The 139,538-nt window shown below is 42.5% G+C and overlaps 2 protein-coding genes across 4 annotated transcripts; one reads left to right on the top strand and one right to left on the bottom strand.

The window, feature by feature from the left end:
• The first annotated feature begins 48,555 nt into the window (after positions 1-48,555).
• On the top strand, positions 48,556-67,410 carry ECRG4 (ECRG4 augurin precursor). Of its 2 annotated transcripts, XM_056329820.1 has the most exons (5): positions 48,556-48,690; positions 61,703-61,835; positions 62,548-62,595; positions 64,891-65,048; positions 67,013-67,410. In XM_056329820.1, exons 1-5 carry the CDS (start codon positions 48,679-48,681, stop codon positions 67,172-67,174), a joined length of 513 nt encoding a protein of 170 aa, XP_056185795.1. In that variant the 5' UTR covers positions 48,556-48,678; the 3' UTR covers positions 67,175-67,410. The 2 variants fall into 2 exon arrangements, with proteins under 2 accessions (XP_056185795.1, XP_056185796.1); XM_056329821.1 differs by lacking the exon at positions 48,556-48,690 and having other exon boundaries at positions 61,428-61,835.
• Positions 67,411-75,039: 7,629 nt separating this feature from the next.
• UXS1 (UDP-glucuronate decarboxylase 1) lies at positions 75,040-138,779 on the bottom strand. Of its 2 annotated transcripts, XM_056328379.1 has the most exons (15): positions 138,560-138,779; positions 124,757-124,784; positions 122,144-122,192; positions 119,972-120,015; positions 115,922-115,982; positions 110,947-111,127; positions 99,771-99,875; positions 98,389-98,448; positions 95,910-96,031; positions 85,757-85,876; positions 83,237-83,280; positions 81,990-82,050; positions 80,465-80,522; positions 77,919-78,022; positions 75,040-75,859 (listed from the first exon to the last, which is right to left on the bottom strand). In XM_056328379.1, the coding sequence occupies exons 1-15, from the start codon at positions 138,654-138,656 to the stop codon at positions 75,728-75,730; spliced, it is 1,266 nt and encodes a 421-aa protein (XP_056184354.1). In that variant the 5' UTR covers positions 138,657-138,779; the 3' UTR covers positions 75,040-75,727. The 2 variants fall into 2 exon arrangements, with proteins under 2 accessions (XP_056184354.1, XP_056184355.1); XM_056328380.1 differs by lacking the exons at positions 119,972-120,015; positions 122,144-122,192; positions 124,757-124,784; positions 138,560-138,779 and having other exon boundaries at positions 110,947-111,186; positions 115,922-115,981.
• Positions 138,780-139,538: the final 759 nt, after the last annotated feature.

The following is a 139,538-nucleotide window of genomic DNA, read 5'->3' as shown; positions in this document are numbered from 1 at the left end:
AGCTTCCTTTTCCAGTTTTCTTGACTGTTTGTGGTGTCGCCAACTAACCCTGCCTCAAGTAGGTGCAAAAAGAAGGTCAAAATCCCGTCACTTCTGAACTTACACACCACAGCCCATCTGTTCTGTAGCACTCCTTTTCTGAGGATGTTTTATTTAAAGGGTGCTGTAGTAGCTGTTCTTCCTAAATATCTACAGTGTAGTCCTTGGTCCCAGCTCTTATGCTGTTCAGTCTTATGAAAGCATGCATGTATGAGACATTTTCCAAGGAGAGAAGGCTAGTGTTACGCCAGCCATTCCAGTGTGGTGTACCTACCATGCTACTGATGGTGTTATTTGGCCAAAACCATTGGAGAGTTTCAGGGTTTACACTGGTTTGCAGATAAATGCACGCAAGCTTCTGCATAAGTCCCAAGCTAGGCAGCTGAGATCCAAATTGGAAGAAGCAGGAACCCACGGCATGGTGCTGAGTCTCAGCCCGAGGGTCTGGCAGAGAAGTACAACAGAACGCTTAATACAGCTGTGCAGTGCTCAGCTGGCTTGGAGTACCTGTCAGCAAAATACTGTCGCTGGGTACCAGGTAGCCACGGCTGACCTGATTTGGTACTGAAGGCAGTCACGTATTAGGTGGGGACAAATTATTGAAGGATTAATCTAAGAGTGAACCAAAAGCATGCCAGGTAAACTCACATGGATTTACTGTATTATAAAAGCAAAGAGTTCGTGTAGTTTTGGCTTTTGGGGAGAGAAGAGGCAATAAAGACATGCAGTTGGGTAATTAACATGAATATGGACTATATGAATGGACTGTCAAGTCCCACTCTTGAATGATTCTGTTTAGTATTCTCTCTCCAGATATTTTTGTCTCATAAATTCATAGAAATCCTTAAAGCTTACAGCTGTTCTTCCAAACGTTTATTGTAACTTTTCTATGCTGTAAAGTTTGCTGCCTGGTTTAATGATTTCACTAAGGGGAAACAGAGATCTTCCACACTTAAAACAGTAACTTTTGTTATGACACAAAGATGAGGTACTTTTAAAATACCACTATACAATTTTACTTATAAAAATGAGTCAGATTTTGCCTAATTTATAAATCAGAAACTAGAAAATGGATCACGCTTCTTTTGGATTAGGTCTGGCAATTTACTTGGCAGAAGCTACTAAATATCTGTGAGTGCTTTTGTTCATTCTTGGTCTTAAACTAGTTTAATTCAGTGATGTAGAGGTAAATGAGACCTGTGCAATCACCAGAATCTGAATCTGATTAGTTCTGTTTCCTTATTCCAGTGGGATGGGATGACTCATTTTTAAATGGAAAATTGTTAACTTATTTATACTGATAATCTGTGAAAGGTGTATTGCTGAAGTAACTCTCAGCTCTTAAAAAACACTAGGAACTGTGGAACTTTCTATTCCTTTCTCTTCGGTACCTCCAAAATTCAGTGCCTTTCTTACGAAGTGGAAAAGTGTAAACCAGGAAGTTACAGGGTGCACAGTCCTGAATAGTGTTATAGATCGCCTGGAGTGAAAGGTTCCAGAGTAGAAGGAGGATGTAGGTAAATGCTGCTGTTCATTCACTAGTTGCCCCTCGGTGGAATAGGCTTTTAAGTAACAAGTAAATCAGTTGTGCAATACTATTCTAGAAAGCGTACTGCAATTGCAACCCAAAGTGCACCAACTTTGTATATAACAATGCCTAATACATGTATGTTCTTGTGCTGGTATCTTGCAAAAGCAATAATGTCTTGTCTTTTTCTCTATTTTAGGTGGGTATTCATATCTACAGCTGTTGGATATAGTTATAGTACATTGAAAAATTCAGCACAATGGGTTTTGACCTAAATTGACTTAATATGAAATGTAATCTCTATATAATCTACGTAATGCTATAATATTTTCCTTTGCATGCCTCTGGAACCCTATACTACTTTTGTATTTTAAAATGCAAGTTTTTTCTGGCATATTATTGGTGTTTCTTTTCTTGTTATAAAATAGATTGTCTCCCCTGATATTGAAAAATCTACCCAAGCTTATACAGAAGCAGACTAACAGAAACGGCATGAAACCATTGAAAGATAAGTTTTTCCATGCATTTTCTTTCATATCTGGTAATATTAAATGTTTTAGGAGTGGGAGGTTAAAAATAAAAAGAAGAATCTTAACGTGACAAATTATCTTCAGCAGTGGGAGTCCACAATTATGAGGAAAAAGTAACAGGTAAGAAATGTTCTTTTCTATTTTCCTAAGTGAATTTAGTTTGACATCATATGGCGCTAGTGTGTGTGAAGTATTACAAAGTTAACAAATTAATGCTGGCTTAGTCCATCTTAACGAAGGAATGGATGGATACATTTATTAATCTCAATGCCCTACTCCAGAAAATAGTAGTAATCTTCAAAAGGGGAGAACTGTGATTCTGAGGACTTTTCTGTGCTGGTCATTTTTTTTTGTTTTGATTTTTGTGGAAGACTTCGAAAGAGGTGTCTTGCTCCAGTTTTCAAGCCAAATTTTGTTTCTGAGCTGCCTCCCAAGAAGCATCTCTTTGGGTGTGAGCCAGACCACAGAGAATATGTTAACCGGAATTATTCTCCCAGCTGTAATTGAAACTGTGGTGGTGAATAATGGGTTACTTCTTTTTTTTTTTTTTAATTTTGATTTTGATCTCCATTAGATTGGATACATACATCTATATGGTAATTAATTAGTGGGTTCCGTGGGTTACTGACTTAGCTTTTTACCTGGGTTCAACTCTGTCAAGTTAAAATAAGCTTGATGATTTTTTTGTTTGTTTGTTTGTTCCTTTTTATGTTAAAGAACCAGCAGAGCATTTAGTGCAATTATAATCGGTAATGCAAAGAAGCCCTTCAGTTGTGGGTGGCTGGTACGTGCGGAATACTAAGTCCATAGATGATGATGATGATAATACAGCCATAAAGAATTGCATGTAAGGCACCAGCAGACAGGCAGAGATAAAAAGCTCCTGGGATCATGAAGCAGGTATCTGATGGTTTCTCTCTGGAGAATTAGTATGCTTATTTTCATTTGAATATGCATAGCTGATTTGTAAAAGTGAAACTTAACCCTTTTTTGGTGTACAGTCTGTTTATTGAGTAGTAAATTCCAGGAATTAACACTGCAGGAGGGAAAGTGGATGTTGAGGCCCTAAAGAAAATTAAGGGTACTGGTGTTTGTGACAGCTTTTCCTACTGAAAATCCTTCAAGGCTTATATCCCAGTGAAAAGTGGGCTACCTCTCCACGTTACTTGGGTTTGCGCTAGCATTGGCCCAACTTTGTGCTAACATAACCTGACTTTACTGAAGACAAGGTAACTGGGATTTTGTTAGAAGGGATTTCCATAATGTAGTCAAGGCTCTTGTGCTTCTGGCTTGGGCTGAGCACAGAGCTGAACGTGAAGAGGAGAGCAAGCTGCTGAATGAGTGTTCACCAGTCACGGACGGGAGCCATGGAGAATGCCACAGGGTGCCTGTTTCTGTCCTTTGCCCTTACTAATTCAGCCATGGGTGCTGACATTACCAGTTTTTGATGTTCCGTGTTAATAAGGCACAGAGTTGTTTCTTGTGCTAACAGGTAACTTTGATCAGATGTGCCGCTTCTCTCTGGCTTGTCTCTGAAATCATTCTGGTATGAAATTTGGCATGGTTTAAGAGAAATTGTTATTTCTTTTTAGCTGGCATTTCTGATATAGTATATGGCGAACCTACATTGTCAGCCTTCTGATGCTCTTTGGTGTAACTTTTTCTGCAAAACTGAGAAGTCTGAGCATGTTTCAAAAGTTAACAGCCTCAGGTCAGTCCTTTGCCATGTGGTGAGTGTTAGATTATCAGTCACCGGCCCCTTGACAGCAATATCTCATGTTTTTTAATGGTGATCTTTGAGACTCATCTCCCTAAATTAACATCAGATTTGTCTTTTTTGCTTTTCCTTCCCTCTCCACCTTTTCCTCAAAAATGCACATGCATCTGTCTTTGGCAGTCCTGTTACTTCCCAGAAAGTCTCTTTGGCTGCTGTTCTGAAACTTTGTGGACTGTTTGGAACAATGGTGTTTCCATCCAATGTTGGCTTAATGGGAAATAATACCCTTCTTGATGAATTGCATTATCCTGTGGTGGGAGAAATAAGAACTGAAGGTACTTTCCTACGTTATGCTAGTTCTTGGAAACACTTCATGCTAATAGCATGAATTCTGGCCATTCTTTAGGAAAGAAGAAAAAAAAAAAAAAGAACAGGTTACAGTTCTGGTTTAAATCAAATCACTCTGCAAGTGCTCGCTAATCATTTTAAAACTGTAAAAAGGGAGAAGCTCATTATATAGTGCAATGCCAGGATATACTTTAGTTACGGATGGAAGGAGACTCCTTTCCTCAGCATTAGCAGAACACTGATTCTGTGATGCTCATAGAATTTTTGAAAAACAAACCCAGACGCCTTTAGAAATATATCTGAAACCAAGCTGTGCATACTAAATGCAGTACTGAACCTTTGAGGATAAGGCGCCATGCAGTCATCTAGCTTGATTTTTTTGTTATTTTTTTGTTAACTGCAACAATTTTACTTTTATGATTACTCAAATGAATGGATTTTTCCTGTGTGTTTTCTAGTGCAGTTGCATGTGGTCTGACATCGCTTCCTTTTGAGCTGGTTGAGTTTCCAGGAATCCTGCCTGTCCTGTGCTTTGTTCTTCTGCCCTGCCTTCCTGCCCTGTTTGCACTTCATCTCATACTCACCTTTTCTGCTCTCTTCCTTTCTTTTCTCTTGTACCCTAAACTAAAGCTTCTCCAGTTTTTCAGCTCCTTCCTTTCTTCAGTTGTCTCTGCTTTCCCTCCATTTCCAACCTTTACTATTTAGAGCCTACCTAATGAACGGGAAAAATTGCTGTACTCCGTGCTTTTCCCGTATGTGTCGAGGTTGCAGAGAAGCAGTCCTGCTTCCCTGGGTGGAGCTGTATTTGTGCTGCAGGCACAGCAAGGAGCAGGCCACCAAGCAACTGTATTGCTTGAGCAAACCTCTTCTTATCATTCAGAGAGGTGGTTGGTTGGACGATACCATCCCAGCCTAAATCAGCAACTTGACTTTAGGGCTTCACTGCTTGTGTTCTCACTGTTGAAAGCTTGGTGCTCAAACAGGCTAAGCAACTGCAGCTCAGAAGTGGTGAGGGGAAAATGACATGGGCAGTATTTCTGCATATTTCCCCTGAATGTCACACAGCGTGCTCATCAAAACAGGCAGTGAAATTCTTATTTGTGTTGGTATTTGGAGGTGGTTGCCCACCCCTGCTCTCATGCTTGCCAAAGTTTCTTCTCCCTGACCTGCTGGATGGTATTTTCCAGTACTGAAGAGAGAAATACCAAGGATTCCTCCAAGAGAGCTGCAGTTCAGCAGTTATAGTTTTTGTGAGATCTGATTTGCTTGAAGTGCATCAATGTATAGTTAGGCTGACATAGTGGAGATGTTATGCTGGCATATAACTATAACACTGTGTTGCAGCTGTAAATGACAGTTTGTACTGTTTATTGGGACTGTTATAATTATGGGGTCTGCTATAAATCCTCATTTAAAAACCTGATACTGTAAACAAAGCCCTTTACTTTAAAAACAAAACAAATACCCCTCAGCCCATGTACAAAAGGAGGGAGCAGCTCAAACTGAAGAAAGCAGCCAGAACGATTGCTGTGTACTGTGGAGTGATGATGGAGAACAGGCAAAGAGCATGCACTGAGGAGCCATGGAAATGAAGCATCATGAAGGACCGGTGACAGATAAAGCTGTTATGAGTGTGCTCACCCACGCAAGTGCGATGATACATGTGTTGGCACCAGTGAGCAAGAGGGAAGTCCAAAATGATTGCACAAGGCATTTGCTAAGGGACTGGGCTTGGCAGGCCCAGGCCAGAGGAACTTCAGATTCATTGTGGAGCTGTCTTGCTTTTTCTCTCATGATGTGGAGACAGGGTATAAATAGCAGTGGACTTGAATAAGCAGTCAGCCTCTGCTTCTGTGGCAGGAAATGAAGACATCTAAGAAATCCCCTTTGTCCCAGATAGATGTGTGTGTGCATGTGTTTACTTTCCCTCCATTTAAAATATTTTTTTTCAAATTTGATATGTTCCAGAACTAACTTGCTTATCCTTTCAGAATCGGTGCACGCCTTTCCATAGCAGGGTGATTGCTAGGGAAAGGTTTAATTACATTTGAACATGAGTGCAGACTTGCCCTAGGCTGCACATGGGTGACTAATCCATGATGAGCTCAGTGCTCTCTGAAGGGAGAGCCAATGTTTGAACAGTTTTACTTGTGCCCATGATTGCATTAAAAGTACTCTGCTCTTCTACCTTACCCACCATGCTGATTGCTGGGGACATATATCCCTTTGGCTTCTGTCATCTGTTTTACAGCCCTGATACAACTTCAAATTTATTCCATCTTTAATTCTGATACTTGGAAAAAACCCAACCCCCTTGAGCCTGCTTCCCCTCAGACCAGCCTTTCCCACTGAATATGAGAAGTGGCTGCTCTTGTGTAATTGTACTCATGCCAGTCAGGGCACCCAGCTGCCCACTGCCATAACCAGATGAACATGTTGCCTGCCATCAGCATCCGGAAAATACGGGATTGCTCCATCAGTGGAAGAGCAGTAGGAGGTTCTGTGTTGGGCCTATATCGTTCCACATCCACATGGATATGAGTTGGATTGGGAGCTGATGATGTGTAAGGCTTGAGAACATGTAAGATTCGGTGCCAGTTCTGAATTGCCTCTTTTCAGTGCAGAGGTCTGCTGGTGCTCCTGTAAGTTTTAATAGTAGTCTTATCGGTACACATATGTTAGGGCAATGCAAGGCCTGAAAAGCACTGAAATTCACTGTGACAATTCTGTTTCTAAAGCAGGAGAACATAACTGTTGCAAAACAGTGCATCTAAACTAAAATACACCTTTTCTACTAGTATTATTGACCGACGAAGTCTCTGCTCGTTCCCCATCAGTTCTTGTGGGGCTTTCTGACTTCTGAATGGGACCTGTCTCCTCCCAGGTGGGATGGGTAGAAGTGAGTTAGGAACTTCTAGCATGGTGCTCTGAACTAATCATTCCCTGGGCTTTGGACTGCTGTGCTTTCTGATGGTGAAAACCACATCCATCACTTACTGGCTTGAAAAAGAAAGCAGATGATCTAGACAGCTAGAGATTTTCATGCTCATATAAGATGACAGGTAGCCAGGTACTACAAAATAGGAAGAGTTAATGAAGATGCTTCTTTCTCTGAATGTCATTTACGCTTTCTGTAAGCCTTGGGCTTTCCAGCCCACAGGGAATCATCATAGAATCACAGAATGGTTTGTGTTGGAAGAGACCTTAAAGATCATCTAGGTCCAACCTCCCTGCCATGGGCAGGGACACCTTCCACTCAGCCAGGTTGCTCAGAGCCCCATCCAGCCTGGCCTTGGACACTGCCAGGGATGGGGCATCCACAGCTTCTCTGCAACTTGTTCCAGCATCTCACCACCCTCACAGTAAAGCGTTTATTTCTCCCTAATATCTGATTTAAATGTATCCTCTTTCAACTTTAAAACGATTACCCCTTGTCCTATCACTACATGCCCTTGTAAAAAGCCCCTCTCCAGCTTTCCTGTAGGCCCCCTTTAGGTACTGGCAGGCTGCTGGAAGGTCTCCCTGGGGCCTTCCCTTCCCCAGGCTGAACAACCCCAACTCTCTCAGCCTGGCTTCATAGGAGAGGTGCTCCAGCCCTCTGACCATCTTCGTGGCCTTTCTCTGGACTCACTCTAACGGGGCTGTGTCCTTCTTACGCTGGGGTCCCAGAGCTGAACGCAGTACTCCAGATTTCACAGTGCTTCCTTCCATCTTAATTTCTTGCCCTAGAACTCAGGAAACTAGCCAGTCTTGGTACTGTCTTCTGGTAAGTGCTTACAATTAATGCTCACCACGTGTTGAATATACAGACTTGTTAACATACTTCAGCAAGATTCTTGTGTAATTATGCAAGCACAAGACAAAATCACTGACCCTGTGATGCTGCCCGTACTGGTAGGCACACATGTACCTCTGCACATGGTTGTGTTTTTTTTAAACATTTTTCTTTTAGGTGTGGGAACATGATAGTGCTTATTTAATTTCTTACAGGTTTTTGTAGACTTCTAGCTGGTCTTTTGTGTGCATGGCTGCTTTCCGTAACTAAATACCACATGCAGATTCATGTCCTTTATCTGGCACCCTGATTGTTACTTTGATAATGCTTTGGCTTTTAATGGGCAGTAGCCATGAACTGAGACACAGAAAGAGAAAACCTTTTGCAAAGAGCCTTGCAACATTACAGTAACCACAAAGAGCATCAACATTTACTTTGCGTGTTTTCTAAGGTTTTGTACCAAGGCAGGCTGAAATTTAATGGAAAGATCAAAGTGACTAGACTTGGCTTTGGATCAAACTGTTAATATAATTCATTTCTTACTGACTTTTGTTTGATATCAGAAAGTATTAAGGCACTTATGATTTTAAGAGGCCTGGTTTTAGAGGATAGGGGGGAATCAGAAATGTTAACTTCTGTTCCAGAGCATCTGACTGCATTGTACATCTGTGTTTTCTAAACTATCATAGGCGAAGCATATTTACTTTACCAATCTTGCAAAAAGGATAAAACGTGGAATTGGTGCCAAATCTGCAAAGAAAATGTCATATGAAAGAGGATTTCATGCTTACTTTAGTATCAACTATTGCACTGTTCTTTAACTGAACCTGACTTCCTAGGCTTTCTGCTGTAGAATTGCTATGGCTTTTCCCAGATTTTCTGGTTATTAAAATTCAGCCCTCCAATTACAGAGCTCCCTTTGCTAATGTTACTTTATCCTAGCTAGTGGAAAGTGGTTTAAGTTATAGATATATTTTTAATGGACAAAGCCTTCTTACTATTAAGAATTTAAAGAATACTATACTACTTCTGGACTTGGAAACCTCAGGCTGGAAGAGAAAAAGATGCTGTTACTGCTTTCTTGTTTTGTTTGTTTTATTTCACCTTTTGAATAATGTTCCGGCTTTCCAGGGAACCGCTGTGGTATTGCTGTGCCTGTGCTCTTGGACCCTATATTCCCATCCCATAGGGATTTTGCATATTTAGTTCATTTACAATAAGCCAGCATTAAAAAAAATAAACTTTGACTGTACAAACTCACTTTCCCTCAGTCTTCTGGAACTACAGAGCAGACATTCCCCCAGCATATTCCCGGTTTTGGGACTTGTTTTTGAGATAGTCACTTATTGCATCTTTGTAGCGAAAACTATTAATATGTGACAGAGCTTAAAGGGTAAATTATGAGTGGTGGTTTTCAATTTGTTCATCCCATGGGTTTTGATGTTTATCTTTGTGATGGTATAACACAAGCCTTAGCTAAAGTTTGGGGGTTTGTTTCTCTTGGGTTCTTTTTATTTCAGCTTCACAGTCCTTGCTGCTTAGTGATGTTCTTTTCTTCTCTACTGGCTGGAGCTGGCTGGATTCACAAGCTTAATATTGCAGTAATTACTCCAGACGTTTAGTATCAGAACTGGGCTACTTAAAGAATAGAGCAGCAAGTTTCCAGGCAGTGATTGGGTTCTGACAACTGCTTGCAGAAGGATTTAGCAGGGTTACACCTGTTTATCTGCTGCGAGCTGGTCTTTTTTTCTGTCTCTTGCTGCCATTTTCCCACGTCTTCAGTGATTCACAGCCTCCTACGCTGCAGTCCACTGGGACTGCCAGAGATGACTTTGTTATTAGATGATGTTTCTTGGATGACCCAAGTTTTCCTTGTAATCTGATTCCATCAAGGGGATGGTGTTAGGCCTCTGGGACTTTTGGAAATGGCTTGCATTGCACATGCTTAAGGGAAGCTTGTTCAAAGTGACCTAAAAGCTTAGAAGTCTCAAAGCAATCACCAGTTCTGGGCCCTAAAACATGAGTTGCTCAAGTGCCTGAGCTCTTCTGGGTGAGTCCCCTTGCTCCATGCTCAGCTCTTCTGCTTGTCTGTTTTTGGTCCTAAGCCTCTCTGTGCAAGCAGGATCACAATCCTGTATGGATGCGGGACACCCGTGCCAGATGACCCCCAGTACCAATACTGCCCTGATGCTTTCACTGTTGTGCCCTTCTCCTTGTGTCTGTGTGCTTATTATGTGAGATTTCTTGATCACGCATAGAACTAAAAAGAACAACTTTGGGTCCTGCTTATGAGACAACTATTAAAAAGCATCTACAGACTTCTGCTTTTCTTGGATGTGTGCAAGTCCACCTTCTTGACAGAATGTTGTATTTCCACTTCCTATTTACGAGAATGATAAGAAATCACAAAATACCACAAATTTACTTCTGTGCACTGTATACAGCCTTTGTAGAACCCTCCCAAAAGTAGAGGGAATTAAAAAAAGGATTAGAAAAGTAAATGGTTTGGTGTATTTTCTGCCACCGGCTTTATTAGAGGTCCTCTTTCTTCCTCGTGTTTTGCAGCACTGAGAAGTATAAACACAGCTAGTCTCCTCTTTTTCAGCACTGCTTAGCGTATCCCTCTGCTACTCAAATTCCTTGTCAGAGTTGCCAAGTGGTGAATCGCACTGGTGAATGGACATTCATTCACTTGAAATTGCATTGGTGCTGCGAAACTGTTCCCTATAGGTCGCTGATTAGCAGTTATTAATCATTTATTTTTGCTGTTGATCAGAGCCACACTTCAATCAGTGAAGAAGGGTGCAGAGAATATTTAATATAAATCTGAACAGTGCAATTCTCTCTTAAGGTACATGTCATAAAGATGCCAGGGAATTAATGTCCTTGCTGCTTCTGCCACAAATGAGATTTAATGTGAGCCAGGAAACTTCAGCTGATGTTCAGTGTTTTATTGTGTGTCAGGCAAACCCAGAAACTTTCTCTGTGAGGGCTGTGCATGCTGTTGACTGATGAAATATGTCACCCACTTCAACAGTGGGAGGTTGTTTAATTAAAGAGAATAGGTAGCACGTACTATATCAAACACTTTAATTCTGAAAACTTGGAAATGAGAATTAATAGATTCATGCAGAAGCGTGCTTACAGGGGATTAATGACTTTTGTTAAGCTGGTGATTATTCATTTCCATTTGAATACATTGTTCTGGGAATACACTTGGGAGCCAAAAAAATTTAAAATGGGGATGTGGAGGCTTGAGGATGGGAAGGGTGGGACTGAAATGTGTTTCCCTCCAGTGGCACAGAATTAAAACCCCCCTGGCCTGTTGCTTCAGGTAACTGTGACTGTCATTTCAGCCCTGCACGTGGCTCTTTGACTTCCTGTTCAGTTTTCAAGCATGCCATAAGACCAAGGATGGGACTTAAAGAGAGCAGTAAAAATAAAGGTGATAAATGTTAAGAAAAGCTCTATTTCATGCAGGGAAACACAGTGAGAGTTTTCATGAGATTCACATGGACTTTGGTGTCATCCAGCTGTCGCTGACATCCAGAGTCCTCCTACGGGCTTGGAGACTTGGGCCAGACCTAGTTTACCTGCATTATCAGCGCAATCTCTTTTCTCATGTCTTGCTTCATCCAGGATAAAAGAAACTGCCTCCCAGTTTTGCAGGACTGGAATTTAAAACAAATGGGTAGTAATAAGAGATGTAAGCAATCCCTTTTAAAGGAGATGCCCTCTGAAACAGTATTTGAAGAAAAACTGAGGGTGGGGTAGGACAAGAGAAAGCCAAGGTACCCAAGTGTGAGGAGCTGATGCAGCCAGGAAGGATAAGGGGGTGACAGAAAAGATCAGGAGGAGGAATGAGTCTCCACAATACTCACACAGAAAGGGAAGAGCATTAACTCGCATTTATTGATTGGCATTGGTACAAAAGTAATACTTTTCCCTTAAGCACAGCCCTGCTGTCACAGCTGTTTGGCTACTAATATCTCCTCCCGACAAAATACATTACCTTAATGCAGAGGTTGCTGTATACTGCAGGCGTAACCGAGGCTGTGCCATATTCTCAACCATGGTTACACAGATTATTTTCTGAGTGCGTTTTTACATCTTTATATTTTTCTGTCCTGAATGCTTCTGTTGATATTCAGACTTCCTCAATAGTTACTGCTCACATTAAGCGGTAGGAGGAGGGAAGCGTAAAAACTGGAATTATTATGATGGAAGGCTCCTTTCCCCCGGCTCTTGCAAAATCATTATCGACAACAACTGAGATCAACATGGGGGATGACAAGCACAAAAAAAGTACATGAGGGGTTAAAAAGGCAATGTAAGTGGCTGTAGAACAACATCTTCCTCTCAAATAAAATGCTTTCATCCACTAACCATCTATCTCAATCCTCATTAAAGTTAGTGGGAGCCTTTCCATTAACTTAAAAGGGTATTGGAACAGCCCCAGATCCTCCATGCTGGGTGTAACGGGCACAGTCTTTAAGCTCAGAGGTGAGCAGGAGGAATTTTATGACTGAAGAGTCTGTGTGAAATCCCAGCCCTCTTGAATCTGATGGTGAAACTCCCATTAACTTCATTAGCGCTGGGATTTTGCCACTAGACTCAGCATGAAGTGAAATCAATGTGTCGAGAGACGGCAGGATGTTTTATCCATGGCTGGAATGCCTAAGCATAAACTATTTTTGCTGTTAAAGTTTCATGCTGCCATTTCAGTGGCAATCTGAGTGAATTGAGCCCAAGCGCAGCTGCCTGTCTTGTACAGAGAGAAATTCTGGCATGGCACCTAGCATGGGCTTTCCTTCCAAAATCACCCCCTCAGGAGTTTCCCATTTTATCCACAGGTGGCTGTGCCTAATATGCAGCAGAAAACTGCGTATCAGTTATCATAGTACACTTCCATCCAGCAGCAGAGGCCATGCCCATAATCCATACCCAGGTGGAAGAAAGCATAAAGCAAAAGTTAAAATAAAAATAAGGAATTGGGAAAAAAAGAAGCTTCTAAGAAAGTAATGAGATGTATCCATCCAGCTGTGCTATCTGCGGGGCAGTTACGTATTTTTGAGTTGGAAAGATATGTGTCTGTGTAAGAAGGAGGAAAAAATGATTGAAAACACATGTGAATGGAAAGGATTTTCACCAAACTCTTCCCCAATCTGAAAAGAAAGCCGTCCATTATAATTATTGCAATGTAAGCCCCAGAAATACACTGCAGTGTGAGGCCAGACCCCTCCCTGGAGGGCTTGCAGGCAGAGATGAATACAAAAAGAAGGCACAGGGGTTCAGGGGTAGGTCAGTGCAATGATTTCAGTCTTTAAGCAACTAGTTTGGGGTTTTCTAGAAAGGGCTAAAAATCTGTTTCCCTTAAGCAGTTGGAGTTGAACTCCGAAACACAAGGGCTCTTAAAACCCCGGTTGCTTTCAAAAATGTTTGTGGTTATCAATATCTAATGCTGGCCTGCTTCCCAACCTTGGGCTGCCTTTGAAGTTATTGCTACCGGGAGCTGCTCCGCACTGCTCCCCTGCCCGAGCCTGCTCCCTAAGCAGGCTCCAAAACTGAGAGGGTTGTTTTAAGCACGTGGTTCACCTTTTATCCCTACGTGTTGTCGACTGGCATTAGCTGTACCTTTCTTGACAGACACAGGAACGATAACAAGGTGGTGCTTAATTGAGATCCCTGAAATAAGAAGCTGCTGGCTTTAGGCTGCCTCTGTAGCCACCAAAGATCTTTGTCCTTGGAGAGAGCACCTAGACCTAGACGCTCTATCGTAGTGCCTGTGTTTAGACAGGCTGCCTGACTTCTCCTGGGGTTAAATGCTTCATCCCTTCAAATGCTATCTTATTGGTTATGCCAGCTTGCCATTCACGTAGAGAATCATTAAAGGAGGAACATTTTTTTCTTTTTTCCCCTCTCCTTTTCTGCGTGGAAATGCTAAATGTGGTCCCCAGTTGTCCGTCTGTCCTGCACCTGCCCCCCACCCCCCCCCACCCCCCGCCCCCATCCCACCCCAATCCAGTTCTTCTGGAGCATCCGGAGTGCGTGACTTCATCTGCTTGATTATCTCCAGCCTTGGGAATGCTGGCTTTGTCTCTGAAACCACCAGAATGTGCTGAGCAAACACTGCTCCGAGTCAGGCTGCATCAGGGCTGGCGGCTAAAGCCTCCTGTGCAAGAAAACTTCCTAGGAGCTGCTTTTCGATGAGATCATCTTTAATGATATGGGGGTTGTCTTATTCGGCGAACTGGATTGAACAGGAGGGCAGTATTACAGCCAAATAAAAGAGCTGTTGTTTCCAAATGTTTTTATAGCTTTCTAGGATCGCAGTTTTGCACAAAAGTGGGCATTCATTCTTCGTTACGTTGCAGTTTCGTCTTTCATGCTGACAGCGTGGTTTCTGTCATTGGTAGCGGTTCCAGTAAATTCTGTAATGGATTTTTGAAGTGTTATTGGGGAGGGGATAGTTTTCCTCTGAGAGGGATGAAGAGCTGTATCTCTGATGATGCAAACTTCTTAAACAGACCGAAGTTGTTCACTCAAGTCTGCCTGGCTATAGCCTGTTGTGGTTCTTGTGCATCGAGCAGCTGGAGTAAGCTGAAGTGATGGAAAAGGAAGGATTGCTAACAGGCATCTAATGGGGGCTGTTCCACGGAAACCCCAGGGCCGTGAGTGCGGGAGCACTCCGTGCGACATCTCCAGCTTGTTGAAGGGTGTATTTGCTGCCACAGCTGTTCTGATGTGCTGTCTCCCGAAAGAAACAACAGGAAATTAGGATGGGTTAGATATTACCGGGATACCAAGAAGAGGTATTATATTTCTATATTAGCTGATAATATCTAGGCCATGCAAATGCAATCTGTATGGTCTGCAGGTATCTCCGGCCCTCCACGAGGAAGATGAGTTTTTACAGCTTGCTCAAAACTTCACAGAAGATCAAGCTGCAGGCGTCACATTGTCAAAAGTGACCAGCGAGGGGGGTGGGGGGTAGGGGGGGGTGGCAGCGATGTGTGAAAAAAAACCCAATAACTTATGTACCCTGCCCCCCAGCCTGCGAGGGGGAGGCACATATTACCGTCTTGAATTTCCTCCTTGAGCATTTGAGAAATGTGGGCCTGCCACTGTTTATAGACAGCAGAGGCAAATAATGCAGACGGGAGTTGCAACTGCTGTTCAATTCTTAGTCAGGCGTGTGCTTATTAGTCTGAACAGTGTCAAGGTCCCAGTTTTCTCCCTGTCAGGCAGTCCAGCCCCTGCAGGTTTAGGAGCTGCCAGTGCATGTGAGGACGTTCGCTGGTTTCTGTCACTGTCCCTTTGATGTGTGTGGAGTTGAGCCTTACCCTGGTGTTATGGTGATTGCTGCCAGCATGGCTTTTTGGAGGGAATAAATCAGTCTGGTCCAATTAGCAAGTGATCCATGGCCTTACTGATAACCCAAATTAAGAAGAACAAAGCTTTAATTTTATTCAAGTTTAGAAGAAGTTTAACTCCCTTTGGCAGGGAGCCCTCTATGCTCCCTCCTTCCATCATGCAAGCATCAAATAAATTGTTATAGCTCAGCCAGAAATGCTTAAAGATGTTCTAGAAAAGAATTTATTCTCATGGAGCTGAGAGGATGAGCTTGTGCAAACCGGCTTCCAGCAACTTTTCAGGGAGAAGTTTTGAATGTTCAACCTGGAGACTGGTTCAGTTGTGATGGCTTCTATTGACACTGGCGTTCAAGCCAGTGCTAATATACAGAACTTTGCATGGCCTAGCAAATAGAAAATGTAGCTCTATCACAGAAGTTGAAATGTTTTCCATTGAGACAGCAGCTAGAGAAGGTTATGCAGGACAGCTGCTGACTCTGAATGGTTTAGAATTGTTAAATCCAAGACATTTATATCTGAGAACTTTTAAAGACCTGGAGAGAGAAGCTCTGTTGACCTCTGTATGTTGCTTTTTAGTCAGCAAGCGGAAAAAAGCAGGTTGCTAACATGCTACGACAATTGAGTGCTGGTGGTAAGTAGAGGTCTTTCAGCTTGACATTGATCCAAAGCAAAATAATGGAATGACTAAAATAGGACTCCTTTAATAACAAATTAAGGGAGGACTACTTTGTTAGCATCTATCCACCTGAGCCTAAGGGAAACAGATCTTGTCAAATCAGCTTGATGTATTTTACTTTACCAAGATTACAAGCTTGCCTGATAATAGATGCAGTAGTCATCTGAGTGGGCCTCCTTCACATCTTGATCCAGAGACAAAATGAATAATGTCCAACAGAAAATGGTTTTGACGCTGACAGATCTCCAAATGGAGATGGATGGAGGGAATTGTTTCTGAGCTGGTGTGTGCATAGCAGGGTTCCTCAGGGATCGTTTGCTGGCCTTTCGCTGTTTAACACTTGTATCAGTAGCTTGCTAGAAAACATAAAATCATTACTGATAACGTTTGCAGATGTGCATGCGAACTGGAGACAGCCGAGGTGATGAATAAGTCAGCTCACTGGAAGAGCCACCTGCGTTATTTTATAAACTGAGAGAATGTAAGAAACATTTATTCTTTGCCTGGTACAGGGGCTTGTATTTATTGCTCAGGACAGCAGGTCTTGGCAGGGGCCCGAGACTTCGCTTCTGCAGAGCAGCAACTGAGAGGCCCCGATGGATGGAAAGGGAGTATAAATCCCGACACTTTGCCAGGGTGTGGGGTTTGATAAGGCACCGTTATGGATGTGGAAGGAAACATTAGGAAACTAAACTTGGTATTGGTAAAAGGAAGTGGGTTGTTTACAAAGTCACTGTATGTTGGATAAAATCCACTTTTGTACAGAGGGCTAGCACAGATGGTATCAAGGCTTGGAATGAGATTTTCATCCCGGGCTGCCTTTCAGTGCAGGGGTGGAGTTTACTCTTTGAGCCTCTTTATGTGATTGTGCTACATCAGGACTTAAATTCTGTATTTACTGTTTTCCTGGCAAACATTTAGGTAAATGTTGCATTAAGTAGACATTTATTTTTAATAACATTGACATTTATCTTGCTTTTCTCCTGACATTTTTAGCATTTTCACAGATGCCTACATAGCTATTTCTGTTCTAAAATTTGCGCTAATTAATTGCTCTTCTGTGTGTCTGTGGGAGCAGCTATCAGCAAAGAGAAAGGGAGGCACTGCAGTTACACATCGTTTGATTAAAGATAAATGGAAATAATTAAAGATGTGGTATTTAACATAGATGCTTTAGGGCTGAAAACCAACATCCTGATACCTGCTGAGAAATACCTTACTCCACAAATAATCTCTGTTCTAGTAACTTCGGCCGTGACTAAGGCTGGTATTGGAATGTGGCCTGCGGTAATTACCATTTTGAGACAAAGGGGACACTTTCTATTCACCCAGAAATAAATCACTTTGATTGCACTTCTCCTATGGTAGAGCAGTGTATGTATAATTTAAGATGTACAGCGCAGCAGTGGAGCCTTTTAGAACTGGATCATTCCAGCAATCAGCAGTGAGAAAGCTATTGCAAGCAATGGGTGAGCAGATAAAGGCCAACAATTTCAGGAGCTGGCTGGTGTCAGGGATGCTACATGTACTTGCATGACTGACAGTGCCGTACATCTTTCAGTCACCAGTATTGATCCTTCCAGAGGTGAGACCCAGCTTGCCCAGGTGTGGCTGAGCTGCAGGAATATCTCAGCGCTGCTCTTCGGGGGATTGCCTGAGCACTGAGTGGAGCTGCAGTCATGTGGAGAAAACCAGTCCATCGTGTCAAGTGCTAATAACAGGAATTAAGTCATTCTGTGAGCAAGTTTTGGAAGCATAAACAAGCATGATCAGTTTGGTGTCTCCTAACAGGCTGGTATGTGATGAATGCGGTGAGCCTTGAACAGCCTTTGTAGAGAGAGGCAAGGGAGAGCATCCCCTTTGAGAGCGTATTTGCTGAAAGCACGGGACTTTCTGCTAGCTATGCATGGAGCCGCTCCGTGCACAGCTGGGGGGTGACCTCATGAATGCAGGGTTGCTTGTTGAGTTATTAACCAGCTTCTTGGGAAGGGTTTCTAAAAACAGCTCTTTTTTTATTACTTGGCGAGCACTTGTAACGTAGTCTATGGCAGAAATTGCTGCTGTGCTTCTATCAATTTCCTTTCAATGGTTGTCTCCTCTTTCTTTAGTCTGGGGTCTGAGATGCTTTGGGAAGTCTGGAATCTTTCCCCCTCTCCTCCCTGACTCCAGCTCCTCCCCAGGCTGCAAAGTCAGCCTTAATCTCCAGTCGCTCATCCTGCTCTGAAGTCTTTAAACCTTTAAGTAACGCCGCAGCTAAATAGCCCCTTCTCACGGTGCTGTGAAAGCACATCTTGCTCTGCATACCCTGAGTTTCTGTACCGGAGGCATGGCAAGAACTGGAGGAACTGCTGCTGCTGGCAGCCACCCACTTCTTGCAGGGCTTTTCACCCAAGCAGGTGGTTGTCGGTGCTGGGTGTCCTCCCTGCTGTGGCCGAGAGGAGAAGTGAGCAGCGAGCACCGAGGTTCTGCTGTCACGGAGCATCTGGCAAGGTGGCATCAGCCAAAGTTTGTGAACCTGGCCTTGATACTGTGTTTTCTCTTCTGGCTCAGCTGAAAGGCGGACTTGGAAAGTTTAGTAAGTGTTGAGTAGGCACCCAGCACCTGCCATAGGCGAGATTGCTTCATTGTCTCCCATGTGTTAATTTGAAAAAGCAAATATATGTAGTTTGCATGTCTAATATAACTAGAAGAGCCAGAAAAAGACCAAAAAAGGAAGTTCTTCTGTGTCATTTTTGGAACCATTCTGCTTTTGTGTAAAATCAGCATTGTGATTGAGGCATTCTTATTATAATTTTGCAGATACGTGTCTGTAATGTGAGGCATGGCCACGTGGCATTCTTACACCCCTTTTTTTTTTCCTTCTTTATAAAATTTTATGCTTTCAGTTCTGAAGTAAATTAAAGGTTTTAGATTGACAGTTCCAGATGTAGATGTTGTCTGTTCATAAAGCAGCTGCTGCACAGTAGCAGAATTAAACTATCAGTTTAATTTTGCTTGAGCACCTTTGATCTGATCTGAAGAAACCTTCATGTCAGCAGGGAAAGTTGGTGAGTGTGTTTTCAGTACAAGCGTGAATGTTTGTGATGCCGAAGTTCTGCAGCTGACTGAAGCGAACAGACAGGTTGTACTGCTGCCCTTCCATCCCTGCCCTCGCTTACTGGTTATAAACGCCTGCCTCTTTTACCCCTGTTCATAATCTGCTGGGCTTTGGTAACATGTTTGCTGAGAAAAATTCCTGTTGTCTAATTTTAAGCCTCGTGCATTTGTATGCATTTTCTTCTTATTTGCATTTTTTTTACAAAAAAAGGGGGGGGGGGCAGGATGACACACACCTTGGATCCTAACAGAGAGGCTATTTAAGCAGTAAGTACAACTTGGATGCCAAACCAAAGCTTTTCCCTTTCAGTCATTCCATGGGGGGTGCTGCTTCTGCACAAGCACAAGGTGCCCTTAGTACGTTTGTAATTCAGAATTATTTCCAGCGATATGAGTGCAGATGGAGCCAATAATTGGTGCTTATTTCTAGGCTCTGTCTTCTCATGGGAGAAAAAAGTCTTTCTGATGCCCTTTTGAAGCTGAGCATGATGCAAAAATCAGGCAGAGCTTTCATCTTCCTCTGTGCTGATGCTCACTGTCTTCTCTGTTGAAATATAGGGACAGTGACATGTGTCTCGCATACGGATTGAGACTCCTATGCTCAGGGCTGGAGACAGGCCACAGACATCTCCACTGTGCAGGACCCCTGGGGGATGAGCACTTTCCGTGAGGGTCCATGTTCAGCCCTGCGGCAGGAATGGGTCCCCATCTCACACCAGCCCCAGGCAGGAGCAGGAGCGGGCTGCCCCTCGCACAGGGGCGACGAGCAGGGCTGGCTTTAACAGCCCTCGCCTGCACCTGTTGGTATCAAAACCCAGGGGAGGTTCCTTTTACAGAAGCCTAATGGGAGATGTTTCAGTCTCTTCTAATTGAGTATTACTCTGAGACAAAATGCCATTTGAAAATCAATGTTCCTCTGTACACGGCTCTCCTCTCTCACCTCTTTCACCCTGGTCGAGGCATGGAGCTGAATTAGAAGCCCTGCAATGGCTGGGTAACGACTGGCAACAGGGCACATTTGCAAGGGGCCAAAACTTGGTCTAATCTGAGGTCTAGGGAAAACCATCTCCTTTAAGGAAATCTGGCAGCTGGAACAGACCAGCACAGTTTCTCTGCTCCACATCCCGACTGCAGTTAGCCACCAGGCCAGCATGCCGGTGGGATGCTCTCCACACCCATCCTCTCTCTGCCAAGCACAATCTGTCCCTCTGTGCCGGCTGCTGGAAATGCGCGTAGGGGGTATTGAACAAAGGTCTGCCTGTGCAAGCTGGTGAAGTGAGAAGTGCTTGCTCTCAGATGGAAGCGACAACAGCTTTTTTTTTTTTTTTTGTTAACCAAATCATTTATTTGAGTAGATTAGACGGTAACTGTGCGCTGTCTTCAGGGTCATCTAAAACCAAATTAATGGAGCGTACTTGAAAGTTGAGGCATAGGGAGGCAAGTAAATCCTTCTTCCCAAGTCTCAGAGGAGTTGCTTTTTCCCTGCAGCATGTGAGAAGGACTCACGCGTGCTTAAAAAGTCATGTATCGGTTACAGAGCCCACGTGACTGTTCAGGTGACACCACTGGTAAGCACGCAGTTTTCTTCCCTCTTGACCTAGGAATGCATGTGCCCTCTCATCATCATCCCCATTTTATTTTAATAGGGACCAGGCTACACCAGCATCATAACAATTTGTTTCACAGGGGTTTCTCCTCATGTAAAGACGATCTCTAGACAAAAGCTGGGGTTGGATTGCCACATGGGAAATCACTAGACTAAGGCTGGAGTGGATGGACAGTCTAGCCCAGCCCATCTGCATTCAAAGCTAGTGCTGCTCATGCTTTTTAGCATTAATGTCTGGCAGAAATTCAGGCTGGGTGCAGCAGTGCTGCTGTTTGCAGCTGGAGGTGCAGGGAGAGGTTTGCTGCTCCGTTATGTGCCATCGTTGGCTGTTGGGTTGCTGGAAAAGCTGACTTCAGTTGCTTCAGGTAACCACCTGGGTGGGGTATTTTTGAGTAACTGCTACTATGATTGCCCTCAACCCAAAAGGCTGTTAAAGTCAGTGATAGTCTGCTGAACAGTGATATCTGCTCATTGGCATAAGGTCTAAAATGACTAGACAGAAAAAATTATCGGTTTGCAGTTCTCCTTGAGCAGATGTTTCTCCCCAGGGTAACTCCCCTCTGGGCGTGGGGATGAATGGAAATTAGTTACAGGGAGTTCCAAGGGAAGGCAAAAACGAAAAGCAGTTTCATTATAAAGTAAGTGTTTATGTTGCAGAAATAATGGGTTTTGAGTAATAAAGATTTTAGGATAGAAAATATAGAAATGAAATATTTTATGCATGGAAAAGATTTTTGGTAGATTCTGAATACTAGATTTTATGCTGCAGTAAATTTGTACTATTAGTTCTGTCCAGAAAACTGCAATTTTTGTAATGGAAACAGTAGCAGGACATTGTCTCGTAGAGAGACATGATGAAAGAGGGGCCTTCTCTCACCCTGCATTTACAGCCAGAAAACTTTGTTTTTTCCTGTTAGTATCTTGACCAAAACCCCAAACATTTTTAAGGCATACTCCGAATGCTGCTTCGCACTGTAGTGCACAGAGTAGGGGCAACTGACTGAAATAGACTGATGGGGAAAGCATAAAAATTATTGTACAAAGAGAGATTGTTTAGATATCTTTATTTAGCAAGTGAAGTACGTTGCCAATAGGAATGAGAAAAATGGAGACTCAGCTGTGTTTACAAAGGCAGCAGAAATTTTCCTGAAGTAAGGCCAACTTTGATATGAGCTATTAAGTTTGCTTGATTTTTACAGGGCTAATTCTGAATAGGATTTGAATGTCATGTTTTTGAGCGAGGGCATAAACAATTTACTTTCAGTTCATACTAGCTTTGCATCCGTACTTCTAAAACTGATGCTTGGTCTGATGCTTGCAGACTGTAACGTGGCTGAGATTGCAGCACCACCTGAAACGGGTTGTGCTGAGCCCCGTGTGCTTTTGAAGTGGTGGGATCTTTGTGGCACCAAAACAGGTTCTTGATAGTAGTGCCAAGTGCATTGTTTTGACCTTGTACTTTTTTGTCCTTCGCTTCCATCCCAGCCAATGTTTCCAGCAAGCCGTTCAATGGCGGGCAGGTGCAAGCACGTGATGGGACCTACCAGCACATCTCACTGTGTGCTAAACTATTTGCAACGAAAAACAAACTACAAGACAACCTCTGTGCCCACCTGCCCCTGCTGGCCCCAGCCTTTGTTAGTGCCAAGTATGAACATCTTTCCAGAACGCCAAGCTCAGAGTGGCAAAGCAGGAAATACCAAATTAAGGTACGAATACCTACATTGCTCTCTTTGACCTCCAAAGATGGGTATAGCTGCTGGGAATTACCTGCAGCAGTTTGGCTTTATCCATGAGAGCAGTTTTGTTGGGTGCTTGATGTGGCAGCTGGGAGGCCTGGCAAGCTGTTCCTGGGCCTCATTGCACCATGAATGCAGTTGTCTGAGCACAGGCTGGCTGGTCATGCAAGGCCACCTGCAACACTTGCACCATCAGTGATCCATGCAAGATATTGGTGGCAAGCGCAGATGGTAGCGTCCTGGACGTTGCCATCCATGAAACACTAGAGGAGGGTGAACATCTTTCCACAGGGTTTCCTCTGAATCACATTTTTTTCTGTTACCTAGGCACAGGTATTAGCTGGCGGCTTCCAATTGGTGCAAACCAATGTGAGATGTCAAGTCTATTTCTGCCTCTATCCTGCCTGAGATAAGTGCCAGGCATGAGTGTCCTTTCTCATCCCACTAGGCCCACTCGCTTTCCTGACCCATTGACCATTAGCTTGAGAGTCTTGCTCCCTGGTCCCTTTACTGCTGCAGTTGAAGGTGAGAAGTAGCTCTGAAGGGTCTCCTGTATCTTATGCCTGCTCAGATCACTACCCTTTCCCCTTATCAGGAGCCCTTGGCCTTCTCTTTCCCCACTGATTACTTTCCTCATAATTTCGCCCTGCTGTTATTCCCCCATTTCTCTTTAATCCAGATTTTTCTGGCAGAAAGAATTAGTTTAGCTTCAAGTGCTTTTTTGATTTCTTGCTGCACTCAAACTGCAGAACCTCAAAGTGAGCCCTGCCTCTCCCCATCGCCTTCTTAGCACAGCCAGGTTGTAAGAGTGTGCCATTACTTTAATTCCTTTCACTCCCTGATTGAAGAACACATTTAGTGGGTATTGTTCAGGTTTTGGGGCTAGCAAACCCTCCCACTGATTCTGTTCAGTAAAAGACAAAAATTGAAGGCTAGAAATTTTCTTGACCAGATCAAGCATGCTTACCGAGACCTGTTTGGCTGCACCTGTTCCACGTATGACTGCCTGCTGAAGACCTCAATTGTTGTGGCAATACAGTGTTGAATTGTCCATGTCCCAGGAGGGACTTACTTGGTGCTACTTAAGTGGAAATGTCAACAGGTTTGCAAGTATGATGCTATGACCAGAATCTGCTCATGAGCGAGCTCTGGTAGACTTCTATCCACCTTAAGAAAATGATGGATTTGTCTGAAGATCGTATCCTCTGGTTTGCACAGCCAAGAAGCATCAATCTCATGGAGTTATTTATGGTGTCTGCCTCACATCAGTGATATTTTCCTCCTTTGGAGCGCTGTGAGCAATCACTGGGTACAGCCAAGTTTGTGAGATTTGGGTGGGACTTTTATTTCAAAAGACTTCTACATAACAGCTAAATAAGGTTTGATTTGAACCCTGAGGAGGAAAGCACAACAAATAAGCAACAAACTCCCACTGATTTAGAGAGAAAAACATCTACTGACATCCCTTGACAAACGGACTTGAGTGAAGCTTAACCAAGAACACTAAGCCATGGGCCCAGATGAAGAAGCTCCCAGAGAAGTCTTCTTGCAGCTTGTCCTTTCCTTTGGCAGCCCCAAGGTGCTGGAGGCTCTAAGTTTTGTTCCTCTCCCAACCCAAACCCTAACCCTATGCATGGGCTAAGCCCTTTTCCAAGGACCACAAGCTATAGCAGGAATCAAGAAGCTATTAGAGGAGAAATAATTTGGCAGCCTCTCTTTTCAGTCACAACCCAACTGGAGTTCAACGATTTTCTGTCTCCTAACCCTAAATACTGGCCTTGGCTGGACTATCACCGAGTAGCACAAGCCACACCAGTGATGAGGTTTTCAAAGGCAAAATCCTAAGGAAGCCAGTCCCTCCCTCTGAGGGAGCTCCTTGGCAGCTCCACATCACATGGAGCTCTAGGATTTGACATTCTCTGAACCTAACCCTAAACCTTGCATGAGCTGAGCATTTGCCAGAAAGACCAAGCCATTGCCAAAATAAAGAAACTGCGAGGAGAGAAAGCTCTTTGCAGCCTCTCCTTTGGCAGTGCATTAACAACCCCATGCTGGCTGGAGCTGTAGGACCTGTAAGTGTCCTCACTGTAAACCTAAGCTGGGGTGCGGGCTGCTCCATGGATAAATACGCTCAGCCATGGCTGAGATGCAAAATTTAGCAGGGGCTAAATTTTTTGCTGTTCATTCCAACCTTTTCCAAACCCTTTTCAGACTTGTGCCAGCTGGAGCTCTAGGCTTGTCCCTCCTCCATCCCTAGCCCTAAAAAGCTTGAGCACAGTTGATGCTTAGCCAGGCACCCAGAGCAATGGTCCAGAAGAAAAAAGGATCAGAGGAAAAGTCTGTGGCCTGCACTTTCCCTCAGAAGCTCCTCACCAGTGCCATGCTAACTAGAGCTTTAGGCTTTGTCCCTTTCCCAACAGTAACCCAACTCTAACACTGTGCAGGGGATGAACCCTTTGCCAAGGACTGAAAGCCCAAATCAAGTTGTCAAAGGATTGATCTTTTAGGAGACTGCTACTTCTTTTGGCAGCCTGTGGGAAACACGACATCAACTGAAGCTTCAAGGCTGCTCTCCCTCCTAAAGCAGAAGTCTGACCTGAAGTTAACTATAGCTAGGGACAGCCACCCATGGTTCCCATGAAGATATCAGAGGAACAATCTTTAAGGTAGCCCACACCTTAACCCTAAACATAAGAGTGGAATGAGCCCTGGGCCATCATTTAAATAAAAAAGTTGTTGGGGAGAAACATTTTTGCTGCCTCTTCCTTCAGAAGCCTCTTGGCAGCCCCATGTCAGCCAGAGCTCCTCTCCCACCCCTCTCCCTGTTCCTGTCCCAGACTCTTACCTCATCTCATCTGCAGCCAGAGGCCTGCATCTGTGGCCAGAGGAAGAAGTTGTCAGGGGATACGTTTTTTTCAGCCTACACATTGCTTTGGCAGTCCAGTGCCAACTGGCGCTTTAGGCTTTGTCCTGTTCTCAACCATTAATGTTACCGTAACCTGAATTTTAACTTTAACCCTCTCCCTAAACTGGACTGTTCAGGGCATAACTAGGTTATTGCAGTGCTGAGATGTTGACAATTTCTAGCCTTCCTTCTAGCTATAGTGACTCACTTTTACTCTTTAAGGCCTGTGTTCCTTTTGACTCTTTTTTTAATGCCACAGCTAGGCACAGTGCAATTAAAGATTATTAACAGAGCCATGTGTTGCTAGTGTGCTTGTGAGCATTACTTAGGGTTCTTCTTCTTTAATTAAAAAAGAACTAAAATCCTCTGCCAGGTAGTGCTGTTGTGTCTGTGACTAATTATGGGGAGGGTGGAAGACCAGATCCTTCCTATAGGTACGCTAACCTATGTGGACTGGTATGGCTGTGCGATGAACTGGTGATGACATGGACTCCAAACACCAAGTATCTTCCTGCTTGTTCTGGTGCAGGCCAAGCCAAGCACCATTCCCCCCTCTCAGAGTCTCTCCCCTGGCATTCAGCTGGGCGGAACAGAAGGATCAAACCAGCTCCCTGTTCTTTTGCATCCGGCTTTTGCTGTTCCTGCCAACGGAGCTGAGAGGAAGACTGCTTGCTTATTTCCATGCAGTATCTCCCACCCATCAGCTGAAGCAAGCCATGGTTCCCCACCATCTGAATCCTGCAAGCAATTTCCTTTCCCCCTCTTCAACTCTGTGTGCCTATGCTGGAAAGTAACTTAATAATAATACTAATATTAAAATAAAAGACTTCCCATATTAGAACATGTTCCAGTGCGTACAAGTCACAGGAGTGCAACTGTGGGCTTCTGAATCTCCTCTGTTATGCTTTGATGCTGGCAAGGCTGGGGCATCCACTCCAGGGCATGTACGGAAACCTCAGCGCACATCTGCCCCAGAGCTATAGCCACTGTGTCCACAGGGGAGGGCTCGTAGCATGTGACACTAGTGGGTCATTCTTAAACAAGACATCAAAATCACCCCTGTGCCCATAGGTAACTGGGCTGTGGAGGAGTTTGGGACTTTTTGATGTGGAGCATGCTGGTAGGCTGGAGCTGTCAGCCCCAGCTGGTCTGTTTATGAGTTGTCATCCCTGCCAGCTCCTGAGGCTGCTGCTTTCCTCCACGTTGTCCCCCTCAACCAGAGCTCCTCTCCTCTGCAAGCAAATCGCAAAGTCATAGGTGCCTCTGTCATATATTCCAAGGCTCAAACTCTGGGGCTGTGAGGGGATACCTATCATCCTGAATAAAGACACTCAGGGAGATGGTGTTGGGTGGCCAGAAGGAGAAAGCAAGCAGTAAGGGAAATACTTTCCATCAGGAAAAGGAACAAACCATGTGTCTGGAAAATGGAACAGTGGATGTTAACAGATCATTGCCCTGTGGCGTGCCCTCTGCTGATTAGTATTTCAGATGGCCCTGAGAGAGGGTTATCGGATCCTGAGCAAAACAAGGCAACCTGTTTCCTGAGATCAGCCCAGCTGCAGCTAAGTCCCTAATCTGAGCCACAACTCAAAGCTTTAGGAACTAATTTAGATTAGTGCAATGGAAATTAAGGTAAACCTGGTGTACGTGCAATCGCTTTTTCAGAAAGCTTGAGGGTGTGGGGCCAGGAAGGGAGGATGGCTGAAAGTTGGAGGAAAAATGGAAAGAGTCACTGATAGGAAAGAAAATTTCTGTATTAAGGATTTCTGTAGGCAAACACCAGGTCAAGTGTTGACAAATGTTAACTGCCCAAGCCTCACTCATGGGTTATTGTGGGATGGAAAGTAATAGATTACATTGAGCATCCTCATTCAGCAGGGAGGGCCCAGCTGTACTTTAATGTGATGCACAAGGGCTTTTCTAAATGGTTTTGGTAGTGCTTTAACTCCATCTGTAACAATTAAATCAGGACAGCCCTCTGGCATGGATGCAGTTACACCGACAGGACCCGGTTCCCCCACATCTAGCAGAGGAGGCTGCGTGTGAAGAGCTCCAAGCTGATACAGCCATGACTCACCCAAAGGTTTGTACCGTTGTGATGACACTGGCAGTAAATCACAAGTCTCTACCCAAAGCTAGAGCAAGTCACTAAAAAACCCAAACCCAATCCATGTGTTGTAATTTAAAAAAGAAAAGGCAAGTTGTGTTTTGCTGCATGTTCACCTTTCCAGCTCCTTGAAGCCAAGAGTCAGAGGGATACGTGGATCTGCAGGTAGCAGCAGAGGGGAAAGGCAAGGTGAGCTAAGGGTACAAGAGCTGTCCTTGGCACAGTGCACCGAAGCCGTGCTGTGCCCGCAGCAGAGCTGCTGTTGTGCAGTTTAACAGGCAGCACAAAAAGAGCAGGGTCTAAGGGAGGGTTTGGTGAGGCTGGAGTTGCTTGAAGGGCTCTGCAGCTGTAGGAGACAGTGACTGGGAAGGTGGTGAGGGGAGGAGTGAGTGGATGGTGGAGCACGCACAGGGATAATGCAGTTGGCATTGGAAAGTCATAAATCTTCAGCTGTGGCATAGATCTGACCATTTCGTTTGCTTGCTAGGTCAATGGTGGAAGGCTTATTCATCAAATGGCTGTATCCTGAAATGTGCTGCATTTTAGTAGAAATAACGCTTTGGAGCAAGATATATTATTTATTCTAAATCCTTTCACTACAGCCAGAACGTTTCTTCATGTGATTTAAGTGAATTAACAAGTAGGCTGTGTGATCTGATGAAGCAGTGAATTCTGCAGTGGTGCTACAGGGCAGAGTCTTCTTGTCCCTGGGCATGGGTTGTGCCATCAGATCAGAGCTTGAAAGAGCAGCCAGAAGGAAAAAAAGGAGCTAAAAAGAGCATTTTTAAAAAATACATGTTGAGGTGGTGTGAATGGGCAGGCTGGGGTGAGGGCTTCAGCTGACCTTACCACAATGTTGTCAAACCTGAGTCAGCACTCATGCAGAGCAGAGAGAAGTAGATGAGGAAGCAGCAGAACTAAGTTTGCCAATAGTTGCTGCGACATCTTTTCGTTAACAGCAGTCACAAAAGCTTACAAAAGATCACATCTTGCTCACAGGACCAAATTAAACATTTTTTTCTAGAATAGAAACGAGGCTGAGTTTATTGGATTATATATCTACGATGAGCAATATGCCCATTCCTAGTACGGAAAACAGCTGTATGTCCAGAGGTCCTGTTGTCCTGCTGCATTACATTTAATTGTTACAAAGCTTCTGAAGTGCACTTTCAGCAGGAGGCATGGAGGACATGCATGACCACCACTCACACAGCACTCTGAAAACGTGCCTGTAAGTGATGGTCCTCTCTGGTCGCAGAATTTGGGGTGACATTCAGAAAGCCCAAGGAAATCTTGTGAGCCTTGGAAATGGCTGGCTGCCTCTAGGTACATTTTATTTTTCCAGGAGTAAGTGACCGTTGCTTCCCATGGTTTCTCTGGGTGGGGTTTGTGCTGGCTGTCAGGGCGGTGCCTTGTTGCACACCCTGTTCCCCAGTTTGGGGTCCCTTTGCTACGTCTGAGAGGGATGCACTGGATGAAATGTGTTTACTAAGCCTGTCTCAAAAAGTACAGTGGAAGGAAGAAGAGGGCCCTCTCCCCTCAGAAAGTGCCAGCATTAATGCAGGATGCGGTTGTAGATAGAGGTTAGCTTTCTCCTCGCTCCCCCCAGCTCCCTGGGCACATCTGTCGCACCTTCCTGTTGAAGCTGCTCTACCTCACTTCAGCAGTCACTTGGCTAGAGAAAAAAAGAGCCAACATAAGGCAATTGCAGCAACAATAATAATGATGATGATGATGATGATTTACTGTTGGCAGCTGCATGGATCACACTGGGATGTGACTGCTTTTCTGATGACTTTTTCCCCTTGCATGAGAGGGCAGGAGATTTGGTGGCCCTGCTATCCACAGGTGAGTCAGAGAGACACTGAGGAAGCAAATCTGCATCACCAGAGTCTCAGCCTGCTGTGCCTGCAAGACACTTCTTCTTCCTTTCCATCAGAACCAGGAATGAAGGGTTACAGCCTGCTCAGCTCTGCCTGCGAGGGAACACAGCTGATGCTCAGCAATCAGGGTGAATAATTCCTTTTGCACAAAATAAATTTAAAATGTAGGGAAATGACCAGAAGGAAAGAATATGCAAAGGTGCTGAAAATGATTAGTATTTGCAGATGCAGAATTTGCCTGATCAGGAAGGTAAATGGCTGGGGCAAGGCAGAGGCTGATGTGGGAAAATGTATGTTTTTTCCAGCTTTGCACATCATGACTGGATTTAAGGAGGCAGCAGATGGGGGAAGAACTGGCAGTAGTGAGTGTCATTTCCAAAAGCAAAACCGAAAGAAACCTTTTACAAAAGCTAAACCTTGATCCCCCTCTCCCCTTCGCCCCTGCCTTCAGATCACTAACCACTGGTGGCAGCTACTCCAGGCTCAAAGGAGAAAATGCTGAACTAGGGCAACTCTTCCTCCTCCAGGAGATTTATTAAACTAACATCTTTATTATTCAAAATATTTGAACAAGTGGTAGCACAGCCACCTCCCTCTTTCAGAGGTCTGCTGGCGCCGGCTGTAACACAGAGGAACAAAGCGGAGACTTTTGTTCAGCGCTCCATCTCCCCTCTCTCCTGTTCCCCCCGTGTGAAGTGACCCCTGCCCAAGGGCAGGTGGAGGCCTGAGCTTTAGAACAGATTATTTTGTTCACCCTTGGAATTGAAAGCAAACACTCCTGAGTCTCCTTTGATGCCAGCTGACCTGAATCAAAGCTTGCAGACCCCTAGCTGATAATGTTTACCAGGTGCAGCAGTGAAGAAGGGTTTCCAATCTAGTTTCTCGCTTGCGAGGCATCCGTACCGAAAATTAAGTGCACGGGTAGGAGTTTGGCATCTCGCTGCTGTGACAGAAAGCTTGCAGAAGCGAAAAAGCAAATAGAAAACGAAGCAATGATCTTCCTGCATAGCACAATACATTCAGGTACTTGAGTAATAGCTTGTAATAATCTGGGTGAGTGCAAAACCCCCCGTTACAGGTTCTGCAGTGCTGGGGTTCGCTTGCAGCTGGATCCATCCTAACATAGTTTGCCATTTGGGAGAGCAGGGGGAGTCCTGTGCGGCAAATACACATCGGCAGAAAGGCAGAGCCAAGGGAAGGGTAGGAGCAGCAAATGCAACGTTATTAATTTTGCTGACAGAAGCAAAAAAAAATGGGAAGTGTCACCTGAGGGACTGTCAGTGGCAGATACAGGCACTGGCAGGGCCTGACGGTGCTGGGTGACACGGATACCTCTGTCATCTGCCGCAGGGAGAGTGAGAGAGACAGTGACAGCTACCCAGTCACCACATGCCAAATAAAACAGATGCAGATATTACTTCATAACCAGCGATCGTTGTCTCAGAGGGTCCGGTTCTGCCTGCAGCTCTGTGACGGCAAAGCGGAGGAGCCTCGGTACAGGGGGAGGAATGAAGATGTCTTACCAGAAAAGCAAGAAAGGCCCACAAACGCCCAGCTTCCAGAGGCACGATGCGTTACGCGAGCACTTCAGCTGAGCCTATTGAGATGGGGAGAAGGAGAAAGAAGGGGGGGGGATATATGCATTCATATTTCAGAGGCCCAGCTGCTCAAAGCAAACCCAGACAAAAGGCGCTGTTGTCCTGTTGCTGGAAATAGCAGCAAGATCAGGCTTTCAGGGCAGCAGGAGAGAGCTAAGCATCGCATGACAGGATATGCCCACCCTTACAAGGGCCACAGTGCTGTAGGTACAGCTCTGTATAAAATACAGAAAAATACCACACAAAAGACAAAAATCCAAGCCCCACAACTCACATGTGTGTCCTTGTGCTGTGGGGCAGCTTGCCAGCCAAGTAGTCACATCCATTCTCCTGGGCTCCTGGGAATGCACTGGCCATCCTGGGGGATGGACCCTCCTTTCAGAAATTGCCTTAAAAAGCAACAGCAGGCTGGGGGCAGGGAAAGCAGCCAAAAGATGCAATGTTGCGCTGAAATCTTCCAGGCTTTTGCAGCGAGCAGGGGAGCAGGGGGAGCTGCTATTCTGAAACAAAAGCTGGTGAGTGCAGCCAGCGTGGGGAGTGCAGCCCCCAGCTTGTCCAGGGTTCAGGGCAGTGGCCCGGGGACCCATCACGGCTACAAGTCCTGCATCTGAGGAGGGGGAACATAAAACAGGGCTAGATCTGAGTCCGCAGGGATGCTCTCCCGTCCTCCTCCTCTGGCCTTCTGTGCGTGTGTGTGTGCCAATTACTGATTAATTGCCATCCCCAAGAGATGGTGTTAGGATAGTTTGACCTGGGCTAAGACCTCTCATCTATCTTTACTTTTTAAAGAATTGGGACATAACCACATTGTATGGCCAGAGAGCTTCACGCTGCCCTCCTTCACCCCAGGCTTTGCTGTCTTTGAAAAATCATTAACTTGCTCTCAGCTCCATGAGTCTCTCTAGGGGTGACAGCCAGAAGACCAAAGAGCACTGCATGGGATGTGTACAGCCCCTCCAGAGGTCGAAGCTGCTACTGCATAGTAGCTGGGCTCTCCATTAACTGCCAGACCTGCCTCAGCTGTGTTACAGCTGCTGGGGTGCTCCTGCAAGCCCCCACCCCACGTATCACTGACACACAAGGGCCATAGCCTCTTCCCCAGCACTGGTCCCAACTAAGTCCTACAGCCTTCTCCCAAAGATGTTTTTCCCTCTGTTATTCTGCAGCCCCTTTGCCTGAGCAGGATCCTGACACTTGGGATTCAGGCAATAAATGACACAATTAAAAAGTATACATGACCTTGTCTACCGCATGCTGTTAACCTGTTCTTTGCAAGGAGCAACTGGTAGAACCCATCTCTCCTCAGCAGGTCTTATCCTTGGCTCCCAGGAGCCTGCCTTCTCCACTCCCCGTGTCATCACGGAGCTGATAAGACATCACTGTGATGTCTGAGCCAAACCCCCATACAGGTCCAAGTTTTGCTTCCTCCCAGCTCCCTTGGTGCATCCTGCTGCAGCCCCCCACACCCAAGATGCAAGCCAAGGATAGACTAAAAGGGACCCTCTGCAGTCAATGCAGATCCCCAATGCGCAGTGAGAGACAAGGTCAAGGCTCTCCCTGTCAGATCCTGAATCCTGGGATGCAGCATGCCTGGCATGCCTGTGCTTTACTGTAAGAATGTCAGTCTCAAGCTCACTATAAGCCTGGCTGAAATCTTGCCCCCAACCCCTTCCCAGTCTGCCCGGTGCCTTTGGTTCAGTCTTAGACTGGAGCAGCCTGAAGTGAGACAATGGCTCTCTCAGCCAGGAAACTTGTGCTTGGGGCTGGCGCTGGTTTTTGGGTTGGGCAGCGCAGGTGCACATGGCTGCACCCGCCTAGCCCTCCCTCCATGCCCAAGCGGTGCTGGTGTTGCAGCGCCTGCAGCCTGTCTTTCCCTCTTTTCACCCAGAGCACCTCAGGGAGGTCACCCCGGCACAGAGCTGCCTCCCAAAAACAGGGCTGCTAAAGATGACGTGCATTTAAATATTCTGTAGCATGCGGTTTGCATGCTGTCTAGTCTTTGCTTGAAAGAGCAGTGTATAGGAAAAGAATGAACAAGACACGTTTTTTTAAAGTCCTTGAAGAGCTATAAACCCTACTGCTCAAAAGTAAACCAAATCACTGATGAAAGGAAGAGCCATGTGTTGTTGCCACAGGTAAGCAGCCAGGCATCTGCTTTAACAAGGAGTGTTTAAAGGCCCCCAGTGAGCACACCATTGCTCAAGTTCCTATCAAAAGGAAATTCAGTCTCAGAAGGATATTTTTTTTCCCCTGAGAAGTTTTCCAGCCATATGGTGCAAGTCTCAAAAAATCGTGTCTGAATCATTTATTTTTAATAGGTAAATATCTTCCTTCTGTCTCTTCCTTATTCAGGCTTCCTTACTGGGAACAGAACGAAATTATCATTTTTCTTTTTTCTTTTTTCTTTTTTTTTTTTTAATAGAGAACAGGCTTCCCAGTCTTGCTCCCTTGGATTTGTGGAATTTTTTCCTTGAGAAGTCTCCCCAGAAGTGGAAGGTGGACACACTTGCCCCATCCCATGGGGTGGCTTGAGGAAGTGCAGCTCTTCACTGCCTTGTATGCAGCACAGGGCTGCTGGTAAACTTCCCTGCTAACATGGGGGGAAGTCACTCAGAAACCGCATTTATGCAATAGTATACTTATGTTACAATATATCTGTCCAGCTCCTCTTACAACGTCGTTTTCTTTCTGCTGGCTGTCTTGCAGCATCTTTGGAAAATACATTTCATCAATTCAGCGGTCCTGTTGTTCTCCAAGTTGCCTGCGATCATCTCTTGCAAGCTGGAAATGAAACTGTACTTTCTATATCTCCTTTTACCTCATGGAAGCCAGTAATACAGATGTGTGTGTGCCTGGATGGGCATGGTTGTTTGAAATGTGTCACCTGTTCCGTTGCTCTATACCCAGCAGCTGAGCAAGAAAACCAGCACTGCAGTTGTCCTTCCCTTGTTCCTCTAACTGGACCCTGCCATTTTAGTGCTAAAATGTCCTCCCAACAGGGGACTGAGAGCAACAGTGGAAAGATGCTCTGCGTTCAACCTGATATACTCAATTTGGGCTGCAAAAGTGCCTGAATTACATATTGCAATTGCATTGCTATCTGCAGCGATTAGGTGTGCGCTAGCTTATATAAGCAAGTGGGTGCATCCAACTTTGTAAAAGATTTTAAATAGGCAGTTTAGACAGTCCTGTCGATTACTCTCAACATGAGGATTTTCTGCTTTACTGGCTTACTTTTGAACACGCAGACTGCAGAAAAAGAAATTTTCTTAATAGAGGTATGGAGTCTCATTTGTGAAAATAACTTTTCAGAAGTATGAGGGAACATTGTGCTGTTATACTTAAATCTATACATGTTTTGCTGACTTGGAAGTTGGTACCGCATTTCAAAGACTAACTCGCTAAGCCTGATCAGTGTCCTTTATCTTTTGATGTTTAAGAAGCTTTTCTTTCCAAAGTCTCCTTTTCTTTCAAGGCACTTCAATGGAAGTCTTCTCTTGCCCACCTTCAGAACTGCACATAAGATCCTTCTATTCTCCCTGATTTATCTTATCTATTCTCTTGACTAGAAGCAGACCATAAATTTGCCCTAATTTATGATCTGATGATTTTCTTTTATCTTTTATTTCAATTCTGCTATTTTCAGAAACATTTATTCTACCCTAATGAAATAATGTATCTACTGAGGTATGCCCATACCTCTGAAAGTAAACTGTGATGGTCTACCACTGCAGAAAGGACATTAAATGCATTGACTGGAAGCAAAATCAACTGATTCTTTGCTGACATTTTATCAAGCATCTGGCCCTTCCCCCCCCCCCCCCCTTAAACTACTACTACTTATGCAAAAAAGTGTGTTTAAAAATAAAGTGAAGGGTCAAACTCTGGCCTTGTCTTCTGTGGGAACTGCACTGATGTGGTGCTTAAGACCATGTTCTGGTCAGAATTCTGCAGTAGAAAGAAGAGCATTATTGTTTTATTTTGGCTTTTTTTGGGGGGAAGCAATAGCTACAGGGTAAAAGACTCACTTACATCTTTTTTGGAGGCTTTAAAACAAACCATAGTCTTCAGTGACAGTTCTGGGACTTACACATCACTTCATTTTTGTATTTCTCTTCTTCTGGCTTTTTGTCACCAAAGATGTTTGCAGGAAAAGAGGATTATCATTATTAATTTTAAAGAGGTCATCTGCTCCTTATTCATATCTTTCTCTCCTGGAATCATTATTTTCTGTTTGTGACCTCAAAATCATTGCTGTGGAAGTGTTTATCATCTCAAAAATAGCAGCACATGACATCATGCAGGAAAATAACAGCAGGAGCTGAGGAACTTTTAAAGGTGCCCTGATTTTTATTTTTTATTTTCTTAAACTCTGTTTTAAACTGCATTTCCCTGAATAAATTAATTTGTCAGGCAATAGGCCTCCTGCCTACCATGTCCCTTGCCAGCATGTATGACTTCCCAGAGCTTTCATGTTTCAATATGAGATGATCAGCAATGTCTCAGGATTTAAACTTCCAAACCAGGGTTGATCAGGAAAATGTGGCTAGATCTTCAGCCACAGATTCCCTGGCAAAATGATCGTGACTCCTGCCAAGTTGGTGTAAAGATTAATTGATCCCATGTTCCTGATGGCCCTTTGTAGGACCCAGGGTGCATCATGTCTTCCCTTCATGCTCATTTTAGTTGAGGGGAATAGAAAGGTTTTGGAGAAGATGCCATGCTTTGTGTTCCTCCTTTTGGAGGTCAGAGGGTGGCTACAGCAGGAATGGGGAAGGTGGACAAGAGGCAGAGGTCCTCTGTGTAGGACCAAGCAACCTTGTGAGTGGTGAGGTCATCTCTTTGGTCCTCAGACTTAGAACTGAGATGGTCACCAGGTCAGAATTAAGAATCAAATCAAGAACCAATGGAGATGTTGCCTCCCGAGGTAACACAGGGTGCAGTCCAGCCTGAAAGATCGTCTGGGCTTTTTCCCCTGACAGACTTCTTACTCTGGCATGGTCCTAGGGCTCTAGGACGCTTTCGCTACTTTTCTGTGGTCCTTTGAGGTGGCTGTTGTGTGCTTTATTTCTGCACCAAAGATCTTAAGTTTGTCACAGATTAATGAAGTGTTTTGTGGCAAAGCAAAGAAGGGGTGTGGATCCTTCCATTGTATGGTTGCTTGTTACTGCCAAAGACTGGATTTAATGACTCAGCAGGCTTCTTCCAGTTGCATTACTGATCCTAGTTGTTCAGGCTGAGTTGTAGGGGAATCTGGACTATTGCCCTGACAATGCCTTCCTTACTTGCACTCGGGCCTGGGTTGGGAGGAGGACTCTTTTAATGAGCTCTGAAAGTTGCAAGGTACCCAGAGGAAGGAGCTGAGGGGAGCAGTGTACCACCTGAAATCCACAGCCTTCACAGAAGCCTTTTGACTTTGAATCCTGTACTCTTCTGAATTGTTGTCGGTTTGGTTTTTTTGGTTTTTTTTTTTTAGAGAAATGCTTTCTCATTCTCCATGTAGCAATGGAGTGTCTTCTGTTATCACAGTCCGAAACTTGCCTGAGGCCTCTGGATGCTATAATCATGAAACAATAGTTCAAGAACCAACAAGGAAGACTTTTGGCAGCCACCGCAACCCTGAAGACCCAGTCCCCTCCTTATACAGTGCACCGGCTTGTGGCAGAATTTGACTGAAGTTGTTGTGGGATGACTCCTTCATGCCTGTTTTTCTTCTGGGGTTTTGGAGGCCTCTGCAGAGTTCTTATCTTTACCTTCTCTGTTTATCTTGTTTGTCCTCTGTTTATCAGGTGAGACCATGCGGTCAACATGTAGAGGCTGTAGGAGTAGCATCCTCACCTCACCCCACAGGCATTTAATGAGTCCACATGGCTGCATTACCATCCTGGCCAGGGAGGCATGACCCTGGCATGAGAACCAGAGACCAAACAATTCGGGTACATGGAAGGGCTGAGGTAGAACTACCCAAGTGATTCTTCAAGGCTTCATCATGAATTCACATGGCCAAAGGGTCTGAATGCAGCATTAACTATGACAGAACAGAGGTACACCCTGCACTGCACCGCCAGCCCTTCTGAGCATCTCAGAGGCTTTTCTGAAATGGAGAGCACAGGGGACCACGGTGCATGCTTCTCAAGGTAGCTCCATGGCGGCTTTAGGGAAGTTGGAAAGATCCACGCTGGTCTTGTGGTAATGAGCCCTGCCTGGCTTCTGGAAGGAGTTATAAGCGAGGAAGCCACCCCTGTCTTCTCAACAAAAGAAAATACGAGACAAAATGTTGCCACAGCAGTTTTAGAGGCCTGCCTTAGAACAATCTTGATAGAAAAAGCAGCAACTAAATGCACACAAGATAATGGAAAATAGAAGATTTAGAAAATAACAATTGTTATGTGGAGATAAGTAGATGTGATTTAATGATGGGAGCTTTATCCTTATATTTTTATTTAATAGAAAAGATGATTACATTCTCTTTCATATGAAAAATAAAGCAGACTGTAAAGGAGTGAATAGTAAATTGTTGGCTGCCTATTGAAAAACACAGGAGCTGCAAAGCATTATTCCAAAGGCATTTTCTTCATCTTGCTCACTAACTTGTAACTCAAGTGGAATAGCTAATGAATCTGAGACATTCTGAAATGTGCAAGTGTGTTTCCCAGCATGTCCTGTAATTGATCGCTCTACAGGGAGATGACTAATTTATCAAAATTAGAAATTCTTGATAGGGCTGTTTCACAGTTCCTCTACGCTTAAAGAGAAAAACAAAACATTGAATTAAACAAAGGGGGGAATTTCTCCAACATTATGATTCCCCAGCCAAATAAGACTGAACTTATTGTGATAATGGATTTATTTTGGGCTTGGTGAGAAACTTGGTGAGCTCAGAAGGTAGGCAGCAGACATAGAGACCAGTGCCTAGAACCTGTATGAGCTCTCAGTCTGGAGCACTGATAAATTATCAGTGCCAGGTCTCTCAGCACTTCCTCCTAAGCTGCTCAGCAACACTTTGAAGCAGCGGCTTAATTTTAAACTTGTTGGCTCACTGATTGACTGCCGAGGTGCAGTTTCACCAAACACGTGGCTGCTGGGATTGGACATCTGACCAGCTGCCCCCTCTGCAGGTTGGTGTCACCCTCAGGAGGTGCTGGTGGTCATGGTCCCTGCAGCAGCCCCTGCTGCGAGACGTGACTTCTGTCCACCCCAGCAGAGTGGAAGCCACCAGGCCTGAGGCTACCAAGGATGGCTGCCGGGCTCTGCCATTTCTCAGGCTCCAGCAGCCATTAGGTAGACATTCACTTACAAATCTTGATGTCTTCCTGGATGCTTATCTGGAGCTCAGCACGATGGTACTTCAAGTTTGGGACTTTTGAGTGCTCCTACAATGCAAATATTAGATAATAATTCATTAAAGCAAGAATAGGAAAACAAAAACCAAAAGCTTGGTTCAAGCTGTGTTGAAATCAGTGAGGCCTTTCTTTTGAGCCCATTAGGACTTTGATGTGGCTCTTGAGAAAAAATATTCTTTCCCATGAAAGAAACACTGAAAGCGTGTTTGTTGTTCTTGTGTTCAAGTATGGGACTCTCCCATGTTTTCTCTGCATAATGAAGAATTATAGACTTACCCCATATCAGTTAACAGCAAGGATTGAAGAACAGATCCTACACACTAGGCTTTATTGGAGAGATGATGAAACCCAGATGACATTTCAGGAAGAACTTTGAAATCCTTTTTCCTTAGATAAGCTATCATCTGCTCTGTAAGCAAAATTATTGTGACTATGGTTTTTTTCCCCTTGGTTTTCATTAACACAGCCATTTGCATAAAAAACAAGACTCTTGTTTCTGAAAAGTTCATATTCTCCTGCTGCTTATTCCCCCCGCCTCCCCCCGTCCCCGAAGTTTTCACTCTCTGTTAGCAACCTGATAAATCACTTCCACTAAGCTCAATTATGATATCACCAACATGGCTTTATCACCTGGGGTGATAAGGAATACGCAGCAAGCACAGCCACAAAACCTGCAGGAATACAGATTATGTTTCCATGTAATTTGCTCTATTAACAGCTTGTATAGCACGTTTGAAAATAAGGAACAAAAAGAAGACATGATAGAAAGAGATTATGTTCTTTATGTACCTCAGATGCTTACAGCTGGGGTAATGCATAGATTATGAGCCTCAGGTAAGGCCTTCTGAGACCAATGGAAGGACTTCCATCAGATTTAGGGAGTTTCAGATAGAACTATGCATTTGGAGTGGAGCAGAGTATCGCTATGTAATCAACACTGACAGAAATTGGAAAGAAAAAAAAAAAAGCAAGTGAGAATAGAAGAAAGGCTGCAGGCATTTTTGCTGACTTGGATATGAGGGTTCACAGCAGACTCCACTGAAGCTGAAACAGATCCATATCTAAATGAAAATAAGGAAACCACTACATCTGAATAAGATTTTGCTGATTCTGTCTAATTAACCTGGTAAAGGTTCAGGTACTTTAGTAATTAAACATTAACTTTAGAAGCTAAATTGCTTCTAAATAAACTGCTGGGATTTACTTTTGGCATGGAGATCAACAACCTTCTTGTCTTCTACACTACAAGAGCCTGGAGCATCATTATGACGGCCAGCATTATAGTCCAAGCCACCACCAGAGACATATTTGAAGAGTAAGAGACCCATATTTAACTGTAGTCAAGAAGACCTGTGGAAAAAAATATTAAAGAATTTTAACCAGCAAAATTTCATCTAATATTTAAATCATTGAGTGTTACAATCAAGCTGTGCTGTAAAATAAAACGCGCTGTGGGAAAGTTAGTGGATGAAACTATGGTGATAATGACATATTACTGAGAAAGGATGTCTGTTTAGTAATCACCCTTCAAAACATGTTTAAGTATTTCTAAAACAGAGGCAAGTTGCAGCTTTGAAAATGTAAGGAGTACCTGTAAGATAGGACAGTCTGTCTCAGGAAGGAACCTCCTTGACACAGCTTCCCAGGGCAATGCTGCACATGAAGAGGGGCATCAAACAGAAGCAGGCACGTTGCCGTGCCATGTCTCTATGCAGCATGTGCAAGACCACTTCTGGAGAGAGATGCCCAGTTATGTGGTCCACACTGCACAGAGGATGAGGAAATACTGGGAAGAGTCAACAGGAGGACAGTCAGGGTAACTCTCAGCCTGGAGACCAAGCCTGCCCAGGTGTGACTTCAGGTAGACAGGCTGCCTTGCTTACTGAGGAGGAAGCTGAGCAGTGACTTAAGTCCTTACACACAGGAAAATCTATCTGATAAGGGAATGGTGGGGTGGTAGAAAGTTGCAGACAAGGGGCTAACAAGATCCAGCAGCTAGAAATTGAAGTCAGGTGAATTCAACTTTGACACAAGATGCCATTTCCTACTGCTAAAGTTGATGGGGTGTCGTTGTGCCCAAACAGGGGAGGAGGTGGGCTCTATTCATGACTTCACTAGGCACCTCTGTCAGTTTATGGTAACACACGTTCTCTTCAAAATGCTGCTCTCTTAAAATCAACCGCACACAGTCAGCACAAAGTCAAGGAGGGGTGAGTAGCCAAGACGGAGCAAGCTACAGGGGATGAGGGTCAGAGAGGAAATGAGGGCAGAGGAGATTCTGGCACAAATGCATGTTATTTGCACTGCTGCAGATGACTGTACAGATGAAAATACAATGATTTCCCTCTTTGTTGTCTCCTTGCCCCATGGAGAGGCTGGGGAGTGCTGTGGCTGGGTAGTGCTGGCATGTGCTGCTAAGGCCATTAGTGCAATGAAGTTCCCTGCATCCAGGCTTCACGCAGTTCCCAGAGGGGGTCTGGGGGGATACTTTTGTCCTGTCAGTGTGTGACTACTAGATATGTATTTCAAATGAAGGCAGAAAGAAGAAATTTAACTCTAACTGGGCACAATAAATCCAAACAGGACAGATCACAGCACACCAAGGCAATCATTTGGTGCTGGGAGACGGTATTGAGACGTCTTTTAAATTTTGTTTAGCCCATTAGCAGATACAGAATTAGACCAGAAAAAAACTTTGGGTAACACCTGCTGGTGTCCACCACACCAGGCACAGACCACCTGCTAGCACGGTGTCCCACAGGCCCTGGGATGTGTTGCTTCCCACTGCCCACCCCTGCCTGGCAGCAGCACAGCCTCCTCGGCTGCTGGAGCCCAGGCTTTGCTGGTGTCTCCAACCAGGAGACACCAACACTATGTGGTGCCAGCGTGGGCTTCCTGGCCTTCGGCTGCCTCAACACTGAGCAGAAATGAAAAGCTGTTGGTTGAAGACCGAGCTCCTCTGGCTTCCTGCTGAGCCTGGCTGCAGCCCTTTAATTAGGGGAAGCTAATTACATTTGACAGAGGAAAAGAGGCTGTCAAGTAGCATGGGAGAAATTCTTTTTGATTCAGCAGAAAACATTTTAACCTGAGGTGTCCTGTAGGCAGCAGGCACAGGTAGGAAGCCAGCATGTCTGAGAGCAGGATGTGTTGTCTTTTCAGCAACATTTCACCTTCTCTGGGGACGTGTCCTGTTTGGACAGTGGCCTAAAGACAGGAGATGAAAGGTTGCTGAGGCTGAGGTTTCATACCAGCCAGCAGCACTCCAGCTTCCCCCTGCATGGAGGGGCAGCAGCCACCAGTGGGGTTGGGGCTGCCGGGGCATGCTTAGGCTGGCATTGGACCTGAAGAAGGTTTAGGACGTGCAAAGCCTCTTGACTTATTTTCTTATCAAAGGATTTAAGCTGAGCTTTCTAGAAGAAGCTGGCATGGGCTGAGCACAGCCCAGCCCCACCAACATCCAGGAGGAACTGGGATGCTTTAGTTCCCGGACCTCTTTGAAAACCCCAAACTTCCTCTCCCCGCTTGCCCCTGTGGGGCTGGGACTGGCTCAGGGTGCTTGCTCATGACTTACTTCATAATGTAGTTAAGTAATCACAATATCACAAAACTTAAACTTGTTAAACTCCAACGACTAGTGTAATGTGGAGTTTGAAGAGCTGGCGATCACAAATGGTTAACTAACAAGTGTTTACAGTGCCTCATGGTAGTTGCTGGCACTAAGACAAGGGCAGTAAAAAGTGGATTAGATGAAGATAAATGTGAGACACAGGCAGAAACAAGTACTCCAGCAGATGTGTGTGGAAATTAATGGGGTGGTGATAATAAGAAATTCTGATTCGCCACACCATAAATACGTCTCTTGATAATCGGTTTCCAGTAGGATACCAACCAGGCATGCAGGAGACAGAAACCTGAATGGGGTGACATCTCCACATTGCCAATGCATTGGATAGACTCCAAAAAAAATAGCTGCAAAAGTTGGATTTGTTTCATCCCCAACGGTCTTCCCACCTCAAAATTTTACTTTCTGGATCTGTGACCCAGCCTCTTGACAAATAGATCCTCAGGGCTACCAGGAAAGATTTTTCCAACTCGAGTATAAGGCTGGTGGTCAGAAGATCTTGGTCAAGTTCCAACTGCTGCTGCAGATATCCTGTCTGACAAGGGGCAGGGGGTCACTACCAACCCCACATGTCTGTTCATCTACGGAATGGGGATGTGAAAGCTCTCACACAGCACAATACTTCACCAGATGTGTTGTTGAACTTCAAGAGTTTATGTTTGTGAAGAGAACGCAGGATGAAAGGCATTACAGAAAAACAAGATATGATTTGTTATGATTTAAACTCATTCTTTAGCAGTGCCACTTTCAAATATTTGCACGCTGCAGCATTTCCAGTTAGGGACTCAAGCCCAGCTTTTCTTTCCCAGTCCCATTTTTTTTAAAGAAGCAGAGTAGTTTCCAAACCCTTTGGAAATGGATCTTTGAGCTTGCCCATTGCAGCCTGTGTGACCACAGGGACCAGGCTGTGGCTCCACGGTCATGGAGGCATGAAAAGCAGTCCCTGCTCTTGCCTCTCTCCCCCTTGCCTATGGACGCGCTTCCTCTCCCAGGTTCATCCTGCACGTCTATCCTTGTGGATGTGTGCAATGAAGGTGGCACACACCCATCAGGGCAACTTCAGCTGCATCCATTCCGTGGTGCCTGGGAGGAAGCAGGAGAGGGAATGAGTGGAAGTCGAGAGGAGGCGGCTGTTTTGTGGTTCCCATACAGGAACCATAAGGTGCATGCCTGGTGCGCCGTGGCAGGGTGTAGGTCTGCAATGCAATTTTCTTGGCAGTGAAAGAAATCATTCAGGAGTCCCATTCCTCCATCCTCTGCATCACAGTTTTCTGCTGCCTGAACTGTGCGTATCAAACTAGGCAGCAGCTCTGTCCACTGAGGCCTTGGGAAGCTCCAGCTTAACAACAGCAAATGGAGATTTTTTCTTTGCTTGCTTTGTTTGAGGAAGGATTGGGTTTTGTTTTTTTTTTTGGGGGGGGGGGGTGTCATTTTGGTGAAGCTGTTTGCAGACCAGTGCTGTAAAGATGTTTCCCAGCTCAAGGGAGGTTGGGGAGATGAAATTCAGCTTCTGAAGGACCTGATCAGCCAAGTTGGGATTGACCCAATGCCAATTTTGCCAATGTGTGTGGAGCTCAGGCTGTAGCAGGAGAGGAGGATGGGAAGCCCTGAGGCTGGGTCACCACGAGGCTATTTGTAAGAAGGACCCACCTTATCACTGGTGCTTGGTATTTCTGCCCATGTGCCTGGAGTGAGGTTGGGTGAGGGTGAGAATAAATCCTGAGGGACCTCTCTAAGCACCTGCTAAAATTCAGTAATTTGAAAATAAAGACAAAAAAACCCAGAATTTGTAGATTTCTGTCTTACATCCTAAAAGAAATATGACATTTTTCACTTCTGGACAAGGCAGCAAGTGCCTCCCTGCCCAAAGGACAGTCTTCCTTGCTGAACATTCTGGACACGTGTGATGGCACTGCTCAGATACTCTGTGCCCTGGCCCCTCTTTCCTGGCCTCCCCATGTTCAGCCACATCAGCCCTGGGCTCCCTTGCCTCGGGCATGGGCAGCAAGGGGTCAGCAGCTGAGTGCGCCGGCAAAAGCCCCAGAAAGCAGCGAGTGGGGACCTGTCAGCTTCAGGCTACTGTCGATGTAGCCCAACTGAACGCATCTAATTTCCCAGTCACTGCTTCTTGCGCACATGACCTGTTAAAAGGATTAAATTAAAAGAATTCCCAGAGCTCATCTAGTGATGATATGATGAGAGACAGGAGCTCAAGCATATCCCAGAGGTGGCTGATCGGGTTTTCTAGGATGTATTATTTATGGGGCCATCTGCTTTAGACAAGTATTGAAAGGGAGGAGGATTTTGATGGCATTCACTCATTTAACTGGGACAGGGGGTGGGAATGCTGTGGGTATCATGCCCTGCCACCAAAAAAATGCTGCTGTAGTTATTTATGGAATAAAGCTGGCAGCAGGGTACCTGTGTGCTGATGCCTTCAATAAAATGCTGCTCAGCCCTGAGAGCTCACGCGTGTCCTCACAGAAGGGGCCATTCATAGCACGGTCCATTAGCGTAAGGTACAGACGTACAAATGAGTTCCAGTCTGAGTTGCTGGTACTGTGAAATACAGGCGTATAAACAGAGCTGTGGCTGGAGCTGGGGGGAGCAGCCAAAAGAGTCAGAGTCTGCAGGAGAACAGGAAGAATTTCCCCAAAATAGCTGATTTAGCTACTGTATAGCTCAGTAACTGCAGGATTTGTTTACCAGTATTACAGGCAACACGAAGCAAAATCGCAAATGTAAAAAAAGAAACTGTCTCTCTTTCTGATCGGGGCTGACATGCTATTTAAATAATATGGGTCAAGAAATTTGAAATAGAATATCTCCATGAACAGGATTTGTGTTCTTCTTGTCCATCTCCCATGGTGCTAAAAGCAGCCACCTTCTGCTGACATTTCCCCATCACAGTTGCATCATCAGATTTCTAAATATCGAAGGTTCCTCAGGCTAATGTCTAAGCCTTTCTTAGTGATCAGGAATGAAATTCCTCTCAAAGCTTTAGTTGGGAAGGTTCTACTAAACATGTATGTAGAAATTTGCTGGAAGCTACCTGTCAGTTTTCTGCCCCTTTCCCAGTAATTCAGACTAATGACTCGTCACACCCCCCCCCCTTTTTTTTTCCCCTTCCTTTCGCATCTGTCTAGAAGTAGCTTTCTGCTCCAGTTACCGCTTTAATAACAGCTATCTACTGAGGCGAAATTCTCACCCAGTCTTACTTGGTTTGTCTCATGACCGTTTTCATAATCCTTATTTTGATAGTTATTAAAAAAAAAAAATACCTGAGCAACTGGTTGTATATCCAAAGATTTGTACCTCTGAATTGGAGTACTGCTCAGGAGCTGTTCTCCTGGACACTGGACCTATGCAGGAAAGTTTTGATTATGAAAAACGCAGGCTTATAGTCACAGGCTGTAAGAAAGGCAGCTGTGTACAAAACCAGAAATCCTTTTATGCAGCGTTTTTGCTTAGATGAAATTTGAGTTTCTGTATTATGGAAAGTTTCTCCCAGAGTTGCTACTGTTTTATCTGGACAAGCAGGGAATTCGGTTTCTGTCTGATAGGCAACTCTTTGTATCATCCATGTGCCAAATGCTCAGGCTGGGAAGCGCAGCCCACAGAAGAAGCCTGGATCAGGCCGTACAATGGAGTTGTTCTCACTCTCAAGCTTTACTGCAGTGTCTTCCTGATTAGCTGCCTCCCACAAACCATCCCACCTCCCCCCGGCTGTGGCATGCCGAGGCCTGTCGGGCTTTTCTGGCCGGGGGACAGTGCCTTGGGACATGGGAGGTGGCAGGAGGGAGCAGAGGAGCTCCCCTACGAGTGACCTTGAGCCACGTCAGCATAACCAGTTATCTGTGAGGACCTACGGCACAGGGCCGGGTGCCCTCAGCATCCCTGCTTGGTGGCACCTGGACAGTAAGGGCCAGGGTGCTATGAGCTGGGTGCATACAGCAGAGGAGAGTCACACGAAGCCCCAGCGCTGGGGCCACACAGGTGGGTGTCCCTTGTGTGCTGCCATAAGGTGCCATGAGGGCAGCCCCTTGGCGCATACTTCAGCCTCTAAATACCCAGCAAGGTGAGTGCTTGAAACCTTTCAAGCAGAAACCTGCATGAATATTAGTGCTTGGGGACACGCAGGGACGTGCACTATCTTCTTGCTGGGAAAGTCAGTGTTAGCAAAATGATAAAAAGCAACCAAGCCACTGGAGTCCTTTTTTGTTCCTGTTGCTGTAAGACAGAGCAGTGGCAGATTTCTTTCCTTTCCCCAGCCCAAAAGCCTCCCAAGGACTTGTTTTCTCTCTCAGAAGTGGTCCGGGTGGCAGCCCTGCACCTAGTGCAGGGAAATGACTCACAAAAGACAAGGCCTTTGGGCAGGACAGAGGGCCAAGGATTTTAAAACCCTTGCAGGACAAAATACTGGAGAGCCTGGCATCAAATAGGTTTTGAGCAGGTGTCTCCACAGAGGCTTCTCTATTTTCCAGTAAATCACCAGAAGAGTCATAAGAGTTTCTTAAGGAATACCTACGAGCAAGAGACATCATGCCTCCCTGTGTGTTTGTACAGCCTTTGTCACAAAGCGTCTGGCTGCTGCCACTGCAGAATTAAATCAGGGATGAATCCAGGCTGCCTGATTGCACCATCATTAGCCACCGCCATGGCTACACTGCCACTCTGGGTGGCAATGCTTCCTAAGTCACCTCTTTTGCTCCAGATAATATTCTGCCAGGCGTCTGGAACAATCTCACTCCTTGCTGCTGTTCAAAGGAGAGCCCCATCACCTGAGTTCAGCTGCCCATTTCCACGTCCTCCCTGGTCCCATGTCATACACTTTTTGGGCATGTCACTGAGCTCAGCTCCTGAAGCCAGCTGGGAGAGAAACCTGCCTCTGTTGCTGCTCGGTTCTGTCTTCTGCTAGATAACTCTTCTGCTGGCTTAGTGAGCTAATCTGGCCGGGTAAAAAGACACACTGTCGGAGCCAAGGTGCCATAAGTGGTGACAGCAACTCCTGAAGGGGATGAAGGGACGGTGCTCATGGGGGTGAGACATCAGGATGGCTCAGTTGTGTCTAACCTGGTCCTTGTCCCTGCCTGGTGCCTTCCTGTCTCCTGTGCTGCTGCTCAATCAGTCAGTGACAGAGTGGATCAGGAGATCAGGTGAAGTGATGGGGAAGTTGTTTTGGTTTTTTTTCCCCTTGGGGTACTTGCAGCCAAAGCCACTTCCCTGACCCGAATTGCTGCGTGACTGTATGAGGAGCTGTGTGGGCAGACACAACATAGTGGGGAAAGGAAGGGTAGGGCTTGCTTAACCCACCTCTGCTGTTAAAAAATATTCACTGCATCGGAGCTTCAGGGACCAGACCTGAACTTACATTTTAGTTTTCTAAGAGGTCAGCTCTTTGCATAAGCGCTTATCTTTTCTGTGAAGTCAGCAAAGAAGGAAAAAAAAAAAAGCAAAAAAAAAAAAAAAGCTTTTGGAGGCTTCCAGTTCCTGTTCCTTTAGCTTGACATGCCTACACTAGGTGGACTGGGCTTTGCACAGTAAACAGCAGCAAGCCACAGCAGTGATATTTTTGAGGTCTGCAGGATCATGGAATTTGAGGTCTGCATGATCATGTTACTTCCAAGTGGTGGCAGTAAATACAGCCTTGCTTCTCAGTACTCGTATGTAAACGCGGACGTGTGGCTGGTTGCCTGTAGGTGAGCTTTGTGTGGAGTTTCTGGGCCTTTATAGACTGCATACAGCTGCTTTGCCACTGTATGGCCAGGTACATTCATACCATGGCCATGAATATTCACCCTCATGTGGTCAGGCATCCTGAGGTATGACACAAAGGGTACATCCCTTTCCACTAAACGCCTGGATATGTGTCTTGTCTTAGCTGTTATGGCACTAGAAATATATAATGTGCCTCCAAAATACAGTTGTAACTGCATCAAACATTTCTTTAAAGTGATTGTGATTTCCTTGGGCCGTTTGCAATGCTACTGGGATGTTCCACTGAAACCTGGAGCTATTTAATACGCAGATGTCATGGTCGTTGCCTGTCCCTGACTAGTTACAGATTCAAAGAAATTGTTTTGATATTACTGATGTCCATCCTGTTTATTTCTCCTGGATTATCCATAACAGGAGGTAAAAAACACTATGCCTAGAGTAAAACAGAGTTTTGCTGTTGCAGCCTTGTGAGGGTTTGAGTGTGGCTTGGATTTAACAGCAACATGGGTCTTTACAAAACAGACCCTGGGTTCCTGCAGTAAGCTGAGCCTGCTGGTCACACCTCCTCCCTGTGGCCCTCCTGCTGACCCTGGGTGCACCATCTCTCCAGGTACCTCCTGCACATTGGGTCCCAGCTCTGCTGCACCAGTGTGTACTGGCTCCCAGCACCTGCAAGAAATTAAAGAGCACTCAAATACTGCCCAGAGCTGGTCGCTCATCATACAGCCGACACAAAAGCCCAAATTCCTTTCACATGAGAACATGGGTACATCTGCTTGCAATCATCTTTCTCCAGTCAGCCACCTGATTAAGCAGAAATGTGATTCTCCACACTTGGTCCAAGAAGCACTCAGCAGATGCCTGCAGCTGAGGGGCTGGGATTCAGGAGAGGCAGAATAAATGCGCCTTTCACGCCCAGCATCCCCAGCAGTCCTGTGGCTCCCGCACTCGCAGCCTTGGTTGCTTCGTGCCCTGTTTGCAGGACGCAAGACATGCTGAAATAAAGAGAAACTTGTTCTGTGGCAGGAAAGGTCATTTCTTCTGGCCAGGCATTTGGGAAGGAGACAGGAAGCATATGATTTTAAAGGTAAACTGATAAAATATTTATTTGCTGGAAGAAGGGGAGGAATGTCTAAAACATGTCAGTGTTTTTTAGTAAAAAATATTGTGACATCTTACTCCTGCCCTGACAACAACTGCGGGGTGTTGTGAAGAAATATTTTAGCCTTCAGTGGTCTGTAGCATCGTGCAGGGTATTTTCCTTCCTGGACGGATACTCTTTGTTCATCTGTGCACGTGTGTGTGTGTGTGTGTGTACAAGCACAGGGATGTGAATGCACACTCCACAGTGGAGGAAATGGCTGAAAATATCAGAAGTGAGTGGACACAGAGGGATATTAGCAGAGTCTCTGGTAATGCTATTGTTTGTTTCTTAATTTTCTCTTTATTGCAGCTGACCAACGTGGAAACAACTAAAAATCACTACTTTAATGAAAGCTGCAGTTTGTAACACAGATGCATTACAGTTTATGCACTTTTGTAGATTTGCCAGATTCCGTTTCAAAACTTGCCTTTCGTGCTGAAAAAGGACCGAAGAAGTAATTTATAGGTGCAATTAAGAATGCCATGTTTGGGGAATAAAGGGAAAGTATTTTTAACAAAAACAAGCTTGACAATCGAGAAGCTCAGCTTCACTGTGATTCCTGAAAGCAAGCAGAAGGCAGCAGCCACAGTATACTTTTAATCCTCAGATCTGATTGTGAGTCAGTATGTTTGTCAAGGCTAGGCTGCGCCCCTCTCCTAAGACTGGTTTTAACCAGCTCATAGTCCAGGTAGCCTGAGGACTTAAGCCAGATCTGCAAAAGGCATACTTTGCCAGCAATGCAAAGTAATGCAGTTGCAGCTGCAGTGCCCTCAGAGCACGTGTGTCCCAGCCCAGCCGCAGCATCCCTCCTGTTTTACTGATTAAAATGGTCAGAAGTGACAATTCACCACATCCTTGACGAACACAGCTGTGCAGGAAAATGCTGTGCTGGCAGGCTGGGCAGGGGGGCCCGACGCAAGGCGGCCTGCTTTATGTTTGCTGTTTGGAGGCACATGGTTAAACCAAGAATGGACTTCTAAATTCTTTGAACTGAACCCTTTCCAAGACCTGCCAAGGTCTTGTTTTAGGCCAGGCTATATTCCTGGTGTCAAACAAATGCCTGACAGAGAGGAGAGCTCTCCTGAATAAGTCTCACTCTGGGCATTTTTAGGAATCTATCTGATTTAGGGAAGTTCCTAATATAAGGGTAGGGTAAAAGAACATCGTCCCTTAAAAAGTGTAGGGAACGGTGGTGGACAGACAGTGTTATAAAAAAATCTGGCATGCAAAGGTCTATTAACTTGTCTGCATGTTACCATTACAGTTTGTTTACCTGCATTCATGTACACATGCAGAATTTTAAGGTGACGGTAGAATGACCTATGCTAGTACATGAAGATTCAAGGGGAGCATCTGTCATTAAAAAACAAAAAGAAAAAACATTTATTTAGCACAGGCTGAAATACAGAATTATTTGCATGCTGTATTTGGCCTGACTTACTATAGGCAAGACTTAATGATGTACAGAAGGGTTGTCTGAAAGAAACTGTGCAGGCTCTGATCTTTTCTAGGGCTTCTTTCCCGAATGTTCATTTGGATGTTGCAACACACTGACACTCTGTAATAAATCCATTTAGATATTATTTAGAGGTCTCATATTCAATATCTTTTTTTAATACAGCTTCATTCTCTGTGAATGCTAATGTGGATATATGGAGATGAGGAGCTCGCTGATGATAGACACAGATGGGGTGCCTTTAAGGCTGTGTCAATGGCCCCTGACAATATTGATCACCAAGTGTCATCACTGAGAAAAGACACTGAAGTCTTTGGAACCGAACAGTTAACAAAGTGTGGATCAAACCTGGATTTTCATCTGTAGGAAAGATAAACCCTTATATCAGTCTGTCCCTATGCCAGTCAGCCAGTCTGATGGTTGGGTCTCAATGTAGCGATGGGAAAATGCACATCTTTTTTACCGTGCTTAGTGAAGGCTGTGTTTGCAAAGAATATTCTTACCACTTGCCACACAGCTTTCATCCTCAGCAGGAGGATGCACAAGCACAAGTCTAACTTCTGGGAGTAAATGTAATTTGTCAATGCCTTGCAGAATCAGGTCCCACTCTCACCCCTTGGTCTTTCCAATCTGTTATGCTACCACTCTTTGCCTGCCCTGCTGCTTACCTGCAGCCCCTCTGCTCCTTGTAGCACTGTCATCAACCATTGTTCTTTTTCAGATATTGCCTGAAGCCACTGCCATGCAATTGATGGGAAAATGATAACATTTAGGTTGAAAGAAAGTTGGCTTCAGCTGACATTTTTGTACAAATTCGGAGCAATCAATTTCATGGGTGATTTGTAAATGTACAAACTCTATGCTACCACCTGTCTTTTCCTTCCTTTCACAATCGAGAGAGATGTATTGATTTTAAGGCTAGAAGACATCACTCTGGGCTGACCACCTGCATAATTCAGATCCTCTGACATCCTTGTATAAACTCATGTTTCAGCTTCAAGAAGAGTACTTGTGACAGAGACTGTCTTTTAGCAAGAAAGAAAAATATCCCCTTGATTCAGAAAGATCCACATAATTCATGACAAGCCTTGTTCCAGTGTTGTCCAAGAAAAACTTCTTATACCTTCCATGCGCTTGTTAACTTCCATCTGATATTTTCCCTCAGAAGAGAGACTCTGAGCCCAGTACACCACCAATTAGCTTATGAGCACTCCAGAAGGGAGGCTGCTCTGCTACTTGCACATGCATTGTCCGTGCACAGAATTAAAATACCAGTAAACAAAATATACATGTTTCATAACTGTAATTGTTCATGTCACAAACTCAGACTCAGATCGTTTTGGATAATTTATTCCTGAAGCTGCTTACATAGTCTGGAAAGGGAAAAGGCAGATACATTTTCCAATATATTGCTATGCAGAGAATGTGCTTAGATCTTTGAATAACATTACTGGTTTGTATTGTTTATTTACATATAAGAGTTTAGTTCTCTGTGTGTCAGAGCTCATTTTTAAATGAAAATAAGTGATTTTTAAGTGGAAACCAGAGATGAATATGGGAGAGGAACCTCTGATGAAATAGGAAGAGGTGGAATGTGTCCATAATGAAACCAAAATGAAGGTATTCTGTCAGCCTTTGTTTTACTCTGTTTCTTTTTTAAGGCTAGCCTGGAGTTGCCTGTGCGCTGGCAGGGAAATCAGTCTGTGCCTTGGGCAATGGGATCTCTCCATGGCTAGGGGACACTGATTGATTGTTTCACATATTGAGACTGTAGGTTTGATGGGAACTGTATAGGAATGGTGACAGTAGTAGAGATTGGAGCATTTTGGCTTCTTTACTAAAATATATACCTTACAACGTATGCTCCTTTTTTTCAGATAAAAAGCCTTCTCTTCACTATGCATTTCTCTTTTCTTTCTGCTGTATGTTTCTCCTCTTTTTTCCATGTATTCCTTTCCTTGGTCTAAACATTTCAGTATGGTTTAAGTAAGTCATGTAAGATTAGTCTATGGAAAAGTTTTTCCATTGGCATATTTAATGGCTTTGTAATGATTTAGTGATCTGGTTATACTGGTCCTTTTTTTTTTTTTTTTTTTTTTGTGTCTGTGTGTGTGTTTCACACTATTTCTCGTGAAACGGCCAACCCAAACCCCATGATAAAAATGATCAAGGGGAAAGTGTTGACTTTGCTAAACCCAAGGACAAGTGTTGCATTTGAATCAACAGGACCAGCATTCTTCTTGTCCAGGTGCCTAAAATTTGCTTAGTGGCAAGCCAGGCCAAGTCTCTGAAAAATGTGTTCCCATGTCAGGTACTGCGTGCTTCCAAGTATGACTCACTTCTGCTCCCCCAGTTTTCTCTTCATTGAAAAAAAAAAGCAACAAGTCTCCCATCTGCTCCTATCTCCTCCCTGCTGCCCAGGGAATTGGAGGAGTCACCATCCCTGAGTGGTGTTTAACAGACGTGTAGATGTGGCACTTAGGGACAAGGTTTAGTGGTGGACTTGGCAGTGTTGGGTTTGCAGTTGGATCTGATGATCTTAAAGGTCTTTCCCAGCCTAAATGGTTCTATGATTCTACGATCTTACTGTCTCTGATTAACAAGTGATTACCAACAGCAAAGTTATATTGCAAGTTACATGCTGTCCCTGCATCTGCGTTGATCAATGTGAAAAATAAAAATTTAAATGACCATTTTTAAGAAGATGTTTTTAACCTAGTTATTACTTGAGTGAAAATAACTAATCATCTAATACAACTGCATGGCCTCTCCTGATCATGACATACATTCATCAGTAATGACTGATCATACAGTCATTACTGTGCTTGTACTGTTTCTGTAAGGTACATATCTGTAAGGCAGTCCTGGGTTATCGGTTGGACTTGATCTTAAAGGTCTTTTCTAACTTAAACGATTCTATGACGAAGTCCTCAAAGGCTTGTCTGCATGTTTACTCACTGCTGTATGGCTAAACACTGACCTGGACACGCATGGGAGAGAAAGAGATCAGTGTCACATCACTGTGCTGTTACTCTGGTAACAATAATTAATGTTCAGCTAATATGTATTAGACTTACAGCCACTGCCTCATTACTGGTAATTAGTAGATGAAAGCATCTTTCCATTGTGATCATTAGGTGGTAACTTTATCTAATAGGATGGCAGTCACCATCCTTCACTTAGTAAGAGTACCACAGACCTGCAGTGCAGGGTGTGACAAAATGTTAAACAAGTAAAATGTTCTTTAAAGCAAAAATCACTTCAGTAGTCTTTTTTTTTTAAAACCCTTGAACACAAGGGTTTGTAATGGCAGATTTTGAGGAAGGAGGAGGCAAAAGACTTTTGTGCTGGTTTTGGTAGAAGTAAGTGATTAAATTGCTCACCCCGTCTTGAAGAACTACAGCCTCCGAATTCCTGTTTCTGAAGTACATTAGCTTTCTGGTTGAAGTATATAACTGGTCTGGCCCAAAACAGAGTGATCCGGCCCAAAGCAGGGCTGTCTTGCCCACCAGGACATTTCTGGTGGAGAGGACACAGTGTGCTGGAGACGGACAGCAGCATATTAGTTCCTCTGTGCCACAGCCATCCCCAGTGGCAAGAACTCTGGGGCATACAAGCACTTACGCCAATGCCTAGAGGAGCTTGCAGGGACTTCAGAGGCCTGTCTGCATCAACAAATGTGGGCAGTTTCTTTTGCTTGGGTGAAGGAGAGCCAGCCTGAGCTCAGTTGTGCAGCCCTATTAGCACAGACAGCTGATGGGCCCTGTGGTGGCCTGGGTCAGGCCCCGTGCCGGCTTTTGGGAACAGCGCTCAGCAGCATTTTCCTCCACTGAACACTGAACTCGAGGAGAGCAAAGAGCCAGGGATGAAATGCCTGACTTTCCAGGGGAGCCACGTTCCTGTATGATGGCATTCTGTGAGATCCAGGCATATAGCAGCAGCAGACCGGGATTTAATCTCTATGGGATTCCATAGGGCTCCTATGATTAAAAATACTTGTGTGCATGAATACTTGCAGGACAGATGCCTAAATGATCACAACAGGTAAAAAAATCTCCCCTCCAATTTCCATACCCTCACTGTGCAGTCGCTGGCATCCAAGGACAGCTGGGTGCAGCAGGGCTTCATGCAGGAATATTAAAGATGCCATGATCTTTTTTACTCAGCAGCAGCATGGAGAGACTACAGAAAGTGCATTCTCCTGGAAACAAACCGAACTGTAAATCAGCAAGGTAATCCAGCGTTGGATGAACAGAGGCACAGGCTTGTTCACAGGCAGGGCTTAGGTAGGGCATTGGTGAAACTGCAAAGCACAGATATAATGCAGAGCCAGCGGGAGCAGCCACGAAGCAGATCAAGAGAGGTGTAAGGTCACACGTGATAACATCAGGAAGACAAGGGAGGTTTCTGCTCTGATAACCTGAGAGTCATGCTCCAAGCTGGGATGCTCTGCCTCTTATTAAGGCTCCCAAAGGCTGGTGTTCCACCCGCGGAGAGAGCAATCGCCCGCTCTCCGCTGCGGATGACTTTGCTGTGTTTTGACCGCTTGGGCAGACATTTTGTGTGCTGGGGGCCTGCCTCAGGCAGGCTGGCGGTGCTGCTGAAAGGTTCAGCCCATGTGATTCCTACCTGCCTGAGAAGGCAGGTCAGGGAAAGCAGGTTGTTTTGTTCACGCTAAAAATGCCTGGCAGGCTTCAAGCAGTGCTCCAGCTCCCATGCTTTAAAACAGGGTCTTCAAACTGCACAAGGCGTGGCAGCAGCTGTCTGGGATGCATCCCATTTCTATCCCTGTGAAAAAATGCAACCACTTTGTCCTATTTCAAATTTTAAAAAATAGCACATGCTAGATAGGCTTGCATTGTGTCCCTGCAGGTCTCTGAGGCTTACATACACGCTGGTGAGGTTGCAGTGGCGGTGCGTGGGGCTTGCCCTGCCACCCCAGCAACAGTTGCGCTGCTGCTGGGGCTGAGGGGACTGAGGCACAGGGAGCGAAACCTTAGGCAGAGCTAACCCGTCCCTGTATCAAGCCCTTTGCTCTTCAGCAAGCAAACTTTTCTGCTCGTAAACTTTGCTGCACAGGCAGAAATCCACTCTGGAGCATGCCCAAGTGCAACAGGCACTAAGGGATCATGAAGACACCGATTTGGCCTGCAGGGACCAGTTTTAGACATTGCTAAAGCCTCAAACACAAGACAGGAGGAGGAAGTGACCCAACCGCAGTGCTGCAATGGGTTCAGTGTGGATTCAGTTCACTCCTGTCTCTGTACTGACCTGCTCTGGGGACAGTGCTTACTGAGCACCAAGTGGGCCCAACCCCCGGCTGTTCCTCAGGGTGTGGTAGATGTAATAGCCTCCTCCAGCAAGAACAAGAAGAAGAAGTTCTGTTTCACCCGTTTTACCCCATTCTCACTTCTGGCCATACTCTCCCACAGCCTTCTTCCTTGCAAACCACACAGCTCTTGCAAACCACCTACCTGAGCCATCACACACCTCACTAGTCCTGAAGACAACTAACGCAGCAAAAGTGAACTGGCTCTGCTTTTGTAACAAACTGAATTGGCTCCAAAATGTCCTAGAGCCAGTGCTGGTAAGAGGGAAGGATGAGGGAGCAGGGGGCAGAGAGACTTCCCCATCTTCATGGTAGCAAGTCACCACGTTGACTTAAGCTCTTAAGGGTAAGGCAGCTACCTCGGGAAGCACAATCTGGTTTCCAGCCATTCTCCAGTTTGTGCTGGATTCATCATAAGGTACTGAACTGTGCATTGGAAAGGCTGGCTCCTCTGGTGACGCTCTTTACAAAGGAAGAGACTCGTGTGAGCTGTTCTGCAAAGGGTTTTAGGGCTGCAGGTGGTGCAGGCAGGCATATTGCTCTAGCCATGATGAAGGTACCCAAGTGTTTGAAGGTGGCTGGGCTTGCAAGAAACTCCTTGCAGCTTCCCCTGGTTTTGCAGTTGCTGATGGGATGGTGCTGCATCCCCACACTGGCTTTCTGGTGAAGGACAAGGCAGGAAATAGTACTTTTGTGATGAGGATTTAGTTGGGGGCCTGAGAAGATGGGGAAACCACGGCAGCTGTGACAGGGCAGCTGGCAGCGGTATGGGACACTCTTCAGGGAAGGGCTTGATCACTGCAAACAGCACATGGTCACTGATGACACAATGTAGCACAAGGTCAGATAGCTTTTTTTATTGTATGAATAACATCCACCCCATGTGTAAGCCCAGAGTTTTGGAGAAAGAACAGAAATGTGTACGAACCATTAAGACAGCATTAATGTGTAGAAAAGGGATGCTAAACCCAAATCACTAAATTTAATTTTTGGGGATTTTGCATTTACTATGATATCATACCTATGAATAGTTGCAGCCTGTTTGTTGGGTGGGGTTTTTGTTGTGGTTTTTAGGTGTTTGTGGTTTTTTTTTTAAGGGTGTGCATGCATTCTGGATGTGAATGCTAAAATAAGAGAGTAAAAAAACCACAAAAATAGGTCAGAAATAAGAGTTCATTAAAAATGTTTTGAAGCATGGAAAGAAGAGTCCCAAGAGACAGCAGTAAAAGAATGTGATTTGAATGAAATCAGGCTGTGGTAAAAAGACATGTAATGCACTACAGTCCTTCTCCATCTCTCTTCCTGTTAGATCTGACTTGCAGACTTGGTATATACTTCCAGGTTTATCCTAAAAATATACTGGAGGCAGTGGAAAAGAAAAAGGAGAAGGATTTCTTAGAGAGAGAATGATTTTGGTAAATAAATCAATAGCTCTGCAGAAAGGTAGCAGCTGTGATCAGATAACATTGCCGAACTAATCTGCTCCTCACGCTCTTATCACAAGAGCCATAAGGTTAATTCTGTAGTGAGGGCAGCAAAGTACCCTCAGTGAGTGAAGGGAGGGAGACGGACAGAGTAACAGACACCATTTCTTGTCTGACAGCATCCGCCAGAAGCTGCAAAAAGTATCAGCAGTAACCAAGCACAAGGAGAAAAAAGAAAGACTGTCTTTTAAGCTATTTTCTATGGAAAATATAAACACTAATAATTCTTAATAACATGGACCAAAGTAATGGTGCACCCAGTTGAGATGCAATGGATGAAAGGTGTCTCAAACCATGTGTCAGGGCCAATGAGACTCATAGCCAGCAACAAATAAAATTTTCCCTAAAGCAAAGGTGTTTGTCCTGGGACTTGGGGATAGTCCTACCATTATCAGGAGGACTCTGGAGCAGTGAAAGCAGAAGTATGGAACTCAAAATGTTTTGGAAAGAACTGACTGATGACTTAAATGTTCTTCCTTCTGTTTGGAATGAAAACATGACTCCTGCGGTTTCTTGGAACAGGCTGCAGAAAACAATCTGGAGTGCCAAATGCCTCTGTCCTAAGGCAAGTGACCAGGCCAATATAGCCGGGAAGTTTTGTAAAAACCTCATTAGCAGAAAATAATAATTTCCTGAGCGTTGGGAGCACTGTTCAACGCTGCCATATTCTTGATCAAGTGTGTCATTTTAGTGGATCATTAAAAACTTCATGGTTCTTCTTTGCAAAAGATGAAGGGTCATCTCCTGCAGTCCCTGGCCACTTTCCAACTTATCTGTTTGCCTACCAAGTTATGCTGATGCCAGGTCTCACTAGTTTATCATGTCTCATTATATGTGGTGGGTTTTTTTTTCATTGGGAATCCAGCTTTGGGAGTCCTGTGATTATATACTCATTTAATCTACATCGTATTTAAGAACATTATTGTGTTGAAAGGCCTGAAAACATGAGACCTAATAAAGGAAGAAGGAAAGAAAGCAAGATAAATCTTTTCAGTACAATTTTTTGTGCTTTGAACTGCTGAATATCTTTGAATGGCCATTACTGATACTATCTCTTACATTTTAATGAATGCAACACAGTTATCTCAACAGCTACTGTGGTGAGATGCAAAAGCAGAAGTGTCTCTTTGCTATTCAGGATTCTCTCTATATTAAGTTTTATGCAAAATGTGCAATAATAATCAAAAAATTCAAACACTCAAAAATTCAGTGATGCTTGGAGGCAGATTCCCCTCCCCCTCTCCCCCCGTTTAGGTCAGATCAGTTAAACAGCCATGCACGCCCACACCACTTTAGGCATTTGTAGAAGCCACTAGGCTTAAAACCACTAGGTGTAAACTCAGAGATCACACAGATGAAACGGGGTTGCCCGAGTGGTCACCAAACGTGCCGCGAACTGCAGAGCTGCAGGCTCCAAAGACAGCACTGGCCGGCAGTAGGCTCAGCAATTGGGATTTCTCTGGCTCCAGTGAGCTCTTTGCCTGGCTTCTGCCCGTTGTTTCTCAAGGTCAGGCTCAGAGTGGCTTTCTGTTGGATCGCTCCCAAATTTCTGCCTCAGGCTTGCGAGATCATAGTCCATAGTCCAGCTCCATGCTGAGGAAGTGACAAAACCTGCCAGCTCCATCCCACTATCCTGCTGTGAGCATCCCTCCGGTTAGTGGTCCCTATTATGCTAGGGGGCTTGATGGAGTTTTACACCGTTCTGGGGAACAGTCCTGCTGATGACATTAATTAACATCTTTCAACAAAGTTTCAACTCCAAGAGTCTACTGTTGTCACCAATGGTGATGAAAGACATTTACCTGAATGATGTCATTAGCACAGGCTTGCTTACCTAGAGCACTTGGGGATGATGCACAGCCACGCCAGCAGACAGCTCCCAACCTTGGCATCCAGTGGAGGCAAACTAAGCCCTAAGACAAGCCTTAAACTCCTCCATGCTGAAGAAAGGGGTGTTTTAAAGAGAGCAACGTCACTGCTGATTGAGAGATCAGAGGAAAACATTGCAGTCTCCAGGTCGCATGCACAGCAGCTGTAGTTTTACATGGCAAATAGCAGAAAGGGGTACTGCAGGTGTGTCAATAAACATAGATGCTCACTTGAAGGTAAATACTTCTAATAATGATGCAGCAGTCGCAAGCTCAGCAGAAAAAAATGTGTCTTACTACAACACCAGGGCAACACTGCCTTAGTACTTAAAGCAACCTGGAACAGAAATAAAGATTGCTACTGGAAAAAACACCAGTCACCATTTACCACTGCCTTTGAAAAGAAGTGGTGTTATATTTTTACACAACTTCTTTACTTTTTGTCAGAATCTTCTGTCCCCTGAACTGGGAAGGTGACCTCTTCAGGGAAGATACTGCACTCAGTTTAACCCTGAGCATTATATTCTTCTGTCATCTGCTTCTTCCACCACTAGAGCAATGATTTTCAACAATAACCTTGTACTTGAGTCAATCCATTCTCTGGGTTTCACCAGGTAGCATTTTATCTCAGCACTTTCCTGAGTCATAGTGGTATATTTGGTATCCGGAGGAGGGTTTGTGCTTTATATTCCCAGAGGCACCAAGTACCTGAAGTTCTGCAGAGCTCCATTTCCATGCAAGGCTCACTACAAACTGACCAGCTGAACAAAACACCCTTTGCCATTACCAATATAGCAGTAGACTATAAATATTCACGAGTTATTGCCCTGGTTTTATAAATTGTCATGGCTGTTTCATGTAGCCTTCACTTCTGTCCCTCCTAGCTATATTCTGCAACTAACTATCCAAAAACCTCAGGTGGTTTTAGTAAAAAGGCTGTCAACGTTAAGCTGATGAAAGAGCGCGTTGATTCAGAACGGGTGTTTGCTCCAAGACACAGTGTTAAGTCTGCTGACGCTTGAAGCATGGGGCTGTAGGGACAAACCACTCAAAAGCAGTGACAGAAAACCAGACAAACTAAGTTTGGTTCCCAGCTGCGTGGGGGTTGAGCTGGGACTTCAGACTCCTATGGGAATGCTTCCACCACAGGGGTGTGGAAGGCGCTGCTCCCTCCCACTCTGCCCCCCCTCCCAAAGCCGTGGCTCCTGTGGAAAGCAAGGGGCGTTTTGGCTGGAGCGACTACATTCCTTTTACAAGCTGTTGCTGATGCTGATTTAACTGGGATGACCAGAGAGAGGCCTGAGCTAACGCTGGGGGATGGAGGGAGGCAGGGGAAAGACTTTGCGTGCAGCTCCAAGCACTTTTTTCACAAGGGGAAAGATGCATGGAGCAATCAGGAGTGGTTGCCTGGAGCAACATTTAGGCTGGGGCTGGGGAACCACTGATGGACCAGCCCGTGCTGGTGCAGCTTCTGTGTTTTGCAGCAAATGGTAAAGCCAGACACAGGGTCTTGTCACACTCCCAAAATTAGCTGTGCCTGAAAAACAGCACTGATGGGCTCCACATGTCATCGCAGGGAGTTGCCACACCACTGCACAGCTCCCTCGCCATACACGTGCATGTATGTATATGCACACATACCGATATATGTATTTATATACAATTACAATATATACAGTATATACAGTGTGTATGTATATATTCATCTGCAATGAATCTGGAAACAATCCTTGGATCAGGGAACCAAGGCCTCTGCGCTTGCCAGATTTCTCACAAGTAGGTTACAGAGAGAGCTGGGCTCCCCCTCGCCTCCCCCTAAATCCCCCCACGCTCCCTGCCGTACCCTGGCACAATTTCAGCAGGAGGTGAAACACCCGTAACTCTCCTGAGCGTTGTGGGTCTCTGCTGTGAGGGAAGATAGAGGTTTGTGTCCGAGGCCAGGCAAGGATCTTGCTAGACTTCATCTGGGATGTTTCCTGCATTTGCAGGGGAAGGATCTGAGAGAAGCTGAATTCGCTGAGGGAAGCTTAACTCTGATTTAGGAAAAGGCAGAGTAAGTTTAGGCACCATTGCAGTTATGATCCTGCTGTGCAAGGACTTTGCATTTGTGAGCTTGGCTTTCGGTCTCTGAGGTGTTACTGTAAGCTAAACCTGTCTATATGTAGAAAGAGAAATCCAAGTAATTTTTTAAAGCTGATCAACTAAAATGCATTGTGTTTTTCCATGGACTTGGGGGGTGGGAGGAAGGGAGAAGAAAAGAGGCCCTGAGCTAAGTCCCCTTTGGCTGATGGATTCATTTTCCCACAAAGACAATTTCCATCTGCTTTTACAGGTGACTGGCAAACTGGCTTTATATAGAGAAATATTAAAAGACATGCTGCTACCATTTTATTATTATTATTATTATTATTATTCCTCTGTAAGAAAAGCCTGCATGAATTGCTGAAAGTTCTTTACCAGTTGCACTGGATCGTGTGTAACCACAAAAAGAAGGAAAAAAAAAGCAAAAAAAAAAGCGCTGCTGGGAGCCGGCAGACGGTGCCACGCCAAAAGAAAGGGGGGATGCCTCGTCCCAGCGGGACGCACCGCACTCCACGTTCAAGCACAAAGGGCACAACCCCGCGGAAGCCCACGGCCGCCGGTGTCCTCGCCCTCCCGCTGCGGGTGCCCCCGCGCCCCTCCCCGTGGCGTCGGGCCGGGCGGGCCGGGGCGCGGCGTGGGGCGGGCGGGCGCGCCCTGTCCCTCCGCTCCGGCTCCTGCTCCTGCTCCGGCTCCATCTCCATCCCCACCTCCATCCCCTCCGTCTCCTCCCGCCCAGGTGGGTCGCCTCGCCACGCCGCGCCGCCCGCCGCCCCCCGCCGCCATGCCGCCGCCGTGCTCCCGCGGGGCCCTGCCCGGGGCCGCCTTCCTCCTCCTCCTCCTCCTCCTCCCGCTGCTCGGCGCGGCCCCTGGTGAGTGAGCGCCCGCGCCCGGGCCGGGATGCGGGATGCGGGATGCGGGATGCGGGGAGGGAAAACGTCCTGGGGGGCGGGAAGCAGCCTGGGTGAGCGCTCCCCGACACGCCAAGGCTTGTGCAAGTTGAGCATCTTTTTTTTAAAACCTTGTTTTCGAGTGAATAAAGCATTTCGGAGCAGCCGAGCGCTTGCAGGTCTCCTGTTGCACTGCCCGGCCGTTGGCTAAATCCTTGGATCCTTCTGGGAAAGCGTTTCGGCAGGACGGCAGCGCCGATGTGCTGTGGGATGAGATGGGCTGCGAGGCACGGCGCGGAGGTAGCCCGGTTGTAGCGTGCCTCTAGCTCTGTGACCGGGGTTTTCCGGGGTTACTATGTCACCTTGGGCACTGTGTCATGCTACGGGCACCAGCCGCAGTCTTCTGCTGAAAAATACAATGATTTAGTTGGAGAAGACAGCCAGTATCAGGGTTGCCTTGCCGAGAAGAGCTGGGGAGAAGATGCCAGTGTCAGAAGCTTCCCTGCGGAGCCTATGTTTTGCTCGAGCGTGGGGACGGGAGCAAAGGCAGGCACTGGGAGAAACTTGCTGCAGAGTTTTGCCTGTTGGGCTGGAGCGATGACAAAAATACTTTCAGTATTTTTTGAGATATGATCTTTTTTTGTTGTTGTTATTACCTTCTTAGTAAGTGCACGTTTTATTTTCGCTTATCCAGATGTTCCGAGGGAAAATAAGCTTAAACTGATGCTTCAGAAACGAGAAGGTAAGTAAAAGGCAGCAAAGTACTTTCCCTTGTTTTCCCTTTGTGCCAATTGCTATCAGTCCAAGCTGCCAGCTCTAAGAGGGCAGTCAGAGGAGCAGCGTACCAGCACCCGTTTCAAAGCTGGTAGCACACAGCCCCTCTCGCTACGTATCGTGCCAACCCCCCCTGCGCATACGAAGTCTGCACCTGCATGTCCATTTGGGATTTGGTACTGGCAAGCTGGAGGCTCTGCTTATCACAGCCCCCTCTGAAAACCAGCGTTCCCAGCCTCAGGCAGTACGCCTGCCTTTTGCTCTGCACCGTGTATAGTACCTGCCTTCTCCAGCGTATGCGTGGCCGACGTGGCGTGTATCTGGTTTATTCTGTGAAGTCACAAGTTTTTCCACAGAATTATAATGCATGGAAATACTGCTGGCTCAGGTGCAGAGAAGAAAATGTGCAAACCAGGCTTGTCTGCAATGCCTTGACTTGTTCCCTTTGTTCCTTGGCCCCACGTGTGCTTCCTTCTTGGAAGACTGCTTTCTGCACAGGAGAGATGATGGCCAAGGGCCCAGTGGGCAGATGCACCAAACAGCTTGCTGGTTGAGGGAAGGGGGTAGAAATGAAGCTGGCTAGGGACAAGCAGCACAGCAGCAGATGTGGGGGCAGGCTGAAACACCCCAGAAGTTTTGGTTGCCTCCCCTCAGCCTGTTCTATGGTTGAGGCAGAGGATTTACACCCTCTGTGAGGGACTCCCACTTTATGCAAGCCTGCCTGACTTCTCACTGTTTTTTAGCCAGCATCACTCATTACCTCTTGCCAGCCCTAAAGTAGGTGTCCCATCCACAGCTGCTTTCCACACGTGTGGGTTCCTCACCTCACCATTCTGCAGTGCTTGCACGCAGGCAGGAGTGACCACTTGCAACAGCAACCCTCCCTGTGCCCCAGCAGCAGTCCACTTGTTTGTTCAAGTCCCCTGGTGAGATGCACCTCCCACCCAAGGGGAGAGGTTTTTGGAGCACACAGGCAACATGACCTAGACCAGGAAGAACTGCAAAGCCTTGAATTGATGATAGAGGCAACATACAGCCCCTTAATCCAAGCCTCACTCCCCTTTTCCAGTTGTGCGCTAAAGCGAGCAGGCTAAGCACACAGCACTGGCTCCCTTGCTGGCAGCGCCCCTTGCACAAGGCTCATTCACATGACATTTGTTCAGCTGTCCCCCTCCCCAGCAAAAACACCTAGCTCAAGCACACAGTGAGTTACCAGTTTCCAGCTCATCACTGCAGGGCAGCCTGCTGTTTCCCACTCTTCCTACGACAACACATCTATCACTTCTACCTCAAACCTCCTTCCCACTGCAGTCCTTTGTCTCCCGCTGTGAGTCCGCCTGGCTCCTACTTCAATGGTTTTCACATCTCTACCTGACTTCCCCATCAGTCCCAGCCTCTTCCCTCACATCCTCTGAAAATCCTGACCCACATCCATGTTCCTGGCCTGTTCCTCATTGCAATGAACCCTCTGAAGCCAAGAACATTCCTCCTACTCCTACACATGCTTCTTGTTTGGTCTTGTGAAGACCAAACATCACGTTTTATCATTCCCACCTGTGGCAGGGGGCTAGCTAGTCCTCACATCCATACCTTTCGGAGGTATGTAAATTTTTGTGGCTGCTCTAGCAGCCACAGCAAACTGCCTGCCTCCTAATTGGGCATGGGGCAAGCCAGATGGCACATCTGGGTCTGGCAGGTTGAGGGCATTCCAATGCAGCCACTGAACAGTGTGCTATGAAAGCCCAATGGGCTTTTATTTTCAGGCATACAGGGCATTTAGTGGCAGTCATTATTTAAAAGCCACGTTTTTACACAACAGATTGAAAAATCTTTTTATGTGTGTCTCCACCCTAATAAGTTGGCAGTGTTTCTCCAGCTTCTTCAGGCTTTTTAACGTTACCTGTCATCTTCATTCCCATTTCTGCAACAGCAGCACACAGAGGCCAGCTTCCTGTTCTCTCCTCAAAGCACAAAAATATTGTGTATATGCTCTTTGGGTTTATTTATTTAAATTCCTCACTTAGCTTCTGTCTTCGAGCTCAGAACAGCTTTTTGAAAATCCAAGCGAGTGAGAGTAGATAAGCAATCCTATTACATCTATGATTCCTGGGTTTATTACTGTTACTGCTATTACACGCATCGCACTGCCAAGCACAAAGGTGATGGCATGATGCGAGAAACATTTTCTTACTTGCTGCAAGCAGTACGCTTCGGGCTGACTAAAAATTTCCTGGCATGCCTTTTGGGGGGGAATTAATTTCAGCCCCTGCTGACACAAAGCCTGAAGTGTCGGTGAAAGAAACAGCGGCCAAGGAGTTCCTAAGCAGCCTGAGACGCCAGAGGCGTCAGCTGTGGGACAGAAGCCAGCCTGACGTACAGCAGTGGTACCAGCAGTTCCTCTACCTGGGATTTGATGAGGCGGTGAGTATTTCAAGGGTTGGTAGGGCTTCAGAGTGAGCGGCTGCGAGCGTGGATGCACAGCCATGGGGGCAGCCAGGGAGAGGCTGCCCTGCTGTTCATAGACACTCCAATGTCTTTTTTTTAAAGTAGCAAATGTTGCACAGAAATATAAGCTTTGTTATCTGTTAGAGATTTCTGCATTATTTTTGTAATAGAAAAAAATGACATTAAAAACCTGCATGGAGTTCTTGCCTGCTACCAAACTTAAGCTTAATAAATTGCAAATGGATGTTTAAATAAAGTTTGCTTTGAGAAACAGGTGGCCAGACCCAAACCAATCAATCGTGTTTCAGGATATTAATTTGGCAGCCTCAACCTAATCAATTTGCTTTTAAATATGCCAAGAGATCCACACCAAGCCGGTCATGATCGGCATTCTTCAATGAAATTGCACTAACATTATGTACCTCATGCATGCGTGTGCCTCAATGGTGTGGGCAGCTCCTGACCATCACGAGCACGAGCAGCTGTGCCTTGACTCTAAATGTGAAAGGAAAACCATTTGATAATGTGCAGCCAACCTCTCTTGAAATGAGAAGGATACATTTTTTAAAAACAGTTAATTTGTAAAAACACTGGAATGGAATCGGGAGATCTCAGATCTGCACAAAGCTCTACTAAACAGATGCTGAAATAGGGCAAAAAAATGTGCATTTAGTTGCAGTCCCACATGTAGAATAATTTCTACATTAATAAGAGGTAAAAATAGTTATAGATGTTGAATTCTTGGCTTCTGTCAGCTGCATGAATGTGTTTAATGAGATTGCATTGGCACAGGCAAGCTGGAGTACATTTTGGACCTTCATGCTATGTGGATTGCTCAGAAGATGAATGCACTTATTTTCTAAGCTGGAACAATTAGAAAAATAATCCCTTGCTTGGACTGAAATAATGAAGAATACATTTTTTTTTGGTATCTTCCTGGACATTATGCAGCTAAAAATGACTTTTTAACAGCATGACTATACCCCCTCCCCCAGTAGGAACAGGAAAATAGGAAAAGTGGTTTTATGCACCAGAAATTGAAGACTGGGGGCAAATACCAAGGAATAAGTAATAAGGACAAGCCATGCAGATAAGATGAATTCTCCTCTGAGTTCCTGTGTCCATTTCAAAAACTGAAATGAGGCCTGTTGTGAAATACAATGAATCCACTTAGTAGGTTTTCCCGAGTATTAAAACACAGTTTTAACAATGAAATAACTGTTTGTTCCAGCAAAGGACTTGGGCCATACTCGCCCATTATGTATTTTGCAAAACTTTTTTTTCAAATCTCAGCCAAAAATATTTCCAAAGAGTCATTCAGATGGAAAGGCTTTGGCTTGGCAAGTATTTGATATCCTTGCACACTGTTTTTCCTCTGCTGTTGGGAGCAGAATTGAAGTGCTTATTGCATTTCCATAGCTAGAAGGCTGTACTGTACCTTCATTTTCACCCATGCATGATGGGAGTGGAAAATCACAGACATAAAGCAGAACTCTGCTGCACCTGCTTTACAGTCAGGGACACTGTGACTAGAGGCATGTGGCAATGGAGAGACATTCCTTTAGATTTTTAATGCAAAACATTGAAATGTTTTTATAGTCCATCACCGCAGAGGTAATGGGAATATTAGAGGTGCTTGGCGCGTGTTTCAGTTGCAGGCGCGGTCAGTTTGAGCATTTTACAGCGGGCAGAGCGTGCAGGGGTGGGTCCCAGGTGGGGCTGGGCAGGGCAATTCCTGCACTCCGGACCATGATAATCCCGTAGAAAAGGAAGGTACAAGTTGCAAACCCCCTTAGATCTACAGACTTTGTTTTGACAAATATGCAAAGAATCTGAATTTCTGAAAGAGACAAAAGGACCCTCCTGCACCACTTCTGTTTCACTCTCTTGGTTGAAAAGTTTCAGGCTTGGAAAGCAAGTATTTTCTTTTTTTTTGGCAGAAATTTGAAGATGACATGTCCTACTGGACGAGCTTAGGGCGTGCTCGTAATGAATACTATGGTGGATACTACCAACACCACTACGATGAAGATTCACCAATTGGCCCGCGAAATCCACACACCTTCAGGCATGGAGCAGCTGTCAACTATGATGATTACTAGTGCCATGTACCATACTATAGCTGGTGCCTATAGGGCTGCGCTGGGCGAGGCCGAGTCCTCCCTCAGTCAGAATGACCCTACTTTCCTTCTATTCATGTAAAATACCAAGAGTAAAGGAACTGCCAGTCTTCAAAGAAGCCACATTTTTTTTTTGAATTATCACTACTTAGTAGTACACTACATATAAAGTGTTCTAGAAATAAAGCTTTTTTGATAAAATAAACAGGTTGCCATTACTTAGTAGTTTGTAACAGGTTTCATTCCAACTGTATTACTAAAGATTAATTTTTAAATGGCTTTTGCATTTGCATCTTACAATCAGTTGCAAAGTTACATTATGTCATCTAGTTAAGTATATAGAATACATAATGTAAGCCAATACATTTCAGATGTGCCTGCTCGTTCAGATTTGTGTCAACAAATAAATCCAATTATTCTTGGAGAAAAAGAAAAAACCCAAAACACATTCATCTCAATTGAAGCGCTGCCTTATTGCCTCCTCTGCCGTTTCTAGACCTACTGTGCAGAGCCCTCCAAACTTGCGTGACACAGCAATCCTAGAGTTCTGTTGGGGCAAGGATGCAGATGTTCATAAAAGCTGAATTCAGTGCAGAGGAGCTCACCTACCTGCAGAGCCTGTGAAAGGAAAGGATTCTCCAGGGAAAGTGCTCAGTGCAGGAACCTGACATCAGGAGTGACTGCTGAGATGCAGATCACCTAATGTGTGTGGCCCCAACCCCTTCCAGGCATGATAACCCGAAGGTTATCTTTGATGAATACTCCCCTTTATGTCCGTTCTACTTAGCTGCAAGCTTTCAGTCCAGCTCAAAACAGGGAATAAAATAATAAACTAAGCTATTTGAAATGAAGTTAGCGTCAGATAGCATCCAACACAGTCTCCAGTTCCCTCTACCCCCAATTCAAACTGGAATTTATACACATTAGGCTGAGCACCAAAATATGCCAGAGATTGGGCATTTGTTAATGAAGCGTAGTGGATTAACAGGGGGTTGGTTGGTGGGGTTGTGTGTGTTAGGAACCTTGAAATGCAACCGACTTTTCTACCACAGCAACATCAGCCACGTTGCTGCTTCTCTGTTGTTACTGCAGAGAAACTCCTCATGCAGACCTAAGCCTGGAAGGGGGATCTCAGCTGTCAGGGGCTTCAGGAGCTGGATGGGGGAGAGCACTGCTGGGGCTTGACAAGCGTAGAGGACTGGGAAGGGGCAGGTGAGGAAGGCTGGCTGCTCCATGGCTTCTGGAGCTAAGAATCAGGATAGAGGTGAAACGTGTAGTGCAAACTGTAGCAGTCAAGAAGACAGCGTGGATACTTTAGCTGTCCGTCATCCAAAGCTTACAAGAAATTTCCAAAGCATGGATCACGGTAACACCATTCTTTACACTTCACTTCTTTCTTAACTCAGTGTTATTTCCTAATCTTTCCTTTAAAGCCCCCACTACGTGATGGACTGGTGTCTAGGAGAGTCAGCCCAGCACTACCCAGTTCCCTGCAGGAACACTTCCAGGGAGACAGCTCTTTGCCGAGGGAGCCAAGTTGAACAAACATGTTAGTCACTTCTCCTCGCACAGATACATGCCTAGCCTAACATGCTCCAAAACCTCAGCTTTCCCCTGGGTTTTGGACGACTTGCTCTCAGCAGAATCCTTGCCAGTTTAATCAGTTTGAACTGGTGTGTTTCCTCGGTAGAAGACCCTTTGTTCCAAATACGGAATAATCATATTGAGTCAAGCACATACTCTTTTGCACAGTTAGAAAACACCTATTCCTAGAAGAATACTTCCATTTCATCCCCTATCAAAAAAAATGCACCAAATTTGGCAACATTTGAACCATGCTGATAATCTCCATCATTTCCCAGAATTTACAAGTGGGAATTCAGACCTGCTGAATAAGGAGGAATAAAAAAAGTCTTGTATATAAATAACATCCCTCCCCAGGCCTTTGTAAGCTGTGTCCATGCCTGCAGACTGACTCAGTCCAGCAGCTTTCTGTGCCTTGCAGGCTCACAACCAAGTTTATGATCTTTCTCTTCTGGATTCTCTAAGCAGGGGGGGTCGGGGGGTGGGTGGGAATAATCATCTTTTCCATTACGCTGTGTTGCATGCTGAAGTCTCACACCACATACTGGGGTCTGGGACAGAGTTCTTCATAACAATACGTATAATGCCAAGTTTTAGATTTGTGATTGAACCACTGTTGATAGCATACCAATGTTTCCGCAGCTGTTGAGCAGTGGCTGCACAGCATCAAGGCTGCCTGTTTCCCATGCTGTGCCCCAGCAGGTAGGCTAGCGGTGGGTGACAGGTTGGGAGGGGACACAGGTAGGATAGTTGATCAAAACTGACCAATTCTATACCATATAATGACTTGCTCAATGCTAAAAGCTGGGAAGAGGAACAAGAGGGTGGGTGTTTTGCCATCACTGCTCAGAGACTGGCTGGGCATCAGTCCTGCTCAGGGGAGATGGTGAGTGGCCTTTACATCACTTGGTTTCTTTTCCTTCTTTCCTTCACTTGTTAAACTCTTATCTCAGCCCTCAAGTTAGCTCACTTCTGCTTTTCTTATTCTCTCCCTTGTCTCGTTGGGGCAGGGGGAGCAACTGGCTGTGAGATGCTGACTGAGGCCAACCCACCACAAGGCAATAGCTCTGAGGAGAGCACCCTCCTTGCAGAGAGATGCAATTGCCTTGGAGTGCAGCAGTTGCAATGATGCTAAAGCACATGCAATAAGCTACAAAGCGAGTACAAGCTGTCACAGGTTTGGGCAAAAGGAGAAAGACTATTAAAAAAAAAAAAAAAGTAAGTGCATCAGATTTGCATGGAGTGCTTCAAAATTAGCTACATTAACAAAGTTAATATCCTTTGACTACTTCTGTCCCAAAACACAGACGAAAGCTGTGTGCCCCCTCCCAGCCTTTCCGTTCTGCTGTGCAGACAGCACAGAGCACTTCATCATCATCCCCAGCCACTGGCATCACGTAACCTCCCAGGACAGAAGAGTGGCTATTGTTCATCGTGGCTCCCCACAGAACAGCAATAGCTTGGCCACGGACCAGTGCTTCACGTTTCAAGACCCGATGCTGCCACATCCCGCAGTTTGCAGGTGTCAGCCAGGCCAGCCAGTCTGTCGGAATAATGCAGCCCTGCCTCCTTTGCTGGCAACACCTGCCAGGTCACCCCTCTATCAAAGCATGGAAGTACTACTGCCATGCCCCCACAGTCGCTCTCATTTACTCCCCGAAGTCTAGACACAGATCCTCCTCTCCAAATGCAGTGTCTTCATCAGCAACCTTAAATATATATTTTCTTTCCTTTTTTTTTTTTTTAAGTTCCTATTTGCAAAGCAAAGACATTGGGGACTGGGTACCTCTATCCCAGGTGGAAGATGTAGGTTTCCTTGCTCAAAACAGCTTTCTCGGCAGCGGAGTGCACAGAGCCCAGGTTGCTGTGCTTGGCTTTGGTAGCTGTGCTGGTTTTGGCTGGGATAAAGTTAATTTTCTTCATAGTAGCTGGTATGGGGCTGTGTTCTGGATTTCTTCTGAAAACAGTGTTGACAATGCAGAGATGCTTTTATTATTGCTGAGCAGCGCTTACACAGCATCAAGGACTCTTCTGCTCCTCACCCCATCCCATCAGCGAGCAGGCCGGGGGCTGGAGGTGGGAGGGGACACAGCCCGGACAGCTGGCCCCAACTGACCCAAGGGGTATCCCGTACCATATGGCATCACGCTCAGTGGGGACGCTGGGAGTTAACGGCATTTTGTCTTCCCAAGTCACAGTTACGTGCGATTGAGCCCGGCTTTCCCGGGGATGGCTGAACCCCTGCCTGCCCATGGGAACTGGTGAGTGAATTCCTCATTTTGCTTTGCACGTGTGCATGGCTTTTGCTTTACCTATTAAACTATCTTTTATCTCAACACATGAGCTTTTCTCTTTTACCCTTCCGATTCCCTCCCCATCCCACCGTGGGAAGACTGAGTGGCTGTGTGGTGCTCAGTTGCCAGCTGACGACAACCTCACAGTTCCTTGTGGCTTCATGTTTTGGACAATCCAGCTGCTTCAGCCATCGCATGGACCAAGGCATTCAGAGGATCCCTCTCCTTGCTGAAGAGCGTATCAGAAACTAGGGATATGAATGAACCGACTGTGGCTTGTTCTGGGCTGTAAATGGCAACAAAACCAGGTGGACAAAACGTCGGGTTTTGTTTGCTATTATGGAATAGGCAAGTGACAGAAGTGACTGGGAAAAGAAATAAGAGAACCAGAGTGTCTCCCCACTACCCCACCAAGAAATACAAACTGTTATTGCAGCAGAACCTTCCTGTTGATATGGAATCATATTCAGGAACCTCCTGCCATACAAAAGGAGCCCTGCTTTTCTCCAGAGCTGTTGCTGCTGCTCCTGGTACTCCTAAGGAGTCAGAGCCCCAAGTAAGGCATTCCCTTCTCCTGCCACTTGTGATCCAAGCACAGAGAAATGTTCGCAACAGGGCAACTACGGATTTGTGGTGGCTACATTCCCACTGATTTCAGGGAGGGGATGTACGGATGTTAGGACTAGGAATGTTGAGTACACACTTCCCTTGTTATTAACAAAGCATCTCCTTCCTGGGGACAGGTCGTCTGATCAGCTTCTAACAAACCTCAAGGACTTCTTGGCCTCAAGTAGTGTTAAACTCAATACTGTTAAGGCTGGGGACGAGCCCAATCCATCACACTAATCAAAGACCTGTTTTACTCCCTGTAGCCTGTTCTCTAAGGCCAAAGAATTCATGCAGTTGCGTTTGCCTGTTCCCCCTCCTCCCTTGCCACTTTCTCTCAACTTTGAAACTCAATTCCAGCCCTATCTGACAAAAGTGAATGCTTTTTTCACATCTATTACATTTGTAAAATTAATTGAAAAAACAGATCACTAAGAGACGTTCATAAATGCCCAGGGCGTGGTGAGTTCACTGGCTACTAAATCCACCAGTATATAGGTTAGGAGAAGGTGCAAACACCCTAGACACAGGAAGACTGTCAGATCATGATTTTGCCACACAGCAAATAATCTAACCTAAAGATAGACATGAGGCTTCTCTAGACTATACAGTCATGGAACTACTTAAAATTAGGTCTGCAGGCCCCACTGTAGCTTGTCTGTAGACCTGCAATGCAGTTTACAATGCTTCTGAGCAGTCTGCATATAGAAATAAAGCCAAATTACATCATTTTTTTTAAAAAAAATATAAATCCAACTGTGGGTCTTATGCCGTGGTAACTTCCAGCAGCAAGAGTGGTCTCTCTTCTGAGGTTCAAGGAATCCACAGCAGTGGATGCCTTGCACACCTCTCCTTCTAGAAGGCTGATGTCACTCACAGGCACCAAGCTGGCCAGCTCACCACAGACCTCTGCCACACTGCATAATCCCTGCTGAGAGAGGAGGACTAGCATCTAACAGGAGCTCAGCTGCCCGTTCGTGCAGGACACTGTGGCTAAACATGCACCTGAAGTCTGGTCAGGTTATATTTTGCTGGCCTGACCAGGTGACAGCAGAAAATCCCAATTCTCAAATTTCCTGGGAAAAAAAATATTACAATACATTGTGTTCAAGCATGGAAATAAGAACACATCTTGGCTACCTCCAAGCCCTACGTTTCCAAGCTTTCAATGCTGCATCCCACTGCCCGCCATCAAAAGCGGCTCTTCTGGAGAGGCTGCTTCTTACCTGTGGTTCCTTGCAAACTTGATGCCTCTTTTTCTACAAAGATGTGTAACCCCAGATGGGAGCAGAAAGCACCACCATGCAAACCCTCATCTGCCTTCTCGAAGACTCAGTTCGGATCAGACGAAACTTGAAATTACATCAGACTTTCAGTCTTAAGCACCAGCAGACTCTGTTTTAACACCCACAATTTATGCTTTTTGAATCAGCTAGAAGGCCCGTCACTGGCTTCAAACACAAAGGGCAACAGCTGTCTCAGCTGCTGTCTCTGGAAGAGACTATTTAGAAAGAATATGGGAACTCAACCAGGAACCTCTGAAACAAAAGCTAGAAACAGTACAAGGAAAGTAGCAAATCAATACAGTCTGTCGCTCAGGCCCAGTGGGAGGCGTGCCACATACTCACAGATGGGTTGTATTGGTACCAGCCATTTGCCCTCTCCCTAATTTTCTCCTTTTATGAAGGAAGTCAGGCTGTGAAGTAACCTAAAAAGCTTTTAAATTCCTATCTGTAGTATCCAAACCTTCAGACTCTGAAGGATTTATTTATTTTTTTAAAATGCACATTTTGTGCTAGTCTCCAGAAGCACACTTGTTCCAGTACAGTTTATGTATTTTGCACTGAAGACATCTCACTGAATGAAAAACAGCCCTGGAAATAACAGCTGGTATCTCACACACACACACACACCCACCCCCACACACCCCCACCCCATTTATTCCCAATGGCTGCTCTAAATGCCGGACTAAGGTTGCACCTTTGTGTATCAGCTCTTCATAGACGCTTTAGCACCCAATGGCACAATTTACATGAGGAGTAACATATACAGAGAAAGAACAACTTCCCTCAAATATAATCTAGAGCTTAAGGGTTAAAACTACCATGGTGGGAACTGATTAACAGTTCTTGCCACAGAACTATTGAAGAAGCGGGCACTATTTTCACATACATCCAGCTGTGGGTTTGAGTATAGGGAGAGGCTGTGCTTTGTGAGTGTATCGGTAATGACAAGTTACAGGCACATTTGGAGCATGCATGCACACCATGGTGTACTTTTCAGGAAATTTAATACAGAATAAACCCCCTAGATCAACTACTTAGAACAAAGCTTCAAACAAAAAGCAGACCTCAAGCTGCTCAGCTGTGAAAGTATGGAGGCAATGTGCAATACCTAAATTCTACCTCCGAGTCCAGACAGCCAAACGCTCCCTGGCTCCCGATCTTAGTTTCATGGCAGATTTCCACTGAAAGAAAACCTGTGCATGTGAGCAGGGAAGAAAACATTTTGTCTTAAAAGGATCACTGCAGACCCAGCCCAGACAGGGCACACAAATGAACACAGCAGCCCCATCCATCATTGCTGGAGTCCAAGGGAACTTGACCAGGCAGACTGGATGGTACTCCAAGCCTTGCAAGCACTGGGAGGCTCAGGTGGGTGGTATCCTCAGACAAGGGGGGCTAAATACCCCACTGCTCCCAGAGCCTTCTCTGGGTCTGGGCATCCAGTCATCGCTACAGGTAATGCCCACTTCGACCACCAAACTAAAGATACTCAAAAGCTAATAAAACATCAAGCTTTAATGAGATAAAGTCAAGTCGTTTTGCTTGATGAAATTTAGGATTTTCAATTTTGAGTGGCACTAGGCCAAAATACCTTTTAAAAACTCTTTGCCAATGTCCTCTCCTAGGTATCCAGTCTCAGGTATTACAAGTAAAGGGGAATTATTAAAAATAAAGGGAATTGTTGGGGTTTTTTTATTATTTTTTTCCCCAGTGAAGATGACAGGCATCGTCATCAAAGTTGAAAGCATTTACTGGCAATTCAGTAACTGCTTAAAACAGAAACAGTTCCTCGGTTAGGGAGGCTGAAGTTAAAGACTCTATGTTTTAAAGAAAATCTTATACCCCTGCATCACTATCAACTACCTGAATTGGAAAAAATCATGTTTTTGTCCCATATATTTCATCAGACATCCTGCAGCCCTTTGTGTATATCTATAAAGAGACAAGCAACAAAAGACAGAAGTTATTAACTTTGAGCCGATTATGTAGAGACAGTTACTTTCTAATAAATATACAATAAATGCACAGATGTGTAATGCCAGAGAAATGCCCACAGTGAAACCCTGAAACTAGTAAATTGAAGTTTCAATATTTTATTAAAATAGCATATTCAACCACTGTAACCAATAATACATTAACTTTATTCCCAGAGTACGCACAACACAGTAGTGATTCAAAATATCCTTATCCATGGTAATCAATGAAAATATCTCAAATTCAAGTGTACAACTAAAACTAAACCTTTGAAAAAATCTCTCCTTTAAAGAATACATAAAGCTCTCATACAGAATTCTTTTAAACTGCTCTATACTTAGATATCAGTGTCTCTCACCTGACAATACCACTAGCTTTTTTCTTATGCATAGTAGAACATCTCATATTTTATAGTACCCATTTTATAAATAAATTGGCATTTTCCATCCCGTTTGTGTTTATCTTCAGCTTCACAAAGAAACCAGTAAATAAAACTGTCAAGGACAGTCTCAACAAAATGATCTCACAGCAAGATATAAAACTCGATACTAAAAGATGCTTCTACTCTATTTTACATAAAAAGACAGATTTAAAAAGTGCAAGGCAAGATTTGCAGGGGAGGGAGAATATTTGTTATTTTTAGGCACATCCACTTCTTTAAAGCAAGCTTCAGAATGAAATTCCAGTTTGTTCTTCATGATACCTGTTTAAAAGTCTCTCTCTCAAAAAAAAAACCAAGAAGAAAAAAAAAATTACATCTGTCAAATGTCAAGGAGGGAATTTCCAAGTCTTCAGTTATGTCTTGTTCTTCCTTTTTTCATCCTTGCAGGTTTTGGTTTGGGAATATACTGATTATTCGCCTGATACTCAAGTTCCTTACGGAAGTAATGAATTGCTTTATTCAAACCTTCTTCCAATGGGACCTGTTCCCAAAAGTGAGGAAAGAATCGTATCACTCCAAGTTCACATCAGCTCTTTTCACAACAGTATCTTTAACACAGCTATCGAAAGACTGCTAGGAAGACTCATTCTTAGCCAATGTAAGTATTAACAGCACCACATACTGGTTACATCTCTGCACTGCTAATGCAATGTTAGCTCTTAAACATCAGATATATTTTCTGACATAGTTAAGTCAAAAGACCCTACAAATTTAAATCTCATCAGACGGTTACGATTGGTCTGTTTAGTGTCAAAACAGACTTAGGTAATTCTGCTTTCAGTTCATAATTCATTGAAAGAGACAGGCACACAGAAATCTACGACCCTTCCATTTTTACTGATTAAAGATCCTCATCTCACAGAATGGTATATACCACACAAAGGTGATGGGTCGGTGGGGTTTTTGTTTGTTTTGGGTTTGTTTTTTTAGATTTTATTTCTTCAGTGCTCCACTGATATGTGGAAAAAAGGATACAAATTGTCACCCAGTATCTCATTTGACATTCTTAAATTAGACACAAATAATTGTAATTCTTCATATTCTATGCCTGTCATATTCTATGCCTGTCTTTAAACGCTATGATTTGTAGACAGGAACAACAGAAATATTACCCACTTTCCTCAGGAGCCGTATGGTCTGACATGCTTGCTGATACCATCATCAATACAGGAGGATAAAACAGCAGCATAAAACCGACTTGCCTTGATGTACCAACAATGTACTTCTACTTCAGAGTAAGCTTTGTTAAGGACTGTGCCAAACTCAAAAGGTCAGAAGTACACAAAAGTTAACTGCTACAAACCTTTTGTGATTGTAACACTTGCTATTGGCCTTGTGCTTGCAGGCACAGTCTATTAATACCTGGTGCCTCTGTGAATCCTTTCAGAAAGGTCTGGAGGTACCTTTTGACACCAATAAGCTTCCATTTACTAGACAGGTTTGCATGTTTCCTGGAAAGATTTTTCGCTGCACATCTAAAAAAGCCTAGCTAGCCCAGTGGTTTGTAGAATGGGGAGCTGGCTAAAAAAGTCACACCCTTTCTAGTGATTAAGTAGACCTTACCCTCCCCAAACAAACCAGCTCTTACCATCAGCTATGCCTGGTCACACACCGTTAACTTCACCGAAAAAGGTGAGGCAGGAAAAAACCAGCAAGCATGGGCATTTTGCATTTCTTTAATATTAGCTGTGCAGAACAACCACAACCTTGGCATCACCTCAGGTGACTGGTAACTAATCTTTAGAGGTCAACAGACGTTACTGTGGGTGGTGAGATGTTAGACTAAGCCTGAGCACGTTTCAAGCTTATCAACGCACAGAACAAGCCCTGAACATCTCTACGTATACCTATAGTCCACAATAAGGGCTCCTTATTCTGGTTTAATTTAGTCTACCAAAATTAAAAGAAAACAAAAATGTATCATGCCTCTCTAGCTAGCTTCTGTTTTGCCTGGCTTTCACATATTTCCCTTTAAACAAACTCTATACCCAGAACATTTTTCTAGTGCTCATATTTGTCCCTATTCATCCAAACAAGTATTTTGGTTACAATGATGTTACAGATAATCTTAAAAATTTTAGTCCAAATTTCTAAAAATTCTTGAATTAAATAAAAGCCACTTTTTCCCTCCACAGCAAACAGGAATGAGGATTGCTGCAACAGCAAACTCATTAGCTCCCGTAACTACGTACCATGTACTTCAAAGGATTCATCTGGCTTACAGAAAGGCAGACATTTCGTGATACACATGTGAAAAAGTTAGAATGTCTATCCTAACAATGGGTTTTTGTACTTAAGTCTATTACAAATGCTCATCTGCTCTTCCACATGGCACAGGCCATACAATCTTACCCAGCTGTTTCTGGATCGTGAGCTAGGCCAACATACGAGAGAGTGCCTTTTAAACAACTGTCCTGGAGACTGTGTTAAGCAGATATTCTGATAACTGAAATGTGTCGTTACCATGTAGTCCTCCCTGATCCTCCTTTGCCTCCCCATGTTTTTGCACACAGGAACAGCAGTAATACGGCTGTACATACCACAGGTTCCCAGCCAAGCAATAATTTGGCTTTTCTGATGTCAGGTTTTCGTTTCTGAGGGTCATCCTGGGCTTCGGAGAGAAACTGGATTTCACTCCCACTGCCTATTCAAGAACAGAGAGAGCATTACCATCCTCAACTCACTGTTTTACATTTATATCTTTCTTACCTATTGGAGCATCAGGTCTCTGCAGTTTTCTGCTTCATAATCCTACCACTGAAATGCCTTCACAGATACAGCTGCACCGCATGCAACAGCTAGGTGAACCAGCTGTCCCACAGCAACACAGATTCACAAAGCATTTCACAAGATTTCAGCATGAATGCACGATAAGGAAGTTATGCTTAACCAGTCTAATAACCTTCTACGATGAAATGACTGCTTCAGTAGCCAAGGGCAGAGCAGTGGATCATCTGCCTTTACTTCAGTGAGGCTTTTGACACTATCTCCAATGACATCCTTACTGAGGGCTGGATGAGCAGTGAGGTGGATTGAAACCGGGTCCACGGGCCCAGAGGGTAGTGATCAGTGGCAAAAAGTCTAGTTGGAGGCCAGTAACTAGTGGTGTACCTCAGGGGTCAATACCGAGTTGCTGATACAGCAGAGGGCTGTGCTGCCATCCAGAGGGACCTTAAGAAAGAAGGCTAGAGAAAACGGCTGACAGGAACCTCACGAAGTTCAATAAGAACTGCCAAGTCTGGCACCTGGGGAGGAACAACCCCAGGCACCAGTACAGGCTGGGGGCCAACCAGCTGGAAAGGAGCCTGGTAGGAAAGGACCTGGGGGTCCCTGGTGGACACCAAGTTGAATATGAGCCAGCAATGTGCTCTTGCCACAAAAGCAGCAAATGGTACCCTGGGCTGCATTAGTAGGAGTGCTGCCAGCGGGTTGAGGGAGGTGATCCTGCCCCTCTACTCACACTGGTGAAGCCACACCTGGAGGTCTGGGTCCAGGTCTGGACTCCCCAGTAGAAGAGACACGGACATACTGGAGAGAGTGACAAAAGGCCACAGAGATGATGAAGAGACTGGAGCATCTCTTCTGTGAGGAGAGGCTGAGAGACCAGGGACTTCAGCCCTGAGAAGACAAGGCTCAGGGAGATTTTATCCAAGTGTATAAACACCTGATGCAGGAAGTAAAGAAGAGGGAGCCAGGGTCTTTTCAGCAGTGCTCAGTGACAGGACCAGAGGCAATGGTCACAAACTGAAACACAGGAGGTTTCCCCTGAACATCAGGGAATGCTATTTTACTGTGAGTGTCGCTCAGCACTCGTACAGGGAGGCTGCGGAGTCTTCAGACTTGGAGATACTCAAAAGCAGTCTGGACATGGTCCTGGGCCACTGCTGGCTGTAGGTGGCCCTGCTTGAGCAGAAAGGTTGGACCAAGTGACCTCTAGAGGTCCCTTCCAACCATTCTATGACTCTGTTAGCCCTTTTGCATCGTAAAGGGACTTTATCTCCTCTTTGCCCATACTCTCCAGTCTGATTTAAATAGAAAACATAATACTTGCCTTTCCTCATGACAGTACACAGAATAAGGACAATTTTTCTAACCAAATCTATCAAATAGTTTATATGCCATGTTGCTGTCGGATTTTATGGATGCAGAACTAAACCGCCTCTCTGGAAGGACTGAAACAGATCAAATTATTTGTGAACAAACAGACAAGGGAAGGTAACAATTATTCTATGTGCTTGATGCGTTTGGTGCTGTGATTTTTTATTTCCTTCCCTGATCTGTGGATTCACAGATGCTTTCCAGAGGGGACAGTCCTCTATCAGAAACATTGCATGCATCAGCTGTACTGTAAGTTTGAATTTGTCTTTTTCAGATCCCTCAGAAGCGCTTCTGGAATCTACGGACTAAAACCCCTTGGCTAATGGCATCAGTATTTTTATCTCATTAGGAAGCCACATTAGAAGACTAAACACAGCCATTCACTTCTATTCTTGAGAGCTCCGATTTGCTACAGGTATCAGAGCAAGAATGAAGAGAAAGCCACAGTGTTTTCTTCCCAGCCGCACACAAGGGAGGTGCTGACAGCCCTTGCAAGAGTCACTGCTAGATTGGTGAGAAGTTGAGAAAGACTGTCATGACAGCATGAGATTTTTGATGGTAGTTGAAGGCGAACAGCCTACGTAACTGCGAAGAACCACCTTGCCGCAGTATCCATGTTTCAGCTAAGATGCTATGCAAAACATTCTCATTCAGGTGTTTCAGATTTATGTATTGTCCTTTTGTCAAAACAAAGCTAAAAACTGCATAAACATTATACAAAATAATGTGTACAGATTGCACAGATACACAAAACCACTGTATTCATTCTACTGTTCATGCAATATTTTATATACAATTGAGAGGATTTGGATTATTTTAATAATATGTAATTATATGATTAGGATACAGTTAAATGCCTGTGATAAAGTTATTAAGAAATCCAAAGACTAATTAATGATCCATATATTACACACACTTATCAAGTAATAATTACCTAACAACAGTAAGTACTTCATAAGCTTTACTAAGAATTAGTTATCATACTCACCAACAAGTTTCTTGATTAACTGAGCAAATTCTAGGATAGTGTGCTCTTCTGGGTTTCCCTAGAAGTAGAAGGAATATTCATTACAATAACAATTAAACACCTTAAGACATGCTAGCTTTCTGATGTGAGACAACTCTTAACAAGTTCATGTTAGAGTCTGAAAAAGGTAATCACTATGCTTTATTCCTACTTTGACGAAAAAAGGGTAACTTTGACAAACTCCATACTCGTTAGAAAAGTTGCCTTCCATTACATTTGCCTTGGCAATTCAATGTATGTAGGGAAGTGCCCCAAACAAAATCATTTTGTAAAGAATGGGCAAACGCATGCCAATCACAGTAAAGGCATGTCACTCAGCAGCCCACACAACCACGTCATCAATTTGAAATCTGGATTCAAGGACTTCGCCGAGTTGAGAACAGACAAGATAATGAAGAATTATGCTAAATTCTCAGTTCATCCAAAGTTAGGAAACCAATTTATAATTAGTTTATTTTAAATAAATTTAGCTGAAAACAAATGCTTCCATATTTACTACAGTTTATATACAAATATACTTAAGGGCTACTTACTTTCCTATACAATATTCCTTTTCTTAACTTTTTTTTTTTTAACCAACTGCATGTAACCTCCTCATCATTTTAGAACAAAATGCTGAAAGCTTCCTGTTAGCATTAGCTCACCTTCATCAGACTCAATTCCCTCCATCCCTAGCTTTCCTTGTTGCAAAACTCTTCTTTACTATATCTTGTTTAACCTAAAGCTGAGCATTTTGGTATAGATTTGAACACTGAGTTTTCTGAAGATAAAACATGTGACAGGGCTTAAAAATATCAGCATTTGGATCGAAATGTAGAAATGAATTCATGGCCACAGCAATGAAGGAAAATCTGATGAACAACTGTCCTGCAGAGTTGAATGGTTGATTTTGCAAAAGCTGGCATACACAGAAATGACCTGGCACATGCATCCTTTTTCTATTATATCCACTGCTGAGAGTAAGGTGACAACGCATGGGACAGAACAAGAATCTTATTAGACAAGTTATAAGCAGCCTTAATCAATATTAGATAATTATACCATCAAACGCTACCCCATTTTCCTCTTATAAAGGATAGTATGAAGTGATTTCTAATTATTTAGAGCTAAGTATTCCTTCAGTGCTTTTTTTCATTAAAAGCAGTCTTTAAACATTTCCTTGGCATATTTTGCATGCCACACCTGTCCCCCCCTCCATATTTTGTTCCTGTTTATTTTCATATTCTAATTACATACATCTTTTTGCTAAAACAAATTAAAAACTCTAGAAAATTTATCCTGTTCTTGGAGCGGTAAGATCTCAATATCTAAGGGTTTCATTTTTTTCTTATAAAGAGAATACATAGAAGAATACATTATTCATAATGGAAATAAATTTTTGCTCCCTTTCTTTTTTCTAGAAATCAGCATCAGTGACAAGGAGGAAAAGAGAGGTGATGTTGGCCACTGCACAGTGAACACAGTAGAGTGGAGCTCTCATACTCACCAAGTTGACAGGACTGCTGACATTGCTGTTCATCAACGCCACCAACCCATTCACAAGATCACTATAAAAAGGGAAGAACAAACCGAGGCAATTTCCACTTCCCTATAAATAATACTCTTGTCTAAAAAGAGAGCTGCCTTCTCAAAGCCCCAGTAGCTGAGGAATGCTGAAATCAGATTTGCAGTGTATACTTCAATGGGTGTATGCTTTCTTGGGTGTTTGTTCTACAGTCCCTGAATGTTATTTGAATGTTTTTTGAAAGGGTGGTTATCTTTGGGATACACTGGCTAAGTTCACCTGAGCATACGAATGAATACAAAAAAATAAAGTTACTAAAAAACAATTAATACTTCCTCTTCTCTCCAATACCCAAGCATATTTAGAGGCTGGAAATCCAACACATTTCAAGCTAAGTTAGTTATAATACAGGAGCACATGACATGAACACCTGTTTTGCAAATTGTTGTTTGAATTGTCATCTCACTTTCAGAAATCCTTAAACCAAGTTTGTTAAAAATGATATTTTGGTGTTACCTACCCCCAGCAAAAGAACACAAAACCCTTCTGCATTATCAGCAACAAACTTAGCAGCTTGGCCCATGGCATACAAATCCAGATCCCTTTCATTATGACTTAGAATCAGGAAAGGAGTGGCTACTTTGAACGGATGGGGTTTCCGTAATGCCTATCACTGCTGTTACTACTTTCAGCAGTGGGAAAGAACATTTCCAAGCAGAGAATGACGAAAACAACCCAGAAGCCTGGCATAGAAAGTTAACTAGCATGACAGAACAAAAGAATCTGAGGAACAGATTCACTTTTTTGTAGTGAAAGTACATTCTGGCGTTGCTTACGCTGCAAATATTAGCTGCAGCAATATCCCCTTAGCCTGCTCCCTCCTCCAGAAGGGGACACACATGTACAGCCCACGCACGGACCGAGCACCCCAAAGGCACAAGGTGGCAGCATTGCATTAAAATGCAAGGAGTGACAAACTGCTTGCCTTGAAAACTTAACCTACAAGTTGCTTGCTGTCCCTTGAAGGGAAGAACATATTAATATCTCAGTTCAAAGCTCTAAACCAATTAACATTTTGTTTCTCGGTACTTTTAAAAACTTCTGTGTCTCCCTTCTGAATGTACAGCTGGCCTAAAAACGAACATCATTTCTTTGACTAAAATGCACATGCATACAAGGTTGGCCAAGCTCAAAGAACCATCAAGTAAAGTAAGTAACAGAAGGCTTACCTGACATACTGGAAAGCTCTCGTCTGAGTTCCAGGTCCATAGACCTAAAACCAGACAAAAATTAGAAAAGTTACATAAATATAAAAGTCCTCTCTAGCCCAATTATCTTGTCCTCCCCATTACAGAAAAACATCCCAAGGAGAAACACCTGAGACATCAGCTCAATGTTACGGGAATGCAAAAAGATGTGCTTGCAAAGCCTTTGGCAAAGTATCAGTTCTTTGAAGGTCGTCTTCCTCTTGGACGTGTCTCCAGTAAACACCTCCTTAGGCATTTTGTTAACCAGAACTCTGGATGTAGGAAACATTCTCAGGGATGTAGGACAGAGTGATCCTTTGTCCTCTCCTGGAACATTGAAAGAGGCTGCAGCATGCACTCAGCCAGAAAAGAGCGCCAAGCATTTAAAGTAAACATCAGGCTACTAAGATGTGGTTATGACAAGCACTTTTTTATTTGCTTATTAACAACGGCCAGCTTCAAAGCGACCAGCAAATGTTAGTGGTGTCTAAAAAAATTGTCAAGAAAAACAGCACTGTGTTTAAAGCAATCAGAACAACAACAAAAAAATAAAATTCATGTCACACTAAATATTACTGTCTGAGGAAATGAGAAGTAGAATAATTTCTAAAGGATGGCTCCCAGAGTCACTTGTACAGATTTGTACCAAAATTTACAGAAGAAAAACTAAAAAGTTTTCTCAGGTTATGTGATGGCACTTTGGAGCAAGCAAGTTGTTTCAGTTCTGACATTGAAGTATACTTAAAATGTACATAATGGTATCAGATAATAGTTTTTTTCCCACCACAGTTTAATTGTGTGCAGTGTGAAAAAAAGAGTAAATCTCTGGGGAAAAAGCAAATCCTTAGGAGATGCAGTGAACACAACATTCAAATTACTACAGCTTGTTACTCTAAAGTAACCACAAGTCTAAACCAAAAATTTAGCAATGGTTAGGAGCAAGAGAGTAGCCAAGATGCATCACTGATGACATTAAAACACAGTAACAAGCTACTGAAGTTAACAATCACTGATAAACAGCAAGCAAGTAAGCAAATGCTGACCTCCAGAGAAGACCAATCTTTCAAAAAATTATCAGCGTACTTAAGTCAGGTGACATGCATTGCTTTGCAGAATATAGACAATTTGAGCTTTTTAAATTATTTTTTTTTTTTATAAACAGTTCTAGATTTCATCCTGTCAGTAGGGTAGTGTCTACTACCCAAGTTTTGCAGATAGCAACCATATTTTGGCATATTATTTGGAAAAGATTAAAGTTAGGGGAGATCTATCACAGGACACTACGCTTCATCTTGCCTGGGAATGACTTACTCCCTGGTCTATGATCTTCAGTGCTCTGTCCAGTTTCAGATTTTGCTCTATGAGAATCGTGGTAGTGGCAGTTGCCACAAAACTTTCATCCTTTTTCTCTTTGGATTGCCTGCTCCTTCCTAGAGGAATTCCTGGCTGAACTCTGGATTTTACAGTCTCCAGTAGAAGGAATCGTGTCTCAATCTCAAGATAGCTGCTCTGTGGAGGTACTTAGCAACATTTTTAGCTATTTAGCAGAAGCCATTAAGTGATTTCCTGGCACTTCATTCTTCTAATCTAGGCAACATTAACAAGTACTTACATGAAATGTCTGTTGTATATCACATAAACTGAAAATGTTTCCATGGCTCACAGCTGATCCCAGATTCCGAACTACTACTTCCCATTTCAGCACATCTCCTCGTTTATTTTACATAACCTCATTATTTTGTAACAGTAAAGTAAGCAGGATCAGGGTATAGGTCAGGCATTGTCTGTATTGCTAAATTACCAGCAGCATCTCTGTAGAGTATTGGCCTGTGGCAGCTCTTGCTCTCCCAGACAGTGTTGTGACATTGCTTAAGCATTATCAAGAGCCAAGGACCATTCACCACAAATAGTTTGGATGTGGCAACTTGTTTTGGCAGGGAAATTTAGCTATATGGATGAGGGTCATGCCACACCAGTTTGTCAATGGTAATAAGAAACAGTCCTGGCTGGCTTTGTTTACTAATAGGTGATGTAGCCTGAAGGCTTCTAACGTTGTTATACGTGGAAAATTTAGGCTGATCTCCAAACTTGCTAAAAGACATTTAAATGCCTAACTTCCCAAAATGGTTCACAGAAAGTTCCTCAACAGAAATAAGTACCAAAACACGATTCTGTGAGCCTTGTCATGTCATGTCCCCATAGCAGAGTTGTGACAGACAGAGAGATTCAAGTTCAGGATGACTAAAATACTTTCTCAGACTGCAACTGGTAATCTTGTTTCTCTCTGGGAAAGGAATACTAATATCATCAACAGAGCACATATTTGGATATATAATCCTATAAATTTGAGCTTGGTACACTGAAAGACTACGGTGGGTTGGTTTTGGGGGGGGGGGAGGGCCTCAGTCTCAGTGTTTTCTACAATCCATCCTCTTTCATAGCACATGAGGACAGGATACAAAGATGAACAGTTCTTCATGTCACTAAGAGGTCATTACTTACTGTTAGTGGTTCTCCCTGGAGAGCCTGCAGGATAAAATTACTGACAACTCTACCATCATTCATATGCATTCGAGGACCAAAAGTATTGAATATTCTGGCAACCCTCACTTCAACTCCTTCCTGTAGGCAAAGAAAAAAAGAATTGTTACTATCTTAAAATAAGAGTGTCATTCTTCCTAAGTTAACTCTCTCTTGCCCAAAAGCTTTCTTAAAATCCCTCTTACAGCTTTAACAAGCTTGTTTTTTCACCATAAAATATTTCTAACATCACCTCAATGCTTCTGGAAACCGTAGTGCATACAGCAATGTAATTTATACTAGTTCTCAGTATTTGTAATGCAAATTCTAAATCAGTGCTGGAACAGCTGATGATTTCAGTACAACATTTTCTTCCAATAAGAACTTTAAGATTTTTCAATAGTGCCCTTCCAACAACAACTTATTTCCCAGAACGTATCTACATTTTTTGCACATAAGTGAAGTCCCACAATCACCAGAAAAAGTATATATACCAGATACACCAAAGCAGCATTTCCAAAGATTGGAAAAGTTGAGTACTTCAGATAAGTATCTTTACAAATGCCATAAAGTAAGTCGCTTTGTAACCACAGCTACCATGTTTCTTATCTCCCTGCTACTTATTAGGCTATGTAAATGCATGCATTACAATCCAGGCTTAGTTTTTTCCTGAGAAACATTTATATCATTGCCCAAAGTCCTTTCTGCAGGATATTCTGCAAATCTTCGAAGTAAAATGCAACAAATACGTGAAATTAGAAACTGTTTGGACAAAACATTTTAACACTGGGAGACTGGAGACTGAAGTAATCTCTCTCTAGGTATTTTCTGTTTGTTGATACTCATTTGGACAAGCCACAATTCATGACACAAGTCTACAAGACGGATGTTTGGTCTTTGTGAGCTGAAGCATGCACATGGCTCCTGATGAGTTCAGAGCAGTGTGGTATGCTGTAAACATCTTGTATTTTCAATGCCCTTTACTAAGGCTTAGACTGATGCTTGGCATTTTCTTGGAAGACAAGAGTGTGTGTGGAAGAAGTGTATTGTTGTTACACCTGCAGCTGAAGCTTGTAGCTCACACGTCACTCAGGAGAGTCCTGGGAACATGTTTTTCTTGGAAATAAATGTAGCTTCATGTACAAGAGAAATCTGCAGGAAAATCTGATCTTCTCTCTTGGGTCTCCAATTGATTCATAAACAAATGAATACTCAGAGAAGTTTTGTGAAAGCAATAGCATTAGCTTTTCACAGATGAGAGGGACAAAAAGCACATTTAACACTTTAGCTGTTACTTAGTGTTGAGAAATGGGAAACATCAAGCTTGTATAGGTAAAGCTCCATGCTTCCTAGTATGGAGAAGGCCAAACAACATCCATTCTGTTTAACTGCGGGTAAACTTTCAGTCACCATGATCAAATGTTGTTTATATTTGCAACTAAATTGTAAGCTAACAGTAATCAGGGAGGTAACTTGTGCCACAGGAAGAGCTACAGTCTTGGGTCTTTGTCACATAACTTGCTTGCATCCCCAACAGAGCCAAAAAAAATAGCCTCACAACATTCACTTAGTCCTGCTGAGAGACCCTGGAAAGCGCAGAAGTCCCTTCTCATGCAGAAGACATCAGCTGGGAACACATTCTTTATTTTCTGTTAGCTAAAAAAGCACGGCAGTGCAACATGGCAAACATATACTGCCAGCAGCGTATTACAGAGCCATTCCAAATCCCTTCACTGTATCTGCAAATATATACTCTGACACAACTGCTCCTTCTTTTGTTTTGCCCAGCACTCTATCTTAAAAAGGACACTGACTCTTCAGGGAGGGACTGTATTTCATGTGGGCTTTCCAGATATTGCCATTAATAACAGGTACAGAAAATGAGGCACTTGGAAGCTAGCACTCAAAAGGAAAACAACTCATTAAACAATGCTGACCAAAAAGCTTCTCTTGTACTGTTACAAGCTACAGCAGCACCCTTGTTTTCCAGTATTAGCTAGACAAACACCACGTTCTCTATAGGCACTTATCCATAGCCACAGTGAATCCTGTGTGTCTTCTCCCTTCTATTTATTCTCCTCCCTGCACCATAATGCTGTCTTTTAAAATGAGTAATTTTTTATTTATAGTGTCATCTAGCAAAGCTTTTCTTTGTAGCCTACTGCTTTGAAAAATCTATTTTCTATGTGGCTGAACTACTTTTGTGACTGCAAAATTGGGATCTATCTTCTCAAAACAAATTCTTCCACAAACAGATTTTGGAGCCAGGAACTTAGAAATTGTCCTAAGTTTCCCTTGCCATTTCATTAACATCTTTGAAGTGATCCTTTCTGCATGCTGAGCAACTATTCCTTTTTGTATTAACTGCCTATGAATACTTTTGGTACACTCTTACCTATGTCCTGTTACTCTGAGCATCAACAATGTATTAGTTACAACTGAGTACCTCCACCATATTCCCACTAGCATAGCCAATTACTTTCCCAGATTCGTGCAGTAAGTCATGTACAGTATTTTATTGTATACTGGAAAAAGGAGAAAAACTTCTTTGACCTACATTTATACTGCTAAACAAGAGAGCTTGAGACCAATCCCTGATGCCAATATCAAATGTGATCAAGTGGCTTCTGTCCTCATGGTTTAAAACTATGCCCTCCCATAGCAGATTAATCAGAGAAAAAGTTCCTTGAGTAATCCAAAAAAGAGCCTGGGAGCAAGCTAATAAAATGCAGCAGTGTAGGCTAGCAAAACGATTTACCTCACTCTATTATTTACCAGTAAGGACACGTTCCCAGAGACTGCGCCTGTACAGATGGAGAGGGAAGACAGAAAAGGTACAAGAAAGATCGTTATGGCTTTCAGAGATACCTCCTCTGAATAAATACTCAGACTATTCTATAGCTGTTAGTCAAAAGGTAGCATAGATTAGAGAGTGTCCCCCGCAAAACAAACCTGTCCATGGTCTTCAGCATGAGTGTTTGCCACTTAGTTCTACAGATCCCTGCTCCGTATCAAGGTATCAAGGATGCTATGGTAACATCTTAATTTAAAAATATGTATTTTAATTTTATCAGCCTTTCAAGAAAAGATCTCTCCTTGTGTTGACTGTATCAGAAAAGAATAATACAGAATACAGCTCAAATGTCAAGACATTCTTTTAAGTGAAACAGCTTGAACATATGCTGTGACTGTAATTCATAATGATATTAGGCAAGCTTCTCTTACTAATTAACAGCGTTTCCTTCTTTGTAAAATCTGTGGAGCTATCTGAAGAGTAATCATGAATTAGACCTCCCTGCATACAAAATAATCAGGAAAGGAAAGCTGCAATTGTTTGCTCTCCAGCAGACAGCTGGATTCAAATAATGTTCTAGGGAAAGCCCAGATAGTTGCACGGGTATCATGGTGACCTGATACAAGTCTTTATCGATGTTTCAAATTAAATTACTAAGATTGTTGCCCACACGCTTTGCTTTACTAGTTACTTTCTTCCTGATTTATATTCTTTCCCATGTGTCCCAGAGATCATTAAGTCTCAAAACTGTTCCCAAAACCCTGAACTGTAATCACAGCAGAATTACCAGCACAGTGTTCACCAGGATCCACCTGTGACGTGCTTAAGCTACAATGCTCTACACTGAGGCTTGGTCCAAGGTATTTTATATACATGTACTGTCTACTGTATAAGCAAAATTAGATTAATTCCTGGTTACTAACAGCTTTTTAGACCTGTTCTGCAAAAACAGTGATGCTGAGATCTGAATTTCATAAACAAGCTAGAAAGGAGAATAACAATCATCTGACTATTTTTGCCATAACGCAGGTCCCTGAACACAACCAAGGCACACCTTCACTACTTTTATCTTACAGCTGAAATATTACCATGGTTACAGTTCAATATTTCTCAGACTAGAGAAGCTACAACTTCTCTTTGACAACTCTTCATACCATTATTTATACCTCCCTGCTAAAAGTATGTCCTATTTCTAGCACTTGCCTCAGCTTGCATACCTCTTGTACATGCTGTACATGGCCAACGCAAACAGCCACAGGCCTGTTCCACCAACACCTTGACAGGAGACATTGCCATTGGGAAGGGATGGGTACCCACTTAAATGCATCTGTGCGTGAGTTGCTAGGATATTCCCTTCAGACAGGGCTTTTAAATTCAGTATTATACTGCACAACGCGGCTTCTGAACATGAGGTGGCAAATAACATAACCAGTGCAATAACAGCCAAGGAATGAGACCTGTTATCACAGCTTCCAGTAGGTTTCCAGTAAGGGCCAGGAATACATGCAATACAACATAAACCTCAGGCAATTTAATCTTAGTCGTCCGCACAACGGAGAGTTCTGCAGTTATATTCATGAACTAGTGTAACAATGACAGTTACAGGTGAAAGACAATGCCTTACCAATGCTTTTAGAGCAACGGTGGCTGTTTGAGGAGGACGTATCTTAACAGCCAAATTAAAAGAGGTGTACCAAATTGAAAAAAACATCAGAAACAACACACACTTTGCATCAAAAGATGAATGCTGCTATGGATATATACTTATTCAAACACTGATTGAACTTATACCTCCCAAAAAAGCTTAAAATCTTCGTGACTTCAAAATTCTATTTGCACAACAGTGCAGCAATATCAAACCGAAAGAACTAAGTTCTTCAATTACCTGAGGGAAATCAGAAGATGGGATTTCTTACAGAACAGCAAGGAAAGAAAAAAAACAAAACCCAAGAGGGCAGAGACTATGCAAAGTATTCAGACTTTTCTTAGGAAACTGGCTGTATTTGTTTAGTCCACGACTTTGATAATCATCATAATACAGTCTTCTAACCTTGTCTATGGAACAAAGTTATTTTGCAATTGTTATCAGCACAGAGCACATAGAAGCAGTAAAGATACTAGAGCATTAGTAAAACCACTGTGTGTGAATACGGGCCAGAAGACCTGACAGTTTTTTCCTGCTTTATTTTCATATAATTTGAAAAAAGTGTTGCTCCACTGACAGAAAAAAAGCCCCCTATTACACCCATGCTGTTTGTATTAGGAAGCTCTGAGAACACAGCTAAAACAATACAATTTAGAAACAGATACTCAGATAATGAAACTCTCTACTTAGAGGGGCTTCTGTTACCAATGATCCAGTGAAACAACACACTGCATTTTTATAATACTGCCTCATTACTGCACTGTTCTCCTCCCCTTTTCACCTCACTTCCTCCAACTGAACATTAGCAACAGATAGCTTTGGAGAACTATATGCCACTTCTGCATTTGTACAGGACCAAACACAACGTTTTGGTTCATGCGCCGAGCTCCTACACAGCAAAAAACACTCACAAAGCTACAGACGGCTCTAACAACTCATTAGAAAATGTGCAGATCCATTAATCCAACAGCATGGACAATACATATCAGCAGGTTTTAGAAAATGGCAGGACTATCAGAAGGACCGTACAAAGGTAACTGGAAGAAGCCAGTTTCAAAAGCTTAGCAATATTTAATCTCTACATTATTAAGTTTGCAGGACTTAACTTTATTGAACTATGGGGAAGGATTTTTTTCTGTGGTTTCTCTTTTCCAAAGTATAAAAGCCTATTTGTGAGCCATACAGTTACAATGGCTGAAAGCAGCACTGTTTCCTCTTTCAAAGTGGAGCCAGTTAATCAAGAAGATAAAAACAACTAACAACAAACAGTACTTGAAATATTCAATGGAAATGCCATATTTATTGAGAATGTTACTATAACTGCGCGTGTGTGACCTCTTAGACTGCAGAGAAGGAACTGTGGACATTTTTTTTCTTTTCTTTCTGAATTTCGTTGTCTTGGTATATAACAACTCAGATGGGATACTAGTTGCAGCACTGACACCTGCACTTCAGTGGTGTCAATGCCCTCTCAGTCAGCAGTGCAAGGGACTGTAGCATCTCAACTCTTTACAGGCAGTGCTCAAGGTGGTTGACTGCTTGTAGCATCTTATGGACTCCCCTCTCAAACCTTCGCCTCACTAATATTCCTGGATGTGAAACTTCTCTGCATGACCTCTAAAAGGCTAAAGGAATCCATGATAGCTCTTATCACTAAAATTTAGCTTTGACATCGTATACATCCAACAGTAACCGCCATCTGTATCATTAAAGGGCTGCTGTCTGGGCCTGTGACTATTACCCCAAGGAGATGCAATGCCTCCTCTTCCTCTCACAAAAAAATCAGTTCCATTCTTCCACAAAAAACATCAATTCTGCATCTTTCCTTAAGCAAACTGCTAGCAAACATATGTGACAACATCAAAAAAGAATGCTGCATGCTTAAAAGCAATCTATATTGAGTATCAAGGAAAGAAAACAATGAGAAATTATTGGAGAATACAGGATAAACTCCCAAAAGACGTTAAAGCAAACTAATCCAACACAGGTATTTGTTTTCTAATTATTCGATAACTACCCGTTTATTCACTGCCTTATTCAATGCCTTCTCAGTTGCAATTCAATCAGAAGTTTTCATTAGCCCCACATTTTACATCAAGGCTTTTTATGATTACTGAAACCAACTCAATTTGCGAATTAAAGATTAGGGGGAAAGTACAACTCAATATAAAACAGAAAATCACCCTCATGTTGCAACTGCAATGCACTTCTATATTTAACAAATTTCAACATCAGTTTACATGTGTTATTCTCTCACATTAATATAATAAACTTCACCTCTAACATCTTTCCATTCTTCTGTTACCTATTAAGATTTTTTGGCATCTTGAGTCTTTGCAGTCCTGGTTATAGAATATTCCGTAAAGCAGAGCATAACACTTGTCCACTTAAAGAAGGTTATAATTAATAGTTGATTCTGACAACTCCATTCACTTCTCTATGCTTAGAAAGGCACCCACTGGAATTCTTAATTGGAAGATCTAAGCTATTCTAAGGCAACTTGAAAACTATCACATCACATCATGTACAACTAAACCCACTTGCTACCACTGATGCTTGCAGTCACACAGTTGGTATGAAAAGAAGGACAAAGGAAGCAGAAGAAGATGAAAAATTTCCCTGCAACATGTCATGGTGACCTGAAGTTGTTGCTTCAGCTCTGGAGAATTTCCTTACAGATCAATGGTATAAGAGAAGAAATTAAATCTAGTTCACAAAACACCCTTAATACACCAAGCATTTAAAATGCAGTGTACTTGTATTTATGATGTGCTTATGCAATCATACCAGATCCCTGCTATGAAGGTAGTATTCAGATTCTGTGTAGTATTTAAATGAAGCCAGCATTGGAGCACACATGAATATCTGGATTTCTAGGTAGCTCCATAATTCAAACCACAACTTTTTTAAAAAGTTAAATGCATACAGAATGGAGACTCCTGAACAAACCACAAAATTCACACTGCAGTATTATGTGCTGAAACTCTCCTCTCACCCCTGTAATGTTTTCTCTGCCTATATATGTCCAAGAAGACCCTGCATTTGGAAAACGCTGCTCATTCTGGAAAATGATGGTATTACCTTATCTAGCAAAACAGAAGTGCCATAGTGGAGGAAAAATACTAGGTGTGCAATCGTATCACATCTGTATCACATCACACACCTGTATATGAAGTTTATGCAAAAAAACACTTTGGAAGAACAGGGAAGGAGAGGCAGAACAGTAACAAAAGTAAGAGTATAGAATGGTGAAAGCAAACAGATCAACAAGCTGTTGTTATAAGCGAGTTTCAAAACTATGCCTTGAATCTTGTTACGGCAATTGAGCGAACTGAAAAAGGCTTTCCAGCAGGGAGTGCTAGCAAGCACTGAAAGAGAGATGATGACACAGGATAAGCATGGCTGACCTATGCTACCACATGAATTTATGGAGGGAAAGCTGCTCCCAGAAGCCTACAGAAAACATCCTCTCAAACCACATGCTCGGGTGCCTCATGTGATGAGATGAACTTGTGTACGTGCTTTGAATTCCTGAGCCCTGCATTTCTCCAGCAAATATTTCACTCCCCACCTCTCCTTTCAAGCACACGCTTATGTATTGTTGAATGTTACTACTGTTCTTGGACTCTTTGATAAGGAAGTACTGCTGGGCTTTTTTTAAAGACAGCAGTTGTAAAGGGGAGATGAAGTCAAAAATATTTAATTCATAGGGTCAAAACAGGTGAACAAAACAACGCTGCCAGCAGTGCACCAAAAAGGTCTCGGTCAAGGCAGGCTACTGAGGAACTCTGACAACTGTGAATAAAGAGTCATCTTTGACTAGATTCAAGAACTGTTCTGATTCAAAGAGCCTGTCTGCAAGTATAACATAGCAATGAATTTTTATTTTAGTTTTTGGAAACACGATTCAGTATTTAAGGTACCTAATAATGTGCATGATGATGGAAATCTTTGGAAGAAATGACAAAAAGATGCAGACCTAAGTTTGCTTGTTTCTTTTTTTTTATTGAAGCTGAGAAGATTCTGGAAATATTTTAACCTGAAATCCTTCAAATCAAATTGTTTTGGGCAATGTCACTTTTGTCTCAAAATCCTCTTGAAAGCACAATATTTATTTTCATAGTAGACATCAGACCTTTCCACTAGCAAAAGATAACGTTTCCTCCACTAATAACAGCCTATCATCTAAGCTCTGAAAAAAACCCAGCTCAACAATGTTTCAGAATATACCTCAATGTGGGACAAGCTCAGGCAGACTTCACTAACCCATAATAAAGTACAAGACATTTCATACAGAGCTGCCCCTAGGACAGAGAGCTCATTTGCATCATGAGTTCACACTTAATGTATGTGTGCACTGCAGTTCCACCTTACAAACCTTCTCTTTTGTAAATCCTGCAAAAAAATTACCAGATAGTACCATGACTCATCCTGTGGCTTTAAGATTTTAAGTGACCCATGATTTTCAAAATGACCTATAGTCTTGCCCTTCTAAAAGAATACTGCAGAGTGTACCACAAACTTGTAAAAAATTTGATACCCTACAGCGCAAGAATTTCTCATAAAAATGACAATATTCAACAGTGAATGGATTTCCAGACCCATGAGGAGTATTTTGTTACAGTGAAGTACAGAAGACATCATCCTGAACAAGAGCAGTACCACCACGCTAGACATTAAATGACTTAAGAGAACAAAGGAGACACTAACTTCTGCCTTCTCTGTCTGGCAGAAGAGAAAATTACTACCACCTCTGTACTAAAATACCATCCACAAAGTCTTACTACTTACTTTTGTTTTCATGGTTTTTAAAAGCACCTAGTATTTTATCATTTAAAGATTTAAAATTCTACAGAATATACAGCTGATTTATAAGTTTAGTCTATTAAGGCTGCAAACACCAAGAAACAGTGATATGATATTCTTTAGTCTGTCACATTGTCTAATTGAATAGCCTCACAGAGACTAGCTGAACAGCAATTAAGATTTACATACAGGTAAGTCTATGCTGGGTTAGTTAATGAGGAGTTTCTACTTGTTGATTATGAAACCCAAGGGAAATGGCACGTATCATTTCAGAAACATATTTTAAATTGCATTTTTATTCTGACGTTACTGTATTAGTCTGAAGAAGTGCACTACATAGCTAAGTATAGGTACCCTCCATTAAGGTCTGTATTTATATCTACATAATTATAAGACATTTCTAAAGAGATTGAAAATACATTGCTCCTATATAGGTACTCATTAAAGAACTTCCTCATTTTTATCTGTATATTCTGATTTCAATTATGCTCATTAAACATGCCACATTTATCTGCAATAGTCCTATTCAGCAAAGCACTTCTCAGCACAGGACCAACTTAAAACAACTCTTACTTGGCTCCCAAATTGGCAAGGTCATCTCAGTTTAATCTGTCTAAAAACTATTTACGATACTCAAAGACTTATTATGTCTATTAAGAAAAGTAAAGCACATTTTCTTTAAGAACGCTGCTTATCTGAAAAAAACAACAGATGGGAGCAATAAAACTTCTGCATTAAAGAAAACAGTTTTTGCAGCTATAGTACGAGTATTCCTACTTAAGACATTCTCTTTTGCCCTCCTACCTCTAAATACACATATTCCAGTTTTGCCATATGTTTGGCCTTCATTAATTACAGACAATTCATTGAACCTGATACAAGTTTAATACCTGCTTCATGTATGCATAGCACATTGTCTCTGCAACCCGTTTTCCTTCATCATAGCAGGCTCTTGGACCTATTGGATTCACATGGCCCCAGTAATCCTCATTTTGAGGGTGAACTTCAGGATCTATAGAGAAAAAAACACCACCTTAAACGATCTTCTATCCCAAAGGTGACTATATACAATGAATCTTTCATTAGTGTTATACAATTCAACAGGTTCTCTTTAAACCATGCATTTAAAAAATACTATGTTTCAACACCATTCCTTGGAAGTGTATTCACTGGTACCATGAAAATGACAGTTATGGAAGATGTGACACTAGTAAGGTAACTGAGTGAAGTGAACAGCTGCCATCATGATGCTTTTCTTTCCCCTGAAAGAGTGTGTTAACAGAGGTTAAATTCAACTCTTCTCTGCAAAGACAGACTACCTCAAGGGCACAAATATGACTCCTATCTAATGTAATTCAGAGGAAGTATTATAGGTTATGTAGGCAGCATTTTTTACTGTATTAGGAAAAAAAGAAAGTAAAGCATCTTCAAGTTTTATAAAATAAGAAACAAAAGAAAAACAGAAAAAACGGAGAGAAGTACTGCACTTCTTAAAGAACAAAGAGTAGAGCAATATACCACAACATACTTGCTATGTTTCTTCTGTTTTATCCTAAGCATTTTTACTAGCTGTCACTGGGCACAGACAATCAGGTTAGGCAATCCTCTGGTTTGATCCAGTACAGTAGTTCTTGATTAAAAAAAACCCCACCCAACCAAAAATCTCCTAGGAATCCTTGTGTGCGCATGCTCCTTATGCTTAAAATAATACAATCACATTTCCCCACTTTGCTACCTGTGCTGCCATATTCTTCTTACTGGGTTTGAAGTTTGCATACATTGCTACAAAACTTTCAAGTGTTACAGGCTTTTTTGAAACAGCTTTGATGGTCAGTTTCTGATTAACCCTTCCAGTTTTTATGCTGCTTACAGACATCATTACCGATGAATTCCTGCCATACAAGAGTCACAGAGCAATGGTAAATACGGAGAGGTTTCACATGATCATAAAAAACCTGTAACCATTCTTAAAAGGGCCCCAGAAGGTGCCGTGATCTGGAAGGCACCTTCAGTTTCTGTCTCCTTTCTGGCAAAGGCAGCCCTACAAAGTACTTGGAACCCCCCTACAAAACACTGCTTTGAGAGCTCTTGTGGAAACAGCTAACAGATATTTTCTGACTTTATTTTCTGTCCTTTATTTTTCAACAAAATTATTTTGCCTGTTTAAGTCAGAGTATAATGTGAGTAGACTCTCCCTGCTACATTTGATTTACGGACACGACAAAGCCTGAGTTTCAAGTTTTCCACCTCAGCAGGCAGATTGCAGCAGACCAATGAAGCTTCAAAACTTGGTTTCTTTTTTGCCTGTTGGTCCCCTGTTCCAGAAGGGAGTTTGCTCAATGACAGAATAGTCCTTAGGGCTAGCGTTTTTCTCTGTGGAGCCTGACCATGGATAATCAAAGGCAAGGGACGCAACAGGAATGCTGCACGTGCTCAAGCCACTTATTTGGCTGGCTGGTCACCTTAGTTCTCTCTTGCTTGGGTATTTGCTTTGAATCTTCTTGACTGAAGTTAAACCACCGAAAGTGTACACCTTGAGGTATGTCCTTTGTCTTTCCTCACTTTTTCTTCAAAAAACTTTGTATCTTGTTACACAGATGAGTATTTTTGTTTGCTTGTTTGCTCTTTAAAGCCCACTCACAACCACTAATGTTGAGCAGGTGACTGTGATTGCAAAATTGCTATTACCTATTAGGCAAGAGTTCCCAACAGCAGGAATTTTCCCTAGTAAGGCATATGGTCTGTTACACACCCCAAGGAAGTACTAAAGATTCTTGCTGCATTCAGCCAGCAGTTCTATCAGTCATCCTCTCACTACTTCAATTCTTAGTAACAGTAATAGGATCTTGGAGAGATATGACACTATTGCTGAATATTACATTTTCAGAGACACCACAAGAGCCTGCATGAACAATCACTGTTTTCTTAGCTTGGAGGTTATGTCCTTGTCTCTTGCACACCAGGGTGATTGCTGATTCACAACACAATTCATAAGTGACTGCAAAAAGAGATGCAGATTTACTACCGAAATTATCTCTCTTCACAGGTTTTCATTATGGCATCTGAATTTTAATTAGCATTCAACACTCTAAATTACCCCACAAGCCCTTTGCAAAAAGAGACACAAACTATGACAAAGGGAAGTTACAAACAATAGTCAGAGCCTCCTTCTACCACTCTGGTTAGAGATTTAAAGCAAGTGTTAGTTGCCCACATTTTAAACTGTGAGAAGTAAATCTGAAAGAAATCAAGCTAAGACAGTGATGAGAAGTTATCACTCAAACATCTGACAAAAGGTTTGTAAAAATCGTTTTGTTTTTTTACAAAGCCACATTTCAAGAGATCTAAACACTGTTTTATCCTTCTTACCTCCATATACCTCCGATGTAGAGGCCAGCAGCAGCCGTGCTCCAACACGTTTAGCTAACCCTAAATTTGGGGTAACACGGAAAGAACAACATAATTATAGTAAGCGCAAGGATCTCTCCATCATGTTAACTGTTTAAGTGTAATCCTTTACTTTTACTAGATAAATCTAGCTGTAAATCACATCCATAGTGCCCACTTCCAAGCTAGAAAACGAGAAACAGCAGAGTAGCATTCACATGCATGTGTTTGCTACTGGGACTAAAAGTTACCCTAAACCAAGATCCAAGAACTTAATATATTATTTCACCCTAAATAAAGGTCAAGGAAGCATGTAGTATTCCAGTTACGAAATCAGCATCATGAAACAACTCACTATATTATGATTACCAAAACTTAAAGATAAGCTACATAAAGAAACTGGTAGAGAATAACATGTTATAGGATAAAATAAATCATGTTCCCTTCATTATGCCCCTTTAAACTGCCTGGATGATCCTACCAATCACTCAAGATTATTCTGCACTCCATTTCAGTGACTTTCTGCCCTTCAAGTTGGTGGCCAATCAAAGAAACCTCTCATCTATGCCGTACAACTGTCCGGTACCTCCATAGCTTCTAAATCACTTAAGTCTCTGAATTGTACTCAGTAGGGTATCATTCAAATGAGAAACTCGGCTGAGCTAATGCCCAGGAAATTTTTTGCCTCATAGCTCCTCTCAGGATCACTGACACTCAGTTCAAGCTGCAGCATATGCCAAATGGATCAAAGATGAGAGGAAAAACTAGTGAAGGCTTGAGGCCTTCTTTTCACAGGGCCATTTCCAGCATAAAACCCAACAGACAACTGAAAATGTAGCCTCGTAATTACCTAGCGTGAAGCTAGACATTACACATTCTTGCAGAATTTGCTAGCCAAGGCATGCACAAGAGGGTGCAGTGCTCTTGATGTCTGGGGTTTACAGTTCCACCTAGTTCAATGTTTGCTGTGGTGGAAAGGAACAGTCACTCATGGCAAACGTAGGAATGTTCCACAGTCGCCAAAGCAAGACACAACTTCGCTATAAAAATCCCATGCTCTTAGTTGTTCCTATGACTTCTGTAATTACTGCACTCCACAGCCAAGATACAGGCATGAAGTCCCTGTGCTTTGACAACCAAGTCTGCATGTTGTCAGAGTTTATCTGCAGATATATTTAAAGGAAAAGTAGAAAGGAAAAAAAAAATCTTCAAAGAGGGAAAAAACCCAAACCCAACCCTCATTTTTCTTTGAGAAACAACTTCTTAAAATGTACAACTCATCTGCTCTATCCTCCCCTCTCCCAAATAACTCTGTCCATGTTATATTATGTCTAACCAAGTTAAGAAAAAAGATTTCCACTTACCCAGCATGTTTAATGTCCCAATAGTGTTGGTCTTTAATGTTTTTATAGGATTATACATGTAATTTGGAGGAGAAGCAGGAGAAGCTAGATGATAGATCTGGTCCACTACAGAAAACCAGAGAGAGGGGGAAAAAAAGCATTATTATTTTCCCATTAACATATAAAGCATTAGCATCAAGAAAAAAAAGTACTTCTTTCTGCACTTCCTAGCACTGGAACTCGGCACTTATATTGCTACCTACGGATGATACGTATGCAAACCTGCTGTAACCCAAAGACAGACTTAATTTTTAGTAAAAAAAAATAATAAGCATAATCAACACTGTTGACAGATACAGAAGTCTGTGGGTGTGTTGACACTTTCCAATTGCAAAAATTCTAGTTTTGAGTACTTCAGATGTTTAGAAGCTGCAAAAGCATATGCAACATTCTATCACCCTCAAGTTTTTAAGTGACCACAAGCTTCAAGGTATTTTTCCAAGATGAATTCCCAATCAAAGATGGTAGAAACATTTTTTAATCCCTGGAGAAATGTTTTGGGAAAAATAAATATTTTTATTTATAAGCCACCTGGCAATGAAATATTAATAGTACTCGTATCTTACTTATATTTTAAATATATATGCCAAGATATTGGCACGCAACCTTTGCCCTTTTTCCCCTATTCCCTTTGTTCTATGCTATACTTTGAATAATACAGCATTTTAGCTTTAATAAGAAATAAAAATCCCCAATACAGAGATTCCCCACCCCACCTGATCCCTCCAAGTTATGAAATATAATTATCCAATGCACTAGACAGTACCTTACAATCAAGGAAGGTATACTAATGCCTAACCTAAATTAAAATAAGGTAGCCTGGGTATTGGCAACAGATTGCCCAGGTAACAGAAGTCCCAGTCTTAAATAATTGTATTTGCTGCATTTCTGTGACTGCACTGTAAACAAACCTAAAGATACCTATCACCCACAGGAAATACATATCCAACACAACAGCAAAATAGGGACTAGTACAGCAAAGCTAAACAGTTACACCATTTTCATGAGCATAGACTCGATTAAAACCTAGGATTTCTTAATTTAACAATTATTCCTAGCACAAGAGTGCAGAGAGAAACAAGAGAACTAAAGCTGTAACAGATTTTAAGTTCAAGGGCCAAATGTATCATCAATCAGGGCTTCTTTTCCTCTCCACCATTTTCTACTTCAGTTTATTTCTATCTTAATCTAAATAAATTGTGTTTTGCTGTCTATTCATCTAGTAATCAGGTATACTTGTTTATTTTCAGCTGTTTACCTGTCTTCCTAAAATGGGTTTATTCCCTGAACAAGCATGGCAGTCATCTCTGTCAAGGTAGTTCAGAAGACACATACATATATTTGATACAAGGAACACAAGCACACAAGACTTCACTCAACTTTGGTTTTGTAACAGACCATCAGGAAAGTTGCTGGCTCTGTACTTCTGAACTTCAGAGCTCAGCTCATCCCAGGAAATTTAAAGAACTGAAAAAACCCCACAATAAACTGTGCGGTAAACCAGAATTGGTCTTAAATATGAAACCTAAAAGAATCCCAAAATACTAATTGATTAACATTGGTAATCATGAAAATCTCTAGGCAAATCCTAATTTGAGACCAGCTTCTGCATATCAGAGCTGCCGAATTCACTGCATGAGATAAGGGTGCAGAGGCTGGAGATAGTACAGGGAAAAAAAGGCTTTTTTGTTAAATCATAATAAAAACAAACCAATCAAAACTAGACTAATTTTCACAAGCAGAAGCCAATATTCAACAAACCTCAACCTGCAAGTCTTTCATTATACAACTATTGTAAATATAAAACTGTATTTGTTTTCTATGTAACATGAATCTCAGTTAGCCAGAACTACTTAAAAAAAACCCTACAGATAAGCGAATGCCAAAAAAAAAAAGTAAACAGAAGATCAAATTAGAAATAGTGATGCTTAAGAAAGAAAAAGAACAAATCCCCCCCACCAAGGTCATCCAAGAAATGTATCCAAAAGGTTATGTAAGAATTAGAATAGCAGGATGAAAGAAAAGTAATTACTTCTTTATGTTACAAAGGGAAAGTTTGTTTTTTTAAAGCATATTCAGCACTGAAACCTGAAGCAACCTGGAAAAGTCATATTCTGACAAAAGACAGTACCACGTGGCATAAGGCTGTCTTGCCCTATAACAGAACAGTATTGGTCAAATGGCATACTCAAACAACCCTTTTTATTTTTTTTTCTCCGGTGTTTTACAATTAACAAGCAGTAGCAAATGAGAGCAATACGAAGTAAAGCTTTATTTTGTCAACGTATTATTGTCACCCCTCTGTTGGGTTTAACTTTCACAGTATCTGTGACATAATGAACTTTTTTCTCCAGTTTTAAATTAATTCTCCTGTCAAAAACAGAGTAGAAGCAACCTTGACTTTCAAATTAAAAAAAAAAAAATATTTTCATTTGACAAAGCAAGCACACAATCCTTTGCTTCCTGACCTCTATCCAGTATAAAAAAAAGCAGAGTGGTTAGGGTGACAGTGTGTATAAGTGGCTTGATTTATCCATGTAGAATGTACCTAATTACTTTCCAACAACCTTTTAAGAAATGAAAAAAAAAAAAAAGTAGTTAAAAGGCTTCAAAATGCAAGCCTCTCCTCCACACTGAAACATTACATCCTTTTTTTAAGATAAGAATGTGTTCTGAAAATAAAGCTTTAAAAATACTGGCAACAGTGGCAAGGTAAAATATTGAACCTACTTTCTTTCAGAATCCTTAGTCAAGTGTGCTTGCAACATATAGTCACATTTTTCTAGATTAACTGTTTTTTCTAGGTCTACTGGACAAGCTCATAGCTCCTTATGAGAGCATATTAGCTCATCTCTAAGAGGCATAAAAGTTTACCCCATACTACATCTTTGCATTATTGCCCCGACACAAGAAACCCTGCAAAATAATTTTAGATTTTATTCACTGCTTAAGCTTACCGTGTCGATAGTGACCAAAATAAGGAGACATTCTTTCAAGTCAAACGTCATCAGGCAGAACAACTATCAGCACAAACACAGGATCAGCTAGCTTCTAAGGCAACCTGCATGACTCCATCACCCCAAGTTTTACTGTCTTAGCAAAGTAATGATATTTGACAGTTAGTATGCTCAAGCAGATGCCACAAAATATTTCTGCTTCCTCCATGTTGCATGCTGTCTTCGGTCTACAGTTGTTTAGAGTAGTAGAGAAGACCAGCTGCCCACAAGATGTCAAAACAGCCCAGAAAGCTAGAGAGATACAGTTTTGGCAGATACGCAATATCAGTGAAGATTTATTCTCACATTAAAAGTGTAGAGAAATACAATTTAACGTAGCAGATTTCCTGCTATTTGTTCTCAAATCAGCAGAAACTGGTATTTCCACTATCAGCACTAGTGCAGCATCAAAAGAAAGCTTTTCACAGAAGGCAGCGTACAGTAGTACTCAAAGACAGCCTGACACAGTGAGTGCTGGAGGAAGCAAGCTCCCAGCACAGGCTCGATTCAAAGCCCTGCCTGCTCTGCTAATGCAACTGAAACTTTTAGGATGGTCTGCAACATGGAGATAAGTTAGTTGTTTTGTGTGATGGACTGTGACACGGAATAATTTCTCCTTACTTTGGTCCCTGTTGACTCTGTAAGCTTAAGCAGTGAATAAACTTTAATTACATTATTTTGCAGGATTTCTTGTGTCAGGGTAATAATGCAAAGATGTAGCAAGGGGGAAAGTCTAATTGGTCTGTTGAACTTTGATATGCCTCCTACATATAAGCCCTGAATATGAATAAAATATATGACTGCCTCAAGCTATGCCTCTGAATGTAAGCATCCCCTTCCCACAGCACAGTGCTGTCATGAAAACAAGGAAAAGGAGCAGACTGGAAGCTGACAAAAACATCAGAGTAGCCACTGACTGCTGCTTGCAGGCAGCAGGTAATTCAAGCACAGTGGCTCAGAAAAATGAGCAACGCAATTGACAGTTATTGCAACCAACTCAGTTTAATTCTGACCTGCATTTTATGCTATTCCTTTCTATCCATTCCTTTACAACCCTTTCCAAATCTAGTTTTCAGCAGGCTGTGGTGGAATTTTTGAAGAGTGAAAACAACACTTAAAAAGCGTTGTGGACCACCAGTAATTTACTGCCCAATCATAGTCTGTCAAATGAACACTTCCCTTCCTCCCTCTCCATTCACTTTGTTTTTGCTGTTTTCTAAATGCCTGCTGAATTTTCAACACACAGCATCTTCTACGGGAGCAGTTCCTTTAACAGCACGTGGCAATTCAGATGAACAGGGCCAAAACCTCCCTTTCCTTTTGCTGCATCAGGATACAGCTAGGCCTTTGAGTATCCAAGTGATCATATAATTGTTAGTGGGAAACAAACACAAACAAAATACAAACCCCTAAAGGTTCCTTATAATCTTCAAGTTTGTTTATTTTTAAACAAAAAGCTAAGTGTAATGGACAGTGCTTAGAAAAAAAGAAAGAAAAAAGAGAAGGCACTCTTCTCCTCCTCCTAGTCCTTCTTCTTCCTCTTGTTCTCCAGCTAGTAATTGCTTTAAATGAAACTAAGATAAGGAGCTGGGGGGAAAAAAAGTACCTGGCTCTGGTTGGCCTCAATGTACTTCTTCCCATAGGTGCAAAGGCAAAAATAAATCCTTATGACAAAAAGGGTCAGCAAGGGCAGAATCAGCAGAGAGATGGAAGATGGGGCATTTGCCAAATGTCTGATGCCCATCTTCTAGATCAAAGGGGTAGGCAGCCAGGCAGTTCCAGGACCTTTCCCTCTTTCCCAGGAAGGAATCTTTAGAGTATTGAGCCTCAGACCAATTAAAAACATCACTAGTATTCCAAAACATTTAGAGAATGTTGGATATTTCAGAAGGGTAGAGAGACAAGTTTCTACCCAAAACTGGTCAAGTTTGCATCATCAGGCTAAGGATGTTGAGACAAATACAATTATTTCTCCTTCCACCTTCCCTCTTTTAACTGCTAGGTCTAACACCACATAATTTTTCGTGTCATCATTTCAGCAGGCCAGCCAGAAATGCCAGACAAAGCCATCCACCTAGTCTAGCTGACAACCCTGTGTGCTCTAGCACAAATTTTGCAGTTATTTAAGAGGCAGCAAGCAGCAGGCAACAAACTCTCCTCAAGCCAGAACTGTGGAAAGCTGTCCTAGCTACAGCTTTTCAGGGGATTAACTGTCTGGGACAGCATCTACTGAAGGACAGGAACGAACAAATGCATGTTGTAATTGTCCTCCACACCTCTTCCTTTTTTATGGGGTAAAGAAAAAGAAGTTTTACAACATTTAATTGTGCCCACTAAGAAATCTTGAGCTAGCTTTGCAATTAAGCCATAATACATTTAATTGAAAATAACTCTGAAAGGCTGTGCAAAGCTTTACTTAGACAGGTAAGGACCACAGAAGAACAGATGATAACAATAAACTTCCGCAAGTTTTGTACGTAACTCACATCAGGGGCTAGAACTCTGTAAGCCACTGAACACTGCAGCAAAAAGTCTTTTACAAAGCACAGGATGGTAGACTAGTTATAAAACAAAGAAATACATCTTTCATGTTACAATTTTGCTGAAAAAAAGCCAAACATTAAATTAATTTCAAAATAGCACAAACGTAGAAGCTGGCATAAACATTCAAGCCATCAGGTACACAGTGACAAATACAGAAATCCACGATCGTTGCAAAGTTCTAGCAACATACTACAGTACCAACAGCAACTAAAATTTGTCAGCTGTACCCTTTTCTATGTGAAAAGCTCAAAAAGCCTGTATAATTTAGTATGCATGGAATCTGTAATACCTAAATCCAGACCCAAGCATTCGGTCTTGTGTTTTCCTTAATGCTCAACAAGTATGATCAATACAATCACTTACTTTAACAAAATATTGCAATAAAACTACCTTCCTTGCTATCATCAATCTTTATTTTCCAGCCATGTGTTCTGTGTGCTTTTTAAGTGGATAGTAAGGGTAGAATCTACAACCTTTCCTATGACAGGAAATTACATTCCTTCCTTCATCTTCAATTTCTGCCTTCAACATGTGTCGCAGTACCAGAAAGGACTGAACGGGTCACTATGTCCACTAAACATCTGCATCCATCACTGTACTTGCCAATCAGGAAGTACAAGCAGTAAAGCTTTGATCAGAAGCGAACAAACAAGTTTCTCCAGCTTATACACAAGGACTTTTCTTGTAAACAGCAGCTATGTCAATTCCATTACTGTAGGTCAGGCCAGAGAAGCTGACACAATGAAGTGAGACATTTTTATTGCACTGAACTAAGGACGACTACAAATACAAATCCACTTTCCTGATGTTAAAAATGTTGCCTGTAACTCAAGGCAAACTAAAATATCCTTATAAAGGTTTACCATATTGCTTGTAATGTGGAGCAGTTTTGTGGAGTTTCACCAGAGTGGCACCATTGCACTTCGCTCTGGACAAACAAGATTAAGTTAAGTATATGTTATCTCCCGCCTTGCCATGATTTTCCCTAATCATACAGTTTAGAACCATCGAGTTGGACGTATTAAGTATCTGGCAGAGGGAATGAAGACTAGAGGGAGAAAAACCTGGGATGGAAGTTCTGAAGCAAAAAAAAAGCAATGTATTGAAGGCACTCACATAAAAAAAATTAGAAGCTGTATGTGTTTTAAATTACCAGTGAAATGACTTGGAGACTAAAAAATTCTGGGATACTGTAGAACAGTGTTTAGTAAGATGTTATCATCTTGATTTCTGGAAGGCTGTTATTTACAAGGCAGCTATAGCCTATTCTTTCGGCCAATTTTGTGAAACTGTTCATTTTAGCCTTAAAGTCAACTCAGACCCACAAGCCAGCAAAGTCCTTAAGAAAAGAAGCATTTTTAGTCCCAGTCAAGCCAATAAAGCTATTAAATTTCTATAAATGTTATTTTACATACCTATGTGCCTGTTACTAACAACTTTGTATCTTCTGAAAACTCTGAAAGCTAATCTCCTTGTCACTATGTATGCAATGTGCCTACAGCACTTTTCTCAACTTGCAAAATGTGTTTTTATTCTATCATTTTGAAAGCTTTTTAATGAAAGTCAGAAGAGCCCAAACTGCCTCTGCATTTGCAACAGTCACTGAAACAGAGCCAACATTTTAATATATGTTTTGCCAGAAACCAGACTGCTGCTATTATGAATTAAAATTTTAGAAGTATCGTACTGTTATTTTTACCAAGAGCTCCTGTATTTAAGCAGTGAGATGTAGAAGTTTTGTTGATGGTCTCCAACTCCACAATTGTGCTCCTTTGGTTCAAAACCAAAGTGGGCAGTGCAATCTAATTAAGTTGGAAAGAAAAAGAAAAAATTTCAAAGTGAAGCCTTATGACTAAAAGCATAGTAACTCTTGAGGACTACTGTGAACATCTTTCAAGGGAAGAGGATCTTTAAGCTACATCATTTTTTGATACAATGATGAAGTATTCAAACCATTTGTGACTAGGGAAATGAGATCAGTTCAACTGTGTTAACAGTTTCCACTGCTGATTGGAAATCTGTGGCACTTTCAGGCCTGGTTTTGTTTCAGATTTGTGAAGAGTGGAAAGAAAAAACCCTCACAACCAACCAAAAAGAAACCAAAGGCCTACACGTGTTCATGTGAACTGTGAAAGAGTTTGGCTGAGGAGGACGTCTTTCAGACACAAGAGATGGCTGGGGGTAAATGGAATGTGCATGTATCACCTTATAAAAGACTGCTTTAAGGCTTCCAAAGATTGCTAAGTAGGAAGGAGAAACACCAACGGGAGAAGTATAGGGGCTGTGCACACCTGTCTGATATTTTCTTCCAGGTTTATTCAGCTGCTGTAGCTACTGTGGACAAGGAGGTTTGTATATCGAACACCAGTTGATAACCAAGCCTCAAGACTGAAATCTGAGAGGTATTCCTTCCTTTTTAGGAGTCCAGTTTAAGATCTTAAGACATCATCTTGAAACTGGCTTTATTTTTCAGGGTGTGATTTTTTCAGGGGTTTGGTGGGGCATATAGTTTGGGACTGTTCTAGGGCTTTTTTTTCAGGGTGCTGCTGCTTTTTCAGGTTTTTGGTGTTTTGGTGGGTTTGTTGTTTTTTGGTTTTTTTTGTTTTTTTTTTTTAATGTGTGTTTGTCTGTCCTCCACCCCCCCTCCCCACCCAATATTTCAGGCATAACAGTACTTCACAGTAGAAATACAGACACAGACTTTGGTGGCTCAACATTTTTTTTAAATATTTTTTCTTTTTATTACAAACACACAGTCAACTCTAATGCAAAGGTGGGTATAAACAAGACAAGACTAATCCTCAAGTCACTATATAAATTAAGTACATTACTTCTCGCCAACAGCTGTTTATTCTAAAATTTCATTTGGTAGTTTTTAATGCAATTCTATTACTGTGAAGTGCAGTAAATCACAGTAACACCAGATCAAGCATTCATTCTCATTTCTTCTCCAACTAGTATCTTGTGTCTTTTTACACTACAGTTTGCAGGAACAGGAGACAGTACTTCAAGTAACCACCTTAGGGAGCTTGTGATCTTAAAGAACGTAGAGAGTGAAAGGCAGAAAATAAGCAAAGGTGGACAGGTGGATTTCTATACATTTTTTTTTGCTTTTAAGAGAAAAGAATAGTAAGATTCTGTCCTTTACACACCACCCTTCTGAAAAGAAAATTTTCTTCCTGTACGAAAAAGCTTCCATTTATTAGTAGATTAAACCTCAGCATCAGGTGTTAGGAATTTTAAAGATATTTTCATTTCAGCCTAAGTACTTAAAAAACACAGAACTCAACTACAACAGAAAAAAGTGTTAATACAACTATTATGCAAAGTTTTGAAAACTTTCTTCTCAGACTCTCCCCCCCCCCCCGCCTTTTTTTTTTTTTTAACTGTCCTCTGTCTTTCAAGTTCCCTCAAATACGTTCATTCCATTGAAGAATTCAGGGCCTTTGTTTTTGTTCTTGAAAAAGCCTAAGTGAAAGCTATGTTCTTGTGTGTTGCTCTACTCACATTTTCCCCAAATGCTAAAGCAAAGGGAATTCTAGTGAAAGAGAAGAAATTCAGCACTACAGTTAACTATAGTTACCACAGGGCTAAGAAATAAGACGTGTGTTTAGATGATTTATTACTGTCTGGCCAATCTAGATCAAGATCCAAGAATGCTCAGTGCCACTTCATACCATGGATCAAAGATAATGACTCAGACAAGGCAGACTGTGCATAGGCATCACTGTGAAGCTAAAAAAAAAAAAAGCATCAAGAGATTTAGTGAAAGCTATACATCTTGAGACTAAACTCACTTTCCATATCAGAAGTGCAAACACTGTGTTCTTTTTAGATCAGAAATGAGGTCTCTTTCAGAAATAAAGCACTGATTACTCTCTCTGGAATTTAAGTGTCAAACAACCTTATATGACCTTGTTTAAATAGGACAGCAAATAAACAGGAATTCTTTAGACACAAACCTTCTTTTGTCATGACTTCACAACTTTCAACTTTATTTACAAGTAAAAAGGAGAAACTGGGACTAAGAAAAGAAGTATTGATACATATGCCAACTTGTTACTCTGTTAAAATAACTATCCACATTCCCTCACCTTCCCCCCCCCCCCCCCTTTTCCCACGTTGGGCTATAAACTCGGCTATGAAATGAAATTTTATCATATTCTTACACTAGTATATACAAGTTAATTTTATTCTAACATTCAGCCATGCCAGCTTCAACTTACACTGTTAGAGGATAAGACGACATCCAGTAATTACTCCCTGAACAACATGTTATAATTTGTTGTCACTACAAAATGGGCAATCGGTGTCTTAATTACATAGAACATGGGAGATGTAGCCAAAGAATCTCAGAATTTCCATTCATTAGTGCTAGTACTGGGCAACACTATTAGCAACGATGATAATTCTCTGAGGTCTCAAGTGTAATCAGTCAGAAAGAAGGTAACACAGGGGAAAGATTAGGAAAGCTGACAAACTGAATTGGCTGAAGCATAAGCTACCAGCACCTGAAGCCAATTAATAAGACCATAGTCCCCTTATCCCGTCAGTGGAAGCAAAAGTTTGAAGTAAAATAACAGGCAGTAACTACATCAGTGCATTGTCAGAGCAGAGGAGGAGCATGTATTTGAAGGACTGTTTTCAATGGTATTGTCAGAAATTCAACACAAGCAAATGCAATTGCTAGAAATTTTCCCTGTGAAAATCCATCCATTACAATTCAGGAAGAATAAAAAAACAACCCACAACCTCAGATTCATTTTTTTGTTTTAAGAAATGAAACCACTACCTTGCTACAAAATTTTAAAGCGATACAGCAAACCCACCAGAACTACAGTATAACCTGAGTAACGTTTTCATCGATTCACTATGTGCTCATATACTCCGAAAGACGTCTATAAATGCTTATCTCAACTACAGCTATGTTAATGCTGTCTTGCAATTTGCCATAATAGTTTGAGGTTTATGACAGCTTAGATATTGAGTTACTTCTTCAAAGCAGAATGGGTTTTTGTTTCTTTGTTTAGGGTTTTATTTTGGTTTTTCTGTGGAAAACTGGGGAAATTCAGTTCTGCTTTTTCCTATTCTACAGGCTGTGGAATCACTAAGGAAAGTGAGATGACTTGCCCTCTGAAAGAGCTTAAGTCTTCTCTCAACTGATGATACACAGCTGCAGGATGCATGTCATCTAGTAACTGCAACCCTGAATTAAACTTCTCAGTTCATGACATCTCTAGCCCACAGAGACTCTGTGTGCAAGCCTGTGCACGCACACAGGGATGTGGGACAATGGATGGGACAGATAAGACTGACCCATTGCAATCCTGCCTTCTCACAAAACCAGTCCCATTAGCAAGTTTTGAAGATTTCCTTCCTCCTATCCACTCAGAAAGGAAGAACTGATTTCAAAGATGAAAGCACTCTGAACCTCTCACTGCAATGGTCCCAGGAAATAGGCTAATAATAAACAAAGCATACAGGCATTAGGTAGCTCAATCCAGAAGTCAGTGCGTAAGTTTCACTTCTTTACAGACAGACATACTTACAAGGGTTAAGCACAACAAAGTGCAGATACCAAAGCAGAGAGTACTCACCTTCAATGTACAGGGGCTCAACGACATCGTGATTTATCAGTTCGAAGTTCTCATGACCAATCCAGTGTTCCACATTTCTTTTCCTGCCCGTAAAGAAGTTGTCCACAACTGTAACCTCATGGCCATCCATCATTAGTTTGTCAGTAAGATGAGAACCCACAAACCCTGCTCCTCCAGTTATCTGCGTTAGGACAGTTGGTATAAATTTCTTTTTCTTTTTACAGAAACACCAGACAAAGTCTACAAACATGAAGACAGAAGAACAGTAGCTTTCAGATCTTTGCTTACTCCAGGGGAAATAACTCCATTTCCATGCTTAATTTTGTTTTCTTCCAATATTTACAGCATTTAAAATTTCAAGAGACATGCTTGACATGTTTCATCAATGTCAGGCTAGAGGTTCAGCTAACCATTCACATCAACAAAACATTCAGATTACAATATTTTCCTTTTTTCCTTCAAATTGGATTGTGCCCTTTTATGCAACAGCAAGGCCTATAAAGACCCAAAAAGGTAAGAGGAAAATTCTCTGCAATTTCTATTTCTCAGAAAAAAAGATGACAGAATGCCAGGTTATTTTTGTGTAAGATTAATAATATCAGACATGTCAAATCCAGCTTTTGTCTGGTTTAAATGGAAGGCATATGCTGGACGTTTTAAGTACTACAAATTCTTTCAACCTTCAGAGAAGGAAAGAAGGAAGGAAGGCTATTCTTCGAAGACCTCTCATTTGAAATATCTGCTAAAACCAGATCTATTCCTTTTGCATTTTAATGCATCCGTAGCCCACATCATTCTGGTCTGAACTGGTCTGGCAGTTGGATTGTCGTAGGTCCCTTCCAACTGAAAACATTCTATTCTATACCATTAGCTCCAACATCCAGCATTTACCTGTCTTGGAACTTTATGATTTTTTACTGCAAAAAAACAAGCAGAAATGAAGTATTTAACACCTTGTACTCTTGTTCCACTGCAGATGTAGAAGCAATAAAGTAGTTTACTTTTTCCCTTTCTGCACATCAGTCTTTAAGAGAAAAAACAAAACAAAACAAAAACACTCTGTATTGAAGCAGTCAACACAGCAAGCAGAACTGCAAGTTGTGACACATCCAGACAGATCTACAGAAGCAATTGTTTTCTCTTCATTTCATAAGCTATTTTCAAGAACACACAAAGATATGACGAATGACCACTCTCAAAGAATGAAGGGACATGTAAAAGCCCTATGTGGCATCAGCTGTATTATATGACTGCATGATCAAATTCACATTTTGAAAGTGATTCAGCTGTTGATCTCCACTCTTCAGCTGCAGCAACACAAAAGGACATGGTGTAACCGTCAAGCAGGAATCTAATGAATGAATGGTGTGCTACAATGGCAAAGTGCTGTGTGGAAAAGGATGTAGATGCCTGAAAGCTCTTTTACTTTGGGCTAGTCAAAGCCTAAACATTTATCTTGTCCACTCCCCCGCCATCTACTACTGAGAAAAAGCCATATTAGCAGAAATTCTTTTTTTTTTAAACTAGGAAAGAAGACAGACAAAGTAGAAAGCTATCAAAAAAACAAAAGGGAAAATTATGATAACTACATCTGTTTTCTTCTGTAAAAACTTGAACATCCATTTAGATTCTCACACTTGTTTTTCTTATTAAAAATTCAGGGCCACCAGTGTGTCAAAGACATTGTAAGCACTAGTTAATAAAAGAATCATGTAGTTGCTCTGTTTAGTATTCTTCTGGGTTTGTCAGGGCTTCCTTGTAGCAGATTCAATATGTGATTCAGTTCCTTGACAAATCTGAAGGAGAAAGAATTTAGGAGAAGTCTTCCTTGAAAGAAACACATAATCTCAAGGTTATCACCACCCCAGAACAGACAGGAGGGAAGAACAGGTTTCTGGCAGAATGCTACAAACAAGGAAAGAAGAGTAGTAACTAAGGGAGAACGGCCATCTGCCAGGTGCCACCAACTTAAAAAGAGAAAAATGATATGCATGTAAAACCTACTGCCACAAGCTTCTCTGGACTCAGAAGCAAGCTGCAGCCTTGCTCAACGTTCCAAGGGTTTTGCGTTTTTGTGGTGACCGGGACAAAAGGTTTCTGTAGATGACCTGAATCTGTTCCTTCAACTGAGGCCGAAGAAAATCCCCTGCTGCTACTTCTATTTCCAGAATTCCAGAGAAGACAAACTTGACGCTCACAATACATCTTTGTTGTAGTAAAAGAAAGCATCTCCTTCCCCATCTCTCTTTTGGGAAAAAACATAATGAAACCAAGGACTGCTTACAGCACTCTTCTATGCTATATGCAAGCAAAAAAAAATAAAAGGGAAGAAAAAGCACAAACCAATTTTGTCTGAAAAGAAGTTTCCAATTACTTTAAATCTCTAAGTTGTTTTTATGATAAATCTACATTAGCTTTATTAACATATCACTTCCACAGGTATTTGATAAAGAACTACTTGGAAAAGGAGCTGAATTTCCCCTGGAAAAGTAAAAAACTGCGTAAACTATGTTTTTTACCATTACTTGAGGCTACATTAAAAAAGAAAAGATGATTTATCACTGAAGCTCTCTGTGTAACCTTTCTCTAATCACTCATAAAAGCAAGGTCAATATACTTCATTTCTAAATATGATTTCCTGCAAATCACAATGACACATTAATCTACAAAATCATATACTGTACATGAATTATTTCCACATCAGAATTGAAGTACCACCACCTGGAGCTTAAATAGGCATTATTTAATAAGACATCATTAATAAAAATACTTAATTACTGAGTAGTGCCAATATGCTTGGTAACTTAAGCATCTATTATTACTGATAACTTCCTCCCCTAGAGGGACTTAAAAGTTTGTCTAATTGTTATATGAGTTCATTTCTGTTGGCTGCAGATTCAAAACAATGTCTCATATGGAAATTGTATTAGTTTTTTGTTTTATGCTTTCATCAGTCTACTTTATCCAATTCAGAAAAAACCCCACACAACAGACTGAACCAACATCAACACTGTCTTCCATAAGACTAACAGAATTCCTTGCATACAAAAGCCTGTAGCCTAGTCACTTCAGAGAACTGAGCAAAAAATCACGACAACAGGATTAAAACCTGAGTTCTTCTGAATGAAAGAGTATCTAGTCTCAGCTGAAATACCACCCTTACTGGCAATCACCTCCGAATAGATGCAGTATAATAAAAAAATAATTGCTAGAACTGTTGTCTGGTCAGGTCAGTGCTGTGGGTATCTCCAGGCTGGAACTGGAGACTGCATTCAGAGAAAAAACTAAAATAATCAGAATACAGAATGGATTCTAGGAAAAGACACAGTATCAACAACATATGAAGCAAATAATCTACCAAAGTTCACTTGGCTCATGAATTCTTGAGAAATTTCCAAGTGTCATCCAAGGTCTACATGAGTCCTTTATTCACTGACCTCTGCTACTCAGAAGCACACAGATTATAATTTCCTGTAGGATTATGACAGCAGCATCGTAACAGAATGGAACTGCCCACGTGGGCAAGAGGCATGTGAACGTCCACCTGAACTAGTCCCCAACCATGACAGACAAGAAATGAATGAACAACTCCCTCATCCTTTTGGCCAGCTTTCTCTTCAGTAATTTAAACTCTACAAACTCTACAAAACAAGTGGACGCCAAAGAACTATTCAGCTCCAGGTCTACAGAAAACAGTTCTATGCCAATGACTTGCCATGTCTGTTGAAGCAATAGATTTCAACAAAATATCCAGCGTCTTTCAGTGGCAAGGTCTAATACTAAGAGCACCCTATCCAATTAACAGCTTGTACTAAATACTTTTCCTGAAAGCACCTTCTCACTTATACAGAAAAAAACATTACACTAAGATAACTTTGCTACCCTTGCACATATGTGCATGTGATTCAGGAATTTTTAGAATTAAGCCTCTCTCTGCTATTTTGCTTAGCTTATCTTCCGTATTCAACAAGGGAACAGGGAGCCTACAAGTTTATTTCCTTCAGACTGTCATAAAAAAATGACAAAGTAACATTGCAGAAGTAAACTAATTTGACAACACACTATGTTTTGCAATAGCAATGAAAACCATTGTCTAACAACACAGTAAAAATAAAACTTCTTTTTGTTTGCACTTTCTCAGTGTTTTTCTTAAATTTTGAAGTCAAAGCAAAAGAGAACACCAGATACATTAGGCACTTTAGCAGGGATCTGACCCAGAGTTTACTCTCTACTACAGAGGCAGAAGTCCATACTCTATATTTACACATCAAGTAGCTATACTCTCTGCCTCTTCAGAGCATGGAGACATTGTTTTTCCCTAGGACAAACAGAAACAAGGAAAAATTTAGGATGCAGCTAACTTCAAAAGTGTTTTCAGATAAAACTGTAACACTGATGCTGCAGCACAATTCACTGAGTTTAAGAATGCCTTGAACAACTACTTGTCCTGACTTAACCTGTTCTCCTCTTGTATCCTAAAATGCCTATGATCTTCAAAATACCAGAAAAAACAGAAGAGATGAACATTCCCTCAGTCTAATTACTGGTCCCTCTTAACAGTGCTGCAGAGCAGCTGCTTTTCTAGCCTTATGATTAGATTTTGTCCAATTTGGGTACACAAGCTTTCTGTCAAGATGTGCTTAAAAAGTTTCCCAGTCTTTGCAAGTTTAAGCTATCTGGGAGCGCACAAAAAGATCGTTGGCAATGCAGTCCTGAGATGTCACAAGAAGAGAACAGCAGCTTATCTGGCAAGTCAAACCTCCAAACCAGAGCCCAAGTCTATTATCCATATGCTGAGTTTGAGAACATCAGCACGAAGTGAAGCACTCTTCTAAACCCTATGCAGCACATACAACACCCAAGGCAATTTACTTTATTCCTGCTCATGTCTTTAATTAATCCTACAAGACTGATTTATATTCCACAGAATTTTTTTATATTGCCCCCAAAAACCCCCGAGTAAATACCAACTTACCAGGATTCTTTTACGATCCTTTTCTGATAAAAATTTCACTGGTGGGTACTTCTGGGTGAAGCTACAGAACATTTCAAAACAAAGAAGAAAAACTACGTAAGTTTCAGCTTTGTTTCTTCTTTCATGTATCCGTCTTTGCAATATCAAAAACTACTTTGACAACCTCCCATTCTAAAAGTTCTGCCAAGGGTACCACCTTTAGTCCTATTTTCTGAAGAAGGATCTGGGCCAACATGAGAAAATGCCTATGCTTTGTAAAAGCACTGTGAGAAATATCAAAATTATCTCTAAAAGGTGCTTTTAAAATTTCTGTTTAACTGATTTTATAGAATTAATCACTTCTATCTCTTGAGAGCTGAAGTGGTGCCAAGCATGACATCACAAGAGAATAAAATAATAAAACACAAGCTGCAATCGGACTTTTTTTAAAACTTTAAAAAACAAGCAACCTTTTTAAAAGTTCTGGAAAAGAAAACAAGTTGTGTTGACTTAGCACACTGACTTCAAACACTTCTCCTTAAAGTTTCAATGTGAGGCTTACAACACAAAGTTTTAATTCTCCTTAAAGTTTCACAGTAATCAATGTAAAGTTTACTATCAGAATGTCAAAAACACTCTAAGATACTTCAGATTCTTACCAGAGACCTATACAGTATAAAAACAGATTAATCTAATTTTCTTCTCAGAAATAGACTGCCATTGTTCTGATGATCTTCAAGCTACTTTCACTTCAATTTTTTTGCACCTTCTTCTTTACAGGATGTTTTAGTTTTGATTAAGTTCCTAAAATAAAGTTATGTGACATATGAATCTTAGGTATTCTCTCAAGCTTTTGATGCTTGGAATCTTGTATCATTTAACGAACATGGAATTATATCATTTCTTTCTCCCCCCACCGGCAGGTATTACATAGACAGCAATGAACTCTTTCGAATTCTATTTTACTTCGGTAATGAGCACCGTAGTCTTCACAGTATTTTAATAGCTCAGGTTTTTCTTAACTAAGTATCAGTGTGACACTGGACAGAAATCAAACTATGGTTACTCTTCTCCTCCAGTAAGTCCATATGCTAGGGATGCAACTGGACGTAGCATGCAGGAGCATGCATATATGCCAAGAGTTCACGCTGAACTACGTTTCCATCTACTCGCAGATAGACTCTGACTGAACTGACCCTACACCTCTGATCTTGAAGCGCTTCCTCTGCTTGTAACCTGCAGTACTGGCTCAACAGGAATTCTTTGGAGGCAAAGCACAGATGCTTCTGTACTTGTGTCAACTTTTTGTCCCAGAGTGAAAGCCGTTTTCAGTTTCCTGGATAGGGGAAATACAGCAGCAGAATCTTCCAATGTTACCCATACAGGAAGACTGAAATAAGCTACCTGCACTTGCCTTATTATCACTACATGGGTCACTAAAAGTAACCCTATTTCTTTGATTAAGCTGAAGCAATGAGAAACAGCAGTGCATATGTATAATTCAGACATGTAAAGCACAGCCTTGCTGTGAGAGAAAGGCAAATCCACTAATCACAAGAGGTTTTCTGGAGTTTAAACAGAAGTGCCAAATAACTTGATGCAAGGTAGAAGTCAGTCCCCTCCACTTTTAAGACCACTATTTTAAGGTCACATTAACCCAGCACAAAGTCATACAGCTGCCAAAGGGACCTCCCAACCATTTTTGCTCTTTGCATTATACCAGCACTAGCTTAGAGGCAGTGCACGGGAGTCTGGAATTGATCCAGACGAATGTTCATCTTTTGGCAGCAACGTTCAGTTTATCTTGACCTAATGCTTGCTTTGATGACTACACTGCAATGCTTTTGCTGTGCAAATTATTAATAAAAGCTTTCCAACTTTAGCTTCATTTAAACAATCTCATCATGAGACTAGCATTAAGGAATTCTTGTCTTTCCTGCTTCCCAAAAGCATGACAATGGCTTGCTTTCAGGTTTTATCAGCTTATGAGGTAAAAAAACCACTGACACTAGCCAGTAAGCTTTGCAAGCAGGATCAGCCTTCAGACACCTGACAGTGATTAGTTACTTACTGTCACTTTACACAGACATAAAATTCAAAAATTATTTGCAACAACCCACATGCATTTGAACCAGAAGAGGTAAATGGCTACACTATTCAAAAAAACCCAACAACAACAGAGGCACGTATTTTGATATGGGCCATAAGAGCCCATAAGCCCACATTTTATGAAAGTAGAATTCCCAGACTGGCTCACAAGGAGTTAAAGAAATATTTTCCTTCTCCTTATTATTAGACATTTGAAACAAGACTCATCAACACACTGTAAACACTACTCAAAAAGAAAAGAGCATTTAGATGGCTCCTGGGAGAAGTTTTAACCTAATGGTTCCACCCAACAACTCATTGCTCATTTGGAAAAATAAACAATTATTAAAAAGAGAAGAGAATCATGATAACTCCCACAAAGGTCCTCTGTGAATGGCAGAAGAAAATACCTAAATTGCCAACAACTGAAGCTGAAGATACACTGGGCTATCAATGAAGATTAAATAAGTCAGCTGAACAGAGGCAGTACATCAAAAATTTCATTTTAATATAAAATCTTTACAATGTAATTTGACCATTATAGTTGGTACGGTAGTATCACATGATGCAGCCTACAGTTCGTTTCATGTTGTCAATACAGTCTAGCTTGATCCACGAAGGTCACATTCACATTAAGAGATGAGCAATCGGATCAGTATTCTCACTGAAATAAATTGCATGTGGCAGTTCACTGAACCTTTCAAATCAATTGTAAAAAACCCCAGAACTGACAACTTTTTTTAAAAAAAAAAAATCTCCCCTCCCCTCCCCCCCTTTTTTTGTTTTACAGCACAGGAGGGGTGGGAGGAGGAGGGGCAACTGCTCACTGGCAAGACAAAATTCAAAACACCAAAACACTGCAGGTGTTGAGCATACCTCTCACCAAGAGCAATGGGATTCTGCTCTCTTCTCCAGAGAAATAGCACACAACTACCAGTATGCCACACGTAACCATCCAGGCTTACTGGTACTGCTTGGGTAAGCCCAGACTTGGCCCTTTGTAATGCAGCATTCTCACCTAGCTGTTTGCTTGGGACATCAACAGTGCCACCTCTGAAACTGTATCGTCAAAAGCAGCAGTGTCCTTGTCAGAGCTGACAATACCCACCCCTACTCCAGACTTTAGTTTGTGATGAAAAGTGTCTGCTCATGAGGACACTCGGAAGAAGTGACCTGGCAAAAGGCAACCATGCTTGGGAGCAAGGGAGTTATTTGCAAAGAGAGATGAAATGCCCAGCTTCCCCATCCAGCCTAACATCAACACTTAAGTGGTTCTGCCAACATGAAAGTGAGGAAACTATGTTGCAGGGTAGACACAAGCAGCCAGGGACAAATGGATCAGGCTTGGATTTTATCTCTTTCTTTTTAAAGAACTATGTCAATTTCAGGTGCTTGAGGAACTACAGCATGTTTACTATCTGCAGCTCATCAAAAAGCTTGTCTGCTTTTCCTCAATTGCATCATCCAGTTTAATCCAAGATAACACATTCCCTTACCAATCTTGAGAGGAGTGAGCCTGTTGGGCTCATCCAAACCATGTGCACAGACCAAGGTTCAGAAGCAAATCACTGTACGCTAGCTGGACCATGGTAACTGATGACAACCGTGGGAAATACGTGGTAAAGCGTATTTTCAGTCTCAAAGTTGAAATGAGTATGTTTTAGCACACACCTGGGCTGGTTACTATACCATAGTAATCTGTTTACCAGCTGGACTCCAATGAGCAAATTCCTCCATTGCTCCATAAGATTTGAACTTTACAAAATTCCAGCACTCTCAGTTTACTTTAGTGGGATTAAATAACATGAATACCTTAAGCATTAATGTCTTCAAGCATTCAAGGCCCCATCCTCACTTAGATACAATAAAAATCCAAAGGTACTGAGGCCAAACATTTCTCTCAAGCCTACGACTACAGAATTGACTGCTACAGAACAGAAACTGTGCATTTTAACTGCTTTCCAGATTTAGGTAAAGACTTACCTTTTTTCTAGATCTTTGATTTTCTCCCTTAGAGGTGCAACAGCCTAAAATGAAGGAATGGTATTTAATCTTTGAATAGAACAAGATTCACATCACAAAACATGCATACAGGAAGTTACTTCAAAGCAAAAATCATGGCAGCCTCCTATGAAGACTTCACTGAAGACACTCCAAGAACCCTGCATCTTAAAGCAAGCTTTATTGTCAAAAAAGCCTTGAACACTTTTCAGCACAAATCAGATCACCTAGTATAGAGAAATCCCTTAGCTTATCACTGAAAATAAAACATCAAGGCTATAAGTACCACAGCCTTGTTGAGAAGAACATCCCATGTTATGACTCCTATTTGATAAATCGAAGTAACAAACAAGTGACTTGTCTGAGGTTGTCAAAGGCAATAACAGCACAACAGGACAGTCAGTAAAGCCTCAACTATTTAAATGGACAGCAGATGCACATACTTAAGAGTACACAGACACAGCAACAGAAGCATTAGCTCCAGTGCCAAGGCTATAATTCTCTCAGAACATGATATGCGAATGTAAAGAAACATCAAGTTTAAAAATCTAAGATACATTTCACATCATGATCTGAGGGTATATTTAGGCTTTTAAAAAAATATTAGAAGGAAATCTGTTTAAAAAATACAGCTCACCTACCAAGACTTCTGTTTGCATTTTCACTACTTTGAAACAAGAGAATCACTTAAGTCTGCATCAGTTTCAGGTTCTTTATCACAAGACCCAAATATCTAGCAGTCCAGCCAAATTTCAACAAGTCCCTGAACTCCTGTTTTTAAGTTTAACAAAACCTTGTCACAAAATTTACCATCTCAGGCCATATATAAGTTGAAAGCTATCAGAGGGTTATCACTTGAAATGGTACTATATAGCAACACAACACCAGCCACCATTAATTTGTTTTGTACAAATACTGCTGATTACAGCTAGAAAATTTGGGAACTTCATTGACTGAAATAAGCTGCATAGTCATGTTAAAAGGAAATACAGTATTGTCATTTATATTCATTAAATATCTAGCTCTGTGGAGCAGCAAATAGTTCTTGAAGCAGTTTTACTTATTCTGATAGGTCAAGATACTGTACTAGTAATGCTTTAGAAACAAGATCCAGAAATGCTCAACTTCTCAGTCCTTACGCTAACTCTGACCTACTCATTGAATTTCAAGTGTTTGACCATTCTTAAACAACTGGGATTTTCAGAATGCTTGTCGCAATATCTACCAGAATTGAAAAAAAAGAAAAAAAAAAGAAAAAAAAGAGGAATGCAAGACACTAAGAACACAATCTTCCCACTGATTTTAAGCAATTTCAGGGGGCTTCTCGCTGTGTCCAGAGGAAAAACTGCTAAGTAAACCTGTTGGAATACAAGACACCAGGCAGACAGACTACACTAGTACAGTCACAGACACCTACACAAGGAGTAGATGGTATTGACCTCAAAGACTCTTGTATTTATTAAATTCTTTATTTTATTGTTATTAGATTGGAAGTCTAAAAACATCCTGAGAAAGGTCTGTTGCACACACTCTTAACATTTCACAAAAAACTGAGGTTGAAATGGAAATTCAGAGGTATTGGTACAGAAGTTCAGAAGCACTGGTGTGTTCAAAACCCATGTCCACTACAGAAATTGCTAGGACTTGTGCTTAAAGCACTAGTACTGCACACCATCCCAAATGATGAACACAGCTACCACTGCTCATTAATTAAGAGCAAAACAAAGCATTTTGGGGAAGTTTCAAATTTCTTATAAAACACTTACATATATGTAACATTTTATAAAGGTGATACAGGAAAAGAATGTGTATATCCTTCATTCGGCAACAAAAATGCAGTTCTCAGGAGGACCCTACCACAGTCTCTGCAGCAAATAAGCCAGAAGAGCTCTTACTTTCAAGAAAGGTTTAAAGGAAATAAAGTAAAAAGATGAGTTGCCGATCTATGTTAGAAACTCCTATATTAGATCCTATGTTAGAAACACTATAGTGAAGAACAGTTCAAAAACTTGTGTACAGACACAAATACAATGCTTTGAATAGTTTTAGTGGAATGGAAAATAATGAGATAGAACTAAATACACCCTTTCAGTATGAAATGAGTGAAATGCGAGTCCTCAAAACGTAACAGACTACAACTATTAGCAAACCAACCTCCTCTATTTTACTTTCCACCTTCTGATCCCCATTTTCTTGAAGAGACCTGTTGGCAAGAAGAGAAAAAACAATTATACCTAAACAACAGTTGCTCCACAGAACCTGCATCATGCGTTTCTTGTTAAAACACTATCTTCAAAGCACCCCAAGCTAGTATTATTTCAAAAACATACTCAGAGCATATGAAAGTGGATAGTCCCATTCCCACGGAAATCAGCTAGCCCTCGTCACTAACTTTGGCAGAAACTGAACCAAGCCCACAGGAAAGATTAACAACAATAAAAATGACATTAATTTTACAGAGAAAATTAACTTCATTGTAGAAAAGTGTCTAATCACTACACTGTAGCTGTAGTATCAATCAAAAAGAGAGGACTAATGTATCTAGTTTTGACTTTGAACTTCTCCAAACCCAAGGGAAAAAAACCTCTTCTACTGAAAGTTGTCTTAAGCGACCACATAATGGGCAATATTGACTTCTGACACAAATGCTACTCTTGTGAAATGAAGCCAAGAATTAAGGACGTCAAGGTAACTTGTGAAAACAGAGTACTGTCTAAGAAGCTGGTGTCTTGCACAAATCTGTGTAGTCTTATTTAGCATCTAATTGTGTAAAGTACCTTGATCAGTTGTGTTCATTCCTTGAGTAAACTTCTACAAGCACAGAATACATATACAATTTTCCTTAGATTCGTAATTCTTTTTTTCAATTAAACCTTCTGAAAGGGGAATTATTTATCTTTCAGTAATAATTTTTTGCATACTAGAGGATTCATGGGTATCCAACATAAAATAGAGTTATTTCAAATAAAACAGAGCTCCTTTACTTGAGACCTGAAGTCATTACACCCAGGGAAACAGAAGATCCTTTCTTAAGCAGATATACATATGCCACACAGTTAGAAGTTAGAGCAATGATTCCTTTCATATCCCTCTGTATAATTCTTACTAAAAAGTCAGTTCAAAGAAGCAGAATCAAAAATATTATTGATCAGATTAGCTTTTGTTGTATCAGTAAAGAGTGCAATAAGTTCCTACACTAAGACACACTGACCCTGAACCACCTTTTCAGAACTAATTGTAATTTACTGTAATAGTGGCAAATAAAATCCCTTTGGTTAATACAGCACAAAACAATAGTAAGTAATTCCTGTGAATTCTTCAGATGATTTCCCAAATAACAGAAATTGTAAAAAAGCTCTGCAAACGATCTGTGGAATACATAGCCTTTCCCCTCTGCTAAATGAGCAAAGAAAATTTGGAAAACCCCTCAAAAATGGTTCCTACTATTGTTTATTCACAAATCCTGGAACCTAAGGACTGGCACTCTGCAGTTTAGCTTTTAATGAGCTCTTCCTCCTAACAAAGACAATCTTATTGGCTGAGGACTAACATCAGACATTCAGAAATAAAGCCTTCCCCTATAGCTCTGTAAGAGACACCTCAAATAAGAAGTCAGATGCAGCTAATAGTAGAAGTTGCAAGGACACCTTATCAAGGAATGAACACACTGGATCCCCATGTCCACCTGCCCTCCTCAAACCCCTCTCTGAGGTTCTTGACTTCCTTCAGAAATGCTCAGCTGCCATAGTTTGCTGGTCACGATAACGTGGTAATCTAAATGATATCTCCATCTGGAAGCCACGCTGCTCAGCAGCTGTTTGCCTAACAGCTGAACACTTTGTGGCAAGGGTGGGAAACTCCAAGAGGAGTAAAATGGACAGCTTGGGACAGGAACAAATCCCAGGATAAGCTGCCCTGGGTGAATCAGAGCCCAGAAGAAATTGAGCATTTCTCTTACTTTGCTTCAAACTTTCTTTACACTGTGCTGCTAAGATTGGCAACAGACTATCGAACTCCTTTACCAGCAAAACTACATGGTGAAATATTTTGTCCTCTATGCAAAAAGACTTAGTTGTAAGGAACAGACTGTCTCCATATTCTCTTCACTTTCTTTTTCAGCCTCATCTTCCTGGTGCATTTTCCCAAAGGACAAACACTCACATGCAAGCAGAGGTGCTTTAAAAATCCACATTTTGCATGCGCGTGCTATGCCTTCCTATTTCTAAGGGCAAAAATTCTAGCAGACAGTGCAGGATTTATTTTGCTTTTCAGCAGTTAAAAAACATCAAATTCCCTCCCTGTTAATTGTGGAGGAGCAAAAAACCTCAAAACCACATTTCTAATTCTAGGTATAGAAACTTACTTATGGCAAATAGTGGAGAATCTGCTGCTCTTCAATGTTTATGCCTGTATTGTCACTCAGTCAGATCTGTACTGAGGAAAAGTAGAATCCAATCTTATGTGCCCAGCTATGCTAACCAATTTCCCCAAAATCCAAAATAGTGAGATGCATTTGTGTAAAAAAAGGAAGATGCTGAAGTGTAAGATCCTGGGTGAGATTTGCAGTAGACATGCAACCCTTTTTGAGACTGAACACTTTATATTTAAAAAATGACATCAGCTGCTTAGCAACCATCCAAACAACAGTGTGAGCAGTTACTGTTCTGTCTGCTCCCTACCTGATATACAGTGATATGTGCTGACGTGAAAAGGTAAGCTAATTTTACTTCAGATAAGAATATTCAATAAAAAAATTAGATACATTACCTCATATGGACAAAGTTTCCCCATACAGCTAGAAAATAAGAAGAGAGAGAACATTACAGTCTCATGTATCAGTACATTAAGTAATTTTCCTACAATCACCAGAAGGAATTTAAAACAATGTTAAATAGCTTAATCACAAATTGCCTGAAGTTTCACACATGATATATACACACACCCCCAAGTGACTAGAACACTGTTTAAGAGTATGGCAGGAATTCTGATAAAATTACACCAGACTATAAAAAAAATTAGGAAAATACAGTAATTAAATAAAAAAGGACCAGACTTACTGCAGTGCACACCAGTAAATGAGCAGATACACTTATTATCCCCACACTACATTACATAAACAAACTGTACAAGGATTCTGTGAACTACCATTTGTCACTGCACACAGATTAAACAAACCACAACTCTGGACTTAGTAGGGATATTGGAAAAAATGGCAAGAGCAAGACAGGAGTCCTGCAGACCTGAGCCACACAAATTGGGAACTGCAGACTGACATGAGTAAAAAGACTGGCCACCAACAGGTGATAGCTGAACCATTCCAAAGAGATGCCACAAGAGACCTGCATTAAAGGTAGCAAGTACTTGTGCACATATGCGTTCTCTCTCTAAACACACGTATATTGTGATGCAGACACAACATACACCTAAGCAATATAACCAAATGCCTCACTAAGCAAACAAAGCTCATTATTACACTTTGTATGGATAAAAGTTTTACGGAAGACAAACTGCAGTACAAAACAGCACAGTGAACATGTATCAGCTGTGTTCACAAAAAGATTCAGCTGCCCAATTTATTTCCTACTAGAAAAAAAAATATCTGAAACTGTTCAGGGTTTAAGTGATTACACAAAAACTATCAGAACACGGATTTTCCTTTTAACTTTCAACTAGAACACAGAATGTAGTTTGAAGTGAAAAACCAAGGAGCCGTAAACCAGGCTACACACAGAGCTAACAACTTCAGGCTGTCAAGACAAACGAGGTTAATACGGAACAGTTACGTAAGGGACTCTGCAATAAGCAACACAGGAAATATATCCCCAGTATCTCCAGAAAATCATTCTGCAATTGCTCTTTAACAGACAAGGCTCAACCTAAGGATCCAACTCCTACCGGATCTTAAGAAGGAGTAGCACCCTATATGCAATATTAACATACACACAGAAAGCTTCTGAAGTGTCCTGAGCTTTTGTAAGCTGCGTTTCAGGTCTCAAGTAGCAGCTAACGAAGTATTTTGCTTACATTCAGGCTTTGCACATACATTTTCATGATTATTACTTACTGATCTCAAGCAGACAATGTGGTGTTACAGAAACAAGAAAAAGAAAAAAAAATGTGGCTACAGGCACATTCCAGGCAAGAGAAGAAAGGAAGCATACTCAATAAAGAGGCGTAGGGAGGATGTGAGTGAGGATACAGTAACGCTGTTGCTGCTAGGACGGCAAAGCTACTGCACTTTTTTTTAACTACTGAGTGCTGATCAGTAATTCAAAGAGTAAGTCAAATTAATCCACGACAGACTACCAGGCAAACTGTAGGAGGGCACTGTGATACCTGTGGTGTATCATAAAACCTCTGTTGTCTTCTGGGGAAAAAGATACAGGAAGCTTTATATTAGAACAGAATATCAATAAAATCCAACTGAATTAAAAAAACCACTGTGGATTTTATGTTAATTAGATACAGTAAATTCTCTGGGGGAAAAAAGGATACAGTGTTGAGCACGAGGTGAAATTCAAGTTATTTACCCTCTGGCTAGGATTTTAGAATTATTTATGATAACATTAATGGAAAAACACTTTTTTTTTTTTAGTGAATGATGACCAACTGGTAACTACAGGTACAGAATTCTCAAGTTACATATTACTCTGCTATACTTAAAATCAGTTATTTTTCTGGGCTACAGAAACCTATACAAATAACGTAATGTATTGTTTACACAGTGGCAGGAAACATCTGGGCTTAGTTCGTGAAGCATGAATCCCTTTAAAAAAAAAAAAGAGTTGCCAGCTGCACCACAAGTACCACCCTGCCAGTTCTGTTGCAAAGACAGTGTAGCTACATTGCATACAAGAAACTTCCTAAAGTTTCCTAAAGTCTTCCTAAAGAAAACACGTTAATTGTGTGTGTTCAGCGTCCACAGCAGGGAAGGGGAGCTCAGAAAGCCATTTGTGTATTTCCAGAAACACTATGCTTGATATCCCAGTTCTGTAGGAATAAATGACCTTCCATTAAACTTTTAGGAAATGTATTTTTGTACATTGAAGGGGAAAAAAAAAAAAAAAAGAAACTGCAAAACTAACCACGTAGGAAATACCACACAGAGGGATCTGAAGAACCCTAAAGTCAGTCTTGCATGGAGGGAGGTGCCACAGAAACGTGCTTGAGCATACTGCCCTTACAAAGGATTCTGAATGCACAATTCTAAGGAGGATCTCTTTGGCTACTGTGTGTTCATATACAGCTTACGTTCAAGGCTGAAGGGATCAGAGGTAAGGTTTTGCACTACAACGGAATTAAGGCTTTGTTGGTTTTTTTTCTAAATTAATATCACAACTGTTTATATAACGGACTTACACAGCTGCAGAACCAGCAGTATAACTATGGCTTACAGAGGACTTCCTTGACTTGTTGCAACCTTGTCCTAAAGGTTATGTCAAGATGAGTTTGACATTCAGGCAAGAATGTGGAAACATATTAAGGCAAGTGAGTCCAAATACACATGCAGAATGATGCAGATATACAAGCTTAAATCCAAGATGAAAACTCTCATGGGCACCATAAAACCCCTTGACAGGCCCACCAAGTTCAAGCACCAAAAGCTGCAGATAGTAGATGGTTAAAAAAAACCTTCTATACCAGCAAGAAGGCAGGTAAGAATCAGGCACTACATGCAAATCCAGTTTTCAAAAGTATCAGGCTCCTAACAGACCCAATCTGAGCAAATGCACCTCACTGTAAAAGCCAATCTTAAAAATATACAATTAAAAAAAATGCCAACTCTAAAGCCAAATCTCTTAAGCCAAGAGGTATTCATCCAGGATAACAGTCCTATGCCAGTTCTCAAACCTTAGAGATTCAACACCCTCACACCCCACAGCCACACACAGTAAATACTCTATGAAAAACTTCTATTCATCAAACCAGAGCGCATTCATGGCCAGAAAGTCTACCTGCCAGCTACTGAAACTCTATCCAAGGGAAGAATTCATGATTAATTGGATTAGACAGACAGGAGCATGACTTGTAACCAAACAGTTAAGACACTCACCTACAAGAGAAAAGAAACAGAGATTCTGCTTATTTTCTCAAAGACTATTTGTAAACCTCACCTACAGACTGATTAAAGTGATAATAAATTGCCATTAGGAAGAGATCAGAACATCTGGATTGTTCCGAGATGCATGAAAACCTGGATTAATGGCCTGTAAGTGTAAGGTATAGTCCCATTTTTACTTTTATCTGTTCTGGGATGTTTTCCCCTCTCTGCATCCCTTCCATAAAATAATGACAGCAGTAATTTTTATTGCAGTGTTTTTGCAAGGATTAATTGCAAGTGCCGTGAAGATTAAAAATACATTAGAGGCATTAATCACTCCCACAGCCATTGCACTTTAAAGCGACAGCTTCCAGCAAAGAGGAATGACATGACTTAGATGAAGCAATAAAGAGCTGTACTTCTAGAAAAGAGAAGATCTGTTTCTTAAAGCCTTAATCACAGTATTGTTCACTCAGGGTTTTCAGAAAACCCCAATCCTCTTTGTTTGGTTTGTTTTTTAACCCTCCGGCCTCTAAGAGATAAAGCTGTAACCATTTGGCAAGCACAGCGTTACAGTAAAATTGTTGTGGATTTCCAACACTTCTCAAAACTGCCTTAAACAAAAGCCAGTCAGTCACAGCTGAATACAGAATGGTTTTCTTTCTACTGAATACACTTATATTCCTGGAAATTTAAGGGTTTGATTATTCTTTCTAGAGAAGACCCTTTCTGAAATTGTGGCAGATGCAGCGTAGTACAATGACCAGGCTACTTTGAGCAAAGGAATATTCCAAGAGCTATCCTCTGGGTACAAACCAGCTCTGCTTACATGCAGTAAAAAAAAACAAACACAAAATCCGTTAAGTCACACTTGAAAAAGTACAGCAGAATTTGCAAGCAATTTGCTGTTGAGCATGCACTATTAAATGGACATTTCCCTATCTACTGTAGTCATACTTCTAGCTCTGACCAGCTGTACTTCAACAGCAAGCAAGAGTTATTCTTCCAGATCCTCAGAATATAGGAACAGAATGTACATTTCCACCTGAATATCCTTTGAGTTTGTCATCTCCAATAATTCGTAGGTTTCTGTAAAACACAGATTACTACTCTGAGAACCTTGCATGCCTTAATTAACCCCCATCCACAACAGGCTAGGAAACCAGAAAAATAACAGACAATCTGAACATGGGGAAAAAACAGAATCTCAAAGAAGTCTGCGCCTTCACCCCAGGATGATCCCTCCTCTCCAGGTCTCTCTAAATAACACCAAAATCAAGTCATTTACCATTACTGCCTTGTGACAGTCATTACTCATAATCCAAAATTATTAGTGACAATATTATTTTATCATCACATGCATTTTAAAATGGATGTTTTAAAAAGCAAGACCATCATACATATAGAGATCCAACTGTACAAAAAACAGATGTTATCTCTTTCAAAACCATTTTCTTTCCCAATGGCTTTGTTTGCATTTTCAAGACACTCAATTAAAGAAACTTTTACACAAACTTTTGTCTGACTGAGCTGAAAACACAGGACTTTTCCCCTTTACTGCCCTCCTTATAACCTCTGCTCCTCAGAATAAGAGTACAAGATGATGTTCATCTCAAACAGATCTCACCATAAACAGACATGAGCATGCAGGAACAACATGAACTAATATACGGTTGTAACTTGAACATCTACAGCAAAATCGTTAAGGTCTGAATGTCCAGAGTTAATTGCTTCAGCCAAACTTCCTATTTCAGAGACATGCAATGTCATTCAAAAGAGTTTTTTTCCCCTTAAATATGACCTCCATAGTCACTCAGCAGCTTCAGTCTACCACCAGAAATAAGTTTTTTGTCTCTAGAGGAAAAGTTTACAAAAAGGATTAAGTAGGCAAAAGGAGCTCCTAAAATGCTTATTTTTACAGATGCATTAAAGTCTTACTTTAATTCTTTTGCAGATCTCAATTAGATATATAATAATGTAAAGAAAACTATAATTTACTTCAGGAAACTTATTTCCCACACAATGTCCTTGTCACTAAATTGGAGAGATACGAGTTTGATGGATGGACTACTCAGTGGATAAGGAACTGGCTGGGTGGCCATATCCAAAGAATTGTGGTCAATGGCTCAATGTCCAAAGGGAGATCAGTAAAAAGTGGTCTCTCAGGGGTCTGTACTAGGACCTGTACTGCTCAGTATCTTTATTAATGACACACAGTGTGATTGAGCGCACCCTCAGCAAGTTTGCAGATGATACTGAGCTGAGCAGTGCCACTGACGGCAGGGATGCCACCCAGAGGGACCCTGACAGCTTACAGAGCAGGCAAATATGAACTTCATGAAGTTCAACAAGGCCAAGTGCAAGATCCTGCACCTGGGTCAGGCAATCACCACTATCAATACAGACTGGGTTACCAATGGATTGAGAGCAGCCCTGAGGAGGACTTGGGGGTACTGGTGCAGGAAAAGTTGGATGTGAGCCAGCACTGGGCAAAAAGCCCAGAAAGCCAACCGTATCCTGGGCTGCATCAAAAGAAATGTGGGCAGCAGGTCAAGGGAGGTGATTCCACCCGTCTACTGTGCTCTCATGAGACCCCACCTGCAGTACTCTATTCAGCTCTGGGGCCCCCAGCATAAGAAGGATCAGCTTGCTGGAGCGGGTCCAGAGGAGAGCCACAAAAATTATCAGAGGGCTGGAGCACCTCTCCTACGAAGACAGGCTTAGAGAGTTGGGGTTGCTCAGTCTGAAGAAAAGGCTCCAGGGAGACCTTACTGTGGCCTTTCAGTACTTAAAGGGGGCATGTAAGAATGATGAAGATAAAATTTTTACTACATCCTGTAGTGGCAGGAAAAGGGGGAATGGTTTTAACCTGAAAGAGAGTAGGTTTAAATAAGATACAAGGAAGCAATTATTTATTATGAGCGGTGAAACACTGGAACAGGTTGCCCAGAGAAGTGAGTTCCCCATCCCTGGAAGCATTCAAGGTCAGGTTGGATAGGGCTCTGAGCAACCTGATCTTGTGAAAGATGTTTGGGCCCATGGCAAGGGGACTGCTCTAAATGAATTTTAAAGGTCCCTTCCAACACAAACCACAAACCATTCTTTGATTTTGCCAATGCATTTCAAACTGCATTTCACAGTCTAGATTCCATAATAATAAAAAACCCTCAATTGTATCCTATCTGTAATTCCAGTTTGTTAATTTGCTTTAGAAAATCATTATACTGATGAGAGTATGTTGCAAAATTAGTGGAGATAACATACAATTACTTATCATAACTTTGTGTTACAGAACGTCACCTTCCGTACAATCATTTGAACATTAAAAAAATTCGAAAAAAATATCTACTTCTCTGGTATGTTGATATGGATTTCTATATGGCAAGTAGTTCTTTCTGTTGTATCTCCTAAACTGACTTCTTGTTCAACAGTAGAGTTCCTGCCCCAAATAAAAGACAGCAGATAACAACTGTAGCTTTTCCCACATGGGAAGTACCCTAGATACCAGGATACAGGGTTTTCTGAAGTGGAAGATGCTCTCTCTTCAACTTGGGTAACATGACTACTCTATGTCAATCCCTCAGCTAGTCATCACCCAGCAAAACAAAAGCAATATAGTCACCAAGACCTTTTCTGTATCTCCTCTTAAAGAACACATACTGAAACTTTGGCAAACAAATACACTTCTACAGCTATGAGATATCACATTATGCCATTTTTATTTCTTTACAGGGGTTAACAAAGCTTCGTACTGGATGGGAAGCTAACCATGAATCCTTATTTTAACAGTTCAGTTAGCATCATCACTTCATGACTGAATTCTATTCTTCGTTTCCCTGATGGCAAATTCTTTCCAACTCTTCTGTTAAGTCTTTTTTCCAGTTCTATGTTCAGTGTTTCTACTCCTTCCTGTCTCATACCTTTAGCATATAATTCTTTACCACTACTCACCCACTTTTGTCTACGCTTTGTATTTTGACAGAAGTGAAGGTAACACACTCCAACTGTCAGTTATTACAAACAGAAAAAAAAATCCAGAATTTACAACAAAAAATAAGAACACACATAACTCATCACAGTTATGGAGTTCCAAAGAGGAACTTTCAATTTTCCTGACCACCTATATTTGAGTGTGCTTGGACATCATAAAATCTTCTAGCTTTGAATTTACTGTCTTGAAACAACAAAGGGGTTTGCAAATACATTGACTGCCTACAAAAGGTTTGAATTCCCAAGGGAGACAACAGAAGGACTTTCAGCTATACCTAACTGGAGTACTAAGTAATAACTGCATTCTGAATTGGATTAAAATTATTTTGGCAATGTGAAAGCTAAGCAATCTAAACTGCTAACATCTCTGTGTCCCCTTTTCACTTAGTCATAGAGAAAGAACTGAAAACCCTAAGTGTCTTTTCTTAAACAGCAGCAGATGATGGAAAATACTCTATGGAATTACCTCTATCTCCACATAAATCTGATCTACATAATTCAAAAATGTACAAAAATTGTTAGAAAAGCATTTTCTCCCCTTGCTTTAATGCAACATGACAGGTTAAAGAAACCAGCAGAAACCTTCTAAGCCAACAGACCTGTATATGCTGCTGTTAGGGCCACACACCTCCCTGTTTCAAGTGAAGGAAAAAAGAAACCAGCAGAACTATTACCTCAACAACTAGAATACATCGTATGCAGTTTTAAAAATCATGACTTCTCCAATCTAGATGGCAGTGCTGTTTTTTCAAATTACTTAAAAAAAAAAAAAGGGGGGGGGGGGGGGGCGTTTGCACGGGGGAGCACCTGCACAGGGGCATTGTCATCTTTAATTTAGCTCTTGACCTTCCCTTTGTTTCCCAGACATGGCTAGCAAAATAGTGGGACATTTTTCAAGAAACTCAGGGAGGCACAGAATATTCCACACTCCCAAGACAATGATGATACAGCAGCATGCACGTCAAACCCCAGAAACTGAGCAGTCAACCAAGGTAACATGACTCAAATCAGGGTCAATCACTTTCAGCATTTTAAGTTTGTTTACTGCCAAGATTGTTTGCAGCAGACTCGCAGCATGCTCCAATGGTCAGCACTGTAACTGAAACAAACTCACTTCTCCCAGTTGCCTTTTACAAACCTCTTCAGATGGTGCAGCAACCCCCACCTCTCTCTCCCTCCCTAGCGTCCACAAATGAGAAGTTGAAAACTACCAGTTTCAACTAAACTCTGCTTTGGTCAAACAACCTTACATAAAAGAAACAATCAATATAAATGATAAGGAAACATCTCCTCTTTGCAAAAAAACAGAGGAAATAAGATGAAAGTTCAAAGAGCGTTTGCCCTTGAGTGGAATAATGACAGGACCACCTCCTGTGGCCCATGCCACAGAACAGGTAAATACTAAGGTAAAATATTAAAAGCCAAATACTAAACACAAAAATTAAATGGAGATAAACTGGGAACAGTAAGGGTGAATTTCTCTAGGACGCCAAAAAATTGGTTTAAAACATCATGGCTAGCAAAGCAGCGTTGGGAGTCCATCTATTCCCGATACACTCAACTGAAGCATGAACCAATTTTCATAAGCTACACAGCCATGGCTAGTTGGAAGCCTGGTGAGCAGGGAACTGGAAGCTGTTGAAGACAGTAAACGTATTTGCATAAAGCCACAGATGAAAGGCAGCTCTGCAGGACATGAAGCTAGCAAACAAATGTTTTTGGTTCTTTTCATGAAGAATCCATGGCATGCTGACACAAAAAGCAGGCGAGCCTGATGGCACATCAGACCATTTCTAACTCTTCCATGGTCAGTCAATCCTGTTGTCTAGTTGTAAAACAGCTGGGGAACGAAGATTTGTGGTATTCTCCACAGCAGTGCTGAACAATTTTCAGAGAACTAGCCTGAAGCAATAGGAGACACCACAAACTCACAGCTACTTTTCTATTATGAAAAGTGAAAGTAAAAGCTTACAGAACACAACAGTAAGAGAATTTAACCTTTGTTTTGAACACCTGCAAGACAAGTAACATACAAGGGGCTGGTAAGATTCAAACCAAAAAGCATAGTCACACCTTGGTATTTTGAGAAAAAGTGTATGACATTCTTCCTAGCTGATGTAAATCTGACAAAAATACAGCTAACCTTGTAAAACAAAGGATAACAAACTATGGAAACTAACAATGCTGGGAGAAGACAAGCCACTATACCGCAGGATGTACTTCTCTCCCATCATTTTGACATTTTAAGTTGTTTCAGTAGCTCTGCTGTAAATTATCGTATAAAGGTAACGAGAGCTTAAGCTTCGATCTCATGACAGCACTTTAGTGATCCCTCTTTTTTCCCCCTTGGAAAAGGAACGAGGGAACTGACATACTTCCTGAGAACTATGTGAGCTACAAATGAGCAGAGAACTGTTCTACCTCACCAGAAATAGAGCTCTCAACTTTATTTTCATGAAGAACGTGCAACTTCCTTGTTACAAAAATACAGCAGCAGATTATTTACATTAGCATCAAGTTTAAAGCAAACCATGCAGATTGATGAGCTCTAGTCTTCAAATCATGGCTACAAGATTTTACAGGGTATTTCCAACAACTTAAATAAGGTTCTGTTTCTACAAAGACCTCACTGAAGGATTCCATATAAAGCTGAATAAACATTTAAAACTTCAGAGGGAGTAAGTTTAAGGTGTCTAATGTATCAACATACCAAGCCGCGAACAGGTGGGCTCTTTAAAAAGAAAACTCTCGGCTTGCATGTAAGTTATTCATACTGCGGTGACACTGCATTTATATTTTTTTAACAGCATCTATTTCATTGCTTGCTGTCTTATGATCTGTCTACGTTTCTCATTATAGACAACAAAAATCAATTAAACCCACTTCACTTTTGTTTATAATCACCTCATGCTCTTAAGCTGTCATTTCACAACAGCTTCAAGATGATGCAAGTGCAGACCATGACTGAAAAGATTTGTTTCAGTTCACCCACACATGCTCCCTCGCTTCTTTGCTTAGTGCTTGCACTCCTGTACTATCTTGCTGTGTATTAAATCAGAGAAAAGTTGTAGCAGATTTTGTCCCTTTAAAAGGGCAATGAAAATTCAACCTTCCCACTATATGTAGTGCAGTACAGCCACGCAATGTCCACAGAAGGAGACAGCACTGCAAGTGAATCAACTAAGCCAATTCTGAAATTTTTTTTTTAAAAATACATTGAGTAGCATTTATCAGACCACAGTGTGATTCAGACAGCTCACTAGCTGCACTATCTCCAGATCTGTCACTTGGGCAATGGGGAACAAAACCATCCCTTTCACCTACAGCCTACAGATAAGTAGTTTAACTGTTCACTTCAGTTTTTCCAGGGAACTGTTGCTTAAGTTACTGCAGCTTTTAACTGCCTGCTGCATAGAAATGTTCCTTTTGGGTTCTATTTTTATATACACAAACTATGCATAGCACACTGTTTAAAGTGAAAAATTTTTTATTTTTTTTTATTTAAAAGAAAATAGATTTACAGGAATGAGACATCAAATATTAATTAATTCAAACCCCGAAGTAAAGTAAGGATCCTTCTTATGCTAAGTGCCACTAGGGAAACCAGTGAAGTCCATAAAAAGGTGTTCTAGGTATCTTTAACACAATCCTGGCTGTGCACCTCATATCACAGCGGTACTTTGACTAAAGTCAAAAAGACTCTTCAGGTGAGACACTAACTGCAGACCTGCAAATGATGGCAATGCTGCCAACAGCACTCCCAGCTGCCCGTTTCAACACTGCAATGCCTCCTCAGCTGGGCCAAAACAGCTGTCTGAATTAACACCCGTACTGCCAAATGGTTATAACCTGAAAAGATCATCATCATCCAGACCAGTTCCTTTACCTGGTGTATACCACAGAAATTTCAGCTCTTGTACATGGTGGATGCTGGCAGGAAATGGGAGATGGGGAGCAGGGATGTCTAAGCCAGCTGAGCCATCCAACACCTTGTGCTGTGAAACTACCAAGAAAGTCACTCAATCAATGACTCTTAAGAGTGAGATGGCAGAGAGCCTTCCAACCCACTGTAATAAGCTTTTCCTCTAGTTTGCAAACTCTCACAGAGAAGTTCATCAGGCACATTTGTAACAAATTTGCATTCAAAAGCAGAAGCTTTTTTATGAAATAAGACACTTTTCAAAAAGATACTCTCTAAACAGTCTCTCTGAGTTTCACATACAAACTGACAAAATGGCACTGTCAAAAATGTCCTATCTCCTAGTTCATAAAAAAATAATGTACTTGCCAAGAATTTCATTCCCTGTAACACAGCATGCTCCAAATCTGACTCCCCATGTACAAATGTTGAATGCCAATTCAAGGAAAGGAGGTGCACAGCCTGAAAACACTTAGTCATTTGGAGAGTACTTAAGAAAGAAGGAATGTAAGAAGTGCCAGCACGTACACCTACGCCAGCAGCTCAGTTTTCTCAGATTCTATGCTATTTTAGTCTGGCATTATCTAACTGCAACCAGAGCACAGTGATGATTCAGTAATATTGCAAGTACGCTTTTAGGATAGGGGATTGGGATCACAATCACTTTCATAGAAAAGAAAACAAAAAACAGTCTCGCTAGAATCTATTAGATCAGTGGTCTGCTAGCATATCATACTATATTGAAGACACCAGAGACATAATTAACAATTCCACTATTTTTGACCACTAGTCAAAAGATTGAAAAGGACAGCAACCTGACATGTTAGACATGCAAAAAAATTACTCCCATCAGACACCAACCTATTCCTTTTTCAAGCTACTTTTTGCCACACTGATCTGCAGTCCCTGTCCTGCCCCATTTTCTCTGAATCCAAAAGAACAACCAGAAACAAGCGGTGAGAAGACTTCTAAGACTTACAGCCCAGCCAGCAAAAACCATATGGCAGTTCTTCCCTTCCTTAAGACTAGCTTTTACTCACAAAGCTAGAAAGCAAACACCAGCTACTGTCCATAGAATCTAAAGTCCCAATGACCATGTCAATTGCCACTCAACTCCAGTGTTTTCACAGCAGCCTATTGATTTTGTTTTCAAAACTAAGTATCTTTTTTGACGAAAGATCAAGCCTTTTCAAAATAAGAACAGACATTAAGCTGTCCCTGCTTCAGTATGTTGGGACCTGAAGTCACTTGGATAAACAAACTGTCCTAAGAGCCAGAGCTGGCACACAACTTCAACAATAACAGCAGTAATGAGGTCCTGCAAAATACAGTAACATATGGTAGTAAAGGGAATTCTTATGTCATGGTTCTGGGGTAGGAAACACCACCCCTTCTGCCAAATTACTTGAGCTGTAGCTTTCCACCCTCCCAACCACAAAGGGAGAATACAAATCCGATGCTCCCACCCATCCCCGAAGCTAGCTCACCTATATGTGTTTTGAAGCACCAAGAGAATCACTGGTCCCTAGCTAAGCTGACACGGCATCAAAGATCCTTCCTCATGATATGCCATCTACATAAAGTCTCCCTAAGCCTAAAACCAAAACAGGTGGACATAAAGTAAAGTGAATACAAAAAATGCAACAGAAAAATCTGGACGAGAAAGGGCAGAGCGCTGACAGGACAGCGTTATAAAACTGAAGCCATAAACATCCCTGTCAGTGGTTATTCTAAGATTTTCCCAAACACCTCTCTGCCTCTCTTCAGGCTCTTAAGACTCCAGCTACGTGCTGAGCTAATAAACAAACAATCCAACATTTATTTAACCCTAAAGGCCGTCGGAGGATTTTACAGAAACCAGACACGACGCCCGCCCTGGAAAACTTCCCCACAGGCTCGCCTCACGCAGCCCCCAGGTTAAGATCAAGGCGGACAAAGAGCGGTCTGAGGCGGCTGCGGAAACACTCACTCCTTGAGCCACGTCTCCCTCCCACGGCTCCCCCTCGGCCTCCCTGCCCAGGCGGCCCACCCCACCCCACCGCCCAGGCAGCACGCCCGCCCGCCGGCTCCGCTTCACGCCCGGGGCTCGGCCCGAAGGCCGGCCGCCCGCCGCACGGCGCCGCCGGGCCCCGAGACACGCTTCCCGCGGGGCACCGAGGGGAAGCGCGGCCGCCTGCCCCCGGAGGAAGTCGCCCGCGGCGGGCGCCCCCAGGGCCGCCGAGGGGACATGGGGTGTCCCCCCCGCAAGCTCTCGGGGCGGGGCAAGGGGAAGATGCCCCACGGGCACCCCCGGCACGGCCCGCCCGGTCCCAGCGGCGGCCCCGCGGGCCCCTCCGCCACGGCCTACCCGGCTGCCCGCCGGACTTGGGAAAGTTTCAGCAGGGAGGGGAGAGGGAGGAAGCCCCCAGCCCCGCTGCCCAGAGACGCGGGGGAGACCCCTTCCCCGCCGCGGCAGGAGCAGCAACCGGGCAGCGCAACGGGGCGCGGGAGGAACTGCTGCCGCCGCCGCCACCGCCAGCTCCTCCTCCTCCTTCCTGCCGGCGGCGGAGGGCACGGGGGACCGGGGGCGCGCGGGCAACGAACGGCCGGACCGGAGCCGCCCCCACCCCCGCTCACTCACAGGCGACATAGGCGACGAAGGCGAGCCCCATGAGCAGCTTCATCCTCCTCCGGTTGATGGCGGTCAACAGGCGCAGCAGCGGCCCCTTGCTCACCATGCCCAGCGGCAGCGGCACGCAGCGCCGGGCGCCTGCACGGCCGGCCACGCCACCGGGCTCGCGCGCGCGCGGCCACCCACCGCTCGGCTGCGCTCGGCTCCCCCCCCGGGCACCGCCCGCGCAGGCGCAGCAGCGCCGCCCGCCCGCTCGCTCCCCGCCCCCGCTGTGGATGCGGGCGGCGGCCGAACGGCGGCCGGAGCGGTGGCGGCGCAGCGTGGCGCATGCGCGGGGCCCTTCCCGCCTCCGGGGCGGGGGGGGTTGCAGTGAGGCGAGGCCAGACCAGGCGCGGCCGTGGTGCCGCGGGGTCCGTCCGTCCTTCCTCGCTAACGAACGCCGGGCTCTTGGCTAGAGTCGCCCGCCTCCCACACAGCGTGCCAGAGGAAAAGGGAGGGCGGGCCCGGGCCCATGCCTCGCCATGCCCCTAGCCCAGCCTTTCAGGTTGCGTCAGCATTGGTGGTCTTGGTCACCTGTCGCCTCCCGCCGTGGTGGGCCTTGGTGACCTGCCGGACGGACACGGGCACAGCATTGACAAAAAGTGTGTCACGCCATCTTCTTTAGTGCCCGGTATTTTGCAAGTACCGTTTGCCCCATCCCAAATGAGCTTTCCATATCTGCACACATTATCTTTGCTATGGCAAATGATAAATCTGTGATTTTTTTTTTCCCCCAAAGTACTAGTTGATGAATTTGCCTGTGTTTAGGATAATGAGATTGCAGTTACCTTAAAATGTTCTACATTTCTACTGCAGCTTCCATCTGAGGTCCTTGTGGCCTGCTGGAAACTGCAGGTTTGTATTTGCCTGGAATGGTAGGCACCTTCCTCACATGTCAAAACATGTTCCCCTTCAAGTAAAATGCACCCATTTAATCTGAAGAGAAATC

The sequence above is a fragment of the Falco biarmicus genome, chromosome 2 (genome assembly GCF_023638135.1).
Source record: "Falco biarmicus isolate bFalBia1 chromosome 2, bFalBia1.pri, whole genome shotgun sequence".
NCBI lineage: Eukaryota > Metazoa > Chordata > Aves > Falconiformes > Falconidae > Falco > Falco biarmicus.
Note: the sequence above shows the minus strand (reverse complement) of the source record. Positions and strands in the feature narration are given on the sequence as shown.

Excerpts from the sequence above, each read along its gene's own strand:
- ECRG4 (XM_056329820.1), top strand. Across the intron at positions 62,596-64,890 it reads GATGCTTCAGAAACGAGAAG|CCCCTGCTGACACAAAGCCT; the intron begins GTAAGTAAAAGG and ends AATTAATTTCAG. Across the intron at positions 65,049-67,012 it reads ACCTGGGATTTGATGAGGCG|AAATTTGAAGATGACATGTC; the intron begins GTGAGTATTTCA and ends TTTTTTTGGCAG.
- UXS1 (XM_056328379.1), bottom strand. The coding sequence starts at position 138,656 with ATGGTGAGCAAGGGGCCGCTGCTGCGCCTGTTGACCGCCATCAACCGG. Across the intron at positions 122,193-124,756 it reads GGAAACTTTGTCCATATGAG|GTCTCTTCAAGAAAATGGGG; the intron begins GTAATGTATCTA and ends TCTTGCCAACAG. Across the intron at positions 80,523-81,989 it reads TCAGCAGTCCTGTCAACTTG|GGAAACCCAGAAGAGCACAC; the intron begins GTGAGTATGAGA and ends TTCTACTTCTAG.